At 42.6% G+C, this 121,896-nt stretch overlaps 1 protein-coding gene across 2 annotated transcripts; it reads left to right on the plus strand.

The window, feature by feature from the left end:
* Positions 1 to 48,970: 48,970 nt before the first annotated feature.
* On the plus strand, positions 48,971 to 121,085 carry anapc4 (anaphase promoting complex subunit 4). Of its 2 annotated transcripts, XM_078400479.1 has the most exons (29): positions 48,972 to 49,331; positions 53,583 to 53,697; positions 59,878 to 59,983; positions 60,064 to 60,196; positions 62,362 to 62,436; positions 63,630 to 63,656; positions 63,747 to 63,791; positions 74,833 to 74,917; positions 76,053 to 76,163; positions 76,481 to 76,564; positions 82,544 to 82,630; positions 86,022 to 86,086; positions 87,106 to 87,148; positions 87,325 to 87,401; positions 87,756 to 87,856; positions 90,182 to 90,233; positions 95,119 to 95,174; positions 100,585 to 100,631; positions 102,278 to 102,334; positions 104,350 to 104,406; positions 104,764 to 104,857; positions 107,824 to 107,921; positions 108,016 to 108,077; positions 108,248 to 108,283; positions 108,394 to 108,495; positions 111,344 to 111,418; positions 111,599 to 111,769; positions 113,160 to 113,283; positions 118,847 to 121,085. In XM_078400479.1, the coding sequence occupies exons 2-29, from the start codon at positions 53,590 to 53,592 to the stop codon at positions 119,081 to 119,083; spliced, it is 2,415 nt and encodes an 804-aa protein (XP_078256605.1). In that variant the 5' UTR covers positions 48,972 to 49,331; positions 53,583 to 53,589; the 3' UTR covers positions 119,084 to 121,085. The 2 variants fall into 2 exon arrangements, with proteins under 2 accessions (XP_078256612.1, XP_078256605.1); XM_078400486.1 differs by lacking the exon at positions 63,630 to 63,656 and having other exon boundaries at positions 48,971 to 49,331.
* Positions 121,086 to 121,896: the final 811 nt, after the last annotated feature.

Raw genomic sequence — 121,896 nt, forward strand, 5'->3', positions numbered from 1 at the left:
GTGGAGAGGCAGGAAGTAAGGAGTCTGCGGAAAGGCTTGGACAGGTTTTTGAGAGTGGATAAAGAAGTTGTAAATGGCCCACAGTGCACCAAAGTGTATGGCCTTGCACTTTGATAGAAGGAATAAAAGCATACAATACAATATATATTTATATCATTATTGTCATTGTACAGGGGTACAACGAGATTGGGAATGCGACTTCCATACGATGCAATAAATTAATTAGCTAATCAGCATGAATTTAGACAACCCAGTGAAACAAAATTAGAGACAGTTTTAAAACAGAATAAAGTGCAAATAGGTCAGTGCCGGTTTGCTGTGCGATGTGACCATCCGACTCAGCTATGGCCCTGTGGATGAAGCTGTTCCTGAGTCTGGTGGTGCGGGCGTAGAAGGCCATGTAGCATCTGCCAGATGGTAGAAGTTCGAACAGGGGTGTGAGGAGTCTTTGTGAATGCTGGTGGCTTTCCTGAGGCATCGTGTGTTGTAGATGCCCTCCAAGGCTGGTAGCTGTGTTCCGATAATCTTCTGAGCTCTATAGACTACCCGCTGAAGAGCTCTCCTCTCTGCCTCCACGCAGCTGAGATACCACACAGGGATGCCGTGCATTAGGATGCTCTCTCTGATGCAGCGGTAGAAGGTTGTCAGCAGCTGTTGGGGCAGACCAGACTTTTTCAGTGTTTTCAGGTAGAACAGTCGTTGCTGCGCCTTCTTGACCAGCGCAGCGGTGTTAGTGGACCATGTGAGGTCCTCCAGAATGTGAGTGTCCAGAAACTTGAAGCTGGACACTCTCTCCACACTGTCCCCGTTGATAAAGATCGGAGCGTGTTCCCCATTATGTGACCTACGGAAGTTGATGATCAGCTCCTTGGTCTTGGTGGTGTTTAGGGACAGGTGGTTATCTGAGCACCAGGTTCTGCACCTCCACTCTGTAGTGTGTTTCATCACTGTTGGTGATTAGCCCGATCACCGTTGTGTTGTCTGCAAACTTGACAATGGTGTTGGCGTCAAATGCAGGAAAGCATGGACTGCTTTCTGAATGGGGAGAGGATTCAGAAATCGGAGGTGCAAAAGAATTTGGGATTGCTGATGCAGGATTCCCAAAAGGTTAATTTGCAGGTTGAGTCGGCAGAAAGGAAGGCAAATGCAATGCTAGCATTCATTTTGAGTGGACTAGAATATAAAAGCAAGGATGTAATGCTGGGGCTACATAGGCGCTGGTGAAGCAACATTTGGAATATTGTGAGAGGTTTTGGGCCCCAAATCTGAGGAAGGATGTGCTGGCATTTGAGTGGGTCCTGAGGAGGTTTACGAAAATGATTCCGGGTATGATTGGTTTAACATATGAGGAACGCTTGATGGCTCTGGGCCTGTACTCATTGGAGTTTAGAAAGATGAAGGGGGGCTCTCATTGAAACCTACCTGATAATGAAAGGCCTTATTAGAATGGACATGGAAAGGATGTTTCCAGTAATAGGAGAGAATAGAACCAGAGGACATAAACTCAGAATAAAAGGATGTATCTTTAGAATGGAGATGAAGAGGAACTTCTTTAGCCGGAGGGTGGTGAATCTGTAGAAATCATTACCACAGACAGCTGTGGAAGCCAAGAAATTGGGCATTTTTAACGTGGAGATTGATAATTTCTTGATTAGTAACGGCATTAAAGGTTACAGGGAGAAGGCAGGAAAATGGAGTTGAGAGGGAAAAATAGATCAGCAATGACTAAATGGCAGAGTAGACTCGATGGGCCAAATGGCCCGATTCTGCTCTTATGTCTGGACAGAGCATCATAATTAATGCAGAGACACTGGAGACTGCACATGCTGGAACCTTGAGCCAAAAACCAGCATCTGAAGAAGGCTCTCAACCTCAAACATTGTCTCTCCATTTCTCTCCATAGATGCCGCCTGACATGCCGAGTTCCTCCAGCACTTTGTTTTTTTTTGTTGCAACAGATTTAATGTTTCAGGTTAATTGCCTTTCATCAGTCCTGCATAATATTTCAGCATTTTCTGTTTTATTTTGGAAGGTTTTGCACTGGAATTAGGGGTGTTCATTAATCTCTGTGATAAAAGCATTTATTTTGTTGAAGAGTTGAGTTTTTTAACTGCAAAATAATCAAAAGAAAACTCTCAGAATTGTGACAGCAGGTACGAAGACAGTGAACTAAAGTTTGCAGTTCAGAGCTTCTTGATTACCTCTGATAGTATCTGTATTGTATTAACGTGACTAAAGCTTCTTGTACAAATTTATCCATTTCACAACTAACCTTTGTTCTGGCAAACAATGCACTTCTTTCCAAAATTACAGACGGAGTGACATATTAACATATGGGCCAAAAGAACACAACAGTCAAAAAGGTAAAGTAGGAATGTCAATAATTAAGTAAAATTAGTGACAACAGTATCACTTAAATACATAATTAAAGTATAAATGAATTCAATTTTATTTTCTGAAGTTAAACCTGATTAATTTTCTAATCACTTATTAGTGAAAAACAGATCAAAAGGAATACATTTCTTATTTAACAAGGTTTGGAGGATTATTTCAATTTGATATGAATTTTCTTCGTGGGTTCATGAATCTACGGTATATTTTTGAAACAAACTAGTTAATATTCTGTGTGGAGGGAGAAACGCTCCCAGTAAAGGTTTACTAAGAACTCTGGCAAAATGCCTAAAGATTAAAAATGGGTGCGGCATTTCTGCTGATGTGAAGGGCAATAATTGATCCAGCCTACTGTGCAGAACCTTGAAGTCTCTGGAAAAAACTACTTCAGAAGCATTTACAGCTACTATTAATTGAGCTCAAGTCTGAATATTAATTTATGTAATAATTGCAAGTAGAAATGGTTCAACCTTATCTTTACTTAGAAACATAGAAAATAGGTGCAGGAGAAGGCCATTCGGTCCTTCGAGCCAGCACCGCCATTCATTGTGATCATAGCTGATCATCCCCAATCAATAACCCGTGCCTGCCTTCTCCCCATATCCCTTGATTCCACTAGCCCCTAGAGCTCTATCTAACTCTCTCTTAAATCCATCCAGTGATTTGGCCTCCACTGCTCTCTGTGGCAGAGAACTCTTTTGACATTCTATCTGCTCTCCTGAAAAATGCTTGCTATGGAGCATCTTTATTCCAGAAAGCTTGTTACTTTTACCATCAGTTATCATATTAAATCTTCCTTTAATGCATGCGAAACAATATTTGTTTACTAACTTTTTGCAGCATCTTCACTGAGGTTAAGGTGTGTGGTTGGAGTGGTGGGAAAATTAACGCAGACTGTTTCCATTGAAGAAAGGAAGCCAGAGACCATCTTTGCTTTCCAAGATTATCGTGGAATAACAGACAGTTCTGACAGCATAGTATACAGTATATCCCAATAAATAACTCACTCAATTTTCCACGATCGGTGTTCAATTCTGAATTCCTCATTTTTAATGCATTTTTAATGGAAGAACATCATCTGACACACGAGCGGAAAAAAAGAGAATAGGGACGTGGACCAAACACAGAGAGAATGACCAATAATGAAAAAGCCTCAATGGAGACACCACCACCAGCTGTATGAAGAAATTGCCCATCAGGTTTGATTAAATCTTTCATCTTAAACCCAAGCCCGCTAGTTCTTGATTACCCTACTCTGGGAAAAAGACTTGATGCATTCACCCTATCTATTCCAATCATGATTTTATACTCCTTTAGGTTGACACAACCCTAATAGAGTTGCTGCCTTACAGCGCTAGAGACCCAGGTATGATCCTGACCACAGGTGCTGTACGTATGAAGTTTGTATGTTCTCCTTGTGACTGCGTGGATTTCCTCCCACATTTCCAACAACGTGCAGGTATGTACGTTAATTGGCTTCTGTAAATTCCCCTTGGTGTGCAGAATGTGAAACTGGGATAACATAGAACTGGTGTATAAGTGATTGTTGGTAGGTTCGGACTTGTTGGGCCAAAAGTCCTGTTTCCATGCTGTATCTCTAAGTTAAACAAAACTAAAAGATCATTCCTCAGCCTTCTGCACTCCAAGGAATAAAGGCCTAGTCTGCCAAATCTCTCCCTATAGCTCAGGCCCTCGAGTCCATGCACCATTCTTGTAAATCTTCGCTGCACTCCTTCCATCTAAAGAAAGCTGATCCTGATCTGCTGAGTGCTTCCATCATTCTTCATTTTCATTTTGGATTTTCAGCATTTGCTGGTTTTTGTTCTCAAAGTCCTTGACGTTGACTGATGTTGAGGCAACTTACAGGGAGAAATCAATTCTCTCCTATTAGAATTTTTCCCAAAAGAAAGAAATGTATCTCCACTGTGCTGTATCTCACAGTGGTACTGCTTCCATCATAAATCCAAGAACCTTTCTCAATCACAAATGTCCCCACAGGTACTCTTAAATCCAGTAAATTTGCAGGCAGGCAACACTGAATGCTTGATACTAATTTCTTGGACTTCATGATGTTTCATTTGCTAGAACATACTAATGATACACTTGTGCATAAATATTCAATTAACATTTTGAAGAAAAATGTTTAAAGAGTGAAATGTTATTGTCCATAATAGAGGATTACACTATTTAGTACACTATTACACTGGTACACTATTTAGGATGTGCAACACGTAAAAACAACAGCAAGTAGATTTTGTTAATATTTTACTTGTGAACCTAATTATGTCAGAAGGTTTATAACAAAAATAGATGTTTAACCATAAATAGTGTCAGTGATGTTGTTAATTAGAGAAAATTATTATCCTTTCTAAATAAGTTTGTTAAGTTATTAACTCTGAGTTAATGTTAAGATTACTATGTAAGTCACACCACCACGAGTTATAATATGTGTGGCATTGTAAGCCATAATGGACTTTGTGAATGTACTTTATTCATGTAGAATCATAGAATTATTACAGCACAGAAGGAGGCTCATCAAATCCATGCAGCCCCTCTAAAGAGAATCCCATTTTCGAACTCTTTCCCATAGCTCTTCACCGCCTGCTAGGTTGTGAATTAGATAGATAGATAGAGCTCTTCGGGCTAGCGGAATCAAGGGGTATGGGGAGAAGGCAGGAACGGGGTGCTGATTGTTGATGATCAGCCATGATCACTTTGAATGGCGGTGCTGGCTCGAAGGGCCGAAGGGCCTTCTCCTGCACCTATTGTCTATGTATCTATGTATGTAATTTCAGATCTTAACCAATCACTGAGTTAATATTAATCACTGAGTTAATATTAATCCTGACAGTGATAATCATACACACACAAGTACACAAAGTATGACAATGTGGAGGAAAAGAGGCTTTCAATTTACTATGGTTAATAGATGCAAAGGGAAATTAATCCATCTTTTAAATGACAAAAAAATGCATTAATTGAAAGGTCTTTAATTTGGATTCAGCAGTACCACATGCTGCATCACTTAACCTAGTCTACCCATGGGTCTTAAACCCACTGATTTGCCACGGTGTCTTTTCTCTGCAAATCCCTCTTTTCAGTTCACAGAGGCCTTTAATGAACAAGGTTCCAAGTGAGTTTTTGCAGGAAAACACTGAAAATTCATCATTGATGTTGCAAACTCACAAGTCTGAAGAGAAGTTGCGGAAGGAGACCAGGAACACCATGAAAACCATTACCAGATAAAAGTTCTAAATGTTGTACATGTCTAAATTCTAAATCTCATTGTTGCTTTTTGTTTATAAAAAAAGGTGATCAGAATGGTGCATTCTCTACTCTGTGGCAGGACACGGGTACACTGAAACATAGTATTTTGTATAATAGTGGTAGGGGTTTGTTTAGATGTAGTGGTTTATTTCACTCGGCAGAGAGTGGGGAATCCTTGGAATTCTCTACTACAGTGGGCCAGCACTTCCTGGGCAAGATTTATAACCATTACTCGCTACATAAATATATATGGAACATATATATTGCAGCACCTTCATGAAGGCTTGACAGGTGTAAAGAGGCAGAGCCTGCAGAAAGTGCAAGTGGGGAGAATGTCTTGCTTGACATGTTTGGGCACACTTCCAGAGGACAGCACATCTGGCAGACACTGGTAGCCACATTACAGCACAGGCATGATACAGTAATGGAGGAGGGAATAAGAAAATTGTTGCAGTTAACTTGCTCAAAAGCACCTTGTACTATTAAGTGTCCTACGCATTAAAATCTGCTTATCAGCCAGTTGCTTAGAAGCAGATTATTCCAAATCAATATCTCGCACAGCTTTGCTGATCTGTTCACCTGCATATGAAATATGTCTTATCTCAATAGTTAGGAAGCGAATTTCATTGAAAGCCACGTCACTGTTTAGGTGATAAGCTACTGAAATACAACTGAACTGTTTAGCACTCAGTCACTTCTGGGCATGCAGAGGCCCGCAGGCTTGGTTTGCGTTGCTGTAACCTGTGGCATTTAAAAATGTTTTTCATAGCTGGAAACAATAACATAATCATAATATAAAAAGACTTCCAGATCACAAACCCACTCTCGCTGCAGAGGTTAACCTGGATATTTCTTGAATTTCAGTAGTTAGAAAGTGTAGGAAGTGAAGAAAATTATTGTCAACCATAAAACTCAGGCCCAGGATTGTTACATCTTATGTCTTTCTCACTCACCGTCCCATAGATTTTTCAGAGACTACGATCAATTAATCTTTCAGCATTGCATCAATGACACAATGCCTTCCAGATCTAAAATGGCATCTGTTGTGTAAGTCTAACTTGGCTGAAGAGCAGAAAAGGAGTGAAGTTGAAGATATATTGACACTGAATTTGAAGTTTTAAGTCAGGAGCTCGAGTGCTTACTTAGAATCAAACTTATGATCATAATGCATTAATGTTTATATGGAGTCTGCATCCAGATGATGGGAAAAAGACAACACAGGTCTCAGCGGCCCAGAAGTTGAGGTTGCTCAGAGATTCTACATTCAGATGTGGATTTTTATGCAGCAACCTTCGGGTGAAGGTAATGCATATGATTAGTGAAATACAAAAAGCATTGATCTTGTACAGACTTTTGTCAGAGACTTGGAGCCCCAAATGTCATTTGATGGTCAACTCCTTCAATGCAATTATGAACCAGAGCATAAATCCATGGCTGATGTTAAAAGTCTCAGTTGACTTTGTATCATCACCAGTAGATACTCAGACTTTTGTATTCAAACTACTGTTCTCTTGGAAAGTCTGCTTGTTACCTTGGAAGCTGAGACTATTGCCAACATGACAATGAATTAATGCATTAAAGAGGTTTGCGGGATAGCTAATTACTCTTTTTCAGATGAATTGAATGGAGTAAGCCTGAAATCACATGGGAAAACAGGCAGAGCAAAATAGAGCATTTTGAAAGGATTTGGCTGGGGTGATAATGGACAGTTGCTTGCCTTAGTTGGAGTCAAGTCAAGTCAATTTTATTTGTATAGCACATTTAAAAACAACCCACGTTGACCAAAGTGCTGTACATCTGATTAGGTACTAAGGAAAAAAATGAAACATACAGTAGCACGCAAACAGTTCACAGCGCCTCCTCAATGAGCCTCAAACGCTAGGGAGTAGAAATAGGTTTTGAGCCTGGACTTAAAGGAGTCGATGGAGGGGGCAGTTCTGATGGGGAGAGGGATGCTGTTCCACAGTCTAGGAGCTGCAACCGCAAAAGCGCGGTCACCCCTGAGCTTAAGCCTAGACCGCGGGCCAGGACTATGCAGCAGATCAAGGATCAGGCATTTTGGACCAAGGTAAACTAAAATTTCTTCACTCCAAGGATGTGAATCCTTGAAATGATCTGCTCTGGGGTTTCAGACAGCTTTCTGAGCATACTCAAGTTTTAAACCAATAGATTCTTGCATACAAAGGCTGTGAAAGGACATGGGGATCGCTAAGGTAGAATAATTATCACAATCTTTCTGAATGTGAGGCAGACCTCTCTGCCCTCTTATTTCTTACATTCTTAACATTGGTTTGCATGTGTTTGCATGTGCTTGCAATATGGGATGACTTCAGTTGTAACTTTGAGGTATTCAGAGGTTCAGTTAATGAATGGAGAATTAATTCCCAAAGCATTATTTTTTATAAAACTAACAAATCATTGTTGACAAATAGAAAGAAAAATTGGGTGTGTGCATCGTACATAAGAAATCAAAGCAAGTCTAAACCAAAGGACCCATGAACCTGACAGTGAAAGGCCAATTCACTTATGCATCTTAATCAAAGTTAAATGCTACACTTGTTTTCATAAAGGGGAGTTAAAACCCCACTTCCCAACCCTCAAGGAGGGAATGGCATGTCTCAGTCCACACCCATCACCCTTTTCCTCTCATGAAGCACTGAACAAGTTTATAAAAGTTCACATTGAGTTTACTTAAAGAACATTTAAAACAAAGAATTCCAACTACCTTCTGCATCGGAGGTTTCTCTTTGCAACTGTAATTATACATCTCTGGAATTTGCTTATTATTCAATATTGTATCACTTTCATTGGTTTCATATCCTTCCTTTAATCCAGGGGAGATGATTGGAAAAGCGTTCGAATCTCTTGTGCGTAAACTCAAAAGTTTTATATTCTAGATATCAAACCAAGCAGTCCATTTGTACTTCTAAGGAAGCTTCTACTTGCATTATAATCTTTAAGTACTGTCCATGCTTTTATACTCATTTGTGAATGGTTCAAAATGAAACCGGTGAGGACTGGCTAATAAAAATCGAATTATTTTAATCTGAATAATGTGATGAAAGGACTCTCATGCCGGACAGCTAACCTTTGTAAAGTATTCCCTTCAATAAAGACAGAAAATTTATCAAGCCTTCTAAGGAATTTATTACTTTTAATATTTAAATCTAATAATCGTAAATCAATATCGAAATGTTATCAAATGTCAGGATAAAACTCGGAAGCTTACAATATTGAACTAGATGACTTGGAGTAATAAATTAATATAATTTAAAAAGGTTCAATTCTTTTGAGTTCAGACAACTTCTTCCTATTAAACAAGATATGTGACATTTAATCCCAGTTCCAATATATATTAGCTATCCAAGACTTTTGTATGACTTTCTTCAAACATGAACATTATTTAAATAGTCAATTACTTGTAACTTGTAAATAGTCAGTTACCATTGAAATAGTCATCGGTTGCCATTGAAAAATATTCTTTCCTTCCTGGACGTTTAACAAAAAATATATCTGTTATTGTCCATTATAACCGAGCAAGGGAATCCCTCCAACCACCTAGCGGTCTCTCCGTGAAGCAACAAGTTATTTTCACATACAAAGTTCTTTTAAATAGCTAAAAATGTATTTTTGTTACTGTAAACTAAAAATACTAAAGGCTGTTTGCTTAATAGAGGATCATTGCACAAGTGTCGATCACAGCAATTTCTTGTCAATTTCATTCACCTACTGCAGTGTAACTGGCAGCCTGTGTTCTTAAAGAGACAGTAGCATCTTATTACTGTGGGGCCACTCCATCTGCTTTTATCTGAAATCCATCATAAAGAGGTCTACAATGACAAGAGTAGACTCTATGTACTACGCACCTTATATCTGTTGCAACTAGACAATAGACAATAGACAATAGGTGCAGGAGTAGGCCATTCAGCCCTTCGAGCCAGCACCGCCATTCAATGCGATCATGGCTGATCACTCTCAATCAGTACCCCGTTCCTGCCTTCTCCCCATACCCCCTCACTCCGCTATCCTTAAGAGCTCTATCCAGCTCTCTCTTGAAAGCATCCAACGAACTGGCCTCCACTGCCTTCTGAGGCAGAGAATTCCACACCTTCACCACTCTCTGACTGAAAAAGTTCTTTCTCATCTCCGTTCTAAATGGACAATTGTTAACTTTTGCTCATTGATTACTTCAGCAGGTGTATTGACTTTACCTTCTGCTTTAAATTAAAATGTTGCAATTTCATAACCTACATCATTTTGCCCCAAATATAAACAAAGCCACCTTACTCTCTCTCCATCACATGGACCTTCATGCTCAGAGACATTTATGCTATACTGCCTAAGGCACCAACAAATTTTGGGTAACAAATAAAAGCGGGCCTGAAGGCTTTATTCAACAGAAAATAGTGTCTTAACTTCAAAACTTTCCACATAGGTAGTTCAAGTTTTCAAGAAAGCCATCTTGGAGAAATGCATTTTCCATTTATAATCGTGAGAAAGTTCAACACTCGGTATGCTTCTGAACTCTAGGCTGTATCCTGGTAGCTGCTATCGATTTGTATTGTTTTACAATATTACAGGTATAAAGGTGGTTTAGACTTATTAACCTATTGCATCAGCAGTATATGGTTATATATCGTGTTTATGGTTGCATAAATCATTTTAGCATCTTTGACCTTTTGAAATCTTAATGTTATCAATTATTATTGATTGGTGATTTATAATAAATTAATTATTACTACATATTCACGTAACGACAGAGGGATGTAATGTGGTGCTCTTAATTGAAGATGTATTGGCTTAAGATGTCCTTGGAATGTGGGGAATCTCACATTATACTTTAAAATAGATATATTTGTAAAGCATTGGGACACTGCTACATAATGCTGGTCTTATTATTTTGTTAAGGTAACCTCTCTTCACTGCACCACCGCTTAAAGCCACAAAATCCTCTGTAAAATTTCCTGCAAGTTGATCTCTGCTTTTCCGATGGTAACCATAAACACGATAACACAGCTAGCCATGAACTTTGTCCATGTATGTCATTTCAGTTTGGAGAATCTGTGATCAGCAAGGAATCAGGAAAAGAAGGGCAAGTGAAAACTAAGCAGAAAAACAGAAAATAATTAAAGATTGAGTTTAAAATTTGGGCAGTACTTTATGAAATTGTACACAAAACAGGACTACAAAGCTAAAGTGGAACTTTTAAAGCCTTTATCGGCTGCAAATCACAACTTATGATTTTGTCCAGATGACCAGTTATCATCAGGAGCTTTACAGATAACTTAGCTCTATAAGTTTTATTAACTTTCCACATGGCTTGCAACATTATTATTGCGAATTACTTCAAAACGCAAAGGTCAAACACTGATTAATAGACTATAGAACTGTACATCACACGGTAGCGCAGCGCCGGAGACTCAGGTTCGATCCTGACTACGGGTGCTGCACTGTAAGGAGTTTGTACGTTCTCCCCGTGACCTGCGTGGGTTTTCTCCGAGTTCTTCGGTTTCCTCCCACACTCCAAAGACGTACAGGTATGTAGGTTAATTGGCTGGGTAAAATGTAGAAATTGTCCCTAGTGGGTGTAGGATAGTGTTGATGTGCGGGGATCGCTGGGCGGCACAGACTTGGTGGGCCGAAAAGGCCTGTTTCCACGCTGTATATATATGATATGATATGATAAGCAGGCCCTTCGGACCATATCTGTGTTGACCATGATGCCAGTTTAAACCACACATCTATCTGCATGCGATCTGTGTCCCTTCATACACTCCTGTTCAGATGTCTGTCTAAATGCTTCTTAAATGTTGCTATCGTATATGCTCCTACCACTTCCCCCGGCAGCATGTTCTAGACACTTACAACTCTGTGTAAATCTCCTTTAAACTTTAATCCTCTCACTTTAAACCTATGCCCTCCAGAATTTGACATTTCCACCCTGAGAAAAAGACTCTGACTAACCACCCTATCTATGTCTCAGTTATTCTTTTTATACCTTTACCAGGTGTCCCTATAGCTTCTGAAGGTTTGGCAGATCCCAGTACCAGGAACCCACCTGGAAGGATCTGATGGCTCGGTGTACTGTAGTATGGTGTGGGAGCCATTGGAAAAGTCAGATGCAAGGAGCAAGGGCCAGTAGGAGGATGAACCGGGGTCATGTTTAATTTAGTTTAGTTCAGAGACACAGTGTGTTACCAGGCCCTTTGGCCCACCGAGTCTGTGCTGACCAGCGATCCACGTACTCTAGCACCATCCTGCGCACTAGGGACAATTTACAATTCTTACTGAAGCCAGTTAAGCTACAAATCTGTACATCTTTCGGATGTGGTGGAAAACCCACATGGTCACGGGGGGAACATACAAACACCGTACAGCCAGCACCTGTGGTAAGGATTGAACCCAGGTCCCTGATGCTGTAAGGCAGCAACTCTCCCGTTGCGTTACCATCCTGCCCCTTCAAGGTGGGCTGCAGGAGGTGCCCCCAGGAGACGAAGATGGCTGGACGAGGAGAGGGATGTTGGTTCGCGGGGCGATCCGTTCGATGATGGAGGAAGGACTGATTAGGGATAGTCAGCATGGTATGTATGTGGGAGATCGAGTCTCATGAATCTGATTGAGTTATTTGAAGATGTACCAAAAAGGTTGATGAGGGCAGAGTCGCAGACGTTGTCCCGAATGGATTTTAGTAAGGCATTTGACAAGAATCCGCATGGTAGGCTGCTCTGGGTGGTTGGATTGCGTGGGATCCAGGGAGAGCTAACTCATTGGATAGTAAATTGGCTTCACGGAAGAAAGCAGAGGGTGATGGTGGAAGGTTGTTTTTAAGACTGGAGGCCTGTAACTAGTGGGGTGCCTCAAAGATCAGTGTTTGGCCCATTACTCTTTGTGGTTTATAGCAACGATTTGTGTGAGAACATATTAGGGAGATTAGTTAGTTTGCAGAGGACACAAAGTGGGTGGTATTGTAGAAAGATTTAGATAAGGGAAAGTTTGAGGCCACCGTATCGTAAAGTAGCTTACCAATTTCAAACGCATCATTGGGAGTTTCCAATGTCAGTTTGACATTCTCTTACTCACCAAATACATTTTGTGGCCTCATTTATCATCATCATATCATCATATATCTACAGCCGGAAACAGGCCTTTTCGGCCCTCCAAGTCCGTGCCGCCCAGCGATCCCCGTACATTAACACTATCCTACACCCACTAGGGACAATTTTTACATTTACCCAGCCAATTAACCTACATACCTGTACGTCTTTAGCCATCTTGATTTCTATGTTTGATTGAACTGTCATTAACTAAATTAAATTGTTAAATAAATGGCTGTAAACTACAATACCTTGTGTATGCAACTATTTATTTATAGTCATAGAGTCATACTGCACCAAAACTGGCCCTTTGGCCCAGCTTGCCCATGCCGACCAAGATGCCTCATCTCTCAGCCTTTCCTATCTATGTATCTGTCCAAAAGGTATCTGGAAACACTTATTTCATTGTATAACTCAAACTTGTTCAGTTGCAGATCAGAGTATTACAATATTACCTGCTTCAAATCATCTAATCTGGTGTTTCCATTTTTGAGTTGCAATGTACAATAATTCAATTGTTAAATAATTGGTTGCAAACCACCTTATGTAAAGAACGGTTCTGAATAACTTGGACATATTTATTTCATTGTAAGTCAATTCTGTTTATTTAAGGATCACTATATCTGAACGACAACCATGGGTGTCAAGCATCTGGCCGTGTCTACAGCTATGCATGGAACTGTCTCTTTGCACTCGCCATAACCTTCATGAGGTCATACCAGGACTTCTTGTATGACTTTGGATTGCCAGTCCTAAACTCAGCAGATCTAGCCCTCAGAGGATTACAAATCTCCTGGTTCTTCCAGGGCTTCTGCTGTTTCAGTCTTCAAATGTTCAAATGTTTTGTTGTGTCAGACTAAACTCTCGTCGAAGAGAGGAGAACTTCTTCAAAGTAGACATACCTTGAGGAGAATTCGCAGTGGAGCGGCAAGATGTGTATTTTGTTGATACATTCTCGTCCATGCATTTCGTCCATGACAGTGGCATATTCATTCATGTCTGATGACGAATTCTTCAACATGGCCTTGTTCACGAATTGGAAGCAGTCCCATAACAGCTTCTTATCCTCCCTTGACCAGCACTTCATAGTCTTCTTCACTGGTGCCACACTCTTCAGTCACTGCCTATATGTAGTGAGAAGAAGAAGCACAACCCGGTGTTCAATTTTTCCAATGTCCGGGCGGGGGATGGAGCAGTAAACACTGACGAGGTAGAATAGCTGTGATCAAGTGTGTTGGGTACTCTGGTTCTGAAAGTAATGTGTTGATGGTAATTTGGCAGATTCTTCTTCAAGTTAGGCTGGTTGAATTCTCCAATGATGACGAGGGAGGCAGCAGGATATGCCTTTTGTGCTTGTTGATCGTGCCACTCAATTCTTCAAGCAGTAGCTTGACATCTGCCTGAGGAGGCATGTAGACTGCAGTCAGGATAATGGCAGAGAACTCCCATGGTAGGTACAATAGTTGGCACAACCACCAGATGTTCCAGGTTAGGGAAGCAGCTATGAAACAAGACCACCATGCTTGAGCATCCCAACCAGTTTATCATGAAGCAGACACTGCCACCTCTTCGAGTTCCTAACATTGCCATCCGGTCTATGTGGTGAATGGAAAAACCCTTGGGCTGGAGCGCTATGTCCAGAGAATTTAAGGCAAGCTATGCCTCTGTGAAACAGAGCACACAGCAGTCTCTCATGTCCCTCTGATACAGCAGTCTTGTCCTTGGATCTTTTATCTTGTTTTCTAGTAATCGTACATTGGGCAGAATGATGCTGGGGGGGGGGGGGGGGGGGGGGGGGGAGAAGAGGTGGAAGGGGTTACATGCTCCTACACTTCAGTCTAATGATGCGCAGCCAAATGGGGTTAGTTTCATTTGGCCTCATTGTCAGCATAGAGATGGTAGGCCTGGGCCTGTTCCTGTGCGGCACTGTTCTATATTATTTATGGTCAATGTTCTGTGCTTAATATTGAATGGATTCATAGGACTGTTTAATGCTATGAGAAGGGTTAAAAGCTGTTGAGAAAAATTATTTTCATTCAGTCAGTCAGTCAAGTTCAACAGCAGCTTCAAATCCCTAGACATTAACATCATAGATGATCTGCCCTGGGCCCAGCACATGGACATTATCATGAAGAAGGCGCACACATCACCTCTACTTTCTTAAAAGTTTAAAGAGATTCAGCATATCTCGGAATCCTCTAACAAACTTATGTACTGTAGAAAGTATCCTGACCGGTTGCATCATGGCATGGAATTGCAATTCCAAAGCACAGGGACACAAGAGACTGCAGGAAGTAGTAGATTTAGCCTGGCCCATCATGGACACAGCCCTCCCCAACATCGAAAGTAATCTACATGAGACGCTGTCTCAAGATGGAGCCATCTATCATCAAAAATCCCCACCATACAGACCATGCCCTCTTCTTGCTGCCATCAGGAATAATTCAGGCAGGAGGTGCAGAAGCCTGATATCCCACACCATCAGATTCAGGGCCAACTACTTTCCTATAACCATCAGGTTCTTCAACCAACTTTCATAATCCCAATCCTACCTCAGGAGCACTATGACATCACCATGGACTTGTTTTCTAACTGCATTTTGCATTAATGGCTTGTTTTATTACATAGTCCTTTTATTTCACTGTCTTTTATGGATGATTTATGTCTGATATAAATGTTTGTGTGTTGTCTGAGTCTATGGGTCTATCTTGCTGCAAGTAAGATTTTGATTGTATTTGTTCTTCATTGTACTTGTGCACATGGCAGTGAATTCACCTTAACTTGACTTGACGGGATTTTATCCCTGTCCCTCCATCTCCTGTCTGTTCATGTGCCTGTCCAAATGCTACTTAAATGCTACTATTATATCTGCTTCCACCATCTCCCCAGGCAATACATTCCAGGCACCTACTACTGTGTAAAAAAGAAATTGCCCACATATCATTAAACTTTCCTCTCAACGTATGCCCTCTAGTCTTTGACATTTTCCACCCTCGGAAAATGATTCTGATGATCTACCCTATCTACGCTTTTTATGCTAATGGGTCACTTTTCAGCTTCTGATGCTTCAGAGAATCTCTTGTGCGCCCCAACCAAAGCCATTATATACTTCCTGTAATGGAGTGATCAGACTGCACACAATACTCCAAATGTGGTCTAATTAAAGTTTTATACAGTTGCAACATGACTTCCCTCCTTTTATACTCAACGGCCCGAACAATGATGACAAACATGCCTTACAACTTCTTTACAATCCTATCCACTTATGTTGCCACCTACAAGGAGTTATGGACTTGCATAAACTTCAATATGACTGGTAATGTCAAACAGGACAGATAGGTGGCCAAACAGGCCACTTACACAATTGTCCATGGGGTCATTTCAGTGCCATCCCTCACTTCGGAAAGTAGCTCAGATTGTGGGAGGAAACCCACACAGTCACAGGGAGACCATGTAAATTCCACGCAGACGGCACTGGATTGAACCCAGGTCACTGGATCTGTGAGGCAGCAGCTGAACTAGCTGCACCATTGTGCTATCCCACACCTCTGTTATGGGGTAATGTTTCCTTCTGTTAACACCCCTCGTAAATTTTGCATAACTCAAAATCTCCTGTTCTCCAAGGAAAACAAACTCAGCATTTCCAGACTTCCCTCATGGCTGAAATGCTCCATCCCATGCAGCATTGCCTTTGCAACCTCTTCAGTCCAATCGTCCTTCATATAGTATGAATCAGAATTGCACACCATTTGTGACCTAACTAATGTTTGTATAGCTGTACAATAACCTCCTTTATATTCTATTCCCTGGCAAATGAAGTATTCGCTATGCCTTCTTCTCCATTTATCTGTCTGCGTTGCCACCTTCAGGGATCCTTGGACTTGTACACCAAGATCCCATTGTTTCTCAATGTTCTGCTATTCATTGCCTTATTCGCCTCCCCAAAATGCATCACCTTGCACATACCTGGATTAAATTTCATCCGCCATTGATCTACCCTTCTAGCCTACTAAATAATATCATTAGGTAGCCTATCTGTCTCACTATCAACAATATCAACAATTTTCAAGCCTTCTGCATACTGATTATTCATATGTGCTATATTAATTTCCAAATAGTTCATGTATGCAATAAACAGTAAATGTCTCAGCAACAATCCCTGTAGTGCACCAGTAGTCACAATCATCCGATCACAAAAACGACTCTCCGTCCTCACTCTGCTTCCTATCACCAAGTTACCCTTGACTTACAACTTACCCTATCTACCCTTGACCTGCACCTTTCTACAGGTGTTATCTGAACCTGCTCAGTATTTGTAGTATTTCTGTCTAAACATATGTCTGAAGCAATGTCGGAATGGTTTTCACAATTACATTTTCTGAAATGTTCTGCTGATAAGCATCCAAGACAATTTAAAAAATACATTGCCTGTACTCGTTTGAACTTATCTTCTGGTTTAATGTTTCAACCTATGTGCTTTGTGGAATATTGTGATGTGTACAGTTCAAAGAACAAGCAGCCATAACAACTGTATACCTCATCAAAGGTATTTATTCACAAAATGCTGGAGTAACTCAGCAGGTCAGGCAGCATCTCAGGAGAGAAGGAATGGGCGACGTTTCGGGTCGAGACCCTTCTTCAGACTGATGTCAGGGGGGCGGAACAAAGGAAGGATATAGGTGGAGACAGGAAGACAGTGGAAGATCTGGGAAGGGGGAGGGGAAGAGAGGGACAGAGGAACTATCCAAAGTTGGAGAAGTCAATGTTCATACCACTGGGCTGCAAGCTGCCCAGGCGAAATATGAGGTGCTGTTCCTCCAATTTCCGGTGGGACTCACTATGGCACTGGAGGAGACCCATGACAGAAAGGTCAGACTGGGAATGGGAGGGGGAGCTGAAGTGCTCAGCCACCGGGAGATCAGATTGGTTAATGCAGACTGTATACCTCATCAGGTGCGTTTTGGTTATTTCTGTCCCATTTTAGACTAGCATAAAAATAAAATGTCCAAAGATTACATTTGATTTCAAATTGAAGGCTGGGTTCTTCCATCTGAAACAGACATTGCACATTCACAAGTTACAGAAACAATGTAAATATCGAAACATAAAATATATTGAATTCTCTAACTAATAGCCAGAGAAGGCGCTATGTCTACTCCGTCCAGAATGGCCATGCAGAAAGTGAGAAAATACAAATAAATAATATGGTAAAAAAAAGTGAAATATATTGTAGGTAGTTATGTTAGAGGATTATGAAGCCTATGTTTCATACTAAAGATTCAGAACCTGAGATTAAATCCATCTGTCCTCACTGGGGATTTTAACTTCAGTTAATAATTGAAACTGGAATTAAAAGAATTCTTGCAATGTTGATTGTGTAACTCCTGGATTGTCATAAAAATCCATTGGTTCGCTAATCTACATAACTAGCGTTTACTTAACTAGTCTCCTTAATTAATTGTAATGCAAATAATTATCTCTTACGTGTCTCCTGAAGGAAGATGTATCAGCCACTGCCCAAACAGTTTAGCAGGCCTCTCAATAATATCAAACTAGTATGGCAACGTTTAAAAAGCACAGAAAGCACTGTTTTGGTGCAGGCAATGGATGGTATATCAGAGTTAGACACAAAATGCTGGAGTAACTCAGCGGGTCAGGCAGCATCTCGGGAGAGGAGTGGGTGACGTTTTGAGTCAAGACCCTTCTTCAGACTGATGTCGGGGGGGGGGGGGGGGGGGGGGGGGGGGAGGCGGGACAAAGATAGGACTGACACCGTCATTATACCAGATGAGATAACTTCAAAATTGCTCACAAATGAGAACTGAAAGAGCTTTGACCCCATCAGCAGCAGCTGAAAATATTTTTCCTAGATCAGAAGAGGATACCTTTGTCAACCAATCATGCCACATCAAGATGAACATCATGCTCTAGCACGCTCCTCCCTTCAGAGTGCAATTAAGCTAGGAGACCGACCTAAGTTCAGTGAGGTGTTAATAAGACCAAAGCAGGTGTTGTCCTTGTCGTGTTGTTCCAGACTTCATTGAATCAGGGTTGCCTTCAAATGTTTTACTTAATTCACCAGATGTGCCTAAAAATCAGTTGCTTATCTGGTGACGCTACATATCGGAATTACTTGCACGCTTAACCACAGAAGTAGCACAGTGTGAACAGGACTAACTAATCCCATAACCAAGAGATCAGATCAAAGCTGTCCAGTCCTGATATCCAGACATGAATGCTGGTGCAGAATGAAACAGCTGGTGGGAGAGAAGGAGGTGTCCTTTAACAACATGCCCAGCTTCAAAGTTGAAACTGGTGATATCCTGGTTGCCAGACTTTCTGTCCTGAACCTCGTCCACTGTCAGAGTGAGACCACGCACAAATTGGAGAAACAACAACTCATATTTCGCTTGGGCAACTTACAACCCAGCGGCATGAATATTGATTTCTTTAATTTCAAGTTACCCTTGCATTCACATTCTCTCCTACCCCTCCCCCTCCCTTATCCTAGTCATCCTACTAGTTTCACTGTTCGTATCCCTTCGTTATTACCTCCTCCATAGCCAACAATGGACCATCGTGGGCTCCTTGGCACATCTTGATGTGGCATGATTGGTTGACAAAGATCAGAAGGACAAAAAGGGGCCAGGAGATAGCTCTGGCGGGTAGCATAAAAGACAATCCTAAAAGATTTTATAAATACATAAGGGGGAAAAGGGTAACTAGAGAGAGAGTGGGACCTCGCAGGAATAAAAGCGGTCACCTCTGTATAGTACTGTACTCGGTAAGGAGTTTGTACGTTCTCCCCGTGACCTGCGTGGGTTTTCTCCGAGATCTTCGGTTTCCTCCCACACTCCAAAGACGTACAGGTATGTAGGTTAATTGACTGGGTAAATGTAAAAAAATTGTCCCTAGTGTGTATAGGATAGTGTTAGTGTGCGGGGATCACTGGGCGGTGCGGACTTGGTGGGCCGAAAAGGCCTGTTTCCGCGCTGTATCTGAAATATGAATATGAAAAAATATGAAGAAAAAAAATATAGAGCCACAGGAGATGGGCAAGGTCCTCAATAAGTATGTATTTACCGAGGAGAAAGACAGTAGGACGGAGGAAATTGGAGCAGTCACTGGAAGTGTCATGAGAGCAGTCAGAGTTACTATTGAGGAAGTACTGAAGGTGCTGCCATGTTTGAAAGTAGACAAATCTTCGGGGCCTGATCAGATATATCCGAGGACATTGTGGGAAACTAGAGAGGAAATTGCAGGAGCCCTGGTTGAAATTTATGAGTCGTCCTTAAATACAGGAGAGGTGCCAAAGGATTAGACAATAGACAATAGGTGCAGGAGGAGGCCATTCGGCCCTTGGAGCCAGCACCGCCATTCAATGTGATCATGGCAGATCATTCTCAATCAGTACCCCGTTCCTGCCTTCTCCCCATACCCCCTGACTCCGCTATCATTAAGAGCTCTATCTAGCTCTCTCTTGAATGCATTCAGAGAATTGGCCTCCACTGCCTTCTGAGGCAGAGAATTGGAGGGTGGCAAATGTTGTGCCTCTTTTCAAGAAGGGCTGCAGGGAAAATGCTGAGAACTTTAGGCCGGTGAGCTTAACATCTGTAGTTGGTAAGTTACTGGAGAGTATTTTGAGGGATAGGATATACAGGCATTTGGATGGGCAAGGGTTGATTAGGGACAGTCAACATGGTTTTGTACATGGGAGATCGTGTCTCACAAATCTGCTTAGAAAATAGACAATAGGTGCAGGAGTAGGCCATTCGGCCCTTCGAGCCAGCACCACCATTCAATGTGGTCATGGCTGATCATTCTCAATCAGTATCCCGTTCCTGCCTTCTCCCCATACCCCCTGACTCCGCTATCCTTAAGAGTTCTATCTAACTCTCTCTTGAAAGTATCCAGAGAATTGGCCTCCACTGCCTTCTGAGGCAGAGAATTCCACAGATTTACAACTCACTGACTGAAAAGGTTTTTCCTCATCTCCGTTCTAAATGGCCTACCCCTTATTCTTAAACTGTGGCCCCTGGTTCTGGACTCCCCCAACATTGGGAACATGTTTCCTGCCTCTAACGTGTCCAACCCCTTAATAATCTTATACGTTTCCATAAGATCCCCTCTCATCCTTCTAAATTCCAGTGTATACAAACCTAGTCGCTCCAGTCTTTCAACATATGACAGTCCCGCCATTCCGGGAATTAACCTCGTGAACCTACGCTGCACTCCTTTAATAGCAAGAATGTCCTTCCTCAAGTTTGGAGACCAAAACTGCACACAGTACTCCAGGTGCGGTCTCACTAGGGCCCTGTACAACTGCAGAAGGACCTCTTTGCTCCTATACTCAACTCCTCTTGTTATGAAGGCCAACATTCCATTGGCTTTCTTCACTGCCTGCTGTACCTGCATGCTTCCTTTCAGTGACTGATGCACTGGGACACCCAGATCTCGTTGTACGTCCCCTTTTCCTAACTTGACACCATTCAGATAATAATCTGCCTTCCTATTCTAACCACCAAAGTGGATAACCTCACACTTATCCACATTAAACTGCATCTGCCATGCATCCGCCCACTCACACAACCTGTCCAAGTCACCCTGCAACCTCATAGTATCTTCCTCACAGTTCACACTGCCACCCAGCTTTGTGTCATCTGCAAATTTGCTAATGTTAATTTTCATCCCTTCATCCAAGTCATTAATGTATATTGTAAATAGCTGCGGTCCCAGCACTGGGCCTTGCGGTACCCCACTAGTCACTGCCTGCCATTCTGAAAGGGACCCATTTATACCCACTCTTTGCTTTCTGTCTGCCAACCAATTTTCTATCCATGTCAGTACCCTACCCCCTACCATGTGCTCTAATTTTGCCCACTATTCTCTTATGTGGGGCCTTGTCAAAGGATTTCTGAAAGTCAAGGTACACTACATCCACCGGCTCTCCCCTGTCCATTTTCCTAGTTACATCCTCAGAAAATTCCAGAAGATTAGTCAAGCATGATTTCCCCTTCGTAAATCCATGCTGACTCGGAACGATCCTGTTACTGCTATCCAAATGCTCCACAATTTTGTCTTTTATAATTGACACCAGCATCTTCCCCACCACTGATGTCAGACTAACTGGTCTATAATTTCCTGTTTTCTCTCTCTCTCCTTTCTTAAAAAGTGGGATAACATTAGCTACCCTCCAATCCACAGGAACTGTTCCTGAATCTATAGAACATTGGAAAATGATCACCAATGCGCCCATGATTTCTAGAGCCACCTCCTTAAGTACCCTGGGATGCAGACCATCAGGTCATGGGGATTTATCAGCCTTCAGTCCCATCAGTCTACCCAACACCATTTCCTGCCTAATGTGAATTTCCTTCAGTTCCTCCGTCACCCGAGGATCGCTGGTCACTAAAACATCTGGAAGATTGTTTGTATCTTCCTTAGTGAAGACAGATCCAAAGTACCGGGATCGATTGATTTTTTTGAAAATATGAGCAAAAAGATTGATGAGGGCAGAGCTGTAGATGTTGTGTATATGGACTTTAGTAAGGCGTTCGACAAGGTTCCGCAAGGTAGGCTGCTCTGGAAGGTTAGATCTCATGGGATCCAAGGAGAGATAGCTGAATGGATAGAAAATTGGCTCCATGGAAGGAAGCAGAGGGTGATGGTGGAAGGTTGCTTCTCAGAATGGAGGCCTGTGACGTGGTGTGCCACAGGATTCAATCCTGGGCCTGGTACTGTTTGTTATCTACATCAATAATTTGAATGAGAACACACAGGGCAAGATTGGCAAGTTTGCTGATGATACAAAAGTTAGTGGTTTTGCAGATAGTGAAGATGGTTGTGAACAATTGCAGCAGGATCTGGATTGATTGGCCAGGTGGGCGGAGGAATGGTTGAAGGAATTTAATACAGAGAAGTGTGAGGTATTGCATTTTGGGACGTCGAACAAGGGCAGGACCAACACAGTAAATGATAGGCCTCTGGGTAGTGTTGTAGAGCAGAGGGATCAAGGGTACATGTGCATGGTTTCTTGAAGGTCGAGTCGCAGGTAGATAAGGTGATCTAAAAGGCTTTTGGCACTTTGGCCTTCATCAGTCTTAGTATTGAGTATAGAAGTTGGGAGGTCGTGTTGCCGTTGTATAAGACGTTGGTGAGACCGTATTTAGAATATTGTGTTCAGTTCTGGGCATCATGTTATAGGAAAGATATCGTCAAGCTTGAAAGGGTTCAGAAAAAAATTCCGAGGATGTTGCCAGGACTAGAGGTTGTGAGCTGTTAAGTAGGCTGGGTCTCTATTCCATGAAGTGTAGGAGGATGAGGGGAGATCTTATAAAGGTATACAAAATCATGAAAGGAATAGATTGGGTAGATGCACAGAGTCTTTTACCCAGAGTAGGGGAATCAAGGACCAGAGGACAGAGGTTCAAGGGGGAAGGGGGAAAGATTTTATAGGAATCCGAGGAGTAACTTTTTCACACAGAGAGTGGTGGGTGTATGGAATAAAAACTGCCAGAAGAGGTAGTTGAGGCTGGGACTATCCCATCGTTTAAGAAACAGTTGGATAGGTACATGGATAGGACAGGTTTGGAGGGTTATGGACCAAGCGTAGGCAACTCACTAATCCTGTGCCAAATGCATTTGTGAATACTTTACCAGTTTTTAAAAGTCAAGACTTTGCGATCCCTTGGATGGTGATGGTCATGTGCTGTGTAATAACAATATCACTGAATCCTGTTGTAATCCTTGTATTTTAGATTTTTTCTTCCAGAAGCAGTGCAGTTGCTTTGAAATAGAGCAAATCAATCCAGGTCCATAAAGGTCAAAACATCTTTGCACATCTTGGCTTCAAAATATTGCACTGGATATTCAGGAGCATCTATTTTTAAGTATGTGAGTAGTGAAAAACTTGGATCAAAGTTTCACCGTTGGGGTTAGATGCAGTCCAGTTACTATAGCTGATTATAATGGAGCCAGGGAGCTGCGACAGATAACCGATCAATAAGAAAACAAGGTAGTTCCAATGGTAGTGGTACAGGCTTTCTGTGTCAAAGAGCTAGTGCTAATTTACACTGCAATTATGTCAATACAGACTGTGATTATGGACAAATTTTAGGTGTGCAGGTTAGATTTATAACATATTTCCATGCAAAACAAATAACAAAAGCAATAATAATCCATAGAGCAATCTTATGTGTTTTTATAACGCAAATGAATCATGTTTTCTGGTTGTCATGCTAACATTACCGACACATCAGCAAATAAAATATCTGCAGGGTTAACTAATTTATCACAATCAATGACATAAACCCAGTTGCTATTTACCTCTTTTGAACTGGGACAGATTTGTATGTCTTCACAAGTTCAGAGTTCTTACATTATAAAGCATAATGGCAGATTTTTCACACAATTCATAAAGTGACTGTATTGTAGACATAGTACCATGAGAATACCAGGTTTGTAAATATTGCTTCCCCCAAAATAAAAGCTTAGCTTAATCAAAACCTGCACCAATTCATAGTCAGTTAAATATTTTCAATATGTTCAATATATAATAAATAATTATTTAATAATTATTCCAGCCATTATTTTCAATGTATGTTTTAATGCTTCTATTGTCACCATGAATAAATAAAACATAAATAGATCCATAACTGTTCCAGTCAGTAGATTTTGGGGCATATTAGTCACTAGACCAAGTGGACCCGTTGGGCCCAAACCTCTCCTGCATTGGTGCAGCACCCTCTCCTCCCCCATTCCCCCCTCCCCTCCCACTCCCCTCTCCCTTCCCCCCTCCCTCCCTCCCTCCCTCCATCCCTCCCTCCCGCCCTTTTCCCTTTCCCCTCTCCCCTCTCCCTCCCCTTCCCCCCTCCACCCCCCCTCCCTCCCCTTTCCTCTGCCCCTCCCCTCCCCCACATTATCGCCTTTATCCTCCTCCCACATCACTCCCCCCTCCCTCCCTCCCCACTCCCTCCCCATCTCCCTCCCTAGGATAGATTTAAACCTTAAAATGTGAATAACTTTAAAAATATAACACCAATTTCAATAAAACGACCATTTTTACCATTAAAGTGACGACGGTGAGTAAGGTGGGCCTAAAATTGTCGCGCTATCGTGTACCGTTTTGGCTGAAGTTCAGTCACAAACAAGATAACAAATGAGAGTTTTAGTTTCTAGATATTAAATATAGATGATCAATTGTATCAGCCTATTGTAATAAATACAGAAAATACTGAAAGTTAGCATTAGTTGGAATCTCAATGAAAAAAGTTGATGATGATTTGTATTTTCATAGTAATTTCCTTAATCTGTATACTAAAACTCTCATTTGTTTGTTTGTTTGTTTGTTCCTGAACTCAAGCCAAAACGGTACACAATAGGTCCACCTGACCCACCGTCGTCCCTTTGGTGCTAATGGAAGAAGTTTCATTGAAATCGGTGTTATATTTTTTAAGTTATTCACATTTTTAAGTTTAAATCTATTCCTTGGGAAGGGGGGGGGGTTGAGGGAGGGGGGAGGGAGGGGGAAAGAGAGAGGATAAGGGGGATTGAGGGGCATGGAGTGGATGGGGAGGGGAAGGGGAGGGGGAGAGGGGGGAGGGGGAAGGAGAGGGTGCTGCACCAATGCAGGAGAGGTTTGGGCCCAATGGGTCCACTTGGTCCAGTACTTATTAAAATGACACTAAGAACCAATTCTTGTAAAAGTCTAAATTAAATGCCAACCTCAGATCAGATGTATTTTTACAAGCTAGACCATTTTATTTTATTGTCAGCAAACTGGACTTATTTTTCTGGTTGGAGGAAGTAACTTTGTTCAGTGTACTGATACTTTCTTAATCTAACTCAAGATTATAAAGTAAAATCATACAGTGTGTAAAACAACTATTATACTGAATGCATAATGAAGACTTTACAGGCAAGTGACCTGTGGATGTTCTATCAGGGATTATTTTCAAGGCTGAGACTGATTTTGGTCTTCCAAGGGATCAAGTAAGAAAAGCAAGCATGCAAGTACAACAGGCAGTGAAGAAAGCTAATGGCATTTTGGCCTTCATTGCGAGAGGATTTGAGTTTCAGAGCAAGGAGGTCCTTCTGCAGTTGTACAGGACTCTGGTGAGACCGTACCTGGAGTATTGTGTGCAGTTTGGTCTCCTAATTTGAGGAAGGACATTATTGCTATTGAGGGAGTGTAGCGTGGGTTCACCAGGTTAATTCCCGGGATGGCGGGACTGACGTATAATGAAAGAATATGTTGACTGGGCTTGTATTCACTGGAATTTAGAAGGATCAGAGGGGTATCTTATAGGAACATATAAAATTCTTAAAGAATTGGACAGGCTAAATGCAGGGAAAAAAGTGCCCGATGTTGGAGGAGTACAGAACAGGGGTCACAGTTTAAGAATAAGGGGTAGGCCATTTAGGACTGAGATGAGGAACTTTTTCACCCAGAGAGTTGTGAATCTGTGGAATTCTCTGCCGCAGAAGGCAGTGGAGGCCAATTCACTGAATGCTTTCAAGAGAGAGTTAGATTTAGCTCTTAGGGCTAAAGGAATCAAGGGATATGGGGAAAAAGCAGGAACGGGGTACAGATTTTGGATGGTCAGCCATTATCATATTGAATGGTGGTGCTGGCCTGAAGGGCCGAAAGGCCTACTCTTGCACCTATTTTCTATGTTTCTAATGCAGCCATACATTGTCTTCTTGAAAGGCAGAGCAGACTAGTTGGGTTGTCCATAAGACATAGGAGCAAAATTAGGCCATTTGGCCCATCGAGTCTACTTCACCATTCAGTCATGCCTGATATATTTTTCCCTCTCAACCCCATTCTTCTGCCTTTTCCCCGTAACCTTCAACACCCTGACTTATCAAGAACCTATCAATGTCCACCTTAAAAATACCCAATGTCTTAGCCTCCACAGCTGGTTCTGTAAATGAATTCCACAGATTCACCAACCCTTAGCTAAAGAAATTCCTTCTCATCTCCATTTTGAAAATAGGCTCTTTTATTGTGAGCCCTCTGAATCTAGACTTTCTCATTACTGAAAGCATTCTTTCACATCTACTCTATCGAGGCCTTTCATTATCCAGTAGGTTTCAATGAGATCCCCCTCATCCTTCTAAACTCCAGTGGGTACAGAGGCAGAGACTTCAAGTGCTTCTCATACATTAACAAAATCATACCCGGGATCATTCTCGTAAACCTCTTCCGGACCCTTTACAAAGCCAGCACCTCCTTCTTAAGATATGGGACTCAAAACTGCTCATTGTTGCTTCTATTTTTTATGTGCTGACATAAAGCAGTGTAGTTGTGCATTAAACTAATGTGGCAGGGGGGTGGGAGCATGAGCAGAGAGACAGAGGGGTGTAAAATGAGGGTAGAAGCAGTAGGTAGCAAGGTGAAAAGTAAAAGTGGCAGGCAGGCAAATCCAGGGCAAAAATCAAAAAGGGCCACTTTTCAACATAATTTCAATAACCCTAACCCTAACCCTAACCCTAATTGTATAAGGGGTAAGAGTGTTGTAAAAACAAGCCTAAAGGCTTTGTGTCTCAATGCAAGGAGTATACGTAATAAGGTGGATGAATTAAATGTGGAGATAGTTATTAATGATTATGATACAGTTGGGATTACGGAGACATGGCTCCAGGGTGACCAAGGCTGGGAGCTCAACATCCAGGGATATTCTATATTCAGGCGGGATAGACAAAGGAAAAGGAGGTGGGGTAGCGTTGCTGGTTAGAGAGGAGATTAAAGCAGTGGAAAGGAAGAACATTAGCTTGGAGGATGTGGAATCGATATGGGTAGAGCTGCGAAACACTAAGGGGCAGAAAACGCTAGTGGGAGTTGTGTACAGGCCACCTAACAGCAGTAGTGAGGTTGGGGATGGCATCAAACAGGAAATTAGAAATGCGTGCACTAAAGGTGCAGCAGTTATAATGGGTGACTTCAATCTACATATAGATTGGGTGAACCAAATTGGCAGGGGCGCTGAGGAAGAGGATTTCTTGGAATGTTTGCGAGATGGTTTTCTAAACCAACATGTCGAGGAACCAACGAGAGAGCAGGCCATTCTAGACTGGGTATTGAGTAATGAGGAAGGGTTAGTTAGCAGTCTTGTTGTGCGAGGCCCCTTGGGCAAAAGTGACCATAATATGGTGGAGTTCTTCATTAGGATGGAGAGTGACAAAGTCAATTCAGAAACAAGTGTTCTGAACTTAAGGAAAGGTAACTTTGAGGGTATGAGACGTGAATTGTACAAGATAGACTGGCAATTTATACTTAATGGGTTGACGGTGGACATGCAATGGAAGGCATTTAAAGATTGCATGGATGAACTACAACAATTGTTCATCCCAGTTTGGCAAAAGAACAAACCAGGAAAGGTAGTGCATCCGTGGCTAACAAGGGAAATCAAGGATAGTATTAAAACAAAAGATGAAGCATATAAATTAGCCAGAAAAAGTATCATACCAGAGGACTGGGAGAAATTCAGAGTCCAGCAGAGGACAAAGGGCTTAATTAGGAAAGGGAAAATAGATTATGAGAGGAAACTGGCAGGGAACATAAAAACTGACTGCAAAAGCTTTTATAGATATGTGAAGAGAAAAAGACTAGTTAAGACAAATGTAGGTCCCTTGCAGTCGGAAACAGGTGAATTGATCATAGTGAACAAGGAGATGGCAGACCAATTGAATAACTACTTTGGTTCTGTCTTCACTAGGGAAGACATAAACAATCTGCCGGAAATAGCAGGGGACCGGGGATCTAACGAGATGGAGGAACTGAGGGTAATCCAGGTTTGTCGGGAAGTGGTGTTAGGTAAATTAAATGGATTAAAGGCCAATAAATCCCCAGGGCCAGATAGGCTGCATCCCAGAGTGCTTAAGGAAGTAGCCTCAGAAATAGTGGATGCATTAGTGATAATTTTTCAAAACTCTTTAGATTCTGGAGTAGTTCCTGAGGATTGGAGGGTAGCTAATGTAACCCCACTTTTTAAAAAGGGAGGGAGAGAGAAAACGGGGAATTATAGACCAGTTAGCCTAACATCGGTAGTGGGGAAAATGCTAGAGTCAGTTATTAAAGATGTAATAGCATCACATGTGGAAAGTGGTGAAATCATTGGACAAAGTCAGCATGGATTTATGAAAGGCAAATCATGCCTGACGAATCTTATAGAATTTTTGGAGGATGTAACTAGTAGAGTGGATAAGGGAGAACCAGTCGATGTGTTATATCTGGACTTTCAGAAGGCCTTCGACAAGGTCCCACATAGGAGATTGGGGTACAAACTTAAAGCACACGGTATTGGGGGTTCAGTGTTGAGGTGGATAGAGAATTGGTTGGCGGACAGGAAGCAAAGAGTAGGAATAAACGGGTCCTTTTCGGAATGGCAGGCAGTGACTAGTGGGGTACCGCAAGGCTCAGTGCTGGGACCCCAGTTATTTACAATATATATTAATGATTTGGACGAGGGAATTGAATGCAATATCTCTAAGTTTGCGGATGACACGAAGCTGGGTGGCAGTGTTAGCTGCGAGGAGGATGCTAGGAGGCTGCAGAGTGACTTGGATAGATTAGGAGAGTGGGCAAATGCATGGCAGATGCAATATAATGTGGATAAATGTGAGGTTATCCACTTTGGCGGCAAGAACAGGAAAGCAGAGTATTACCTGAATGGTGGCCAATTAGGAAAAGGGGAGATGCAACGTGACCTGGGTGTCATGGTGCACCAGTCATTGAAAGCAAGCGTGCAGGTGCAGTAGGCAGTGAAGAAAGCGAATGGTATGTTAGCATTCATAGCAAGAGGATTTGAGTATAGGAGCAGGGAGGTTCTGCTGCAGTTGTACAGGGCCTTGGTGAGACCGCACCTGGAGTATTGTGTACAGTTTTGGTCTCCTAATCTGAGGAAAGACATTCTAGCCTTAGAGGGAGTACAGAGAAGGTTCACCAGATTGATCTCTGGGATGGCAGGACTTTCATATGAAGAAAGACTGGATAGACTAGGCTTATACTCACTGGAATTTAGAAGACCGAGGGGGGAATCTTATTGAAACATATAAAATTCTTAAGGGGTTGGAGAGGCTAGATGCGGGAAGATTGTTCCCGATGTTGGGGAAGTCCAGAACCAGGGGTCACAGCTTAAGGATAATGGGGAAGTCTTTTAGGACCGAGATGAGAAAACATTTCTTCACACAGAGAGTGGTGAGTCTGTGGAATTCTCTGCCACAGAAGGTAGTTGAGGCCAGTTCATTGGCTATATTTAAGAGGGAGTTAGATGTGGCCCTTGTGACTAAAGGGATCAGGGGGTATGGAGAGAAGGCAGGTACAGGTTACTGAGCTGGATGATCAGCCATGATCATATTGAATGGCGGTGCAGGCTCGAAGGGCCGAATGGCCTACTCCTGCACCTATTTTCTATGTTTCTATCTCCAATAATGAATGAATGAATAAGTTTATGTACTTTATTAGCTTTTAATAAATATCTGACCAGAGAATATTGGCAAATATTCAACAAATTGAGCTTTTTCTATGAAAGAGGTACAGGTCCGCCAGTGATTTTCTAGCAACCAGTGGTCCGGCAACTCCTTTAATCCAGCCAAAATTACGAGAGTGCACTTGAAATCCTTCCCTGAAGTCCCCCTGAAAATCTGGCACTCAGGCTGGGTGAGGTGGCTGATCTCAACCTCTTTGGGATTTCTATGATGATCGGTGGGTTCCCCCTTTTTGTCCCCTGCGGTCGGGGCTCTGGAACTCCGGCCCGACTGGAGCCAGCAGATCGCTTCCCATAGCTAACTTCCGCGACGAATAGGCGGGTCAAATTTGCCCCCTGCAGCCGGATCTCTGGAACTCCGGCTCAGCCGGAGCTGGCAGATCTGTGCCCATAGATGATTTCCGAGGCCGACTTAGCAGGCCGGTACCATTGGACTCCTCTCGGAAGCTGTGACCTCTGTAGGTTCAGCAAAATTGATAATCCAGAAAGGCTCTGGAACCAAGTGTGCCAGAAAATTGGTGGTGCACCGGTATGAATTTCCCTTCCTATCTCATGTTGCTTGTGGCAAATTCTCCCCTCACAACTAACAAAAACTAGCCAGAGAGCTTTGTATTGTGTATAGCTTGGCTCCTCATTGGATGACCCTATTGATGATTACAAAGGATTTTTTTTTTAATCTAAAAGATAAATAAAACTGCATCACAATAATGGGTCACAGTCTTTTGATGTTGAGAAAGTACATGCATCATTCAATTTTAATTGGTAGAACCTATATTTAGTGCAATCCTGCATGTCTCTGATTTATATGAACTTTAACAGTTGTCAAACTCGGCAAAAAGGGTAACAGATTATAAACTAGGTTGCAACTACAGTACTGAATATCAGTTACACAATTGTTACAGATAATTATGTATATTTATGTAATATGTTTTATGGGGAAAAAGGGTGCAAGTTAATTAAAATGTGTTGAAACTCAAGCCAGCTAAATAGACTACTAGAGTTCTTTAATTATAAGTGAGCTTAGGACAAGAGTTTGCAATGTTATGCCTTGTCTACAGTTGCTGATAAATACAGTTTGATGAGTTCTTGGGGTGCCTCATTCATTCAATAAATAGCTCAACCTTCCACATACAGAATATGATTGCTTACTGAAACCTACTTTTGTGGTTGGATCTTTGATGAAATCTTTGTTGGACATTGTCCTGCAGACCAGAATTTGTGCTGAAAAGTCTGAAGTGCAGATTGTCCAACAAAAATTCAAGGCATAGTCAGAAACATTTTCTTGTTTTCAACCTGCATCTGCAATAAAACCTGCCTGATTTTACATTCTAGTCATGTGTAAGATTAAAATAAAGTGGACCTCCCATAGTTAGTCACCTTGCAGTTTCCAGGATACTATAAAACAGGGTTATAAACACAGAGGTTATGAACACAACGATGTACTATATTGTTTTTTTATTTATTGAAGATTTTTGTTTTCTTGAGAACTGTGTTTACTAACCTGTTATGCTGCTGCTGCAAGTAGTAATTTTATTGTTCTGTTTTGCGATACATGACAATAATACATTGTTGACTCTAATACAATTTTTGGCTCCAGTTGGATGTGATTTGAGGATATAAAAAGGAAAAGCACTGATGGTCTTTCCATGCTTGAGCAACTGGGGAGAGAAAAAAGACCAAGACATAATTGAATAATTTTATACACAAGAAAAAGAACACCTGCGGAACATATTGTTTCGAATAGCAGCTGATGCAGGGGAATGAACCATAAACCATATGATTCTATCATCTCACCAACAAAAGCTAGCCATAAGTATGTGCTGTTCTGAATTTTAAGTAATGATATTGTATTTTTGGATTTAGTACTTCTTGGATGGCTTCAAAGTGCTATGCTTAGTAAAGTAACATTTTTCATTAATACAATGTGTAAAGCATCTCAAACCATTTTACAGAAGTATTATCATACAAAGATTTAACATTGTTTTACAAAGATATAAGGGCAGATGACTAAAAGTCTGGTCAAAGTTGTAAGTTTTAAACAATTTAAAGGAGGAATAAGTTAGTATGGTGAAGGGATTTGAGTGGAAATTCTGGGGCTTAGGGTCTTAGTAGCTCAAACCATACCATTGATTTGGTGATGTTCAAGAAGTGTGGGGGATTGGAGGATACTAAAAGATAGGGAGGGGCAAGACCACAGAGGAATTCAAAAACAAAATTCAAAGTTTTAGAATCTGGATGTTGCTTAATTAGAAGCTAATATAGGTCAGGTAACACGAGATGATGGGTGAATGGAACTTAATGTATGTTATAACACAACCAGCAAGTTTTGGATTACCTTATTTTAGAGTCATAGAGCAATACAGTATGGAAATAGGCCCTCCAGCCGAAATCAACCATGCTAACCAGGTTGCTTAACTGATCTAGTCCCACATCTGCACCATATCCTTACCAACCTTTCCTATCCATTTACTTGTCCAAGTGTGATTTCAATGTAGTAATTCTACCCACCTCTAACACTTCCTCTGGCAGCTGGATCCATAGAAACATAGAAAAATAGGTGCAGGAATAGGCCATTCGGCCCTTCAAGCCAGCTCTGACATTCAATATGATCATGGCTGATCATCTAAAATCAGTCTCCCGTTCCTGCTTTTTCCCCCCATATCCCTTGATTCCTTTAGCTCTAAGAGCTAAATCTAACTCTCTCTTGAAAACATCCAGTGAAATGGCCTCCACTGCCTTCTGTGGCAGAGAATTCCACAGAATCATAACTCTCTGGGTGAATTATTTTTGCCCTCATCTCAGTCCTAAATGGCCCTTATTCTTAAACTGTGATCCCTGGTTCTATACTCCCCCAACACCGGGAACATTTTACTTGCATCTAGCCTGTCCAATTATTTAAGAATTTTATGTTTCCAAAAGATCCCCTCTCATCCTTCGAAAAACCCTGTCGATCCATTCTTTCATTATATGTCAGTCCCGCTATCCTGGGAATTAACCTTGTGAAACTACGCTGAGCTACGTCAATAGCAATGATGACCTTCCTCAAAGGTAGGCACAAAATGCTGGAGTAACTCAGCAGGACTGGCAGCATCTCCATGTCCTTCCTCAAATTAGGAGACCAAAATTGCACACCATTGCAGGCTCACCAGGGCCCTGTACAACTGCAGTAGGACCTCCTTGCTCCTAAACTCAAATCCTCTTGCAATGAAGGCCAACATGCCATTACCTTTCTTCACTGCCTGCTGTACCTACATGCTTACTTTCAGTGACTGATGTACAAGCACACCCAGGTCTCGTTGCACCACCACTTTTCCTAATCTGACACCATTCAGATAATCTGCCTTCCTGTTCTTTCCACCAAAGTGGGTAACCTCACATTTATCCACATTATACCGCATCTGCCATGCATCTGCCCATTGAACCAACCTATCGAAGACACCCTGCAGCCTCATAGCATACTCCTCACAGCTCACACTGCCAACCAGCTTTGTGTCATCCGCAAACTTGGAGATGTTATATTTAATTCCCTCATTTAAATCGTTATATTGTAAATAACTGGGGTCCCAGCACCAAAATCCATAGGATTTCAAATAGAACAAGGAAGACCAGCTAGGAGCAACATGAAATAATCAACCTTGGGGGGAAATAGGCATAGATTTTTAGCGGAGAACTTAGTGCACTTCTATAACTGTCAGACTAAATGCCAGTGATGATTAAAAATCAAAATTATTTGTCAGATGAGCTATTCTGTTATCACTGGTAGAGAAATTACAACATAAATTTGGTGGGTCTGAGATCAATTCAAGTGGGTTTGGTCCAATGGCAGGTACATATTAACTAATTTCTAGAAAACAACTATAAACAGGGTGCAGCAGTCCAAATTATATCATTTGCATTACTGATGATCTTGCTCAAAGTCTGAATAAACATTACTCAAGCATTTTGTGTCTACCTTCGATTTAAACCAGCATCTGCAGTTCTTCCCTATACTTTATAGATTACTGTTTGTAATATATGGGTTTGTAAGGGGTTTCTGCGCCGAGCTTTCGCCCGACCTAAGGTCCCCGTGCCTTGCTCTGATCCCTTGACCAGGCCGCGCACACTGGTTCCCCCTGTGTGGTTCGACCCACTCACCCCTTACGGTTCTAGACACTGGACTTAGATGCAGGAGCGTTGATAGTGCAGAAAAATTCAACCAGACCAGATTTGAAGACCAGGGTTTAAATGGAAAAGGCTTTTATTTAGCGCTTGGGACTATTGTCCATGAATACTTATACAGTTCTATAAGACATGTCTATAAAACACATACCGAATCACATGAATACTTATAACTATGAATCATAAAACACACAGTTCTACAAGACATATACACGACTGTAAGATGGGGAACGTACGACACATCGCAAAATTGACCAACACACATTCCTAACACACCCACGTTTATTCAAACCACCCTCCCCTCTACACTAAACTATGTCCAGGATATGCAGATTTGGGGTACATGCTCACCATGGGGCTATCACTGGGGTTACTGGCTGTTCGTGCTGCAGTATTTCTTCTCGAGTTGTGTGCCTGTTCCTCTCTCTTGCATCCGTTCTTCTTGCCTGTCTTTTCTTCCTCCTGCATCCGTTTGACTTGCTTCCTTGCATCCGTTTTCTTGCCTGCTTGCGTTCCTTGCAGGTTTTCTTCTTGAGTTTAAAACCCAAAAGTCATGGCCAGTTATACTATTCTGACCCGTCCTATCTCCCGCCAGATCTTGGAATCTCTTTGTTCAAAAAGATATGTATGAGTTCTTTCTCTGATCTGCGCTTATGTCAGGGGATACCGGGGATGGCCAGACGGTGTTAATTGGTATTTCGTTGCGAGGTGATGGGTTTAACTGGTTTCCCATCACCTACCAGGTAGTTTTCTATGGGCTATTGTGCCCCCTTAACGAGATGAACTGTTTAGGTCGGCTTGGGGCATTGTGAGTATGCTGATGTCAGCGCCCCAGTGTCTGGACTTTGACCTGGTTTCGCAGGTTTCTGCATGGCCAATACCCATCCATTGTTCTGGCCGTGGCTTTGCAGACTGGGTTGTAAGGTTTTTACTTTTTTTTTGTGGCTGGTCACGAGGTCCTGCGGCCATTTTAGGACCCACAGATTGTGACATCCTTTGTTAATCTGACCGCAGCCTTTCTCCGCTATCAGCCCCAGTCTCCCGTTTAAAATGTCCAAACTGCAGCTCTTTGGTTTTGGTGTTGCTTTCCGAATGAGGGAAAACTTCTCAAATCTTACAGTCCCTCCTGTTGATTTGCATAACCCCAGCTTATCGAATCAATTAAATAATGTGGTTGAGCAATGTTTTCCCGATTCTCCACATCCAGACCCCTGAGGTTTTAACTAAACTAGTGTTTCATTGCGAACGTACAGTCCCCATCTTTTAGGCTGACCTTTACCGCCCGTGTCCCGGGCAAAACTATATTACAAGTATGTACATTTTCATGTCAGACATATACACCTACACCTCGTCCCAGGCCGATGCCTCCGCCATCCTCCTACTGGTGTCAGCTTTAATGTAGGACATGAAAACAACACAACAGCAAAACGATACATTTTGTACATTCCTTCACAATCACTTGATACAAATTCGAAGAGGACAATACAACAACACAGTTTACTCGGTGCGGAGGGGCCCATCCTATCTAGCAGGTTGCGGCTGGGTCCTGCTCGCCCACCCGCACGTAACGGTCTCTCCATTCCCCTTGATATACTCGGTTATTGAGGTGCTGCCCTCTTTTACATTTTACACATAATAAATATAATACTATCCCTGCTTGTGCCACAACTAATGCGTGTGACGCTATCCTAACCCAAGACGGGACCTCGATATTGGTGAACAGGTCCCACCATGGTGGAATCACAATGTCTAATATTTCGGACCCTATCTCTACTGTCTTTTGCTCCAGGGTGTAAAAGTGCCTTTGTGATACGGCGACTGCCTTTAACAGGGTTGTGAGATGTTCGGGGAGAGGGGGAATGGCGTACCCGAAATGCGCTACAAATCGCTGCAGGTCGGTGAAGTTTTCCTGTACAGTTAGGTGAACCGTGGAGGGTTCAGGAATGGGGACAATTCGCTGCTGTGCCACTTGAACCTCTGCCCTGGGTTTAAAACAGAAGCTGCTGTCTCTTACCGGACACGAACCGTGCTGTCGGTGTCGATAGTACTGCGCTGCAGTGGTAACACAATAGGTACCACCCCCTATGTATGCCACCTGTGGGGGCACATGGCTCTGTGCCATTGCCTCCATGGTACAATTCATAGGCTTCGCGCCAGCAGTCCTGAACCCGCATTGCTGTTCCGAAAGGGCATTCAAGTGCTGAGGACACAATATGATCTGTGCTCCCCGGCTCCGACACCCCGAGAGGTCAGTACCCGTCATCGACTGCTCCCGGCGGATGACATACGGTGGGACCGCTGCGTAGCGAATATGGGCTCCCCCCTGAATGACTCCAATGTTCTCCACCCTGTACACCGGTGCGGGCCTTGTCGTCTTGCCCAACACTGGCATCCGCACCACTATTCCCATGACTGTGTGGTTTTAGAGCACTCACCCTCCTGTGCTACTGCCAGCGGAACTGTGGGAGGTGTTATGCGTGGTCGTGTGATGAGTTCAGTGGCGTTTACCGGGATCGGGGAAAGGGGGACCTTACAAGCCCGCGAGCTAACATCCCACCTCATCCCCTTACCGTCATCCTGCCACTGTCTCTGGAAAAATATGCTGTTGCCCGTGGGGCAACGATACCTCGGACCTCACATACACATATAAATCCCCTCATCCGGTTCCCACCATTTGTCCCAACACACTCAACTGTTCTTTAGTCCCAGAAATAGTCCTGTGAGTGTCGTTGTCAAGTCTCTCCCACTCAACAGTGGAGTTGGCCATTGACCTGCTCGTTTTCCTCAGCCACTACCGTCTGCTCGCGGGGACCTTCCCCGTGCATACCAGGCAGATCCTTTTGCCAACGGTGGCGCTGATCTTTTGGGCGATGATCTTGACTCTCGGGCACAATAACGAAGTGTCCCGATAAGCAAAACCTGGGGCGCTGGAATACTCTGAAGAGTTCGATCCCAGCCACCCCGGCCACCGGCCTTCATGGAAGTGAACTGCGGTCTCCTCCGCTTCTCTCCTTCCAGTCCCATCGGTCGCGATGGGAGCCGTGTCCCCGGAGCAGCCGTAAATGATGATGTCCTTGGTGCGGCCCCGATAGGCCCACCCACATCCGATCGCCGTGGCAACGATCCACCATACGAGTGCCTCATTCCACTCCAGAAAACAGATCAAGAAAAATGGTATAGCCAGCCTCTTGGGGAGCGCTTGGCTTTGTTAACGCCTCTGCGGGCGGGTCTCTTGACCCCCAGCCTGCACCCCACACCCACACATCCTGGACGCATCAACTTTATTTACAACTAACTATCCCCACAAAACTTATCTAAAATACTTATCCTTATCTAAATTGCTTATCCTTATCTAAAATACCTATCCTTATCTATTTACCTAAAATATAATACAGCGCCGCCTTCCCAGGGCGGCTCAGCTAATCCCTGTCAGGGCTGCAGCGGGTCGTCTCCTGCGGCTGCACCGCGCTGTCTCCCACCTTTGATCCTCCGCAGCCTGTTGCTGCCTGTCGGGGGCTAGGCCCCCTCTGAAACGTAAGCTCCCTCCTTCTTACTTGGCTCCCGTACCTCGGGGCGTGATTGACCTCTGGCCAAAACTTTCTACGTTGGGGTTTCCTGCTGGACCTTCACGGTCTTCACGGCGTAGACCATGGGGCTGGCTTTATCTACAATGCTGTAGGGCCCCGTGTAGAGTGGTTCGAAACTACCTACCCTAGCGTAGTTCCGAACCATTACCAGTTCTCCTACCTCCCACTCCTGCAGCTTGCGCGGCTCCAGCAACAGTTTGTTGCCCAGGTGCTGCCTTCCCATGTTCCCAGCCGCCTGCCCGTGGACCTGCTTCAGATGCTCGAAGAGGTTCTGGACAAACCTGTCCCTCTTAACCTCTTCGAGCTGACCCTCCGTGAGCACCGGGGCCAGAACATGGGTGGGAGTGCGCATAACCCTGCCAGTCATCAGCTCGTACGGGGAATATCCCGTGCTTTTATACTGGCTGGCCCTGATCCCCATGAGGACTAGGGGCAGGACCTCCGCCCATTTTTGGGGCGAGTCCGTAGCCTCCTTCCTCAACCTTTCTTTCAGGGTCCTGTTCATGCGCTCCACAATCCCTGATGACTGGGGATTGTGGGCTACGTGCCACTTCCCCTCAATGCCCAGGAGCATGAGGGTGTTCTGCATTACCTGTCCGGTGAAATGACTCCCTTGGTCAGACTCCACAAAACGAGGGAGCCCCCACCGTGAGAACACCTCCCGGACCAGGATCTTAGCAGTACCCAGTGCCGTAGCTGCCTTGCAGGGGAAAGCCTCCACCCACTTTGTGAACACGTCAATGAGGACGAGGCAGTACTTATAGCCTCCTTGGGTGGTGGGCAAGGGCCCGATGTAGTCGATCTGGATCGACTGCCATGGTCCCTCCACCCTCCTGACGTGTCCCATGGGCGCTTTCCTTTTCTGAGGGTCTGGGTTATTGGCAGCACAGACGAGGCAGCTGGCACAGAACTCACGGACCTCGTCCCTAAGCCCCGGCCACCATCCCGCCTGCTCTACCCGCTGCCACGTAACCTCCGGTCCGGGGTGCCCTGCCCCTGGACCCTCATGTGCCAGCTGTAGGAACTCCCTCCTGTGCTGCTGTGGCACAACCCATTGTTCGGCATGGAAGAGCATGCCTTCTTTTACGGAGAGGGTCGCCTTACCGTAGAGACCCTCTACCTGCTCGCCCTCACTAACTGCGCTGAGGACGGCTTTTAAAACAGGATCCTGAGCTTGGATGGTCCTCAGGTCCAGAGGCAATGTGACCTTTGGGGTCCCGACGTTACCCTCCTTACCCTGGATCGCTGCTATCTGCCTGTGCCCATAGGGGTCCCAAAAAATGCCACTGCGGGCGCCCTCCTTAGCCAGGGCGTCCGCCTGCTTGTTGCCCTCCCACCGGGGTTCTGTGGCGGAATGAGCCTTCACCTTATGAATAAAAACCTCCCCTTTCTCCCCTACTGCGGCCAAAATCTGCTCTAGCAGGGGTTTAACGGTTAAAGGCCTCCCGTCTGAGGAAGTGTATCCGCGACGGGACCAGATGGCCAGGTACTCGGTACACGAATTGCAGGTGAACATACTGTCCGAGCAGATCGTGTACGGGGTTGGGAACCTCTCTGGGTGGGTGACAACGTACGCCACTGCGGACAGCTCGGCCTGCTGCGCGCTCATGAGACTGGGGAGCTTAATTGCCAAGGCAATGCCTGCCTTGGGGTCATAAATTCCACATCCCGTGAGTCATTCGCCAGCTGACACCGTACTGGAGCCGTCCACATAGATCTCCCGGCCTGTGGGATGGATCCCAGCCCGTAGACCTATGTCGACGTCCCAGACCCCCTCCACGGAACACCGATGGGCCGTTCCGGGATATATTAAATTTGCCGTGAGCTTTGGCTCGCACAGACCTTCAATCTTTAGATTCATCTGTGAAAGGAGGAGGGTCCAGCGCGCGATGCGGGCGCTGCTGACAGTCCCATCCTTGATCCTTCCATCCAGAAGCATCTGGGTGGGTGTGTGATGGGTGAGGAGAGTGATTGGAGAGGTACCTGTGAAGATTAAAGCCCTCTTCACAGCCCAATGCGTGGCTAAAAGGTGCCTCTCGCAATTGGAGAAACTCCTCTCCACATCGGTGAGCACTCTGGAGGAGTACATCACTGGTCGCAGCCTACCGTGCCGTTCCTGCAGCAGCACGGCACTCAGGCTGTCCCCACTGGCTGCCACCTCCAGAGAAAACCCTTTCTCCCCATCTATGGCTCCTAAGGCTGGTGCGGTTTGCAGATCCCCTTTCAACTTCTCGAACGCGGCCTGGCAACCCTCATCCCAAGCCCACTCCACTCCCTTGTGTAGGAGTCGGAGTAGCGGGGCTGCGGTGGCCGCGTAGTCCTCGATGAAGTCTCTGCAATACCCGGTCAGTCCCAGGAAAGACCTCACACCCGTTACTGTATAGGGAATCGGCAACTCCTGCACCGACTCCCTCCTAGCCTGATCTATAGCCCTTTCCCCGGCGCGGATGGTCAGACCCAAGAATTTTACCTCTGGCAGACCGATCCGTGCCTTTTTCGGATTTATTTTAAAACCCTTCCTAGCCAGCAGCTCTAGCAGCTCGGTCAGCAGTGGACCGTGCTCCTCCTTTGTGTCTGTGAACAAAAGGAGGTCGTCCACATACTGCACGACCTGGTGGCGCTGGCTAAACTCCCTCAGGCTATCCGCCATACACTGGTGAAAAATGCTGGGGCTGTTGTGGAAACCGTATGGTAAGCAGTTCCAGGTATACTGTTGCCCTTTAAAAGTAAAGGCAAACTTGTACTGGCCCTCCCGCCGCAACGGAATGGACCAAAACCCATTTGAAATATCCAGCACCGTGAACGTGGTCGCGGATGCTGGGATACTTCCTATGAGGTCGGCAACTGCTGCCACCGTGGGTGCGCAGGCGGGGATATTACTGTTGAGGACCCGGTAGTCCACCGTGGCCCTCCATGAGTTATCCGGTTTCCTAACCGGCCACAATGGAGAGTTCACGTGTGTGGCTATTGGCCTCAGCACGCCCTGCTGCACCAGTGAAGATATGGCTATCTCCAAATCGGGTTCCGCCTCCTTGGGGAAATTGTACTGCCTCTGGGGTCTGATCATGGGGTCCCCGTCTATGCTGACCTCGAACCCCACTACCCTACCACAATCGTGTTTGTGGGTCGCAATCGTGTTTGTGGGTCGCAAACGCGTTCAGGTTGCTCCCCACACACTCTTGTAGTTCGGCCAGGACCTCCGCCACCATGCACTCGAGATCGTAACCCTCGGGCGGCTTCATGGTGCACTGAGTCCCTTTCCCCTCCTTTCCCCTAATCACCATTATCTCACCCTTACCGACCTTGTCCACCCAAAGGCAGTGGTTCCGTAAGTCCATGAGGATCCCATGGCTTACTAAAATATCGGATCCAATGATCCCCTTTCCACCCCCTTCTGTCCACTTCATCAGGATACACTCCCATGTGGTATGGAGTGCCCCCAAATGAACGGACAGCGGGATGGAACGCGCGCCAGCCTGTTCCTTCCCTGTGAACCCCGCCAGTGCAAAAGGGACCCCTGTGGACAGGGGAGAGTCAAAGGGTTCCTCTGTGTGGACCACGGTGCATGAAGCCCCCGTGTCCAACAGATAATTGCCCCTTTGCCTCTCCACTACCATCTCCACAAGCGGCCTCTTCCACGCATCGTAGCGGAGAGGACACAGATAGGCGGGCTGTGCGGGCTGATGTCATTGGGGAATGTCCAGTGTCCCCCCCCCGCACCCGGGGAGCCGGTAGCAACTGCCACCTTCCCCTGTGCGGTCATGAGGGACCGCATTACCTCGATCATCGTTTCGATGATCTCGGGCTTAACTGGGACATCGGCGCGCTGGGTGGTGCCAACCCTATCTTCCTTGATGTGGGCCCTGCAATCCTTCCGCCAGTGCCCCACCTTACCGCACCTAAAACACTTGGACTGTGCAGTAGGGTTACCCTCCTGTCGCCACCCCTTTTGGGCCGGTGCAGTAGCCTCCGCCACGTGCACCTTCCCTTTTACTAGTCGGGTGGTCGTACTCCGGGTGTTTCTATACCCTACCGTGAGACGGTCTAAAACTGCCTCCTCCGTGCTATTTGTGGGATCAAACCAGGCTTTCGCCTGCTCCCTGACGGCTGCCAGGCTGTTTGACACCAAGCATCGGAGCCACTGGGCTCTCCCATTCCCGACCAGGACATCCCGCGCGGGGACGTGCGGGCAACTGCTCTGGTATACTGTCCACAGTCGCGCCGCAAAAACCCTTGGGGGTTCTCCCTCCATCTGGAGGGTCTTCCCTAATCGGGCAAATGGATCCTCATCGCCCATCCCCAAGACTTCCAGGACCTCGTCCCGCAGGAGATCGTAGGTCCTGGTCCCTCTTTTACTCTCATCTGAGAGGCATTGGAGAATCGAGCTGTCCAGGGAGAACAGCAACAATTTTGCCCGTTCTCCCTCGTCGCAACCATTGATTGCGGCGGTTTGTTCTATCTCCCTGAAATGCAGCGAAGGGTCCCCTGATCCGGACAATTTTGCTACATGCCCGATCATGGCTCTTAACTGCTGGGAGCTGTGGGGCACCACGATCTCGCTCTGAATGGGTCCGGCGTCCCCATTCAGCGCGGCGGGTCCCCGTCTGGTTTCCAAGACCGGGCACATGGGCGCCGGTGCCGAGTCCTCGACCGGGAGCTCCTCTCTCTCTCTCGCCCCTACATTACCCCTTTTCCAGGATGCCTCGTAGCAAGGGGGATCGCGGAGTTTGGGGGCTGAAGCCACCATGGTCTTTCTGGGGACCTGAACCGGGACCTTCGCACCCGCTAGTGACTGGCCCGCGGGGGGGTTCATCAAACAGACCAGCCCGCTTGCTTTATTTAAAGCACCCCGCAGACCCTCTATCTCCTGCAGGCAGGCCCCGTGGTCAGCCCCTTCCGACCTGTCCTCTAAAACCATTTTGTAGGCTGCCCTAACCCCTTTGAGGTTCTCTTCGTGGGTCTCCAGCTGGTGGCTCAGGGAAGCGCACTGCTCCCGGAGCCTGCCCTCACTGAGCATAGCCTCAGTGATCTGACACTCCATCAGCTCTACCCTGGCTTCGTGGCGGTTGGTCACGACCCGGCGCTCCTTGTTTAAAGAGTCCAGAGCCTCGATCAACTGGTTCCCACCCGCAGCCTTCTCCCCTACCTCCTCCTGAAGGTCCCTGATCTGGGCTGCCTGTGCCACAACCACGCGGTCCAAAAGCTGGACCTGCTTTTTATAGCAGGTCAGCCAGACCGCCTTCTCTACAGATTTCTTGTGGGCTTTACTGGCCGTCCACCGGATCGCTGCATCCAGTGGGCGCTTGTCATCTAATAAAACACACATCCATTGTTTGGTGATATTCACCTTGCTAAAAACATAGTCCGCAATGCGCTCGTCCATTACATCCCTAGTTTTAAAATCCTTTTCTGGTACACTATCGTCCTGCTGCCAGTGTCCCTTCGTGGTCGCCATTATCTGTAAGTGGTTTCTGCGCCGAGCTTTCGCCCGACCTAAGGTCCCCGTGCCTTGCTCTGATCCCTTGACCAGGCCGCGCACACTGGTTCCCCCTGAGTGGTTCGACCCACTCACCCCTTACGGTTCTAGACACTGGACTTAGATGCAGGAGCGTTGATAGTGCAGAAAAATTCAACCAGACCAGATTTGAAGACCAGGGTTTAAATGGAAAAGGCTTTTATTTAGCGCTTGGGACTATTGTCCATGAATACTTATACAGTTCTATAAGACATGTCTATAAAACACATACCGAATCACATGAATACTTATAACTATGAATCATAAAACACACACAGTTCTACAAGACATATACACGACTGTAAGATGGGGAACGTACGACACATCGCAAAATTGACCAACACACATTCCTTTTCACACCCACGTTTATTCAAACCACCCTCCCCTCTACACTAAACTATGTCCAGGATATGCAGATTTGGGGTACATGCTCACCATGGGGCTATCACTGGGGTTACTGGCTGTTCGTGCTGCAGTATTTCTTCTCGAGTTGCGTGCCTGTTCCTCTCTCTTGCATCCGTTCTTCTTGCCTGTCTTTTCTTCCTCCTGCATCCGTTTGACTTGCTTCCTTGCATCCGTTTTCTTGCCTGCTTGCGTTCCTTGCAGGTTTTCTTCTTGAGTTTAAAACCCAAAGGTCGTGGCCAGTTATACTATTCTGACCCGTCCTATCTCCCGTCAGATCTTGGAATCTATTTGTTCAAAAAGATATGTATGAGTTCTTTCTCTGATCTGCGCTTATGTCCGGGGATGGCCAGATGGTGTTAATTGGTATTTCGTTGCGAGGTGATGGGTTTAACTGGTTTCCCATCACCTACCAGGTAGTTTTCTATGGGCTATTGTGCCCCCTTAACTAGATGAACTGTTTAGGTCGGCTTGGGGCATTGTGAGTATGCTGATGTCAGCGCCCCAGTGTCTGGACTTCGACCTGGTTTCGCAGGTTTCTGCATGGCCAATACCCATCCATTGTTCTGGCCGAGGCTTTGCAGAAACCTAGAGACTGGGTTGTAAGGTTTTTACTTTTTTTTTGTGGCTGGTCACGAGGTCCTGCGGCCATTTTAGGACCCACAGATTGTGACATCCCTTGGTAATCTGACCGCAGCCTTTCTCCGCTATCAGCCCCAGTCTCCCGTTTAAAATGTCCAAACTGCAGCTCTTTGGTTTTGGTGTTGCTTTCCGAATGAGGGAAAACTTCTCAAATCTTACAGGTTAAAACTGGATTTTCAGATAAAATGTAGTTGTTTGCTAACAGCCGGCATGCCAAGCAAGCAAGCTTGCTTGGACAAACAATTAGGTTTAAGAAAATAATTGGGCTCACTTGGAAGAACCTGATTAGCTGCAACTCGCCTACTACCGCAACTGGACCATGGCAGCATCTTCTCCATGGTCTTCCGTTCATCCTTGGAACACCTGGATAACAAAAATACCTATGTCAGACTCCTATTTATTGAAAGGAGGAATGGGTGACGTTTTGGGTCAAGACCCTTCTTTAGACTGAGCGTCAGAGGAGAGGGAATTACAGAGATAAGTGTAAGAGATCGAAAGAGATGAAGGTGCAGGAAAATGTAGAATAGACCATTATTAGCTCGAAGAGTTGGAGAGCAGGAGGAATCACCGAGGGGGAGCGGCAAGAGAGGATGTCGCAGAACTCTCGTCGGAGAGAGGAGGAAAACTTCTTCAAAGTAGGCATACCTTGAGGAGATATAGTAGTGGAGCAGACAAAACATCTAGGAAGGAACTGCAGATGCTTGTTTACACCGAAGATAGACATAAAATGCTGGAGTAACTCAGCGGGATGAGCAGCATCTCTGAATAGAAGGAATGGGTGATGTTCCTGATCGAGACCCTTCTTCAAACTGAGGGTCAAGGGAGAGGGAGTTACAGAAATAAGGTCATAAGTGATAGGAGAAGAATTAGGTCATTCGGCCCATCATGTCTACTCTGCCATTCAATCATGGCTGATCTATCTTCCTCCTAACCCTGTTTTATTTTTTCACCAGACACGGATGAACAATTTTTGGAGTTCATCCATGCTGTCTTTAAATCTTCTCCACCGTCAACCCTTTAGGTATAATTTGCCAGTCTATCCCAGCCAATTCCTGTCTCATACCTTCAAAGTCTCCTTTCTTTAAGTTCAGGACCCTAGTCTCTGCATTAACCGTGTCACTTTCCATCCTAATGCAGAATTCCACCATATTATGGTCATTGTTGCCCAAGGGGCTCTGCACAACAAGATTGCTAACTAATCCTTCCTCATTACACAATACGTAGTCTAGGATGACCTGCCCTCTAGTCGGTTCTTCTACATATTGGTTTAAAAAACCATCCATTCCAGGAAAATCCTCCTCCTCAGCGCTGCTACCAATTTGGTTGGCACAATCCATATGTAGATTAAAGTCACCCATGATAACTGCTGTCCCTTTGCTACATGCATCCCTAATTTCCTGCTTGATGCTATCCCCAACCTCCCTACTGCTGTTTGGTGGTCTGTATACAACTCCAACAAGCATTTTCTGCCCTTGGCTATATCGCAGTTCTACCCATACCAATTCTATAGCATCCTTCTTCTTCTTGCGTTTCAAGCAGCAGAAATTCTGTAACGCCCTCCAGGCGCTGTAGCCAGTGCAATGTGCTGTTATCGAGGGCCATGAGGTCTACCCCTCCACCAGGGGGACGGAAGACAGTGCAGTCGAAAATGACGTGCTGCGCTGTTTGCTGGTCTGCTCCACACACGCAGGCTGCTGATGAACGCAACCCCCTACGATGCATGTTGGCGTTGAACCGGCCGACCCCTGTGCGGAGCCGGTTCAGGGAGACCCACTCTTTGCGGGGCATGTCCGAGCCGGATGGGGCTGTGGTGTTCGGTGCGACAGTGAATTGAGGAGGTCGCGATGTCTGTTCACAGCTGGTTCTCCATGCTCCTAGTATGTTGAAACCGGAGCCACAGAGGGTCGCTGCATGACGGGAGAAAGGGTGACGAGATGACAGGCGTTGAGGTCCCAGTTGCTATCTGCATATTCATTTCATCCACCTTATTTCGAATGCTCCTCCCTATAAGGCACAAATCTTTCAGGTTAGTTTTACTTATCTCCCTTCTACCTTTTGCTTCCGTCCTCCTTTTATGGCCCTCTGTCTCCTTGCATTGGTTCCGATCCTCCTTCCCTGTTAGTTTAAACGTGACCTTTCCTGTACTCTCTTTCCTGTTAACTGCACGCATACGCTTTCGCGATGTTGACTCCACCCCCCCCACTGTTTAATTTAAACCCACCCGTGTAGCACTAACAAACCTGCCTGCCAGAATGTCAGTTCCCTTCCAATTAAGGTGCAAGTTGGACAGGTCACCCCTGCCCCAGAAGAGATTCCAGTGATCTCGAAATCTAGATCCCTGCCCCATGCACCAACTCCTCAGCCACACATTCAGATCCCCTATCTCCCTGTTCCTACCCTCACTAGCACAGGGTACTGGAAGCAATCCAGAGATAACCACCCTAGAAGTCTTGCTTTTTAGCCTCCTACCTAATTCTCTATACTCACGTTGCAGAACCTCCTTCCTGTTCTTACCCGCGTCATTTGTGCCTGCATGCACTACTTCTGGCTGTTCACCTTCCCTCACGAGGATGTTCTTAAGTCAGTCTGAGGCATCTTGGATCCTGGCACCAGGAAGGCAACACACCTTGATCAAATATTGGTCAAATTATGATCAAATGTTGTTATTTTCTGTGACAAATCAGAAGATTGTGCAGTGGTATTGTTCTCCAACATATATACGATCAAACTTTATTTATCCCAGGAGGGAAATTGATAAAACACAAAATACATGGAACATGAAATTAAAGTGACGAGTGGAAAGGATTGGGGATGTGCAAAGATTGGGGGGGGGACCGGGACAAACTGAGTCAGTCCACCCCACAACAGAAGCCAGAGGAGTTATACAGTTTGATAGCCACAGGGAAGGATCTCCTGCGGCGTTCTGTCCTGCATCTTGGTGGAACCAGTATGTTGCTGAAGGCACTCCTCAGGTTGACCAGTGTGTCATGGAGTGGGTAGGCTGTATTGTCCAAGATGCTCCGCTGTTTGAGGAGCATCCTCCCCTCTAAGACCACATCCCACGAGTCCAACTCCATCTCCATGACGGAGCCAGCCTGATTACTTTGTTAATCCAATTGGTGTCCGCGGACTTCACCCTGTTGCCCCAGCACACGACAGCAAAGAAGATGGCACTGGCTACCACAGCATCTTACTGCAGACATTGAAGGAGCGGAGTCTTCTCAAAAAGCTTGTATACACTGGAATTTAGAAGGATGAGGGGGGATCTTATTGAAACATATAAGATAATTAGGGGATTGGACACATTTGAGGCAGGAAACATGTTCCCAATGTTGGGGGAGTCCAGAACAAGGGGCCACAGTTTAAGAATAAGGGGTAGGCCATTTAGAACTGAGATGAGGAAAAACTTTTTCAGTCAGAGAGTGGTGAAGGTGTGGAATTCTCTGCCTCAGAAGGCAGTGGAGGCCAGTTCGTTGGATGCTTTCAAGAGAGAGCTGGATAGAGCTCTTAAGGATAGCGGAGTGAGGGGGTGTGGGGAGAAGACAGGAACGGGGTACTGATTGAGAGTGATCAGCCATGATCGCATTGAATGGCGGTGCTGGCTCAAAGGGCTGAATGGCCTACTCCTGCACCTATTGTCTATAAAAGTACAGCCGGCTGTCCCTTCTTGTACAGGGCCTCAGCATTCCTGGACCAGTTCAGTTTACTGTCCAGGTACACTCCAAAGTATTTGTACTCCTTGGTAAACTGCACATCCATACCATTGATGGAGACAGGGGCAGGGGTGTTCCTCTCCTCCTAAAGTCCACCACTAACTCCTTAGTCTTGTTGGTGAAGGGCTGCAGGTGATTCAGCCCACACCACTCAACAAAGTTGTTAACTGCAGCTCTATATTCAGTTTCCCTCTTCCTCACTGATGCAGCCCACAATTGCAGTAATCTGAAAACTTCTGCAGGTGGCAGGAATCCGAGTTTTATCTGAAGTCCGAGATGTAGATGAACAGGAACGGAGAGAGGACTGACCATATGGAGGAAATGTTTTTATATAATGACCAATTTCTTTCCTTTGTCAGTGAATTTGAGCTGTGAAATGCATTGAGGACATTTTCTTTTCAAAGGTGGAGTTAAAACTGGGTCAAAACAGAGTTTTAGCTCAACAAAAACGACTGGAGGAGCTCATCAGATCGTTCAGCATTTATGTGTGTGAGAGGATTGATAATATTTTGGATTGAGACCCAGCATCAGGAAGGCGAGTATGATGGGAGCCTGATGGACCTAAAACGTTAACAAATCCCCCAAAATGCTGCTCCACCCAATGTGTTTCTCCATTTACAGATTGCAGCATCTGCGGTCTCTGGTGTCTCCAAGTGTTTTAAGGCAGCGTTTGTAAGGCCCTTCGATGTCCCAGCTCAAGACAGTGCCGACATGAGCTGAACAGTTCATTCACTCCAGCACAGTCTGAGCTCTGAGTTAAAGCGGAATTGCAGCAAGTGAGGGGAAACCAAGAGGACGGACCACGGCGGACACAAACACCTCAGCGACGAGGAACAAACACCTCAGCGACGAGGAGCAAACACCATGGGACGTGGACATGAACCCGGCTTCTCCCTCCGCAGCCGCCAAGTGAGCGGCCATCCCTCGCCCTAAGTGCGCAGGCGCGGAAACCGCCGCGCCGCCCAGGGTCTGACGTCACCGCCCGGGTGCAGGGTATCGCGAGGCCGTCGTCACCCGTGCGCCCGCGAGCGAGCAGGCGCCGGTTGGTTTTTAAAAGTGCGCGGCGGCGAAAGGTAAGGAGAGTCTGTGTCCATAGTGCACATCCTTCCGGTAATGGAGGTCATCAGACCTGCAGATGCACCCCTTACTGCAGATGCACGCCTTACTGCAATTGCACACCTTACTGCAGATGCACGCCTTACTGCAGATGCACGCCTTACTGCAGATGTACCCCTTACTGCAGATGTACCCCTTACTGCAGATGCACCCCTTACTGCAGATGTACGCCTTACTGCAGATATACGCCTTACTGCAGATGCACACCTTACTGCAGATGCACACCTTACTACAGATGCACGCCTAACCAAAGCTCTCTGAAGTTGCACCATGACTTCCTGACTCTTATACTCAATGTGTAGAAAGTAACTGCAGATGCTGGTTTAAACCGAAGATAGACACATAAAAGGCTGGAGTAACTCAGCGAGACAGGCAGCATCTCGGGAGAGAAGGAATGGGTGACGTTTCAACCCGAAATGTCGCCCATTCCTTCTCTCTTGTACTCAGTGCCCGGCCAATGAAAACAAGCACCCAGGATGGCACGGCTGGTGGAGCTGCTGCCTCACAGCACCAGACATGGGTTCCATCCTGTACTCCGGTGCAGTCTGTGCAGAGTTTGCACGTTCTCCCTCTGACCACGCGAGTTTCCTCCGGGTGCTCCGGTTCCCTCCCACATACCAAAGACGGGTGGGTTTGTCGGTTAATTGACCTCTAAATTGCCCTTAACATGTCGGAAGTTGGTGAGAAAGTGGGATAACCTGGAACTAGTGTGAATGGGTGATCGATGGTTGATGTGCACTTGGGCCGAAGGGCCTGTTTCCATGCTGTATCTGTAAACTAAACATATGACTTCTTTACCATTCTATCTACACGTGTTGCTACTTTCAGGGAGTTATGGACTTGGTCTGCAAGATCCCTCTGTCTATCAATGCTGTTGATGGTCTTGCCTTTAATTGTATATTTTCTTCTTGCATTCAGCCTTCCAAAGTGCAATGCCTCTCATCTGCTTGGATTAAACTCAGTTTTCTCAACCTTTTCTGTAGCTGATTTATATTCCGTTGTATACTTTGACAGCCTTCCTCACAGTCCGCAACCCCAGCAATCTTGGTGTCATCTACAAGCTTAGACAATAGACAATAGGTGCAGGAGGAGGCCATTCGGCCTTTTGAGCAAGCACCACCATTCAATGTGATCATGGCTGATCATTCTCAATCAGTACCCCCTTCCTGCCTTCTCCCCATACCCCCTGACTCCGCTATCCATAAAAGCTCTATCTAGCTCTCTCTAGAGAATTGGCCTCCACTGCCTTCTGAGGCAGAGAATTCCACAGATTCACAACTCTCTGAATGAAAAAGTTTTTCCTCATCTCAGTTCTAAATGGCCTACCCCTTATTCTTAAACTGTGGCCCCTTGTTCTGGACTTCCCCAACATTGGGAACACGTTTCCTTCCTCTAACGTGTCCAACCCCTTAATAATCTTATACGTCTCGATAAGATCCCCTCTCATCCTTCTAAATTCCAGTGTATACAAGCCTAGTCACCCCAGTCTTTCAACATATGACAGTCCCTCCATTCCGGGAATTAACCTAGTAAACCTACGCTGCACGCCCTCAATAGCATGAATATCCTTCCTCAAAGTTGGAGACCAAAAGTGCACACAGTACTCCAGGTGCGGTCTCACTAGGGCCCTGTACAACTGCAGAAGGACCTCTTTGCTCCTATACTCAACTCCTCTACGAGGGAAGACCAAGTATATGAGATATGATATGTATCAGAAATATGACACTAAGATAGGTGGTAATGTGGTGAAGATGGTTATCAAGAACTATAGAGGGATCATGATCAGCTGGGCAAGTGGGCCAAAGATTGACTAATGGAGTTTACTTCATATGAGTGTGAGGTGTTGCATTTGGGAAGTCAAATCAGGGCAGGACTTTCAGAGTGAATGGTAGAGTCCTGGGGAGAGTTGTAGAGCTGAGGGATCTAGGAGTACATGTACATAGTTCTGAAAGTGAAGTCACGGGTAGATAGGGTACAGAGATGGAATTTGGTATGTTGGCCTTTATCAATCAGGAACTGTATACAGAAGTTGAGATCAGTCTGAAGAAGGGTCTCGACCCGAAACGTCACACATTCCATCTCTCCAGAGATGCTGCCTGACCTGCTGAGTTACTCCAGCATTTTGTGATACCTTAAATTGTACCAGCATCTGCAGTCATTTTCCTACACAGAAGTTGAGATGATGTATTGCTGTTGTACTGAACGTTAATGTAGCCACATAGAGTACTATGTTCAGTTTAGGTTACTTTGCAATAGGAAAGATAGCAATAAGCTGGAAAGAGTGCAAAGATGATTTACAGGAAATTGCAAAGACTCAACGTCTGTGCTATAGGAAAAATTGGCAGGCTGGGAATTTATTGCTTGGAAGGCAGGAAATTTATGGAGGTATATAAAATAATGAGTGTCAATGGTTATGGGGAGAAGGCAGGAAAATGGGGTGTGGGCTGAAGGACCTGTTCCTGTGCTGTACTGTTTTATGAGGATAAGAAAATTGCCCTGCTCTAACTGCAGATCTTGAAGACAGTGGGTGTTGGAATCTGGAGCAAAATTTAAACTGTTGACGGAACTCAGTTGGTCAAGGAGACATAGGGATAGTAAACTTGACAAGGGAAATGCTGTGAATATTAATGGCCTTTACATATTGCCTTTATCAACCTCATCATGGCCTTTGATTATGTAAGCGGGGATGATTTATTCAAGGTCTTGAAGAAAACTTGGCTACCTGGCAGAGCTGCACAGCGGGATCTATTCCTTTCATGAAAGGGTAGCATAATCAAAGATTTATCCCACCCCATCATTCCTCATTCTACCTCCTCCCATCAGGCACGAGACACAGAAGCTTAAAAACGTGCACTGCCAGACTCAGGCTCATTGTTAGGCTTCTGAATGGTCCTTCTATAAGTTATGGTACTGTCCAATTCACCTCTACCCCATTGCCGACATTGGACTTTGTCTATGTAACTGATGCATCACAATGCTGAAAACTATATCCTGCACTCCGTCTTCCCCTTTGTTCTATCTGTTGTACTTGAGTTTGCCTTGATTATCTTTATGTAAGTATATCTGATCTGTTGTGATAGCATTTGAATTGGGGGGGGGGGGGGGGGTGAGTCTTCCCCATGACAGAAGGGGGTGCAGATCCACAGTTTGATCGTCACAGGGAAAAAGGATCTCCTGTGGCATTCTAATAAACCTAAACGTAAAGTAAGTTATGACATGGTAATATTAGCCCCCTTCATTATCTACAGTGGAGCTGGAAAGAGTTGCACTCTGGCATATTTTTCCTCACTACAGCTACCATACGTCAACATTTCATCCAAAGGTTATAGATTATTGTATGAAGGTAGACACAAAATGCTGGAGTAACTCAGTGGAACAGGCAGCATCTCTGGAGAGAAGGAATGGGTGACATTTCAGGTCGAGACCCTTCTTTAGACTGATGTCAGGGGAGTTGACGGGATAGAGATAGAATGTAGTTGGAGAGAGTAAGACTGGTAGGAGAACTGGGAAGGGCGAGGGGATGGAGAGGGAGAGAAAGCAAGGGCTATTTGAAGTTAGAGAAGTCAATGTTCATACCGCTAGGGTGTAAATATTATTTCCTACACATTTTGTCTGCTAGTTCTTTCCTACACACTTTGCCCGCTAGTTCTTTCATACCCATTTTGTCCACTAGTTCTTTCCTACACATTTTGTCCACTAGTTCTTTCCGACACATTTTGTCCATTAGTTCTTTCCTACACAGATTATTGTATAACTTTGATTTCGTGCTTTGAGGCACATAGCAAGGAATATCAGTGGACACTTTAAATTTCATTTAGTGATCATCTGTGTTAATTGATGTGTTTACTGTAAGTTGTACGCTAGTATTAACATGAAGTTATTCTCGTAATGGATGGCATGTGGACAAACGTGGAAGATGTCATTATGAAACAATTACATGATCACAATTTTAATATGTAGGAAAAAAACTGCAGATGCTGGTTTAAATCGAAGGTAGACACAAAATGCTGGAGTAACTCAGCGGGTCAGGCAGCATCTCGGGAGAGAAGGAATGGGTGACATTTCGGGTCAAGACTCTTCTTCAGACTGATCTACCTATCACAATTTTAATGTGTTATTGAATATTCTTCATGTTTTTGACATTTACAGTTTTGGGCTGTGTCTAATCTCATGTTTGGGTGTTGACTCTTTTTTTTTGTTCTTGACAGGAACATTATGCCAGCATTTCGACAGGTTGGAGAAAAGCAACTTCCCAATGAGATACTTTACATGGTATGGTCCCCTAAACGGGATCTCATTGCACTTGCGAACAAAACCGGAGAAGTAAGTGATCTTTGTGTTATTATTTTACCAAAATAATAATACATGAATATGGTATGAATGTAATTATGTTTGAATCAATTGTCAATGTGTAAATTAATCCATCACAAAACTAAATTGTAAATTAAGAGAAGTGATCATTGTAGGTCCCTTGCAGTCGGAAACAGGTGAATTGATCATAGGGAACAAGGAGATGGCAGACCAATTGAACAAATACTTTGGTTCTGTCTTCACTAAGGAAGACATAAACCGTCTGCCGGAAATAGCGGGGATGCATTAGTGATAATTTTTCAAAACTCTTTAGATTCTGGAGTAGTTCCTGAGGACTGGAGGGTAGCTAATGTAACCCCACTTTTTAAAAAGGGAGGGAGAGAGAAAACGGGGAATTATAGACCAGTTAGCCTAACATCGGTAGTGGGGAAAATGCTGGAGTCAGTTATTAAAGATGTGATAGCATCACATTTGGAAAGTGGTGAAATCATCGGACAAAGTCAGCATGGATTTACCAAAGGCAAATCATGTCTGACGAATCTTATAGAATTTTTCGAGGATGTAACTAGTAGAGTGGATAAGGGAGAACCAGTCGATGTGTTATATCTGGACTTTCAGAAGGCCTTCGACAAGGTCCCACATAGGAGATTGGTGTACAAACTTAAAGCACACGGTATTGAGGGTTCAGTGTTGAGGTGGATAGAAAATTGGTTGGCGGACAGGAAGCAAAGAGTAGGAATAAACGGGTCCTTTTCGGAATGGCAGGCAGTGACTAGTGGGGTACCGCAAGGCTCAGTGCTGGGACCCCAGTTATTTACAGTGTATATTAATGATTTGGACGAGGGAATTGAATGCAACATCTCTAAGTTTGCGGATGACACGAAGCTGGGTAGCAGTGTTAGCTGCGAGGAGGATGCTAGGAGGCTGCAGAGTGACTTGGATAGATTAGGCGAGTGGGCAAATGCATGGCAGATGCAATATAATGTGGATAAATGTGAGGTTATCCATTTTGGCGGCAAGAACAGGAAAGCAGAGTATTACCTGAATGGTGACCGATTGGGAGAAGGGGAGATGCAACGTGACCTGGGTGTCATGGTGCACCAGTCATTGAAAGCAAGCATGCAGGTGCAGCAGGCAGTGAAGAAAGCGAATGGTATGTTGGCATTCATAGCAAGAGGATTTGAGTTTAGGAGCAGGGAGGTTCTGCTGCAGTTGTACAGGGCCTTGGTGAGACCGCACCTGGAGTATTGTGTGCAGTTTTGGTCTCCTAACCTGAGGAAAGACGTTCTTGCCTTAGAGGGAGTACAGAGAAGGTTCACCAGATTGATCCCTGGGATGGCGGGACTTTCATTTGAGGAAAGACTGGATAGACTGGGCTTGTACTCGCTGGAATTTAGAAGTCTGAGGGGGGATCTTATAGAAACATGTAAAATTCTTAAGGGGTTGGAGAGGCTAGATGCGGGAAGATTGTTCCCGATGTTGGGGGAGTCCAGAACCAGGGGTCACAGCTTAAGGATAAGGGGGAAGTCTTTTAGGACCGAGATGAGAAAACATTTCTTCACACAGAGAGTGGTGAGTCTGTGGAATTCTCTGCCACAGAAGGTAGTTGAGGCCAGTTCATTGGCTATGTTTAAGAGGGAGTTAGATGTGGCCCTTTTTGCTAGATCAGGGGGTATGGAGAGAAGGCAGGTACAGGCTACTGAGCTGGATGATCAGCCATGATCATATTGAATGGCGGTGCAGGCTCGAAGGGCCGAATGGCCTACTCCTGCACCTATTTTCTATGTTTCTATGTTGATGATGTTTACCATTTTTTAAACCATGGTAAATTGACAATTATAATTCACGATTGTGCTTTCTTAGGTAAGTTGCATGATTTGTTATTTTTTAACAATAGGATTGTTCAACTGCACATAATGTTTTACTTTACCATTTGGGTGGAACTGCACTAAAATTGCAATCAATTTTTTTATTGATGCCAAGTGAACACATACTCAGTTAAGCAATTTCTCACTTTGAATCGCCAAATCAATGACTGATTGTTTCATCTTGCACAAAATATCATTAAGAAAAGACACCAACAACAGTTATGAAGTTACATAATGAGAAACCACATATTTGCTTCAGTCTTTTTTATGCATCAGTGGTGCTGTTTTAGTTGAAAATTAGTTGGCTTTTCCAGAAATTAATAGTGTCAGAATATAAAGGCATTTGATCACTGTTTATTCCACTATTAACACTGAATATTATAAAGCAGCAAAAACAGATGAGCATGATATTCTTTTTCTGTGGCAGAAAAGTTTTTCTTTCAAATCAACTTCTGTTGAAAAATATTCAGGTATTAAGCATCTTATAAGCTGATGGCGGATGGACTTTCAGGATTCTGAGACAGATAATTGCTATATTTTTAATTGATGTCATTTTAGTGATTATTAAGTGCAGAGAGCATGGGCTTTATAATGGTGTAATTAACAAATAGTTTCTTCTTCTAGTTCTCCAGACAGTAATACTTAAGTAAAAATAGAAGACAAATATTGCAATAAATTATCCAGGGATAGTGTTGTATACTGGAAATGTTTTCTTTGCAGCACAGTTGGTAATTTTTTTTTGAGATTCATTTATTACCTTGAACAGTAGAAGGGTTCCGTGAATGGTAAAGTTGCATTTTAATAAAGTTAATTAAAAAGAAAACTTTGAGTTTGAAGGAAAGATCTGAGAAGAAAAATACACTTGGTCTTCTCAAATCAAACATAGCAGTATACCAGTGGTCCTGATGAGAATTAGAACGTTTAAAAAAAAAGTCAAATGCTTGCCTGGATGAGTATAACTCGAGCAACTCTTAAGAAGCTTGACCCCAAGATAAAGCCACATGCCTGACTGGTACTGCATCCTCCTTCCTAAACAGCAGTGCATTTTAGTGGTTGCGTGTGTCATCTACAAAATGTGCTGCAGTTTCTTGCAATCAGAATCTCCTAAACCTGTAAGTACTATCAAAGGCAACGATACAAAGATTGGGAACAATACCACCTGCACTTTCATCTCCAGGTCATCAAAATTATGCTCTCTTCAAAATAAACTGTGTGGGAGGGAACTGCAGATGCTGGTTTACACCGAAGATAGACACAAAATGCTGGAGTAACTCAGCGGGACAGACAGCATCTTGAATGGGTGATGTTTCAGGTCAAGACCCTTCTTCGGACTTCTTCAAAATAAATTCCTGGTCTTTCTTGTTCCTCTTGTCTGTATCATGAAACTCTGTAGGAAATTTGTTACCCAGAATGACTGCGGCTGTTTAGGAATTCAGTTTGTCACCATCATCTTCTCAAGGGCAACTTCGAATTGGCATTGAATGCCGACCTTACCAACCAGGATCTTATCCTGGAAGTGATAAATTATAAAATAGAAAAGATTCAAAGATTCAACAATGCATTTAGTTAGCAAACCGCTTTCATCACAACTGGATGGATTGCAATAATAGCCAGTACTCCACTTGAATTGTGATGTTGAATGTCATTAATTGGATACAGAGTAGTATAGCTAAACTGCAATTCTTAGCAAAACTTGAGAATTTTTTTTTCCTGCACTTGTGATTATAGTATCTGAATTGTTTGTCTTATATTTGTTCTAAGTATGACAGAATTATAAAAAACATCAAACAAAACTTGGTCCCAGTCTGTGGGAAGCAAAGTGGAATAATGAATCAATAAAACTGTTGTATCTTTTTCTTGTATGTTTTGTATTGGTTTTCCACAAAGGTATTCATGAAACCAATATATCATCATCGGAATTTTAACAATGATTTACTTTCTTTTTCACCTGAAACACAATGTGAAAGTGCTAATAGTCATGTTGCATCATATTCCTTTTTTTGTTGTAAGAATTTTTTGGGCTGTTCAATTTTTTAATTTAGTGGAACTAAACTTGTACAAATAAACACTTTTTGCAATAGTTAAGAAAGTGAACATCATCAATATAAATGATAAAATTTCAGGAGTCACAAATGAAAATACTAGAAATACTTAACAAGTCACATTGTGTTTGCGGTGAGAAAATAAGAGTTAACTTTTCAGATTGCTGGATCTTTCATTTCTTCTAATGACTTTAAAAAGGAAGGCTGAGTAGCAATTTTAGAAACCCATATACAATTCTGGGTATTTTAAGGCAAGGAGTAATGATAACTTCATTAAAATGGAGACACAAGGGATGTAGATGGTAAAACCTTGAGTAAAATACAAAGTGCTGGAGGAACTCAGCAGGACATGCAGAATCTGGGGAGGGAATGGACGTGATATTTTGGGTTGGGACCATTCTTCAGACTGGCAGTGTGAGTGGGGAGAAAGAGAGGTGGGAGTGGGCCACAGTCTAACTGGTGTTAGGAGGCTACAGATGAGGGAGGTTTAAACTGCAGATGGGTGCAGTTGGTGCAAAAGATTAAAGGAGAAAAAGAGACAAATAGGTATCAGATAAGGAGAGTAAACGGGGAAAAATGTTTAGCTAGAGGGAGAAATGTGGGTTGAAGGGACTGTGAGGAAGGGGGGGGAAGAAAAGGGAAATGAGGGGCTGAGGGATTGGGGATGGGTGTATGGAGGGAAAAGGGTTGGGGTGTCGGGGTAGTTTGGAGATTTTAGGAAAATGGGGGTGCACTGCGGTGGGGGTGGGCAGCACAGGAGAGAAGGAATGGCTAGGGGTGGTTTTACTGGAATTTGGGGAATTCAACATTCATTCTGACCCTCCAGTTTGTCTGTAGCTTCACTGGCAATGGTGGAGGCCAAATACAGAAAAGTCAGTATGGGAAGGGGAGTTAAAATCGTTAGCAACTAGGAGATCCAGCAGGCCTTGGTGGACAATGCACAAATGTTCAGCGAGTAGATCAGCGAGTCTACTATTGGTCTTGACGATGTAAAGTAGGCCACATCAGATGTACTAAATGTAGACATTTGAAGAATGATGTTTTGGATGGGGAGTCTGGTGGGATGAAAGGTGAGGACCAGAGAAACTCTATTCTTGTTCCGTCTTGGGGGGAGGCAAAGTAAGAGCAGGACTGCTTGACTCAGAGGAGACATGGGCAAGAGCATCAGTCACAACAGCAGTGAGGAAACCATGTTTGCTGAAGAATGAGGAGATCTCAATGTCCTATCGTGGAAAGCCTCATCACGGGAGCAGATGAGGCAAGAGTTAAAGAAATTAAGAGTAAGGGGATGCTTTGTTCCAGGAGGATGGGTGGGAGGAAATTAGTTCTACTTCCATTTCTGGTCTGAACAAATGAGAGAATGTTAAGGTTTTTGAAGGGTTGAAAATGGTTGCTGAGAAGATCTATTACAATGGTCTCAGAGTGCGGGATTTTAATTCTGGGGATAAACCAGAGAATTCAAGATTGTTCTTGAACTTCAAACAAAGAAGTTTGAAAAATGATTTACTAGAAAGATTAGAGATTTTGTAGGCTTTAGAAATGGCATCATTGTAAAATAAATGTTTCTATTAGAGGAAGGGTGAAGAACTGGGGATATAGATTTAATACTGAGAGACAAAACATTTGGCACACAAGCCCCATTCTGCCAGTGTTTGCAGTGTTTCTGTCCTGGCTCTTTCTGCAAGATTCTACTGTTTATTGGTTAAGTGTTGCAATGTTGTTTGGATCATTCCATTAAAATGCTTCCTTACAACCAATCAAGGCTTGAGTATTATAAAACAATGGTGCACAGCATATTAGTGCCGTGAGATCCTGCAAGATCATTTTCCCATTCTCTTGATTATTGATTGGGACTTTCAAATACAAAAGTTAAATCTGATTAATTAGAGATTGATTCAAATATATTGAAAAGTCTATTGAAGACATTGGGGTCTTTGACAAAATAAGAATTGCGTTAGACAATGAGGAGAGAGGGTGCAGCTGTGACCACCAGAGGTGGTGAGATGGGAAGAAACTGCAAGGGAGCACCAGACACAGCAGATGGTAAACAACAAGATTGAGCCAAATGTGTTCCTCAGTTATCGCCTGAATATTCTTTAACTAAAAATACTTAGTTCCTTGTCATTGCAAGCCAATACCAAGTTACCATCTTATACAAAATGAACTTGGTTTTCCTTGTATTGGTGTGATTATAATATGTGGTATTATTAAAGCAGAGGAATATTGCTGAAAATCAGCTGCTATGTTATCTATGAACAATAGAAACCATGGACTTTTTGCAGGTTTTGCTTCATCGATTAGCCCACTTTCAACGTGTATGGAGCTTGGCACCTAATGAAAACACAGGAAAAGAAGTAACATCATTAGCTTGGAGACCAGATGGAAAAGGTAAATAGCAAAATACTTCAACTTTCAATGCATTTGGATTGTAAGTTATGCATGTCTGCGATAAATCTTTTCTTTTCTAGTTTTAGCCTTCAGTCTTGCAGATACTCAACGAGTTGTTCTCTGTGACGTAGAAAAAGCTGAGATCTTACATTATTTCACCTGGGAAAATGCGGTTACCTGCATGTACTGGGCTGAGGTGACAGATCAAAAAAGGTAATTGTGAATTTAAGATCAATCTACATTGCTGTTGTAAACATTGTTTCCATCAATGCTGTCATGAAACCTTTTGCATGTGACTTGATTAATCTCCCTTTTCCACCTAGTGGTACTTGATCTGTACATTTATAAGTTATGTCACTTCCAGTGCTTCACTTCCTAAGTATTTAAATTTGATTAATGTTTCTGCCTCCAGAAGCTAATTATGTATTGGACTTCACAAAGGTGTTGAGCCTTTGATTTTGTGTTTTTGTACAATTAAATCCAATTTCATTGGTTTTGTGCAAGAAACATGGGTCCCAAATTGTTAGAATTGGCATCTTGTGATCTTTGCTATTAGATGAGAATTTTACTTGTGGCTTTAAAATCTACTATCATTTGGATGATAAGTTGGTTAGGATGTGTCTTTAATCAAAGAAAATTAAAGAATGAGACATAAACACATAAATGACAGAGAAAGGGGATATAGTGAAAAAATATTTGAAGAAGAACATTTCCTTGCCTCTTTTTCTTATCACATCCACATTTTGAAATTTAAAAAATCTATAAAAATCTCTTGGAAACATTCAACAGATTAGTTTAAATTATTTCCTTTTGAGGTAGAGAGTTCCATTGCTATTTTGTTAACAGTTAACAGTTAACATATAGCCAAAATTGAGTCTTAATTAATAGGCCATGTTCTCTATGTAAGAATCAAGGAAGGGCTGTTTAGTCTGTTGATATTCACCCTTTCATTGCTCTGACTTTCCTAGATTGAGATCACCATAACTTTAAGCAATCCTTAAGTTCTACCTTGTAGAAGAAAGGAAGTGAGTAGAACTGTTTCAGGAACAATTTTCTGTGATGATATGTAATATACTAGACCTATTTTTTAAATGAATTAACATACATAAAACATTGGGGAAACATCTCCACAATGATGACATGCTTGATCATTTCTGCATTATCAAAGTATGTGGTGATAGTTCATGTATTCTTTATTTTTTTCAATATGGCAATATCCCAATTTTTAATTCGAAACAAAATTGACTTGGTCCCTTGGATAGCTATGCAATGTGGGGTCCCATAAAACCGAAAGTTATTCGAGATATATAGAGAGTAAAAGAGAGGCAAGAGTGGACAATGGACCGCTGGAAAAGAACGCTGGATAAGTAGTATTGGGGAATAAAAAATGGTGGATGAACTGAATACATTCTTTGCGTCAGTTTTCACAGTGGAAGACACCAACCGGATAATGAAAGGCCTAGATAGAGTGGATGAGGAGAGGATGATTCTACTAGTGGAAGAGTCTTGGACCTGAGCTCATAGCCTCAGAATAAAAGGACTGTAGAGGTCCACGCATTGTGTAAACACTCCGTTTAATAATAAACCGACACAGCTCCGTCGTTCACGCGCACATCAAGTTAATATTTAACTACTACCGTGCCGTTACTCGTGAGCACTCCCGAGTTAATCTCTAACCGCAATTCCTTTGTTCTCGCACACACACAAACTGCCCGCCCCCTGGCCGCGTGATTGGTCGGCCCAGATCACGCCCGGTCCACATGAGAGTTTGAGCCCGACAAATGATGGTACGAGACCAAAATGGTTCAGCCCGCCACATGACCCCCCCTCCCCCCCAGAACCGGAGTATTGGAGACGGTCAGGCTGACGAGTGAGGTGGCCTGATCTCGTGTACGTGTCTCCTGTGTCCGGGGTCGCAGCTGGCTGAGTGGAGGGCAGGTGTGGTCGTGACGGTGAACGCTCTCTGCGGCGAGGTCATGACCGAGACCGAAATGGCTCAGCCTGCCACAGGACATATCTTTAGAATGGAGCTGAGAAGGAATTTCTGTAGCCGGAGGGTGGTGAATCTATGAAATTCATTGCCAGACAGTTGTGGAGGCCAGGTCAATGGGTATTTTTAAAGCAGAGATTGGCAGGTTTTTGATTAGTAAGGGTGTCAGGGGTTATGGGGCGAAGGCAGAAGATTGGGGTTGAGAGGAAAAATTGATCGGCCATGATCGAAGGGCAAAACAGACTTGATGGACCAAATGATCTAATTTTGCTTCTATGTCTTAGGTCATAGAACACAAAATCTCCCAAGACAAAAAGATGAATTTGCTGAAGATACAAATTTTTGAGGTTATAAGTTAAAATGTATCTATTTTAACCATTCTTTCCAGTGCCACTTCCTCAATTAGTTTAACAGATGAAGAAGGAAGCCTTTTCCTGCCCAAGTTACCTGCACTACCAAAGAGGTAAAATTAATGACACGTATCTAAACTAAAATTGAGCTAAGGAAATGTCATCACCTTGCTAGTGTGTGAACAATTTGGCAAACTTGTTTGCCAGGAATGGCGTACTGTTTCATTATTATTTTTAAAAAGACACAAAATGCTAAAGAACTCAGCCGGTCAGGTAGCATCTCTGGAGAACATGGATAGGTGACATTTCAGGCCAGGAACTTTCTTCAGACGCATTATTTAGTCGGGTAAAACTGCTGTATTTAAAAAAAAAAAAAAAATTCTTGTGAAAGCAATACAAAGAAATATACAATTGTTCATGTTTCTCACATTAAGAAAACATATAATGTTTTTTGAGTGCCAAAATGTTTCACTCAATTGTTCCAATCCCGATTTTCAAATATTCAATAATGTGAAGAGTTTTTATTGATTTAAATCTCATCACCAAGATGTTGGTGATTTTCTGTGTACAAAAAAAAGTTAAATTCACCACTTGCCTATAATTAAAATCAGTTCTAAAAAAGAAATAAATGCAGGCAAATCATATAGGACCAGATTGTGATTAATCTGACCACTACCACACTCGTTTTACAGCTACATTCACCTGCAGAGGTACCCATGGGATCTTTTGTACTCGATGCTTCACCTTTGCAACCCTGAAGTATCTGTTTTCATATATTTCCACATTTGGGGCTATCTGTAAATTTTGAAATAGAACATGGGTCCAAACATTTTGCCCCGTAACATTTATTGTATGTGCTTTCTCTGTCAAGAGTTTCAATTTCTCTTGTAAGCTAGGGACTTCACCAAATGCCTTTTGAAAGATCAGGTACACTGCATTGAAAGCAATACCTTTAGCCACTGTTATTTAGTTGAATTGTTGATTCAATTTTATCAAATAAGGTTTGTCATTGTGAAGGGTTGCTAAATGATAATAATGGATAGGAAAGTGCTATCCAAATTTCAAAAGTTCTGAAACTTTTTTTAATAAAGTTGACTTCTGATATTAAAATGGGGGACTTGGTTTGGGAAATTATTCGTAGCCTAATCAACTTTTGGATACAATTTAAAATTAACCTTTAATTATTACTATACATTTTATTGTTACATAAAGGATTGTTGTAATTGTAAAATTATTTTAAGAACTGGCAATACTGCATTTAATGTACTTTATTTCTTAATTCATATTCACTTTTTATGTTAATCAGTTACAGTACCCCAGCAAAGATTTTCAGGTAGGTCTGATGTTGTGTGAAATCTATAATTTTGAAAGTTAGCTAAACTTGTTTTTTGGATACTAAGAAACATTTTCTCTTTTTGTTTAGTGAAGAAAAATCCGATGAAGTAACAAAGCTTTTGGGTGACAAAAGGTATTTTTTCCTATTCCATATTTTGGAGGTTTTTGATTTATGTGTGCAGGTTGACAAGTAAAAACATGATCAAACTTAAAAGTATTTTATTGTTAAGCACAATACAACAAAGTGGCATTGTCATAAATTATGTATTCATAAGCTGTGCATTTTGTGCATTTTATTTGTTAGAACCATTTCCTACCTGCAGTGTATGCTGTGTGAACTGCCCCTCCCACTTTCTCCTCTTTCAAATAATGGAGACTAATAGATATGCCAAGAATCTGAGGCTCTAGGCTTTCCTTTGTTCCTTTGCTTAATGATGTTGTTGTAACATAGCAGCATTTAATGAAAATGAAACTTCTCGTGTAAGAGAATGCAGGAAATATTGTTAAGTATTGCAGCTCCAAACGACAGATTCACAGAGAAATAAGTGGTGTTTATAAGAGTTGCATGCTATTGCTACTTTAATTGCATTCATTGTTGATAATGTCCTATGAAGGATGGAACTGCAGATGCTGGTATAATCCAAAGATAGACACAAAAACCTGGAGTAACCCAACAGGTCAGACAGCATCTCTGGAGAAGAGGAATAGGTGATGTTTTGGGTCGAAACCCTTCTTCAGACTGAGAGTCAGGGGAAAGGGAAACAAGGGATATAGACAATGATATAGAGATTTTGAACAAATGAATGAAAGATATGTCAAAAAGTGACGATGATAACAGGAATAGGCCATTGTTAGCTATGGCCTAGGTGCAAACGGGTTACAGACAATGAGACGCAACAAGGCGGCTTTGAAGCTAGTACAACGTCTTGGATTGGGGAGGGACAGAGAGAGAGGGAATGCAAGGGTTACTTGAAGTTAGAGAAATCAACACTCACACTGCTGGGTTGCAAGCTGCCCAAGCGAAATATGAGGTGCTGTTCTTTCAACTTGCGTTTCGCCTCACTCTGACAATGGAGGAGGCCCAGGACATAAAGGTCAGTATGGGAAGGGGAATTAAAGTGTTTGGCAACCGGGAGATCAGGTAGGCCCAGGCAGACTGAGCAAAGGTGTTCAGTGAAACTATCGCCTAGTCTATGTTTGGACTTGTCGATGTATAAGAGTCCACACCTTGAACAACAGTAGATGAGGTTGGAGTTGACAGAGTCGAGGGAGGAGGTATAAGGACAGGTGTTGCTTCTCCTGCAGTTGCAGGGGAAGGTACCTGGGGAGGGGTTAGAAACATGGAAACATAGAAAATAGGTGCAGGAGTAGGCCATTCGGCCCTTCGAGCCTGCACCGCCATTCAATATGATCATGGCTGATCATTCAGCTCAGTAGCCTGTACCTGCCTTCTCTCCATACCCCCTGATCCCTTTAGCAAAAAGGGCCACATCTAACTCCCTCTTAAATATAGCCAATGAACTGGTTTGGGTGGGAAGGGATGAGTTAACCAGGGAATTGCGGAGGAAATGGTCTCTGCGGAAGGTGGAAAAGGGTGGAGATGGGAAGATGTGACCAGTGGTGGGATCCTGTTGGAGGTGACGAAAATGTCGGAGAACTATGTGTTGTATGCGTCGGCTGATGAAGTGAAAGGTAAGAACTAGGGGGACTCTGTCCCTGTTACGACTAGAGGAAGGGTGAGCAAGAGTGGAGCTGCGGGGTACCGAGGAGATGTGTGAGGGCCTCATCTATGATGGAAGAGGAAACCCCTCTTCCCTAAAGTATGAGGACATCTCGGATTCCTGGAATGGAATACCTCATCTTGGGCACCAATGCCGCATAGACGGAGGAATTGGGACATGGCGATAGAGTCTTTGCAGGATGCAGGGTGGGAAGAAGTTGTGGGAGTCAGTAGGTTTATAATAGATGGTAGTCGATAGTCTATCTCCTGTGATGGAGATGGTGAAATCAAGAAAGGGGAGGGAAGTGTCGGAGATGGTCCAAGTGAATTTAACTGCAGGATTGAAATTGGTGGTAGTTAATTAAGTCCATGAGTTCTGCATGGGTGCAGGAGGTAGCATCGATGCAGTCATCAACGTAACGGAAATAGATTCGAGTATTGGGTCAGTGTGCGCCTGGAACAAGGATTGTTCAACATACCCTACAAAGAGGCAGGCATAGCTGGGGCCCATGCGAATGTCCTTGCCAATTGGATCTTTCCTCTTGTCTTGATTTCCCACAAGAGAATTTCAGGAACTCCCGGAAACCAAAATTAATTTTCAGAACTCGCACAATATTAACAGAGATTCCTGACCGCAAGCTAATTTCTCTTATGAACGAATGAATAATAATAATAATATAATAATAATATTCATTTATTGTCATTGCAACGAGTACAACGAAATTAAAAAATAGCCAATCCTGACGGTGCGTACAAACATATATGCAATAAATGCAAAAACAAATAAATACATAAATACAATTATATTAAGTACAAGATTTTTTAACGGTGTTGCCTAGTGCAAAGGTAGTGTTCAGTTCTCGTATGGCCCTGGGGTAAAAACTGTTCTTAAGTCTGTTTGTTCGGGATTTGATCGACCTGAAACGTCGACCAGAGGGCAGATGAACAAACAGACGGTGGCCGGGGTGGGATGGATCTTTTATTATTTTGCCTGCTCTACTGAGGCAGCGTAGGCTGAACAGGTGCTCCAGGGAGGGCAGTGAGCAGCCGATGATCTTCTGGGCCGTCGTGATGACCCTCTGAAGGGCCTTCCTGTCCTTTTCTGAGCAGCTGGCATACCATGTGGTTATACAGTATGCCAGCACACTCTCGATGGAGCAGCGATAGAAGGACAACATGAGCTTCTCCTGCAGGTTGGTTTTCCTGAGGATCCTCAGGAAGTGGAGTCTCTGCTGTGCCTTCTTTACTGTGGTGATGGTGTTGGTAGACCAGGTAAGATCCTCTGCGATGTGCGTACCCAGGAACCTAAAAGCGGGTACCCTTTCCACACAGACCCCATTGATGTAGAGTGGGTCGTATTCTACACTGGTTTTTCTAAAGTCAATTATAAGTTCCTTTGTTTTGGAGGAGTTCAGGACCAGGTTGTTCACTGAACACCATGCTGCCAGCCTTTGGATTTCATCCCTATAGGCTGTCTCATCTCCTCCTGAGATGAGTCCAACCACAGTCGTGTCATCCGCGAACTTGATGATGGTGTTGGTGGGATGGGTGGGGGCGCAGTCGTGAGTGTAGAGGGAGTAAAGGATGGGGCTCAACACACAGCCCTGTGGTGAGCCGGTGCTCAGTGTAATGGTGGAGGAGAGGTGAGGGCCTATTTTGACGGTCTGGGGGCGGTTGGTCAGGAAGTCCTTGATCCATTGGCAGATGGTTTGGGAAAATCCAAGGTCGGAAAGTTTGGTGACCAGTCTGCTCGGGATGACCGTGTTAAAGGCAGAGCTGAAGTCGAGGAAGAGCATCCTCACATAGCTCCCCTGGTGTTCAAGGTGGGTCAGTGCAGTGTGAAGAGCAGTGTCGATGGCATCCCCTGTAGACCTATTTGCTCTGTAGGCAAACTGGTGTGGGTCGAAGGTGGGTGGGAGGCTGGCTTTGATGTGCTGCAGGACCAGTCTCTCGAAGCACTTTGTGATGACCGGTGTGAGTGCTACCAGACGGTAGTCGTTAAGACCGCTGATGACAGACTTTTTCGGCAGTGGGAGTTTATTGGCCAAGTATGTGCATATACAAGGAATGTGCCTTGGTGCTCCGCTCACAAATGACAACACAGACATACAGTGAACAATTAAGAATAAAGCATAAACACATCAAAATAGTAAGGATACAACATTATGGTCTAAACATGTGGGTGAAAATAAACCAGAGCAAAGAAACTACAGACTTTGGTTATTGAGTAGAACTACCACTCGTGGAAAAAAGGTATTTTTAGTCTGGCTGTGACTGCTTTGACAGTCCGGAGTCGCCTTCCAGAGGGAAGTGCTTCAAAGAGTTTGTGGCCAGGGTGAGAGGGGTCAGAGATGGCCCTTGAAGTGTACAGTTCGTCAATGGGGGGAAGGTTGCAGCCAACAACCTCAGCTGTGCGAACGATCCGCTGCAGCCTCCGGATGTCGTGCTTGGTGGCTGAGCCAAACCAGACCATGATGGAGAAGGTGAGGACGGACTCAATGATAGCAGTATAGAATTGGAAGGGGCCAGTCTTTGCAAATTTGAGTCAGTCTGTGAGTAGGTGTGAATTGCTGTTTGGGGAGGAGTGGGTGGGGAAGGGTCCTGTCTTTGCAAATTTGAGTACGTCTGTGAGTACGTGTGAAGTGATAATGGAGGGGGAGAGGGGACCCCAGGATTGTTTTTCTGTTTCTCGAACCTGCAGTAAAATGCATTCAGGTCGTTGGTCAGTTGACGATTGTCCAAGGAGTGTGGGGTTTTCCTCTTGTACCTGGTGATTTCTTGCAAGCCCTTCCAAACTGAAGAGGAGTCATTAGCTGAGAACTTGCTTCTCAGAGTACATTTCCTTGGCAGCTCTGATTCCTCTTCTCAGCTTGTAGTTGGCCTGCTTGTAGAGGTCTGTATCGCCGCTTCTGTAGACCTCATCTTTTGACTGGCGGAGCTGTCTGAGTTCTGCTGTGAACTAGGGCGTTGTTGTTGAACCAGATCCGGGTCTTCGTGGCAATGCAAATGTCCTCGCAAAAGCTGACATAGGATGTCACAGTGTCTGTGTACTCATCGAGGCTTGTGGTTGCTTCCCTGAACACATTCCAATCAGTGCAGTCAAAGCAGGACTGTAGGTTTTCAATGCCCTCGCTCGTCCACCTTTTCGTTGTTCTGACCACAGGTTTAGCAGATTTTAGTTTCTGCCTGTAGGTCGGAATAAGGTGAACTAAACAATGATCGGTGAGACCTAGAGCTGCCCGAGGAACAAAGCGATACGCGTTCTTGATTGAAGTGTAGCAGTGATCAAGTGTCCTCTCCCCTCTGGTGGGGCAGGTAACATGGTCTGTACTTTGGGAGGTCACGACTGAGGTGGGCCTTGTTAAAGTTCCCCAAAACAATGACCATGGAGTCCGGAAGTCACTCTCTACCCTCAATATCAGCGAGTTCCATTTGCGCCTCACGTACACAGGCTTGGAGGGGGGGGGGGGAAGGGTGTAAACTCCAGTGAGAATAAAAGAGGTAAATTCATTCGGAGAATAAAAGGGTTTGCAGTTGATAAAGAAAGATTCTAGATTGGGGGAACAGAAGTTAGACCGTACTGTGATGTCGCTGCACCAGTCCTGATTAGTGTAGAATCATATTCCACCTCCTCTTGATTTTCCCGCTGCCTCTGCGTCGCGGTCCGCTCTGTGCAGTTGAAAGCCAGCAAGTTGCAGCGTGTTGTCCGGGATCGACTCACTCAGCCAGGTCTCAGTGAAGCACCGGGCAGCGGCTCGAGGGAAGTCCTTGTTAGTGTGGCACAGGAGTTGCAGTTCGTCCACTTTGTTATTGAGAACAGAGATTTGCAAGGAATATACCCGGGAGCGGTGTGCGTAATCCTCGTCGCCGGAGTCGGGTGAGTGCTGCAGAGCGCTTCCCACGGGTCCTCCGTTTCAAGACCTTTTAAAATTATTTTAACATTGTTCACAAATCCATGTGCCCTTCTCTAGTAAAATTCAGACTATTTCTTGGAATGTATAATGAACATCTTTGAGCTATTTATAACTTAGCAGAATTAATCTCCATAGACACACTTTCATTGAGCACTGTGTGTCTTTTTTTGACTGAGTGAGGGAGCTGGAATAGCATCAGTGGAGATGCTGTCAGTGTTTCCTCATAGTTGAACCGATGCTTACACCTAACAGTTCCTCCTCTCTTGCGTTACCTGCCCCTGTTGTTAACATGCCCTGACTTTCTTAGTTGGTCCCAAGGGCTACCAAGCTTGTTTAGTTCCTACAATACCTGACTCTCCCTTGGCATTCCCGAGCTGGGGGTTTGCATCATTTGAGAGTGCCTCCAAGATGGATTCTTAGAGCAGCTTGTAGTGGAGCCTACCAGGAAAATATGGCAATTCTGGATTTATTATGTAATGAACTGGATTTGATAAGAGAACTCAAGGTAGAGGAACTATTAGGAGGTAACGACCCAATATGATAAGTTTTAATCTGCAATTTGAGAGGGAGAAGGTGAATGTGGATGTGTCGGTATTGCAGTTGAGCAAAGGGGACTACATAGGCATGAGGGAGGAGCTGGCCAAAGTTGACTGGAACGGGACCATAACAAGGATGACGGTGGAACAGCAATGGCAGGAATTTCTGGGAATACGAAAGATGCTGGATCTTTTCATTCCAAAGAGGAAGAAAGATAATAGGGGGAGATAGAGGTGACCGTAGCTGACCAGGGCAGTCGGGAAAGATAGTATAAAACTAAAAGAGAAGGCGTATAACATGGCAAAGATTAGTGGGAAGCCAGAGAATTGGGAAGCTTTTAAAGAACAACTGAAGGCAACTAATATAAAAGAAGATAGCAAGAGTTTCTTCAGTTATATAAAGAGTAGGAAAGAGGCGAGAGTGGACGTTGGACCACTGGAAAATAATGCAGGAGAAGTGATAATGGGGAATAAAGAAATGGCAGAGGAGTTGAATAACTTTTTTGCATTAGTCTTCACAGTGGAAGACACCCGCAATGTGCCTGAAGTTCATGAGTCAGGGTATGGAAGTTAGTGAAGTGGCTATTACCAGAGAGAAGACGTTTGGGAAGCTGAAAGGGCTGAATATGGATAAGTCACCTGGACCGGATGGACTGCACCCGATGGTTTTGAAAGAGATGACTTTAGAAATAGTGGAGGCATTGATAGTGATATTTCAAGAATCATTAGTGACAGGAGTGGTCCCAGACGATTGGAAAATTGCCAATATTATCCCGTTGCACAAGACATGAGCAAAGCAGAATAGTGGGAACTATAGGCCGGTTAGTCTGACTTCAGTGGTTGGCAGGACTTTAGAGTCCATTATAAAGGATGAGGTTATGGAGTACTTAGAAGTTCACGATGAAATAGGCCATTCAGCATGGCTTTGTGAAGGGGAGGTCTTGCTTGACAAATGTGCTGGAATTCTTTGAAGAAGTAAATAGCAGGACAGACAAAGGAGAGTCAGTAGATATTGTTTACTTAGATTTTCAGAAAGCCTTTAAAGTGCCACAGGTGAGGCTGCGAAGGAAGATGAGAGCCCACGGTATCAAAAGGCAGATACTATCATGGCTAGCAGGTTGGCTGGATGGCAGAAAGAGTGGCAATAAAGAGGACTTTTTCTGGTTGGCTGCCAGTGACTAGCAGAGTCCGCAGGGGTCGGTGCTGAGGTCGCTACTCATCACATTGTATATTAATGATGTTGATGAGGGGATTGAAGGCTTTGTGGCCAAGTTTGCGGATGATATGAAAATAGGTGGAAGGGCAAGTAGTGTAGAGAAAGCAGCAACTCTGCAGAAGGACTTGGATAGGTTGGGAGAGTGGGCAGATAAGTGGCAGATGGAATTATTGTGCAACAAAGTGTGGAGTCATGCATTTTGGTAATAGAAATAAAGGCGTAGACTATTTTCTAAATGGGAAGAGAATCCAGAAATCGGAGGTGCAAAGGGACTTGGGAGTGCTGGTGCAGGTTTCTCAAAAAGTTAATTTGCAAGTCGAATCGGTAGTAAAGAAAGCAAACTTAATGCGAGCATTTATTCAAGAGGGCTTGTATACAAAAACAGGGAGATAATGCTGAGGCTCTATAAGGCGCTGGTAAGGTTAAGGTAAGTAAACATGCAGGTACAGCAGGCAGTGAAGAAAGCTAATGGCATGTTGGCCTTCATTGCGAGAAGATTTGAGTATAAGAGCAAGGAGGTCCTACTGCAGTTGTACAGGGCTCTGGTGAGACCACACCTGAAGTATTGTGAGCAATTTTGGTCTCCTAATTTGAGGAAGGACATTATTGCTATTGAGGGAGTGCAGCGTAGGTTCACTAGGTTAATTCCCGGGATGGCGAGACTGACACATGATGAAAGAATGTGTCGACTGGGCTTGTATACACTGGAATTTAGAAGGATGAGAGGAGATCTTATAGAACCATACAAAATTCTTAAAGGATTGGGCAGGCTAGATGCAGGAAAAATGTTCCCGATGTTGGAGGAGTCCAGAACCAGGGGTCCCAGTTTAAAAATAAGGACATTTAGGTCTGAGATGAGGATAAACTTCTTCACCGAGAGAGTTGTGAATCTGCGAAATTCTCTTCCATTGAAGGCAGTGGAGGCCAATTCACCAGATGTTTTCAAGAGAGAGTTAGATTTAGCTCTTAGGGCTAAGGGAATCAAGGGATACGTGGAAAAAGCTTGAACGGGGTGCTGATTTTAGATGATCAGCCATGATCATATTGAATCGCGGTGCTGGCTCAAAGGGCCGAATGGCCTACTCCTGCTATTTTTTTATGTTTCCAAGGCGCATTTGGAATATTGTGAGCAATTTTGGGCACCATATCTGAGGAAGGATGTGCTGTTACGAGAGAGAGTCCAGAGGAGGTTTACAAGAATGATCTATGATGATCGTTTGTCGGCACTGGGCATGTACTCGCTGGAATTTAGAAGAATGAAGAGGGACCTCATTGAAACAGACAGAAAAGTGAAAGGCTCGAATAGAGTAGATTTGGAGGGGATATTTCCACTAGTGGGAGATTCTAGGACTATAACTCATAGCCTCAGAATTAAAAGATGTTCTTTTAGGAAGGAGATGAAGAGAAATGTCTTTTGTCAGAAGGTGGTGAATCTGTGGAATACTTTGCCACAGAAGGCTGTGGAGGCCAAGTCAGTGGATATTTTTAAGGCAGAGATATATAGATTCTTGATTCGTACAGGTGTCAGTGGTTATGGGGAGAAGGCAGGAGAATGGGGTTAGGAGGGAGAGATAGATCAGTCATGATTGAGTGGCAGAGTAGACTTGATGGGCCGAATGGCCTAATTCTACTCCTATCACATGACCTTATGAGATGGACGACAACTTGTGGCTTTCACATAGAACCAAGCACATGCCTATGTGATGGGTAGGGTGAGGTTCCAGAGCAGTGCAACACATCCCTTCCACCCCCTCCCCAGGCACCATCCCCTGCAACTGCAGGAGATGCAACACCTGTCCCTCGAATCTGTCCAGGGACCACGACAGGTTAGGCAGAGGTTCACTTGCACCTCCTCCAACCTCATCTACTGTATCCATTGTTCAAGATGTGGACTCTTCTACATCGGCAAGACTAAACATAGACTGGGCGATAGTTTCGTTGGACACCTTCGCTCAGTCTGCCTGGACCCATCTGATCTCCCGGTTGCTAAACACTAATTCCCCTTCCCATTCCCACATTGACCTTTCTGTCCTTGGCATCCTCTATTGTTATAGTGAGGCTAAATGCAACTTGGTGGAACAGCATCTCATATTTCCCTTGGGCAATTTACAACAAAGTGGTATGACTATTGATTTCTCTAACTTCAAGTAACTCCTGCATTCCCTTTCTTTCCATCCCTCCCCTACGCAATTCGCACCAGCTTCTCATTCTCACCTAGCAAACTAACATGGCCTGTTTCCTTTATCATCGTTACTTTTTTGCATATCTTTCATTAATTTGTTCTATATCTTTTTACATCACCGTCTATATCTCTTGTTTCCTTTTCCCCAGACTCTCAGTCTGAAGAAGATTCAACCCGAAACGTCACCTATTTCTTTTCTCCAGAGATGCCGCCTGACCCGCTGAGTTACTCCAGCTTTTTTTGTCTATCTTCTCAGAACCTAGGTCCCTTTCCACTGAGACTAGTTCATGCACCAGCGATGATTTTAGTCTGGAGGGGTACAAGGGCCAAGTTGCTGCCTTTGAGCATGCAGTGATCCTTGTGACATGAGCTATTGACTTAAAATGCATGGGATTAACAGTGACATGGTCGTATGGATTCAGAACCGGCTTGTGATGGAAGGACAATGTTCAGGCTGGAGTCTTGTGACCAGTGGAGTTTCTTGGGGATCTCTGCTGTGATCTCTGCTGTTTGTGATATTTATAAATGACGTACGTAAACGTAGACGGGTGGTTAGTAAATTTGCAAGTGACACCAAGGTTGTAGTGGTTGCAGATTGTGAGGAAGGTTGTCAAAGTTTACAGCGAGATATGGATCAGCTGCAGAATGGGTGGAGAAATGGCAGATGGCGTTTAATCTGAGCACGTGTGAGGCGTTACACTTTGAGAGATAGAATGTAAGGGAAAAATATACAATTAATGGCATGACCTTTAATGTACAGAAGGATCTTTGATATACAGAGGGATCTTTGGATCCAAGTCCTTAACCCCCTGAAAGGGCAACACAAATAGAGTGATAAAGAAGGCATATGGCATGCTTGCTTTCACAGGTTGCGGCATTGAGTACACTGTAAGTGTCATGATGCAGCTTTATAGGACTTTGGTTAGGCCACATTTGTAGTATTGCATGCAGTTCTGGCCACCCCATTACAGGAATGATGTGAAAGTTTTGGAAAGGCTGCAGAGTAGGTTTACGAGAATGATGCCTGGATTAGGGGGTATTAGCTGCATGAAGAGGATGGACAGACTTGATTTGTTTCTATGGAATGCTGGAGGTTGCAGAGTGACCTGATAGTAGCAGGTAAAATTATGAAAAGCGCATAGATAGGGTTGACAGTCTGAACCTTTATCACAGGATGGAAAAATCAAATATTTGAGGGCATAGCTTTAAGGTGAGGGGGGCAAAGCTTAAAGGAGATGTGCAGGACAAATCTTTTTTACACAGAGCATGGAATTTGTGCCTAGAAAGTGCTGCCTGCGGTGGTGGTTGAGGCAGATATGATAGTGGCATCCAAGAAATCTTTGGATAAGCATATGATATCCAGAAATAGAGATATATTGATTATATGCAGGCAGATAAGATTTGGTCTTGGCATCATGTTCGACACAGACATTGTGGGCCGAAGGGCCTGGTCTTGTGCTGTACTGTTCTATATTTTACATTTGTATATTGAAAACAGTTTGATTATTTCATAAATTAGAAAAAAAACTTGGTTATGAAATCAGATGAATTGCATGCCTTGAGTAAATCTGGGTGAACTTTAAAATCTTTGTTCTTTTCTCATCAGGCTAAATACCCTTGTTCTCGGCGGAGATTGTGGATTCATTGAATTATATGCATATGGAATGTACAAGATTGCAACAGTAACACAAGTATGACAGGTTTTGCATCATTTTAAGAAATTTGTGGTGCTACTTCGTTGTTCCTAAATAATGTCCATGTGGCATCTTAGTGGCTTTTATAAAGTAATAATAGTAAGGTAACCAATGTTCTGGAAGTTTCTCCATCTATCAGTTACTTTTTTTAAGGTGCCCTTTAAAATTGCCCTCAGCAAGCTTCTCGCCATTTATCTTCATTTCTTCTCGGGTGTCCTGTCATCACATTTTGCTTTTAGTATTCAGATATTGTAGAATATTTAGCTACTTGATGGCGAAAGGTATCTCTCCAAAATATAAATTAATACACCTCAAACAACTATTGCCTATGTTAACTTTTATGTAGTTGTGTGCTTGTTGCTTTTTTTTAGTATAGCTGCTTGATAATTTGGGTTTCACTGTACTTTAATTGGTACACATGACAATAAACTGACCTTTGAACCTTTGATTGTCAGTACGGTGAGACATATGCAGCATTACCAATGCTTTTTTTTTTGTAGACAAGGAAGTGCAAGTTCACATCTCCTTGCTGTTGGTGTCTATGGTGGATCACTGCCCTACAAGTTGCTTAAGCTGTTTAGGGGCCTGACAGCCTAATCCAATTAATACATTTTATTTTTTAGACTTCAATAATCTTTTTGTAACACTAAAAATTAAAAAAATGTGAAAAATCTGTTTTTGTAACTTCTTAGAGGTGCCTGTACATTGCACCAATGTGTACCATCACAAAAACGGCACTGAGATCAACAATTCTTTTCTGAAATGTCACAAAGCTGTAAGTAATGAATTTACTTCAGCACAGTCTTGCAAAAATATTTGACAATACAACGTCAACATGCAGTGATACCAAAGTGATCAAGTGGATCAAAAGCACAAATAAATCAATGCTGAAACATTATCCAACATTAAGAACACACTCAGAGGAAAGTATTGAAGTAACTCATTCAGCCGTGTTTGAGACCACAAGCAGTTTCATGGGAAAGGGAAGATTTTGGGTGATCATGCAGGTTATAGAATTTCAATTTGTTAAAGATGGCTTGGATATCATCCTTGGTTTTTGAAAACAATTTTTTAAATCAAAATATGAACCGTGAAGTGTTATATTTAAACATGATTTGATTTCCTTCTGCAGATTGCAGGCCGATGCCTGGGTCTTTGCTTATCCAGTGATTTAAAAGCATTGTCCGTAATTACAGAGGTTCAATTATCCAAGGAACCAGAACCAATTATCAGTTATTTTCAGGTAGGATTTCTTGACCTTTAATCAAAAATGTATTTTTTTAATCTAATCTACTTGGTGTATAATTAATATTACAAATAAGTTCTTGTGGTTTGGTAATTGAGGTAAAAATTCCTCTGACTTGCAGTAGAAAACCATTATACCTACAGTTGTTATGTATATTAAATTAATTAATCTGTTAGAGTTTGTGACCAATTAGAATTAGTTATATAAGCTACAGTTATGAGCATTGTGAGGAATTTAACAAATTAAATGAAAGTAGTAATATTGAAACAAAATGTTGACTTTATAATATAAGGTCTTATCATTTGTTTATACAGTTAGATACCACCTTGCTCTCAGATTGTTTGCCTGAAGTGACTCGAATGGCCAGGAAGTTCACTCATATTTCAACACTCCTCCAGGTACAGTCCAAAGTTACAAATTGGATCTATATCATCAATACAGAAGATTAATTATTCATTTTATTTCATTTGTCTTAGTGTCTCCAATTTTTGCCTTAACTTAGAGTTATTTTTTAATTGCTAACAATCTATCACTTGCACATGGCATTGGTTTCTCGTCAGTTCATTGGATTCATCAATCAGATATCTAGGACCCAAAAAAAGCTTTCTTTGCTTTCCCTAACCGAGAATAACAAAAAATCAAAGAACAAAACAAGTAAATTTTACACTTCTGTTCCATAAGCCTGTTCCTTATTACATGCCAGGTCTTCCTTAAGAAGGAAATTACCAATATAATCCATAACTGTACTGTTGAAAGAATGTTCTGAGATTACTTTGTTTATTGTGTCCAGTGCATGTTTTGATTCGTGATTCAAATTAGAAAATGCTGATCCTAGATATGGTTCTATTTTGAGAAATGTTGATATTCATTCAAAATAAGTAGTTTACCTAATCCCTAGTATCAGCATACTTAAATCACTTTGAGTATGGTGAAGTGTATATCTGGAAGCTCTGATGATAGTTGGTGTCACTGATTTTATTGTCTTCCATCCCTTGATAAAAGCTAATCAAAAGATTGAAAATACTAAGCTTGTTTGTATTCACTGGAGTTTAGAAGGATGAGAGGGGATCTTTCAGAAACATATAATAATAATAATAATAATAATAAGCATTTATTTTATATAGCGCTTTACCAGGTGCTCAAAAGCGCTTTACAAAAACAGTCATAACATAAAAACAAACAGACAAACTATCCTGACGGAGAAGCGGCGAACAAACAGCGCCAGCATCCTCTCACGTCAGGGTCCGGCAGTAGACAACAAAAAGCACAGGACACACAGATACAATTTTAACACAAACAGCCATCACAGTGATTGCTCCAGGCACACCCTCACTGTGATGGAAGGCAAAGAAAAGTCATTATCTCCTCCTCATTCTTCTCCCGTGGCGCCACGAGGCGATCGAGGCTCCCAACTTTTGAAGCCCCCACCGGGCGATGGAAAGTCCGAGGGCCGAGCCGAGCCGAGCAGGCCGATGAAGGTCCTGAGCCCCCACCGGGCGATGGAAAGTGCCGCGGCCAGGCCACGCAGGGCGATGAGGGGCCTGCGAGCGGGTCGATCGTACCTTGCGCTTCGGGGCGGTCGAAGCTGCTACGGCTGGAGCTCCCGAAAGCCGGTCGCCAGCCAGGGACCTGCGAGCTCCCGATGTTGCGGTCTGCAGGGCCCACGGCCGAAGCCTCCGAGATGGTAAGTCCAGGCCCTGCGACCGGAGTCTTCAAGGTCGATCCCAGCTGGAGGCCGCCGACTCCACGGTGTTAGGCCGTAGCGCGAACGGAGATACGACACGGTAAAGGTCGCATCTCCGTTGAGGAGGAGATTAGAAAAAAAATGTTTCCCCCACCCCCCCACCACCCCCCACATAAACAGAGTTAAAAATAGAACAAAACGTTCATTAAACGATGACAATAGACAAAAAACAAAAAAAAGACAGAGACTGCCGGTGAGCCGCAGCTGCAGAACACAGCCACGCCCCCTTGAGCATCTTCTTCCACACATATAAAATTATAAAAGGACTGGACAAGCTAGATGCAGGAAAAAAAATCCCAATGTTGGGGGAGTCCAGAACTAGGGGCCACAGTCTTAGAATAAAGGGGAGGCCATTTAAAACTGAGGTGAGAAGGAACTTTTTCACCCACAGAGTTGTGAATTTGTGGAATTCTCTGCCAAAGAGGGCAGTGGAAGCCAAATCACTGGATGGATTTAAGAGAGAGTTGATAGAGCTCTAGAGGCTAGTGGAATCAAGGGATATGGGGAGAAGACAGGCACGGGTTATTGATTGTGGACAATCAGCCATGATCACAATGAATGGCCTCCTCCTGCACCTAATTTCTATGTTTCATCCATTGTTTGCAAATGACTTGTTTCTCAACAATTTTCTTCGTTTATCATAGAAGCCTACCAGAAATGTGTGGAAGAAGATGCTGCATTATTTTCTATTGAACACCTAACTTATCCTGTTTTATATAGCCAGCAATGAGATCCTGCTTAAGAAATTAACTCTTGCTGCCTTGTGCATAGTCAACATTGGTCACTGAGAACTTGGAAACTTGGTGTTGCATTTCAAAAATTAAAAGACTTGACTTTTATGTATCTGCCAGGATACATTTTCAGTGTCCATGTTGATCCTTTTATTCAGGAAGTCTGGATGATTTTGGAAAAGTAGTTTGTAGCCTCAGTTTTCTGATTGGAGCCCGTGAAGTAGTGGAGTATGCTGGGCAAGAAAAATAATCTGTTAGCTAACCCCACAATGCTATGAAAAGGTTAAGATATAGAAATATGAATACTGTTATAAGTAAATGATGAACATGGAAAGAGAAAGGGTAAAAGGAAAACCATATTATGTAAAGTTCTATTTTAGAAATACGAGGTTTATTATATAACAACTCCTGGAAAATATCTAATGGACTAATAGATAAATCCATTATTTGCGCTGTATTAAACCTTCCAAGCCAGAAAGCTCCAACTTCACTTCCAAATTTAAAAAACTCACTGCTGTTGATTGCATTGCACCTATTCCCAAGAGGTGAAGAAAACAGCGAGCCAAGATTACTACAAAAAATCAGAATGTTGCAGATATTGGAAATTTGAAATCAATCAAAATGTTCTGAAAATATTCAGCACACCACATCTGTAAAGATGGAAGATGGAATATTTTGGGTTCATGAGCTTTCATCAAATTATGCCAGAATTACTGCTTTATTCATTAAATTCTTTTTATTTTAGTTTATTATTATTGTCAGTATACTCTCTGAAAACTATAATGGAATTTTGATCTCCACTGACAGTTTTCTATTGTTAAATTGTTTTGTTTACCTGCAATATTAAAATCTGGCTACTTGGTAAATCTCAGCCTTTCCAAGTATAGATTGACCCTGTCGCTCCGGGCCTTTTCCAATAACTTCCCTACCATTGACATCGGATTCACAGGCTTATCTCTACAGCTCTTTTTGCATAACAATATCCAACAATATCCAACCTGTGGTCAGGGAAGATTTCAAAGTCTTTATCAAGGCTCCAGCTGACTCCTCCATTATCTTCATGGCCCCCGGGATACTTCCCATCTGGCCCTGGGGATTTATCCACCAGCAAATCTTCCTACAAGAATGGTGGACCTGCTCTATTTCAGGTGCAACCTAGCCAGCTTGTACTGGTCCCACCTTCCCCAAGTAACAGGCACTGACAAATTCACAAAGCTACCTTATATCTAAGTAGATTCAGCACTGAAATATTTAAATATGGTATTTATCACAGAATTAAAAATCCCGATTAATATTGCCAATATAAGGAGCCTGCTGGCAGCGTATGGTGGAGGGAATTGTGTGTGTTAACCTGTATCCATATGAGAGAACCCAAAGTGTTTCAAAGGTTCACAGCACCCACAGCGTCTTATATTCTGCGATTCAATGGTTACATGCTCATATTACATTTTTGAAATAATCAGTTATCAACATTTCTTTATAATCATTCATCCTTTTTTTGCAACCTTCAACTTTCTGATTTCCTCTTAATTAATTAAAAAAACATCCTCCTATTTATTTAACAAATGGGTGCAATAAAGAACCCTTCTTATCTCATGATTAGCCCTTAGCCTGCTTTACAACATTCTATGTTTATCTTTACTCCAACGAACCATGCCTTGTAGTCTAAACACTTCCTAAATTGCCTCTCCTAACATAACCTTCTAGTTACCTACTCTTTTCCCATCATACTTTCCAGTATGTATGCTCATGGGTTATACATATTACAAACCTCCAGTTTTTCCTATAATTTCTAGTGTTTTCTACATCAGACCTCCTTCATGGCTCCTAATCCACGGGTTCAGTTTTAGCATTCAGTCCCCAGGTCCACACTATTTCCCACTGTCTATTTTTTCAAAATGTCCTGCACTTCTCTGTCATGCTTCCAAAGAGTCTTTGTGCTCTTGGACCATTCATGCACCACCCTCTCACCCTCATCATCAGTGTTTTCCTATCAGCATGGAGCTGTGGTATTGATGGAAGTTTGCTTGTAATAAATTGTCTCATCCGAATCATGTGTAGTGTAACAAATTTTACTGTTATCAAATTCCTTGTCTCCGATGTTGATCTGTCTGTTGACAAAATGCTGGAGTAACTCAGCAGGTCAGGCAGCATCTCAGGAGAGAAGGAATGGGCGACATTTTGGGTCTCGACCCTTCTTCAGACTGATCAGTCTGAAGAAGGGTCTCGACCCGAAATGTCACCCATTCCTTCTCTCCTGAGATGCTGCCTGATTTGCTGTTACTCCAGCATTTTGTGAATAAATTCCTTCGATTTGTACCAGCATCTGCAGTTATATTCTTACACTACTTGATCTGTCTGTTGAGTCCCTGGATTATGAAATGACCAGGTAGGATAGAATTCTGGCTGTTCTTAACAATTTCTGATAAATTGTTCCTATCAGAACAATTTTTCTGTTCTGTTCTGGTGTAGGCTGCCCAAGCGAAATATGAGGTGCTGTTCCTCCAATTTGTGCTGGGCCTCACTCTGGAGGAACAGCACCTCATATTTCACTTGGACAGCTTACACCCCAGTGGTATGAATATGGCCTGCTCTAACTTCAAGTAACTCTTGCTCACCCTTGTTCTCCATCCCTCCCCTTGGCTAGTTCTCCGACCAGTCTGATTGTCCCCGATTAAATTTCTAGTTAATAATAATCTATTCTACATTTTCCTTAAACAACATCCCCTTTAATGTCTCGTTTTCACACCTTAGCCTTTCTTATCTCCGTGTCTCCCTCTCCCCTGACTTTCAGTCTGAAGAATGATCTCGACCCGAAATATCACCCATTCCTTCTATCCAGAGATACTGCCGGACATACGATAATGTTTGACGCTGAGTTACTCCAGCCTATTGTGTCCCTCTTAGTGTGATGGGTTCTGAGACTTTCACTGCCCATGATACACAGTTGAGTGCTTGAGCACATCAATGCAGCCCAGCTACCACTTGACTATGTTTAGTGGAATAGTATGCAACTGGCCTCATTCTGTCTCCATGGTTTTGTGTTACTACTGTTGCATAGTACCCTCTCTCGTTATTATGATACAAATGGAAGGATTTAATCACATCTGGAAGTCCCAGAACTGGGGAGGAGATAAGGGCTTGCTGGATTTTTGCAAATGCCCGAGTTTGTTCTTCCCCCTTCCCCATCCCATTTACTTTCTCTCTTGACTGTTTGCCTCCCCTAGTGAGTTGCCCCAACCCCCTTTCTGAACGATAATGCTTGACGTAATTGATTAGCACAGTATTGCATGGATCCTTATTTGCATATTACCAGTCACATGCTGAACTTCAAGCATATTACACATTTGCATTCTAGGTGTTCACTTGCATTTTACAAGACGAACACTGATAACATAACAACAAGCTTTCCTGAAAGAACTAAAAAACTGCAAATCAGTAATTCAAAAGTTTGGAGTAATATCTTTAAACCTTTTAGAAATACATTATTGTTAAAAAAAAACAATGTTTAAGACTACTCAATTGTTTCAATCTATCTCCCAAAGTACCAGTATAAATATACATAAATCCCAATTTCCCTAAGTGACAATTTTGTTTCTGAAATGTTGGCAGAACATATTCGGAATATAGATGCTCACATTTCTAACATTTTAATCTGGATGCCATTGTGTAAATGTTAGTCAATAAAATCAAAACAAGCAATATAATTTTGCTTTTGTGTCATGCTATTTATTTTTAAAAATTGCAAACATAATTGAAATTTTAATGAAGGGGAAAAGTTGAATCTTTGACTGACTGAAAAGCAGATCACAATCTGAATCGATTGATAATCTGTTTTTGTTAACTTTGGTTACTTCACTATTTTTCTTTATTATTCATTGCCCTTTTCTTTAAATCACTAGTACCAAAAACTATCATTGGCCTGTATGTGTGAAGCCTGGGAAGATATATTAATGCAAATGGACTTAAGGCTGACAAAGTTTGTACAGGTCAGTGCTGACACGAATAATTCTATTTCAGCAAATTATGTATTGTAATAATCTAAAAACTGCACCAGAACAAAGCATGGTATTGTTTGTAATGCAATACAAGTTCAATATATGTGAAACCAGAAAGGAAGTTACCATTAAATATTTACAGGAAGATACACCTGCACCAGAGGGGAATTGTAAAGAAACCAGTATAAAGATAGAAGGAATGGGTGACATTTTGGGTCGAGACCCTTCTTCAGACTGAAAGTCAAGAGAGAGGGAGACACAGATAAGGAAGTTGTAAGGTGTGAAAATGAGACATCAAAGGGAATGAGGCGCAAGGAAAATGTAGAATCGATCATTGTTAGCTAGGAGAAGATGACAACAAAACAAACAGAGATAAATTGGAATTGGCGACAGTCAGACTGGACGGAGAACTGGGAAGGGAGAGGGATGGAGAGAGAGAGAAAGCAAGGGTTACTTGAAGTTTGTGAAGTCAATATTCATACCACTGGGGTGTAAGCAGCCCAAGCGAAATATGAGATGCTGTTCATCCAATTTATGCTGGGCCTCACTCTCGACTGTGGAGGAGGCCCAGGATAGAAAGGTGAGTGTGGAAATGGGAGAGGGAGTTAAAGTGTTTAGACAACAGACAATAGGTGCAGGAGTAGGCCATTCGGCCCTTCGAGCCAGCACCGCCATTCAATGTGATCATGGCTGACCATTCACAATCAGTACCCCGTTCCTGCCCTCCCCCCATATCCCCAGACTCCACTATCATTAAGAGCTCTATCTAACTCTCTTGAAAGCATCCAGAGAATTGGCCTCCAATGCCTTCTGAGGCAAAGAATTCCACAGATTTGAGTGAAAAAGTGTTTTCTCATCTCCATTTTAAATGGCCTACCCTTATTCTTTAGTAACCGGGAGATCAGGTAGGTTTACACAAAATGCTGGATGAACTCAGCGGGATAGGCAGCATCTCTGGAGAGAAGGAATGGGTGACGTTTCGGGTCGATACCCTTCTTTACACTGATGTCAGGGGAGTGGGCCAGACAGAGATAGAATGTATTTGGAGACAGTAAGATTGATGGGAGAACTGGGAAGGGGAGGGGATGGAGAGAGGGATAGCAAGGGCTATTTGAAGTTAGCGAAGTCAATGTTCATACCGCTGGGGTGTAAGCTACCCAAGCGAAATATGAAGTGTTGTTCCTCCAATTTGCGCTGGGCCTCATTCTGACAATTGAGGAGGCCCAGGACAGAAAGGTCAGATTGGGAATGGAAGGGGAAATTAAAGTGCTGAGCAATCGGCAGATAGGTTAAGGCGGACTTGTTCAGTGAGGTGTTCAGCGAAACGATCGCCGAGCCTGCGCTTGGTCTCGCCGATGTACAGGAGTTGACACCTGGAACAGTGGATACAGTAGATGAGGTTGGAGGAGGTGCAAGTGAACCTCTGCCTCACCTGGAAAGACTGTCGGTCCTTAGATGGAGTCGAGTGGGGAGGTAAAGGGGCAGGTATTGCATCTCCTGCGGTTGCAGGAGAAAGTACCTGGGGAAGGGGCGGTTTGGGTGGGAAGGGATAGAAACATAGAAAATAGGTGCAGGAGTAGGCCATTCGGCCCTTCGAGCCTGCACCGCCATTCAATATGATCATGGCTGATCATCCAGCTCAGTAACCTGTACCTGCCTTCTCTCCATACCCCCTGATCTCTTTAGCAAAAAGGGCCACATCTAACTCCCTCTTAAATATAGCCAATGAACTGGCCTCAACTACCTTCTGTGGCAGAGAATTCCACAGACTCACCATTCTCTGTGTGAAGAAATGTTTTCTCATCTCGGTCCTAAAAGACTTCCCCCTTATCCTTAAGCTGTGACCCCTGGTTCTGGACTCCCCCAACATCGGGAACAATCTTCCCGCATCTAGCCTCTCCAACCCCTTAAGAATTTTATATGTTTCTATAAGATCCCCCCTCAGTCTTCTAAATTCCAGCGAGTACAAGCCTAGTCTATCCAGTCTTTCTTCATATGAAAGTCCCGCCATCCCAGGGATCAATCTAGTTGACCAGAAAGTTGAGTTGACCAGAAAGTTGTGGAGGGAACAGTCTGGAAAGCAGAAAGGGGTGGAGATGGGAAGATGTGGTTAGTGCTGGAATCTTGTTGGTGGCGGCGAAAATGTTGGAGGATTATGTGTTGTATGCGACGGCTGATGAGGTGAAAGGCGAGGACTAGGGGGACTCTGCCCCTGTTGTGACTGGGGGGAGGGGGAGCAAGAGCGGAGCTGCGGGATATCGTTCTCATTCAAACCGATTAAAGTTATGTCAATAAAATGATGGATTAAAAAAAAGGTCAGAACTTTACCAGTGCAGCCTATTAGGGAAAGGGCCTTCATACTCAAAGCAACTGAGGAGGTTTGAAAGGGAGATGCAATATTGCAAACTCTTCACCTGAATATAAGTGCAGATGTGTAGATATTAGATATCAAATAAGCACTTGTTTTGCTTAGAGCACATTTTCTCACTAATCTCATTCATTATGTCTTATTTTGCTTCGGAACATATTTACACCAAAACCAACTCCTATCTTGGGATTTAGAGAAAATCTGGCAGTATTTACAGCTAGCCACTGTGTAAATAGCAATTTAATCTGAGATTATTAAACAAAATAAAATTACTTATTTTATTTGAATATGATTCTGGGTAATTTCATTATAAAGATAATGTCTTTGTGCATAAAATGGTGGAAGCTAACAAAAGATCAACTACACAATGGTAGGAAAGGTAGTTCCCTGGAGACTTAATGTAAATCTCCAAAATATTTTACAAGCACTTTCCCACCTTGTGTTGGTTAGTTAATCATTTGCAACAATCTTTATGCTGAAACTGCCTTGCTTTAGTTGAAACAATTTTTAAATCAGATGAAGAAATATTCCTCCAAAACAGTTGTTCCAGTGATAACTTGCTGAATTAAGCTAACACTGCTATGATCATAAAGCACACATTCAGGCTGAAATAGCTGTCAAAGAATTAGACATTATGTTTCTTTAAGTCTTATTCAAAAATTAGTAAAAATTATACATTACACCAAAAATTACATTGTTTAAAGGTTATTGAAAAGTTTCCTTTAACATTTAAAAACACCTAATAAATTAAGCATGTTTAAACTAACCCAATGAATTCAACAAGTCTGAACTACCCAGCCATTGCTATCACTTTCATAGGTGTTCTTTTCTTGCTGGCTAAGTTTTCCACATTCTACTCTAAGAGTTGTCTCCTCTTCGCAGAAAACTGTAGCGTACCACTTGGAATTTAATGTTGTTATTTCCATCGTAGTGCAGTAGCCTCTCTAGTAATGAGAGTCCCGGTTATGAGGTGATACGTTGCATAATCTCAATTGCAAATGTTTTTCTGTCTAGGAAAAAAACACTAAAACCTCAGTGCAGGAAGAATTCATGCAGCTGCTGATGTGGGGTAAAGCGAGGTAAGTTTGTAAAGCCACTCGATCATTATAACCAGAAATCTGTTTAAAATGACACAAATATTCACAATAATTTTCTTGGTGCACACATTAATATTCAGGTTAGTTAATGATAAACTGTCATTTCGATGCCTCTTGAATATCTGTAAAACTTGGCATGTGACAGGGGATTATGTTTTCACTTAATTTTACAATGTCTCCATTTTGTCATGTCTATTCCCATTATCGTTGGTTGGCAGGGCTGCTGCCAAACATTAAATTATTTTATTCTTTTCTTTATAACCATTTTTATTTGTGGCTTTTGTAATTTTTTTTACTTTAATTCTCTCCTGATCACCTTCCTTTCATCTACAACACTGCCACCAACTGGAAGGTGTTTTGAAATGTGTATTCTCACTTTGATTCTTTTTCTTTTGCTTGTAGTCCAATTTGTTCATTATGTTTTGTCGGCCTTACTTCTGCAGATTCTGACTTTGTTTAATTTATTTTCAGGAAACCTGTTTTAAGTCTAAAAATCAATCTTATTTATCTACCAATGGATGATGTTTATTCCCCTCTGATGGCAAAATTATTTTTAGGAGCAGCATGCCAAAGTGTTAAATAGTCTGTCTAATGTAGGCTAATTTTATCTAATTTTGGATACGTTTCATTGATTTTGTTCAGATGACAGCAACATATTGCTGACTTCTAAATAAAAACTAAAATCATTAAGAATCTCTTAATTAATTAATTCATTAATTAATTTAGGTGAGACCATTATTTGGAATTAAAAGCTATTTTTCTGCTTTTCCATCTCAATCTTCCATTCATTAACTTCCTTTGTTTATATCAGTTCAGTTACTTTTATATGATTGCTTTCATTGTCCTGTTTATTTTTCTGATTCAGTAAATGTAATGGTCTTTGATTTACATTTCCATTCTTCTATTACTGTTCTTTTTTGTGTTTTTTTCCCTCTTGATATAGTAATCGACATTTCTATATTATCTTGCTGCAACTAATACTTTTTTTTTCTTGTTTTAAGTCCAGAGTTGCAATCTTTGCTTATGAACCAGCTAACAGTTAAGGTGAGTTTGTTAAAAGATAAGAATGAAATAAAAATTCTAGCAACTAGTGATCTTGAATAAGCTAATCAAGTGACTATGGTAAAGATTGCAATTCTTCACCTTGATACTATTTTTTGTGATAGATGCAATTGATTGTTACTACTTTGCATGTGTACATTTTGCTTTGTTTAAAACAGGGTTTAAAGAAGCTTGGCCAATCCATTGAATCGTCTTACTCTAGTATTCAGAAACTAGTTATTAGTCACTTACAAAGGTAGAGTATTATTCTTTTAAATTGAGAAAATGAGAGTTTATGTTTAATTTCAAGTCTTATTATTATATTATATTTCCAAACTTTTATACTGGACCATAGTTGTAACATATCTCAATCAAGATAATTTGAATCAATTTGTTGCATTAAAAAAATATTTTTTCAATATTTTATTATATTGCTGCAAACTAAACAAGTATGCTCCTTCAAAATGGTGTATATTGCAATATTTTCAACCAAACACCTGCATCTTTACTTTATATGGCTTACTTTTAGAATACAAAGTCAAGTTACGATGTGATTTGTTTTTCTGTTAATATTGAGCTGATTTTCTTTCTATCTTACCATCCTATACAGCGGATCAGAGGCTCTTCTGTACCATTTAAATGAGCTAAAGGGGATGGCTATGTGGAAGCAGAAATACCAACCTTTAGGATTAGATGTACCAGCAATAGAAGGTACATTCTAAATATTTTTGGTTCATAATTGCATAAAATTAATTACTATTAAGCAAGTAGGATATCTTTATCAAGAGTACCATAGAAAGCATCCTATTAGATGGTATCATAATTTAGTTTGGCAACTACTCTGCACAAGTCCAATAGAAATTGCAGAGATTTGTGGATACTGCCCAGTCTATCACACAAACCAGCCTCTTCCCTCCCCAACCACCCACTCTCTCCATCCTCAACTTCATGTATACCTAACGCTGCTCAGGAAAGTAGCCAACATCATCAAGGACTACTTACGCACTGATCATTCCCTCTTCGCCATTTTCCCATTGTGCAAGCTTGAAAGCATGAGATTCTGCACTAGAACTACACACTAGTTCTATACATCCCCTCCAAACTGGGCCAATTTACAGAGGCCAATTAACCTACATATGTCTTTGGGATGTGGGAGAAGGAGTGCTTCTATACTCAACTCCTCTTGTCATGAAGGCCAACATGCCATTAGCTTTCTTCACTTACTTTCAGTGACTGATGAACAAGCATACCCAGATCTCTTTGTACTTCCCCTTTTCCTAACTTGACAACATTCAGATAATAATCAGCCTTCCTGTTATAACCACCAAAGTGGATAACCTCACATTTATCCATATTAAACTGCATCTGCCATGCATCCGCCCACTCACACAACCTGTCCAAGTCACCCTGCATCCCCATAGCATCCTCCTCACAGTTCACACTGCCACCCAGTTTTGTGTCATCTGCAAATTTGCTAATGTTACTTTTAATCTCTTCATCTAAGTCATTAATGTATATTGTAAATAGCTACGGTCCCAGCACCGAGCCTTGCGGTACCCCACTACTGTTGAACAGACATCTAATAAGCTATGGGTTTAGTTCCAATATCCTTATTGCTTCCATGCACATTTTTCTATCTGCACTTTCTCTGTTGCTATAACACTATATTCTGCACTGTTTATTATTTTTAGTGCTACTTGTTATTCTTGTGCATGGTTTCAATGTACTTGTGTATGCTATGATTTGACTGGATAGCAAGCAAAACAATGTTTTTCATATATTTTTAAAGGTCTTTTTAATAGCTGTAAGTTCATAAGTTTATGCAAGCTAAAAACATTAAGACTCTGTTACATTGTATCATTGCACATGTCAATAGAAGTGATTTTTGTCAATTTCAAAGGCCTCCCGCAGTGAAATTGGCAGACGGTGTTCTTAAGAGACAACGGCATCTGATTATTGTGGGAGGGTACATGGAAACATTTTTGACTATATATACCTACTTCGTCTCCTTCTGCCGCTCCCAAGATAACTTTGGTACTTCTTCATTCCTGGCTTGCAATTAGATGTTATTTCCCAACATGAAACACTTTTAGGTGGAGATACGAGGAACTGCCAATGCAGGTTTACAATAAAAAGACACAAAGTGCTGGAATAACAGGTGGTCAGGCAGCATCGCTGGAGAACATGGATAGATGACCATTCGGGTCAGGACCCTTTTTTTAGACTGATTGTGTTGGGGAGTGGTGGGAGGGATTAAAAGCTGAAAGAGAGGTGGGGCAGGACTAGTCTAGCCAGTGATAGGTGGATCCAGGTGAGGGGAGGTTTTGATAGTTAGATGGTTGGACAAAGGCCAGAGATGGAGAGATGAAAAGTATGAGATAAGAATAGGTGCAAATTGTGAAGCGAGAGGATGGAATATAGGTGGAAGGAGATGGGGAAGGGGAGAAATGTGTGCAAATTCAGATGGGGCACAGGGAAGAAAGTATGGGAAGGGGGGGTGATGAAACTGGAGAATTTAAATTGGAGAATTTCATACCTTTAGGTTGCAAGCTACTGAAGCAGAATGTGAGGTACCGTTCCTCTAGTTTGTGTGTGGCAATGGAGGGGTCCCAGGACAGAAATGTCAGTATGGGAATGGGAAGGGGAGTTAAAATGGTTAGCAACCAGGATATCCACGAGGCCTTGGGTGACCAAGTACAAGTGTTCGGCATGACAGTGGCCTAGTCTATACTTGGTCTCGTAAATGTAATGGAGGCCAATCAAGACTCTTTTATGCTCATAGACATTATTCAGTACAATTTTTGATTATCTTGAGCGTCACGATTATGCTGAAAGATCCAGCAGTAATGAAAGACCAAATATAATCACCTAGTAATTAATAGTAAGGCAACAAAATTTACAATTAAGGAATCTACAATTCATAAGTTTTTGTTTAGTTATTTTTGTTGTGGTATATTAGAATGATACCATATCAAAATTCTATTTCGATATTCTATTAGTCAATATTTTAAAAAAATTACTTGTTCTCTTTCAAAGATGCCATAAATGCTGTGGGAACATTCATACTGAAAGCAAATGAGTTATTACAGTAAGTACACTTTTTAAAAAAAAGCTAGTTGGTAACAAGAATTAAATTTTTCGGTATATGCCAAAGCTAATTCTATGACTAAAAATGAAATGTAATTCAGCAGACAGTTTTATCCAAAAGAACTTTGATATGGGGACAAATTTCATATGGAATTGATGTCGGTCCATCCTCTGATATTCGGTAGGTCCTTGACTTATATGACTGCGCGCTCACTAATGGAGGATGGAGGTGTGCTGGAGATCAGGTGCTGGTACACTGCTCAGATGCCCTGACAGTGATTGTTCTGGATTGTAAAAAGCTAAAGGGCTGATTGCTCTTTGTATCTGGCCTCCCACTTTGACACTCGCCATGACTGGCATACAAGTAGCTGCTCACAATGCATGGGATTACTGATCTTCAATAAAAGTTGAAGTTATGAAGAGGAGGAATGCTGGAATCTTGAGCAAAACACACATTATTGGAGGATCTCAGCGGCTCAAGCATTAACCGTGGGGGAATGGACAGGCGACATTTTGTTTTGGGACCCTTCTTCAAAATGACGTTGGGCCCCTAGAGTCTAAAGAAGGGTCTTGAACCGAAATGTCACTTGTCTATTTTCTCCCCCAAAGCTGCCTGACTGCTGCGTTCCTCCCACACTTAAAGTTGAGGTTATATTTTTGTTTCTCCTTATTTCATTTTAAACTATTTTATAAATATTTAATGTCTTTTTCACAAAATTTACTTATTTTAAATTTTTTATTACTTTGTAAAAATAGGAAAATCCTTTTAAATAGTTTTCAGATTGTTCTGGATAATCGATACATTTAAAAGTCATGGAACTGTTTGATCTGCTGAAGATTGCCAGTCCAGTTCTGGGGCGGGTGTGGGACCCACCTGGACATGGTTGCCATTCATGGCGGAATATGCCTTGTGGATGCGGATGCCTCCTGTACTTTGGTGCCAATGGTTGCTGCTGAAAATAAGTGAGCAAAATGTGGGTGTTGGGTCATATTAAATAAGATTAGCCTATTACTTTATCAATAATGTTATAATAATGATGATATGAAAAAGGCTTGTCTTTGCAATGATAACTGCCTATATTTGAAACTTTTATAGACAATAGAGGCCATTCGGCCCTTCGAGCCAGCACCGCCATTCACCGTGATCGTCGCTGATCATGCACAATCAGTACCCCGTTCCTGCTTTCTCCCCATATTCCCAGACTCCGCTATCATTAAGAGCTCTATATAACTCTCTCTTGAAAACATCCAGAGAATTGGCCTCCACTGCCTTCTGAGGCTGAGAATTCCGCAGCTTCACAACTCACCCTGCAACCTCGGAGTGAAAAAGTTCTTCCTCATCTCTGTTCTAAATGGCCTACCCCTTATTCTTAAACTGTGACCCCTGATTCAGGACTCCCCCAACATCGGGGATAAATGTTTCCTGCCTCTAGCGTGTCCAAACCCTTAATGATCTTATATGTTTCAATAACATCCCCTCTCATCCTTCTAAATTCCAGTATACAAGCCCAGTCGCTCCAGTCTTTCAACGTACGACAGTCCCGCCATTCCGGGAATTAACCTCGTGAACCTACGCTGCACTCCTTTAATAGCAAGAATGTCCTTCCTCAAGTTTGGAGACCAAAACTGCACACAATACTCCAGGTGTGGTCTCACTAGGGCCCTGTACAACTGCAGAAGGACCTCTTTGCTCCTATACTCAACTCCCCTTGTTATGAAGGCCAACATTCTATTGGCTTTCTTCACTTGCTTGCTGTACCTGCATGCTTCCTTTCAGTGACTGATGCACTAGGACACACAGATCTCATGGTACTTCCCCTTTTCCTAACGTGACACCATTCAGATAATAATCTGCTTTCCTGTTCTTACCACCTCACATTTATCCACATTAAACTGCATCTGCCATGCATCCGCCCACTCGCACAACCTGTCCAACTCACCCTGCAACCTCAGAGAATCTTCCTCGCAGTTCACACTGCCACCCAGCTTTGTGTCATCTGTAAATTTGCGAATGTAACTTTTAATTCCTTCATCCAAGTCATTAATGTATATTGTAAATAGCTGCAGTCCCAGCACCGAGCCTTGCGGTACCCCACTAGTCACTGCCTGCCATTCTGAAAGGGACCAATTTATCCCCAATCTTTGCTTTCTGTCTGCCAACCAATTTTCTATCCATGTCAGTACCCTACCTCCAATACCATGTGCTCTAATTTTGCCCACTAATTTCGTATGTGGGACCTTGTCGAAGGCTTTCTGAAAGTCAAGGTACACTACATCTACTGGCTCTCCCCGTCCATTTTCCGAGTTACATCCTCAAAAAATTCCAGAAGATTAGTCAAGCATGATTTCCCCTTCGTAAATCCATGCTGACTCGGATTGATCCTGTTACAGCTATCCAAATGCTCCGCAATTTCGTCTTTTAGAATTGACTCCAGCATCTTCCCCACCACCGATGTCAGACTAACTAGTCTATAATTTCCTGTTTTCTCTCTCCCTCCTTTCTTAAAAAGTGGGATAACATTAGCTACCCTCCAATCCATAGAAACTGATCCTGAATCTATAGAACATTGGAAAATGATCACCAATGCGTCCACGATTTCTAGAGCCACCTCCTTAAGTACCCTGGGATGCAGACCATCAGGCCCTGGGGATTTATCAGCCTTCAGTCCCATCAGTCCACCCAACACCATTTCTTGCCTAATGTGAATTTCCTTCAGTTCTTCCGTCACCCTAGGATCTCTGGCTACCAGAACTTCTGGGAGATTGTTTGTGTCTTCCTTAGTGAAGACAGATCCAAAGTACCGGTTCAACTCGTCTGCCATTTCTTTGTTCCCCATAATAAATTCACCTGCTTCTGATGCAACTCCTTCACCAGTCAGATGGAGGAAACTTAAAGAGAGATACAGAGTCTGAACCAGGACATATCAATTGAAACAGTTAAAACTCTAAGTCATGTGTAAATAGCAATGAGTGGAAGAAAGAATTAAAACAAACAGCAATAAAAAAAGAAGAGCTTCGTAATTGAGAGAAATGAAGAAAGGTAAAATTGGAGGAGATTTCTGGCAGCAATGAACCTTTACTGGTTCAGCTCAATGCTTCCACACCTGCTTTGAACAAGCAAACAATCTTTCACCAAGGCACTTGCTATCATTCCATGTTGGCTCTGTTCCAGTCATCTCGGTGGCAGAAGTCAGATCTGGTGACTTTTGGAGTCTTATGCTGGACTGGATGGAGTCCCTGGACAGGTTTTGAAATCAACTGGTCAAAGTTTTTGCTGACAGTTTCAACCACTGACTTCAACACTGTGACACCGATTAAGCACAATTCAAGTGATGTTTTCCTGTGCACAAGTACAGGGAGGCACAGATACATTGACAATCTTGTTTGTAGCTGCACCACATGAACATACACTGAGACTGAAAACTATTACGTGCAGGTTCAGGAACAACTTCTTACACACACACACACCTCTCTCTCTCTCTCTTGTAAGGCCATTGCGGTGTTGTTGACCACCTGAACCTCCAGAGAGGGGTGAAAACAGAACTGTCCTGAATCTATCAGGATCAATGTCTTTACCCTGTTGGCCTTCTGCGCTGCTCTCTTCTAACCATAGAATGCATTAAGATCATCATCAACGGCTGCACTATCGATTGTGCCTGACTTTCCTTTGTAGCCCATTATAGTGTTCAGGCCTCACCACAGTCGATGGGTGTTTGAATGATTCTGCTGGGTCTCATGTTTGTTCTGGTATTGTCTCCTGGCAATCCTGCAAAGATCGTGGCAAGATTTTGTGTACCACTCAGGATTGTTTCACATGTATGCATTGGTCTTGGCCTTCACCTGGGATTGGACCTCGCCAATCATCTGTGGTTTCCAGTTGGGGAACACTCTGATTGTCTTCTTTGGCATGCATTCCTCTACACACTATTGCAGACCTCCCAACCCTTCCAAATTTGGCGGGAAGCTTCTGATTTCTTATTTCATTTCCGCCATTCCGATTTCGCCTCGCATTTTTCCGCAAAACACCTCGCCGGGCCTCGCAGCGTAGATGTTGGGAGGGGATGGGGTGGGTGAAAGGTGGGTGTTGGGGTGGGGGGGAGGGGACAGGGAAGGGGGAGGGGAGGGGTATAGTGGGGGTTGGCGGGGAGGAGAGTAGGGAGGAGTGGGGGGCAGGGGTGGGGAGGATGGTAGAGGGGGGGGACATGAACCGTTGTGATTTGCTGTTGAAGACCACTGGAGCAAGTATGTCTTCAATTAAATTAGGTATGTGCATTTTTAAATGAAACTCTTTCTTCATAACTTAGTCATACATTTTATGACCATTGTTCTTTTATTCAATACCAAGAGAATTGGGATGTGTAAGGAAAAAGCAAAATAGAAAAAACAAAACAAAACTATTTTTTCTCTGTGTTGTAAAAAGTATTTCTGTTCAATAACCTTTCTATAAATAGCAGAATATACTCATGATAGGCCTGACATTGTACATGTAGTCCAAGAACTACAGACTGTTGTAAATAATGGTCGTTTTTCACACGTGAATGTAGCGCAATGCATACGCGTATTTGGTGTGCATATGTATTTTTTTGCTGAAAAGTTGCATTATGCGCCATATTATGAATTTTGATGTAAAATTCTGAATTTTGGACATCAAAATTATGAATTTGTAAAATCAAATGTTGGGAGGTCTGCTATTGTTCTGCAATTACATGTGCACACACCTATCTACCCTCCTAAATAATAGTATTTTATTCAGTAGATGTATTTGAAAATCTGACTTCTTTACTGGGCTGGGTTGTGGTATATCAAGGAATATATTGATTTTATCTTGAATTCAGTTATTAAGAAGAATTTTGATTTTCATTCTAAGATGCTGTGTTCTATTTCAGGGTTATAGACAGTAGTATGAAAAGCTTCAAGGCATTTTTCCGATGGCTATATGCAGGTGAAGAAACTCTCATTTAATGTAACACATTCTTGGTTCTATCTTTGTGTAATTTTGAATGTTCATATTTGAAGGTAGGTTTAGGTCCAATTAACAAGATAGAATGAAATGTGATTGTTATGATATTTGTATTATGAAGTTATTTAAGAGGATCTGAAACAGATAAAGATGTTGTGAATCTGTGGAATTCTCTGCCACAGAAGGCAGTGGAGACCAATTCACTGGATGTTTTCAAAAGACAGTTAGATTTAGCTTTTAGGGCTAAAGGAATCAAGGGATGTGGGGAAAAAGCAGGAATGGAGTACTGATTTTAGATGATCAGCTATGATCATATTGAATGGTGGTGCTGGCTCGAAGGGCCAAATGGCTTAGTCCTGCACCTATTTTTCTATGTTCTATGTTTCTATGTGTTTCATGTTAAAAATAAAGGTAGAAATTGTTGGTTTGTTCTAAACATTGAAAAAAAAATTATGTCCGTTTAAATATCCACACAGTGCAATACTGTTGATATTTAAAACATGAAATAAAGTGCTGTAAATATTCAGGACAGGTTAAGTTAATGGAGATAGAACCAGTTTGTGTGTTTCAGATAATGACCTTTCTTCTTCTTAATTGTTAACTGTATGTTGTCATTTGTGAGCGGAGCACTACGGCACATTCCTTGTATATGCATACTTGGCCAATAAACTCATTCATTCATTCATTCATTCATGTGGCAGGGGGATGGGAGCATGAGCAGAGAGACAGGGGGTGTAAAATGAGGGTAGAAGCAATAGGTAGTAAGGTGAAAAGTAAAAGTGGCAGGCAGACAAATCCAGGGCAAAAATCAAAAAGGGCCACTTTTCAACATAATTGTATAAGGGGTAAGAGTGTTGTAAAAACAAGCCTGAAGGCTTTGTGTCTCAATGCAAGGAGCATTCGTAATAAGGTGGATGAGTTGAATGTGCAGATAGTTATTAATGAATATGATATAGTTGGGATTACAGAGACATGGCTCCAGGGTGACCAAGGCTGGGAGCTGAACATCCAGGGATATTCAATATTCAGGAGGGATAGACAGAAAGGAAAAGGAGGTGGGGTAGCGTTGCTGGTTAGAGAGGAGATTAACGCAATAGAAAGGAAGGACATTACCTTGGAGGATGTGGAATCGATATGGGTAGAGCTACGAAGCACTAAGGGGCAGAAAACGCTAGTGGGAGTTGTGTACAGGCCACCTAACAGTAGTAGTAAAGTTGGGGATGGCATCAAACAGGAAATTAGAAATGCGTGCAACAAAGGTAAAACAGTTATAATGGGTGACTTCAATCTACATATAGATTGGGTGAATCAAATTGGCAGAGGTGCTGAGGATGAGGATTTCTTGGAATGTATACGGGATAGTTTTCTAAACCAACATGTAGAGGGACCAACGAGAGAGCAGGCTATTCTAGACTGGGTATTGAGTAATGAGGAAGGGTTAGTTAGCAGTCTTGATGTGCGTGGCCCCTTGGGCAAGAGTGACCATAATATGGTTGAGTTCTTCATTAGGATGGAGAGTGACATAGTTAATTCAGAAACAACGGTTCTGAACTTAAAGAAAGGAAACTTTGAGGGCATGAGACGTGAATTGGCCAAGATAGACTGGCAATTGATTCTTAAAGGGTTGACGGTGGATATGCAATGGAAGGCATTTAAAGACCGCATGGATGAACTACAACAATTGTTCATCCCAGTTTGGCAAATGAATAAATCAGGGAAGGTAGTTCATCCGTGGCTAACAAGGGAGATTAGGGATAGTATCAAAACAAAAGATGAAGCGTACAAATTAGCAAGAAAAAGCAGCCTACCAGAGGATTGGGAGAAATTCAGAGTCCAGCAGAGGAGGACAAAGAGCTTAATTAGGAAAGGGAAAATAGATTATGAAAGAAAACTGTCAGGGAACATAAAAACTGACTGCAAAAGCTTTTATAGATATGTGAAGAGAAAAAGATTAGTTAAAACAAATGTAGGTCCCTTGCAGTCAGAAACAGGTGAATTTGTCATGGGGAACAAGGACATGGCAGACCAATTGAATAACTACTTTGGTTCTGTCTTCACTAAGGAAGACATAAATAATCTGCCGGAAATAGCAGGGGACCGGGGGTCAAATGAGATGGAGGAACTGAGTGAAATCCAGGTTAGTCGGTGTTAGGTAAATTGAATGGATAAATCCGATAAATCCCCAGGGCCAGATAGGCTGCATCCCAGAGTGCTTAAGGAGGTAGCCCCAGAAATAGTGGATGCATTAGTGATAATTTTTCAAAACTCTTTAGATTCTGGAGTAGTTCCTGAGGATTGGAGGGTAGCTAATGTAACCCCACTTTTCAAAAAGGGAGGGAGAGAGAAAACGGGGAATTACAGACCAGTTAGTCTAACATCGGTAGTGGGGAAAATGCTAGAGTCAGTTATTAAAGATGGGATAGCAGCACATTTGGAAAGTGGTGAAATCATTGGACAAAGTCAGCATGGATTTATGAAAGGTAAATCATGTCTGACGAATCTTATAGAATTTTTCGAGGATGTATCTAGTAGAGTGGATAAGGGAGAACCAGTGGATGTGTTATATCTGGACTTCCAGAAGGCTTTCGACAAGGTCCCACATAAGAGATTAGTATGCAAACTTAAAGCACACGGTATTGTGGGTTCAGTATTGATGTGGTTAGAGAACTGGCTGGCAGACAGGAAGCAAAGAGTAGGAATAAACGGGTCCTTTTCAGAATGGCAGGCAGTGACTAGTGGGGTACCGCAAGGCTCAATGCTGGGACCCCAGCTATTTACAATATATATTAATGATTTGGACGAGGGAATTGAATGCAACATCTCCAAGTTTGCGGATGACACGAAGCTGGGGGGCAGTATTAGCTGTGAGGTGGATGCTAGGAGGCTGCAACGTGACTTGGATAGGTTAGGTGAGTGGGCAAATGCATGGCAGATGCAGTATAATGTGGATAAATGTGAGGTTATCCACTTTGGTGGCAAGAACAGGAAAGCAGACTATTATCTGAATGGTGGCCGATTAGGAGAAGGGGAGATGCAACGAGACCTGGGTGTCGTGGTACACCAGTCATTGAAAGTAGGCATGCGGGTGCAGCAGGCAGTGAAGAAAGCGAATGGTATGTTGGCATTCATAGCGAGGGGATTTGAGTATAGGAGCAGGGAGGTTCTGCTGTAGTTGCACAGGGCATTGGTGAGACCACACCTGGAGTATTGCGTACAGTTTTGGTCTCCTAATCTGAGTAAAGACATTCTTGCCATAGAGGGAGTATAGAGAAGGTTCACCAGATTGATTCCTGGGATGGCAGGACTTTCATATGAAGAAAGACTGGATAGACTCGGCTTGTACTCGCTGGAATTTAGAAGATTGAGGGGGGATCTTATAGAAACTTACAAAATTCTTAAGGGGTTGGACAGGCTAGATGCAGGAAGATTGTTCCCGATGTTGGGGAAGTCCAGAACAAGGGGGTCACAGTTTAAGGATAAGGGACCGGTTTTAGGACCGAGATGAGAAAGTTTTTTTTCACACAGAGAGTGGTGAATCTGTGGAATTCTCTGCCACAGAAGGTAGTTGAGGCCAGTTCATTGGCTATATTTAAGAGGGAGTTAGATGTGGCCTTTGTGGCTAAAGGGATCAGGGGGGTATGGAGAGAAGGCAGGTACGGGATACTGAGTTGGATGATCAGCCATGATCATATTGAATGGCGGTGCAGGCTCGAAGGGCCGAATGGCCTACTGCTGCACCTATTTTCTATGTTTCTATGTTTCTATCCATTCATTCATTCATTCATTCATTCATTCATTCATTCAGTACTTTCTAATGAAAGTTCATTGACTTAAACATTAGGTCTTTATCTTTCTTCTCAGTTGTTGTCTGTTCTGCTGAGTTCTCCCAGCAGTTTAAATATCCTATTCGCTATCATTAATCTCCTGAAAAAAGTTTATTTGAATCATATTAACCAAACAAAGGCCTATTATTTGCATATCATTAGAAACTTATCAAGATAGAAGCATGTAGAATATTGGGCAAATATTTACAATGGTTAGGGAATCGGTTAGGTGAGAGAAGAAGCAATATCCAAAATGCATGTTAATTGGCAGGATACGAGTAATCACATCCACCATGGATCTGTAATAAGGTGAAGATAGACACAAAATGCTGGAATAACTTAACGGGACAGATAGCTTCTATCCAGAGATGCTGCCTGTCCCGCTGAGTTACTCCAGCATTTTGTGCCTATCTTCGGTTTAAACCAGCATCTGCAGTTCCTTCCTACACATCTGTAATAAGGTCTCCATCTTGCGGGATATTTAGGTGGATGTTTTTAAAACCAAATGTCCAAGTTTGGTATTGACAGTTGTGACTTAGCAAATTTGTGGTGGAATTCATTGTAGAAGTGTTCCTCGTAATAAACTAGGTCCAAGAAAAGGGGATACAGGAATTCGTTCTAAATAGTAGGAAACTTGTCAGTGTCTAATCATATTTTCACTAAGGTTTAAGGGATTTATTCACAGAATGCGGGAGTAACTCAGCAGGTCAGGCAGCATCTCGGGAGAGAAGGAATGGGTGACGTTTTGGGTCGAGACCCTTCTTCAGACTGATGTCAGGGGGGGCGGGACAAAGGAAGGATATAGGTGGAGACAGGAAGATAGAGGGAGAACTGGGAAGGAACTATCTAAAGTTGGAGAGGTCAATGTTCATACTGCTGGGCTGTTCACAGAATGCTGGAGTAACTCAACAGGTCAGGCAGCATTTCACAGAATGAAATTCCAAATTCTGCTGCATTCCAAAAGTGAACGGGAACAGTAAACCAGCTGTTAATTGATATCAAAAGGGGGGGAAAAAATCAACTAACAATAGACAAATTAAGATTTTTTTTTTTTGATTTGTGTTGTATATTATGTGATTTCAAAAACATGAAACTATGAAATAAAAACAGAAAGTGCTGCAAACCCTGTTCGGATAAAGGGTCTATGAGCTAACATCTTGTGTAGGAAAATAACTGCAGATGCTGGCCCAAATCGAAGGTATCACAAAATACTGGAGTAACTCAGCAGGTCAGGCAGCATCTCTGGAGAGAAGGAATGGGTGACGTTTCGGGTCGAGACCCTTCTTCAGACTGAAGTCTGAAGAAGGGTCTCGACCTGAAACGTCACCCATTCCTTCTCTCCAGAGATGCTGCCTGACCTGCTGAGTTACTCCCGCATTTTATGAATCCTGAGCTAACATCTTAGTTGTTTCGCTTTCCTCAGATCTTGTCTGACCTGCTGAGTGTTTCTAGCATTTTCTGTTTTTTATTGTCCTTCATAATAATCTGAGATGAGTACTTTTTTTTCAATAAAAAGGGACATTGTGTGGCTACTCATGCCAATGGCAATTCCTTATTTTGTTTTTCAGCAATGTTGAGAATGTCTGATGACCATGTTTTGCCAGAGCTAAACAAGGTAATTGCAGTAGTTCATTTAGAGCTTCAAAATTGTATTGGTCCTTTCATTATCAACAAAAACTAAGACAACCTACATTATGTAGTACAGTTAATATAAAATAAACTTCCTTGTTGTTTTAGATTTTTGTGGGGGGGAAAAAACACTTAAACTGAACATACTGAGTGGTCAAAAGCATAGACATGGATGTTTGTGGAGAGGCAAGGGCTTTTATGGAGGAAACATCAAAACACAGAGGCAGTAAAGGCAAAGTTACTAAGTTTGAAGGAGAGGCAGGAATAATGTACAATAAGCTTGAGATGGGAGAACAGAAAGTTCAAGAAGCTAGAAGATTTGCAGAGATACAGAAAACCCTGACTGATGATTATGGGATTTGAAAAATACTCATATTGCTGTATTGAGGTTCAGAGATACCAAACGCCTAACAATATAACATGCAATACTGGTAGACAGATTAATGTTTGATGTTCCTCAAGGAATTTACTTTATAAAATGGGGTGTCTGGAAAATAAAGTAAAATATAATCCTTAAAGCTTCCACTTTAAGACTGGGTTCATTAATTCCCAGTTAACAAAGGCACCGCATTTTCATTTATTTATCCATGTAATGAAGTGTTATAAGTAGTTATAATATTTTAAAATATTCTTTTAAATTATATCCAATATTGAAGCTTTTTCTATGTTAATTCTACTACATAATGCAAGTTGTCTTAATTTTACATTTTTATATTGGTTAGAAATAAAGATTCATTGTTGTGCAGTTAGTCATTTGGACACACGAGGGCAGTGAAAAGCAAAGGGTTGAATTTCCCAAACTGTTCCTTTAATTTAAAACTGGTTTTGGCTACAACGAGCACCTTTCTCTGACTTGTTGTTGTCCTTGTTAAATTTACGCTGGAGTTTGGCAGTGATTCAGTCCTCAGAACAGTATTAGCTATATATTTTAAGGACAGCTTCATTTAAAACATCCCACTTCGTCCCGCCCACTAAAAAAACAATCCAGTTGTTAAAGCATGTGGACAGTATGTTTCTTCATTGGTTATGATTCGATTCTGTCTGCATTGCCAGATTTTGGTCAGGTTTTGACTGCAAAGGCTCATTTTTATTAAATCAGATACAGTCTTGACATCTTCAAAATAAAAGGCTTTCATAAGTCATTTTCAAGATAAAAAATGAAAATGAATATGCAGGAAACGGAGGGATATGGGTCGGATGAGATTAGTTTATCTTGGCATCATGTTCGGCACGGACATTGTAGGCCAAAGGGCCGTTTGTTGTGCTGTACTGTTCTATGTTCTCCATTAAGTAGAAGTGAAATCCAACCTTCCTACTTCCAAATTGCCATTAGCTAAGTGTTTCAAGGAATAGAGAATAATGGTAGGAAAGTCAGCTTAGAGTGTAAGATCATCCTTGATCCAATTGAATGACAGGGTGGATGCAAGGGACTACGTGACAAATTCTGAATGCATCTACAATGCAGACTTATAAGTACAGTTGCGTGAATCAAACTAATTGCTTTAGAACTATTACAATATCCTTTTAAAATGCAAATCGTTGAAACCACATAATTGGACAAGGTCAAAATTGCAAATCGAAAGGAAAAATAGTGTATTATCAAACTGCTGATAATTTTATTTCAAAATACAGATGACACACAGAGATGTATCTTTTGTTGCTGATTTCCTGTCTGAACACTTCAAAGAGGTATGCTTTCAGTATTATTACTACATTCAGTTTTCATATATACCTAACAATTAATGTCCACTGGAGGGAAGGGAATGCATCAATAGTAGCAAGAACTGATTAATGTTGTGCCTTTAACATTTCATGAGCATAATTTAAAAAAAGCTACTGGTCCAAATATTCATTGGACAGATAAACAAAACCTTGAAAAACAGAACTGGTTTTAAGAAGAGTGTTAAAGAGAATAAAGATACCAAGACTGACAGATTTTAGGAAAGACCTGGGATTTTGGTGGGAAAGCATGTGAAAACACAGCTACAACGTTGATGTGGTTAATAATAGTGGATGCATACGAGATTAGAAGTATGAAAGCACCAGGATCTTGGAAGATTATGTTGAAGAATGTTACAGAGAAATTGGAGGGACATGGCTAGAGAAAGATTTGAAAATGATCAGAATTTTGAAATTGAAGCAGTATTGGACTGGGTGCTGAGCACAGAGAAGATGTGTGAATGGGATGCTGAGAGTTAGGATCAGATTAGAGTTTTGCTTGAGTACAAATCTATGGAAGATGAATGGTAGGAAGAGTTTTTTGGAATTATGAACAGTGAAGGTAACAAAAACAAGTAGGGTTTTACTATCTTGGACTAAAACTGGCTAGTGTCAGACTATGTTTATGGATGGGGAAGGAGTCAGTCTTGGAGTTTATATGAATATTTGATCTGAACTATGTTCATGTAAACGTATGTGATCATGCTCCTGCTGTACAACTCTATTTTATCATTTCAATGTGTGATGCCTAGGTTGAGAATAGTCTGGTTTAACCTGATAGTTACCAGGAAGAGGTCGTTTGGGCCGAGTCCAACCCCTAAGGCTTCAGTCACTCCAATATTGACATAAGCAAAGTATATGCCAGCTGTCTTGCTGAGCCTTTCGATGTTTTATGTTTTCATTTCCTGATGTTTAATTGAAAGTAAAGCCTGTTTGCATTGGCCTGGATCCAAGCCAGTTCTCCGACAAGATATATTTGGGTGGTGAAATAATACTTCATGCCCATTTCAAGAAATGGTCATCTTAATTTTCATTATATAAAAAATCAACTATTTCAGACAAGAAATAAAACTTTGGATTATCATATTCCTTTTAGGTGGATGGAGTGATTTATTTAAAGTATTATTACCTTGATTCAATTCCACAGCCCATTTTTGTCCTTTCTAGGAGGATACTATTTGTGAATATTGAACAAGCAGAGAGTTATGGAGAACCTATTGAATGTTTTTCAAAATTCAACTGAATTTCGTATTGCTTGTAGAGCTGTGCTGTCTAGATGTGCTCTGTTTAAATTGTACATTTTGTGGATAAAATAGTCATGCAGCAGGAAACAGACCTTTCGACATACCGAGCCTGCCAACCATCAAGCATCAATTTTAACTAATCCTGCACTGATCCCATTCTGTTCTCCCAACATTTCTACCAAATCCCCTCCCCGCCCAGCTTTTAACACTCACATATACATTAGGGCCAATTAACAAACTAACCTCCATTTCTTTGGAATGTCGGAGGAAACTGGAGGTCAGGAATGAAGTGGGATTGCTGGAACTGGGAGGCAGCAGCTCTATTAATTGTACCACTGTGTCCTGTAGCCAAAAATATTAAAGTACAATTAAAGTACAAGAATGAGGCTTTATATACACGGAAGTGGAGTCATATCAAATTAACGAAACAACCAACAACCTGAATCTTTTGAAATTATTTTCCTTCTATAAGTAATAGCAAATCCTAATTCTGAATAAGAGATTAAAAAGTTCAGGAATGAAAAAATTCACTGCTTTCAGGTATCTTTAACATGTACAGTTCTGATTATCTAGGTAAATGTTGCTAATAAATATGAGTGAATAGGTGTGTATAATTGTACACTCATGAAATTTAATTTTGTATAAAAGTAGGAAATATACTATAACATAATATTTTCTTCTTACTCCCTTAAGAAGTTGTCATCTAATTTTCAATCATGGTTTCTTTCTCAATTCTTGAAGGCACCAGAACTTTATGATCAAAAGGGTCAATATTTTAATGTGGAGAGAGTTGGTCAGGTATGCCATTTTCTATTTTTTAGTTTAATGTTTTGAAGCATTGAGGAAATTTTAAAGGGACATTACGTATATCAAGAATCTTGATTTCCATTTTCAACTTGAAAACAACATGTTAGTTTTCTTAAATATTGATTTATGTCTTAAAATAAGGACTGGTATTTCCCACATTTATTGTAGTTGACTGTTGAAGAAGTTCAATGTCAAGTATTATTTGAATTGAAATCCATGCTGTAGAATAGATTTTTGGTTAACATTCAAAGAATAAATATGATTTGCATGTTTACACATCACTCTTCTCCAGAGTTCAGAATTGAATTGAAATTGTTCAGAAATGCATAAATGAAATTTGTTTTGCAGTATTTAAAAGATGAGGATGATGACTTAGTAACTCCTCCAGAGACTGAAGGAAACCCATGGTATTCCTTCGTGCAGAACAGTGTTCATCTGAAAGGTACAACTTATGTTTAGCAGTTCTGCATCAAAGTTAGTGGTAGAATAGGTGCTGTGCTTGCAGGGTTTTGATAAAATCTGTACTGGACAATGATGTAGTTGATACTTTTCTTTATCGGTTAACTGGGTAACCTGAAATAGGTTACAAAATGGCTTGTCCCTATTTTAAACAATACTGCCAGTGATAAGAGTGAGATGCTTTGCCATGATAGAACAAACAAAGTTTTGCTGCATACCATCCTGTGCTCTGCCTGACACAAGATTGTTTGATTTTGTTATGCTTGGCTGAATGGTTCGCACAGCCAAAGCGGTACCCATAGCGCCACAATCTTTGGCCCACGTTACTCACCATTATCCTGGGCATATTATGTAACAACTCTCATTCAAATTGAAGCTATATTTTTAAAGCTAGAGATTTTAAAGTAAAAAAAAATCCTTTCTAACCCATTTCTTGAAGGTCTTCAGCGTGTGACGTCACAAGGGACCTGTGCGCCCGTGATGAGCTCGCGCTCCCTCCCCCCCCCACCGCCAGTATTCAGCGTGTGACGTCCGCCGCCCGTCCCGGCATGCCTTGCGCCAGACATTCCTCAGATCGGGCCGCGCTGACTGCCGGGAGGTGTAGTCGCCTCTCCCGCCCGACTGACGGCAGTGCCGTGCTCAGTGCCTTCCTCTCCCTTTTCCTCTCCCCTTTCCTCTCCCCCCTCGCACGGAGGAGCTTTAAGCGGCATTGCCGGGTTCGAGTGAGTGGACGGGAGGGTGGGGGTAGGAGGGGAGTGGGGGTGGGGGGAAGGAGAGAGAGGGGGAGGAGGGGGCGGGGTGGGGGGAGGAGAGAGTGGGGGTGGGAGGGGGAGGGGGTGGGGGGATAGTGGAGGGTGGGTGGGAGTGGGGGGAGGAGGGGTGGGGGAAGGGGGGCAGGAGAGGGTGGGGGTGATGGAGTTGGGTGTCGGGGTAAGAGATTGGGGGTGGGGGAGAAGGGGACAGTGCGGGGCAGGGGAGAGTGGGGGTGGGGAAGAGGGGAGAATGGGGAGGTGGTGGGGAGGAGAGAGTGGGGGTAGGGGAGTGGGGGTGGGTGGGGGAGGAGAGAGTGGGGGTGGGGGGGAAGGGGAGGTGGGGGAGGAGAGAGTGGGGGCGGGAAGGGGAGATGGGGGAGGAGAGAGTGGGGGTGGGGGGGAAAGGGGGGTGGGGAGGAGAGAGTGGGGGTGGGGGGGAAAGGGGAGGTGGGGGAGGAGAGAGTGGGGGCGGGAAGGGGAGGTGGGGGAGGAGAGAGTGGGGGTGGGGGGGAAAGGGGAGGTGGGGGAGGAGAGAGTGGGGGGGAAGGGGAGGTGGGGGAGGAGAGAGTGGGGGTGGGTGGGTGGGGAGGAGGGCAGGATGGGGGTGGGGAGAAGGGAAGAGTGGTTGGGGGAAGAGGGAAGAATGGGGGTGGGGGGGAGAGAGCGGTGGGGTTGGGGAGGAGCGAAGATTGGGGGTGGGGGGAGAGGGGTGTGCAGGCAGGGAGGGTGGGGGTGGGGAGGAGGGCAGGGTGGGGGTAGGGAGAAGGGAAGAATGGGGGTGGGAAGAGTCGGGGTGGGGAGGAGGGAAGATTGGGGTGGGGGGAGAGGGGTGCGGGCAAGGAGAGTGGGGTGCGGGCAGGGAGAGTGGGAGTAGGGGAGGGGAGGGAGGTGGGGGCGAGTGGGGGGGAGGGGGAATAGGGGTGGGGAGGGGGATATGGGCGTGGAGGCAGGGTTGGGGGGAGTGGGGGTAGCGGAAGGACAAGTGGGGGAGGATCAAGTGGGGGCAGGGGAGGGGCATGGGTAGGGGGGGATGGAGTGGGTCAGTGGGGGGAGGAGGGGGGATAAGCGGGATTGAGTGGGCGGGTTGAGGGTGCTTCAATACAGGAGAGGCTTTGGGTCCAGGGCTCACTCAATCACACCCTCTCCCCTTCCCTGTCCCCCCCCCCCCCCTACGAGGAATGGGCCCAACGGGCCCACTTGGTGTAGTATATTACTAAAACTCTCCGTCCTTGTGTATGTGTGCACCATAATTTTGTGGTTCGCGCAGCCAAAATGGTACACCATAGCGCCACAATCTTTGGCCCTCGTTACTCACCATTATCCTGGGCATATTAGGTAACAACTCTCATTCAAATTGAAGCTACATGGGGAAGGAGAGAGTGGGGGAGGAAGGGGAGGGGTGGGGGGAGGAGAGAGTGGGAGTAGGGGGAGGAGGGGTGGGGGGAAGGGGAGCAGTGGGGGTGGGGGATGGGAGGGTGAGGGGGTTGGAGTAAGGGAGAGTGAGGGTGGGGGGGAAGGGGGACAGTGTGGGACAGGGGAGAGTGGGGGTGGGGAAGAGGGGATAGTGGAGGTGGGGGGGAAAGGAGGGAGGGGGTGCGGGAGGCGGGGTGGGGGGATGAGAGTGGGGGTGGGGAGGAGGGAAGATTGGGGGTGGGGGGAGAGTGGGGTGCGGGCAGGGAGAGTGGGGGTAGGGAGAGGGGAAGGAGCTGGGGGTGCGGGGAGGGGGTAATAGGGGTGGGGAGGGGGTTATGGGGGTGGAGGCAGTGCTGGGGGAGTGGGGGTAGGGGAGGGGCAAGTGGGGGAGGGGTAAGTGTGGGTGTGGGCAGGGGAGGGACACGTGGGGTGGGTAGGGGGATGGAGTGGATCAGTGGGGGGAGGATAAGGGGGATTGAGTGGGAGGGGTTGAGGGTGCTACACCAATACAGGAGAGGCTTTGGGTCCAGGGCTCCTCAGTCTCCCCTTCCCTGTCCCCCCTCTACGAGGAATGGGCCCAATGGGTCCACTTGGTCTAGTTACTAATAAAATTCATGAATTGTGCAGTGCTCTCTGCATCCAATAATCAACTAAATGTCAGTGCAACACGGGAGGCACAACAATTAGATCTCTCAATGTTTGCAACTTTCTGCCAAATTGCATCCATGTATTAACTCATGAGTGATTATGCCAGCAAAATGATTATTTAAACATTTTATTTCAGATAGCCCTTTACTTTTTCCGTATTATCCAAAGAAATCGTTACATTATGTTAAAAGGCTAGTGGAAGGACAAATTGATAGTTGTCTACAAAAACCAGCTGTAAGTAATTACCATAAAGTCCATTCTATCACAATGAAATTACGCCAAATATGGTATCAGGTCTTTTCTTTACGTCATTTTGTATCTTTTGCAGGAAGTCATTGGAAATTCTGTTCGCCAGGTTCTCTACATGCCACTATATAAGCTAAATCCAAGGTAAAACAATGACTATAATAAAATAATATAACTACTAAATATCAATATAATTATTTAAATTGAAGCATTGTCACTACTATGCTTAGTCAGAATACCATTTTGCTTGAATATTTTCCATTTTTTATTGAATTAATAAAATAGTATTTTCATGTGTTTCTGTTTACTTTCAGTGACAGCGTTGCCCCCAGGTTTTCATTACCATCATTGTAAGTTCATTGTTCAATTGTTATTGAGATGTTTTTTTCTGTGGCTTTAGATTTTGTTCAATCTTCTGGAAGCTAAACTGAAATCTGCCATGCACTTTTTTATTTCACAGTTGGAATGATAAGTCTTCAAATTTGCAATATGTCGTATTCACAATGCACGGCACAGAATCTCCCAGAATCTACATTTTGCGAAGACCCACAGACCTTTCAAGGTAAAAAAAACTGCTTATTAATGAATATATATCTTCACTAATTAATGCCAAACTGCCTACTGCATTTCTACCCTGTACTCGTTTTCTCTGTGCAGTTGTATGACTTGCTTCTGAATCGCACTCATCTGTATACTAAAGCTTTTGTTTGTTTGTTTGTTCCTGAACTACAGCCAAAGTGGTATACGATAGCACAACGATTTTAGGCCCACCTTACTCACTGTTGTCACTTTGGTGCTAATGGAAGATGTTTCATTGAAATCGGTGTTATATTTTTAAAGTTATTCACATTTTAAAGTTTAAATCTATCTCCTGGGGAGGGGGGGAGGATAAGGGGGGGGGGTTGAGCAGGATGGAGGGGGAGAGGAGGGGAGAAGGGGAGGGAGGGGGAGGAGGAAGGGGGAGAGGAGGGAGGGGGAGTGGTGGGGGGGAGGAGGGAGAGGGGGGGAAGAGGGTAGGGGGGAGTGTGGGAGGAAAGGGTGCTGCACCAATGCAGGAGAGGTTTGGGCCCAAATGGTCTAGTAATTCAATAAATGTCCACCACTCTTGGAGGTGTTTCTAAAGCAGACTTGAGTCTTGCCATTCATTGCCAATTTCTAATTGCTCTCAAGAAATTAGTTTCCAACACAAATTCAGGGTACTGATTTTGGATGATCAGCCATGATCATATTGAATGGCGGTGCTGGCTCAAAGGTCTGAATGGCTTACTCCTGCACCTATTTTCTATGTTTCTAAATTGTTGGGGGGAAAAGACACAAAGTGCTGAAGTAACTTAGACAGTTAGGCAGCATCTCAGGAGAACAAGGATAGGTGACATTTCAAAATGGGACCCTTCTTCAGTCGGATTGTGGTAGAGGGAGAGGGGAGGACGGCTTGTGAAAGGAGCAGGACAAAGCCTAGCAAGTAATAGGTTGATAAAGGTAAAAGGGGGGTGGGATTGATAGGTAGATGGTTGGAGATGAAAAGATAAAAGGAGTTGTGAATTGTGAAGCAAGAGGAAGGAATGTAGGTGGAAGGGGAGGGGAGAAACAGGTGTGAGTCCAGGAGGGGTGAGTAAAGGAGTAAAGGAGAGTGGAGGGGGTGGAAAGAAAGTGGTTTGTTTAGTTACCTAAAATGGGAGAATTCAATGTTTAGACCATTTGGTTGTAAGCTACCCAAGCGGAATGAGGCACTATCCCTCCAGTTTACTTGTGGCATATGTGGACTGAGAGATAGTGTTCAGCCAAGTATAGATTGGCAACCGTTTCGCCGAACATTTGCATTCGAGCTGCCAAGGCCTACTGAATCACTTAATTGCTAATCACTTTAACCCTTCTTCTTTACCCATACTGACCTTTATCTCCTGGGTCTCCTTCATTGCCACAATGAGGCCACATGCAAACCTCCACCTATATTCCTTCCTCTGTTTGCACATCTCTTCTATCCTTATCTCACACTTCTTATCTTTTTACCCCTGGCCTTTGTCCAACCATCTGTCACCCCTCCCTCCTCTCACCTCCAATCACATGCCACAATCACATGCTGAGTGACCTTGTCAAATACCTTACTAAAATTCATATTGACACCATCTACTACTCCTTGTCACCTCTCAAAAACCTCATTCAAGTGTGTAATACATGATCAGTCCTGGACAACATTATGCTCACTAGCCCATTCTCATTCAAATGCAAGTAAATCCTATCCCAAAAAATCCTCAAAATTTAACTCCGTATAGGCTCACTGGTCTATAATTTCTCATATTGCTGGTCTCCCTTCCCAAATAATGGAACAACATTGCCCATGCTCTAGTCCTCTGGGACTTCACCTCTGGCTGGAGAGGATGCAAAGATCTTCATCAAGACCCCAACAATCCCTTGACTTGCCTTTCTCAATAACCTGGGATAGAACCATTCAGGACTCGGGGAAGTATCCACTTTTTGATCTCAAACTACCCTAGCATATTAGTATTCCGAAACACTGATCTAACTATCCTCCATGTATTCCTCCTCAGTGAATATCAATGCAAAGTACTTGTTTAGTACCTTGCCTAGATCCTATGAATCCAAATATAAATTCCCTTTCATTATCCTTAAATTACTTTAACCTCTCCCTAGTTAACCTCTTGCCATGAATGTGTACATAAATTGCCTTGTTTTTTTGTAGTTAATCTGACTTGCCATGACATTTCACAGCCTCCGCTGGCCTTCCAAATTATTTGCTTGAGTTCTTTCAAGCAAACAAATGAGAGTTTTAGTGTATAGATAGATGCCACTACTTTGGGTTGGCCGGTCTTGCTGGCAGGACACAAATTGGGGAACGATAGAAAATCTAAGTATTTTTCTTAGATTGTGGCTTCAGAAGGCTGGTCTATGAGGCAGCTTCTAATTTAAATGTAATTTCTCTGTTCCTAAGAAAAACTTTCAAGGTTGACTGTGCCAAGAGTATCATGGCTGTGTCTTAAACAGTTGCCCATATGATTCTATTCATTAAATTTGTTGTCCTGAAATCACCCAAAATTGATTGTTCATTAAATTTGAAAACTTCCTCCTATTGTAAAAGAAAATGTTTACCTGAAAGATATGCACGTGTTATACATGCACTAGGAATAATAATTGCTCCAGCAGATTCACTTCAGAGCACAATATTTCAATTAGAAAATGTCTTTTGAAGATGTACATATTCTTGCACAGATTAATCCAATGTATTACCACAATCATTAACATGATCTGACTGGCTTGGATATTGGCCACGGTTTAAGGGAAAGGTGTAATTATTGGAATTTGAACATTATAATAAATTATTTTAAATATTGATTAGAATACATAATATCATCAAGGTGACAACTTTAAATCTTCCTGTTTTTTTCTCACAGATCTATTTCTAACAGCCTGGTTGCTGCGGAGTTTGGAGATTTTTTGTGCAACAGCAAAACTGAGAGCAAGGAAAGGTGATATTCCAGCTTTGTTTCAGTTTGGTCATTTTTGTAATATAACCTCAAACCTTTGAGTAAACTGTAAATTTAGTTCTTCACAATCTTAATTTCTACTTTATATCACTTGAACTATCCTGAGGAATGATATAGTTGGAATGAAGAGGTCAAAAACTTTATTTGTTTGCTTTCTTTTAGTCAGTTCAGCTTTTTGGATGTTGGTTTTTATGATGATGAATTGCTGACAGTTCTATTGAAAGGACACATAGACAACGAAGAAAAATGTCGGATTTTGGCACAATTACCACTGTCATCCGTTTATAACATTGAGGAAACTGAAGAAGAGTTGAGCTTTGATTCCTGGAAAAGGTAATGCGCAATGTTGAATGTCAAGCTTGATATTATTAAATTCTTAAATGGTTCTAATATATTTAAACGTATTGTCTCTGAGATAGTGTCCAATAGTCCTGGGATCCAATTTTTTTGATGATCTGAGTGATACAAAGTGATTCCAAAAGATACAAAGTGCTGTAGTGACTCAGCAGGTCAGGCAGCATGTCTGGAGAACATGGATAGGTGGCGTTTCAGATCGAGACACTTTTTCAGTCTGAATTACTCCAGCACTTTGTGTCCTTTTACGATGGTTCTGTTTTCTTGGTTAATGATGATAAAAGGATCTGAAGTCAGAAGGACTCCTAGGGCTTGTGATTCTGCATGCTACTGTCCAATCCTGGATTACTCAATTGTGTGTTCATCGTGAAACCATGCATGTTTTATATTACAATATTAATTATCCTAAAAAACCAAATGCGGTGTTATTGAAGAAGAATAATACTATAAAGTAAGAAGCCCCCTCATTCCAACTGAATTGTTGACTAGTTAATCTTTAAGCAAATCACATCTATGATAGATGAAATACAGTGAATCAAATCGCAAGACAGCCATGGAATGAAGAGAATCAATAACGTACTAAAGTAATGTCAGTCCACAGGAGGGAAGTGGTTGAATGCTTAGGAAGCAGTAAGTGTAAGTAAGAGGAGAACAAGGTACAATGCTAGTTCATGATATATTATATATGACAGTGGTAGCAGAAAGAGAAACTATTAAATCACATTCAATAAAGCTTAATGTTTTAATTTTTTTAAATTGTGATAATAGTTTGTATACAGTTGAAGTTCATACCAAATTCACTGGTAATTGTTAATTCACATCAAAGAAGTATGTCATGATGAACAGGAACATGTTCTTAGAGGAACAGGAAATTATTACCAGCTACCACTTTTGAGTGATCGTATGTGTGCTGCAAGATAGACACAAAATGCTGCAGTAACTCAGCGTGACAAGCAGCATCTCTGGAGAGAAGGCATGGATGCCGTTTCAGGTCGAGACTCTTCTCAAGTCTGAAGAAGGGTCTCCACCCGAAACTTCCCCTATTCCTTCTCTCCAGAGATGTTGCTTGTCCTGCTGAGTTACTCCAGCATTTTATGTCTATCTTCGGTTTAAGCCAGCATCTGCAGTTCCTTCCTACACATATGTGTGTTGCAAAGTTGATATCAGATTTTGTCTGTATTAACGTCCTGAGAGCCTCATGATTGTTCTCTTCACTAATTTTTTCCAATCTTTTTCTATCCCCATCTCTGCACACTATGAAATAAGCCATGTTAATTCTATTAATTGTTTTAAAATCAAATCTACTGGTATTTGAGATGTGTCCAGTTTTAGTACAAAGTTTAATATGGAATTTTGGTTTAATTTGCAGGCTAGATGAACAGATCGACCATATTCCTGTTCAGACGGTAACTGTTGAAAATCAATCACGGACTTTAGAGAATATGAAAGCACAGTATATTGCTGTCAATGGTATTCGTAAAGTTTCCTGTGTGGTAAGTAATTCCTAAATAACGTGTGGTATTGGCCTGAAATGTTAACTCGGATTCTCTCTCAACAGATATACTGTATGCCCAGGTAGCTGAATATTTTCAACATTTCTGTAGTTGTCCTTTTTAACAGGAAATTCAGTTGCACTCTAAAAAATCTGGGACGCAACCTTTCTCTGCAAATTTCTTCAAAAGTAAAACATTGAAAAGTATATAGAAAATGAAAATGTCTTAATGGATGGACAACATGGTTTAAAAAAATATATTTCTCATTCATTTCTTTGAAAAGGTAGTAGGAATAAGATAGTTATTGCAGATAAGAGAATTATTGCGTGTAACTTATCCACATAAAACATCTGCAATAATTTGCCATATTATAAACTAACAAGTAAGGGGCTAGCAGAAAAGTAGCAAGTTGGCTGGAACAGCAAAGTTTTGAAGAAAGTCAAATTGAGAGTTAAGAGTGCTTAATTGTCGACGTACTGACAATGAAACAATTAAACTAGTATTTGCTGAAGGTTAACAGGCCCGTGAATGCAATAACACACAGATGATATGTAATAATCAAAAATACCATAAATTAATAACCGTAATACTAGGTAACCATATAAATGCAAAAAAAAAGAAGTACATGGTGCAACAAAAGAACAGGAATAAAAACTGAAGATGCTGAGAATAAAGAACAATTGCTGTTTTAGGTCAAAGATCCTTTTTCAGAGATAAGTAATGTTACAAAAACAACATGATTTTACAGTGCCATAATGTTTGTGACAAAGACCCATCATTTATTTATTTGCCTCTGTACTTATAATATAAAGAAATCGCGTGGTTAAAGTGCACATTGTCAAATTTTAATAAAGGGGATTTTTATACATTTTGGTTCACCATGTAGAAATTATTGCAGTGTTTATACATAGTCCCCCCGTTTCAGGGCACCATAATGTTTAAGACGCAGCAATGTCATGTAAATGAAAGTAGTTATGTTTAGTATTTTGTTGCATATCCTTTGCATGCAATGACTGCTTGAAGTCTGTGATTCATGGACATCACCAATTACTGGGTGTCTTCTCTGGTGATGCTCTGCCAGGGCTGTATTGCAGCCATCTTTAGCTTATGCTTGTTTTGGGGGCTGGTCCCCATCAGTTTTCTCTTCAGCATATAAAAGGCATGCTCAATTGGGTTCAGATCGGGTGATTGACGGCCATTCAAGAATTGACCATTTTTTAGCTTTGACAAACTCCTTTGTTGGTTTAGCAGTATGTTTGGGATCTTTTACACTGTAAAAGTGCCTTTTACACTATAGTATCCACCTGTGTTGCTACTTTCTGGTAGCTATTGACATGCATCTCAAAGTGTCTGCATGTTAACACTCCTATGTTCAGTGCTGTTTATTCTGTATGTCCTACCAGAACATATCCCAGTCCTGGAATGACATAGCATGACAAGAAGCCATTCAGCCCACCCTACTTGTAAGGACTTTTTGAAAGAACAATGAAATCAGCTCCACTCTTCTCTTTCATCCATTCTGATGTAAAAACTATCACAGCGGTACAATGACATGAGAATATCCAAACATGGGGAGGAACAAGCATCTAATGTCACTGGCTTGGTGTTTGACTATATCACAGTGAAGTGTTTTTAACATGCCAAAGCTGCTCTAGATACATGTGGCACACGTGCATGTTATCAGCCACATTGTCTTCAGAAAAGAAAGGTGAAGAAAAAGGAAAAAGTGTTGGTAGCATGGATCAGGGCATCCAAAAAGCTGAGGCATTTTTGTTTCCCTTACAGATCATGAATCTGTACAGATCTGTGCAGATCTGCACAGATCATGAATCTGTACAGATCTGTGCAGATCTGCCCCTCTTATCTCATAAGGTCATGTGATAGGAGCAAGATAAGGCCATTTGGCCCATCAATTCCACTCTGCCATTCAATTATTGCTGGTCTATCTCCCTCCTAGCCCCATTCTCCTGCCTTCTCCCCATAACCTCTGAAACCTGTACTAATCAATTTACTTTAAAGAAACAATCTGGTCTAAATAAGAACTCTCCCAAAGCAAATCATTTACCATCTGGACGTCAATGCAACATGAAGTAAGATTGAACCATTAAAACAGTTTCTTGTTGTAATAAATCTAGCATCATCCCAACATTCAGCAACAATTATAAATTAGGCTGCCAGCAATACTTCATGTAATTATTGTTTCCATTGTCCAATTTCTAACATGTTCTCTGTGCATATGTACCCGGATAATCATTTGTTCTACGATCGTACCTAGCGAGAACAATTCTCGGCCACCATCCATGTTTGAGAATTCTTATCTGGACACAGCAAAGGTCCTCCCGAATCTCCCTGGTCAACGGAAACAATGTGAGACTTTGTGGTGGTTTAGCATCTGTGGCACTCAATGGGTTATTATACATCTTCACAAGCAACTCAACTACAAAAAATCCTGTTTTCATAATACCCATCCCCCCCCCCCCCCCCCACCTCCACCAGTTCCAAAGAAGAATTCACAGATTTTTAGACTTCAAGGTTCATGGCCTGAACTGAACCATCCTCTCATAACTAGAGAGCTGTCCTGAATTACCATCTACCTCATTGGAGACCCTTGGAAATCTTTGATCGGACGTTACTGGCTTTATCTTGCACTAAATGCTATTCACGTAATTGTAATCATGTATTGTCTTTCCGCTGACTGGTTAGCACGCAACAAAAGCTGGTCACTGTACCTTGATACCAGGGGTATCTGACAATGTTTAGAGATTCCACACAGTGTGGAATTTCTGTAAATTTCCCACAGACAGCACTCAAAATCGGGCTCAAAATCACCTTGGTACACGTGACAATAAACTAAACTCAAACTCATGGGGAAGTAAAGGACAACAATTTGGATTAAATGTAAAATATACAGTGCCCTCCATAGTGTTTGGGCCAGCTGTGTGGCAACAGCCCTAACCTGCTGCACCACTGCGTTTCCCTCACATAACCCCAAAGTGTAAATAAAATCCTAGTCTTCCCTAATTTTACTAGATGAGAACAGGGACTGCATTCTGGTAATGCTGACAAATAGTTCTACCTGATTGTATTTCAGTAATTTACAGACATTTATGCATTGTCACTGCCACAGAAAAAGATAAAGAATGAGACTACTCAGTCTCATCCTATTTTTTTTCCCTCTGCCTCTTATAGGGTCATGGCCATTTACAATACTTTACTTGGCAGAAGTCACAGGCTGGCCATAACAGCTGTTTTACAGTAAATTCTAACATGTCCGTTAGCTCTTGCAATGCCTAAGTAATCCAGACAGAAACCCCATATCCTTTAGTGTGGGAGTTGTGAGACCAAAGCATGTTTTCTGTATTATGTATTCGGTTGATAAGCAATGTTATAACTTCTTGTGCCAACTTTCAAGGCAGGAATGTGTTTCTCCACACTGCAGCAGAGTGTAAACTGTTTGGATAGGTTGATCTTCAAAGAATAATGCCTGTAAGTTAAAGGATAATGCAAGGGATCCCAGCATAAAAGACACTGTAGCCTGGTTAGCATTACTCTACTGAGTGTTAAACCATTATAGCGATCATAATCCTGGACTCCACTCAATTACTTCACTGAGAACCCTGTGCAAAACCCTTCTCAACACACACTGGAAAGGGTACACAGAAGATTTACGAAGATGTTGCCAGGACTAGAGTCTCTGAGCTACAGGAAGACGTTGAGTAAACTTGGACTCTATTCTTGGAACTCAGGAGGATGAGCGGTGATCCTATAAAGGTGTATAAAATTAGGAGAGGAATAGATCGGGTAGATGCACGGTCTCTTGCCCAGAGTATGTGAATCGAGGACTAGAGGACATAGGTTTAATGAAGGGGAAAAGATTTAACAGGAATCTGAGGGGTAACTTTTTTACACAAAGAGTGGTGGGTGTATGGAACAAGCTGCCAGAGGAGGTAGTTAAAGCAGGGACTATCCCGACATTTAAGAAACAGTTAGACAGGTACATGGATAGGTCAGGTTTGGAAGGATATGGACCAAACGTGGGCAGGTGGGACTAGTGTATCTGGGACATGTTGGCCGGTGTAGGCAAGTTGGGCTGAAGGGCCTGTTTTCACGCTGTATGACTATGACACACCGCCTGTTGTCCCAGAAACATGGATCGAAGCCCATCCCTCAACTGGTACTCTCACAGCACCTCTTCCATGTTGAAAGGCTTCCCTAATCCTACAATCTCATTCATCACCACCTTTTGGATGTGATGGAAGCTGCTGCCTTCCCCCTCTCTTTATTTGGATCCACAGATCACAGCCTAGAGATACACTGCAAACAAGCTCAAACCATTAGCACAACAGAAAAGTGCCAGTTCCTGACACAACAGCGCTATCAGTAATGCAATCTATATTATAACCAGATAATGATGCATTCTAGCGCTGATTCTAATGACAATCTACTTCATGGGAATCATAAGATTCAACTGTATTTAAATTGGAGGAAATAAATGTAAAAACTTTTATTATATTGGATCTTATTTATTTTTGAGCAGATCAAGCTGTAATGAATCCTGAGATCTCTCCACTTAAGATGCCGTTAATGCCAGAGCTGAGATGACATGAAATCCATTTTTTTTTTTCTCCATGTTCATGATCCATTGTCTCCAGTGATGCTGCCTGACCCACTGAATTACTCCAGCATTTTGTGTCTATCTTTGAAATCCACAAAGTAGGCTTCAGATCAAGTTTATGTCAGGATTAAATCATGAGGATTTTCACTGAAAAAATATATAAATTGTCAGAGGCTTTACATTAGGCCAAGCTTTGTCAACATTGGATGTTGTTTGTTTCTTTAAAAAAAAACAAAGGTCCACCTGAAAAAAACATTTATCTGTAATATCAATATTTTTGCATTGCATGTTAACTCTCAATTCCTTAACTTTCATTTAACTTCATTGTGGCAGGATATCTGACAATGGATGTTGTTAGGTGAGATTAAACCCCCTGCCTCCCCAAGCTCAAGCCTACTGCCAAGGTAAAAATATCAGATGTAGGTTTTTGGCCAAAAAATTACTGCAAATGTAAGGAAAAATTGACAAGGAATTGTCACCTGCTGATCCCAAAAGAGAATCTACTATCATCCACTATAATTATTCCTCTGTTGCATGGCATGATATGATTGGGTAGCACACAAAAAAAGCTTTTCATCTTGGTACATATGACAATATTAATAAAAGTTAATTCCTCGTCCTGTAGTAACTTACAATATTGTCATTAAAAGGTTTCCAGTTACTAACCCAATTACATACACTGTGGATCATCTCATTGAGTGGATATTTTTATGTTTACTCTGCATCTCCATCCACCCTGAACTTGTATTATTTACACACAAATAATCTCTCCAATATTCTAATAACAAATTATTCCCTGATAATTCTCAACTGAGAAGGTTTTGTTTTCAAGCCTTTGATGCATATTATCACAGTACCCATTTTCTTTATTGTGTGAAGAAACATTTTCGAAGAAAAAAAATGAAAATAATTTGCATTAACTGACCCATATTTAACATCATTCCTCAGCTCAGTTCAAACTTACGACATGTGCGTGTTTTTGAAATGGATGTTGAAGATGATGGAGAGGTGGATGAAGAGGAAGAACTAGAGTCTCAGGATGTCAGTGGTACAAAGGAAGAGATGGAAGAGACGGCAAATGCTCATGGTAATTCTGAGAACAATGAAACTGCAGTGGTAAAGAACCCTGTGTTGCCCGAAGAAGATGCTTCCAGCCTGGAATCCGTACCTGGAACCTGGAGTTAGTTTATTTAATGAAAATTGCTGCCACAATTCAAGCAACAATGAGAAACACTGCCTGCAGCAACACTGTTCAACTCGTATATTACTTTTACTTGTTGAGGTCACACATGCACTGTGTCAAACCACCGGTGTAAATTGCAGTTTGTACATATTTGGCTATTGCATTTATCATAAAATCCTAGGACTGATGTAATAGTGGAATTAACACAACCAGATCTTGCATTTATTACATTTGTTACAGTGAAAATAAAAGTGTGATGCAAAAGTTTGTCATGATTGCATGGGAAGTGATTGCAAAGTAAAATTGCCCCAAATTAGCCACAGTTATTTAGTGGATGACAGTGGGAAATGGAAATGTTGCCAAAGCAGCAGCAAGCACTGTTCAGGTTTGGGGTGAAACAATGCTGTGGGATTTTTTTTACATGCGATTGTTCTTGGTATGGCAAGATGAAACCTGTTCACCGATTTTGAAGTGAGCGATGGTGGTGAAGGGGGGGAGGAGAATGTGAGATTTCTTGTGTCAATCTGTCCTATCTTTCATATTAATAAGCATAGTGAAATTCTAAAAATGGCACAGGCTGTTCTGATTAATACTTTTACTTAGAAGTCATACACAGAAAATTAACTGTAATGCTCAAATATGACCATTACATCTTAATGTTTTCCTGCAGTATTTTGTGATAATGTTGAAAATATCAAAATGAACATCGCTGAATAAATGATCTGTATATTTAGAATTTTGCAAAATACAGTAAATAGTTTGAAATAAGAGGAGACATTGAGGTGTAAGAAAATAACTACAGATGCTGGTACAAATCAAAGGTATTTATTCACAAAATGCTGGAGTAACTCAGCAGGTCAGGTAGCATCTCAGGAGAGAAGGAATGGGAGACATTGAGGTGGTGCAGTTCAATATTCCTTGCAATATGAATGCTTTCAGAACTTTTTTGCATCTGCAATTACATGAGTGAAAATTAGTAAGCTCCTTCCTGCAATTTGAATTTATATATCTACTAGACCAAGTGGACCCATTGGGCCCAAACCTCTCCTACATTGATACAGCACCCTCTCCTCCCCCCCTCCCCCTCCATCCTCCCGTCCCCTTCCCTCCTCCCCTCCCCCTCCCCGCCTCCTCACCATCTCCCTCCAACTCCCCTCTACCCCCTTCCCCTCCACCCCTCTCCCTTCCCCCATCCTCCCTAGGAGATAGATTTAAACTTTAAAATGTGAATAACTTTAAAAATATAACACCGATTTCAATGAAACTTCTTCCATTAGCACCAAAGGGACGGCGGTGAATCTTTACTTTGCACTCCTTTTGCTTTGTAAAGTCAGAGTAGACATGACATTTTTGTATACATAGCATTGGAATTCATAAATTGGAATAACTAAGTTTATAATGAAAATGTCTTTATAATAAAGACAGTCAGAACCTTTTTCCCCAGGGTGGAAACATGAAAGACTAGAGGGTATAGTTTTGAGGTGAGCAGGGCAAAGTTTAAAGGACATGTGCAGGGAAAGTTTATTTTTTACACATATGGTAGTGGGTGCCAGGAATGTGTTGCTTGGGGTTGTGGCGTTTCTATGGCTTTTAGATAAACATATGCAAATGCAGGCAATGGAGGGATATAGATAGTGTGCAGGCAGATGAGATTAGTTTATCTCTGCATCATGTTCGCCACAGATAATGTCATAGGAATGTGCTTAGGTTTGAACTTTTTACAACTATGATATAGGCAGAAAAGGCACCAAAGGTATGGTTTCTAAAGTTGTTGATAACTGAAAGTGTGGAACTAGCCTGTGAAGAGGACATAAGGAGGCTACAAAGGGATATTGGTAGATTAATTATGTGAAAAGATCTAATATGGAATAGTTGTGCCATAAAGTAACAGCAAAAATGTTTGACTTATACTTGCATGGGCATTGTAATATTTACAGACTCCCCTACCCTAATTAATACCATGTAATGTTCCTGGAAAAGTGAAATAAAGTGAGAAAACTCATCTGGCCAAATGAAGAGAGGTCTGGAGATTCATTTGGTGCTGAATCTTCTGCCATTACCAGAATTGGCCCAACTCTTTAAATGGGTTTAGGGAGTCAGCATCAGCATCAATCCCCATCTTTTCCTGAGGTTCAGCTTTCTGTGGGGTAAAGAAGAAGAACTCCACCACAAGCAGTTGCCAGAATGAAGACTAAGCAATCTACAAAAATGAAGACTTGGCCACTACCCAGAAATATTACAAACATCATGAATCAGAGTGATGGTTAACCGCTCAATTATAAGAACAGATGGCAGCCAAGTTGCGCAGTTGTTATCAGAAGATTTTGAAATGAAAGAAAATGACTATTGCTGGTATTACCTCCTAAACGCATCCCACATTTCTTGGACTGCCAGAAGGTCAACAGCTGAGCTTCAAACAGTATAGCTTTGTTCTTAAGGTGCCGATTTTAGTGAAAGAGATTTACTTATCAAGTTATACAGCCTCAGCTGCATCTACTGCTAAAAACTTTTGTTTAATTTGTACCGGTAGAGAGTTCATACACTCATCTGTCGGTTTTGTAGGTCAGAATTAAGATGCCTGTTACATTTAACGGCTCTTAACATTTCATTGCGATAAGAAATATAGTGAAGTAAAAGGTTAAAGTTGCGTCAAAGCTAGGATTATATATATTTTTTAAATCGTAAATCGTGTTTTTACAAAATTGACCTACAGTTCTAACCAGAAATCTGAAAAGGCAAACTGACAGAAACATGGGTTCTGCTCTTATTTTTTATACAGTTGCCTGTTTTTACAATGTTGCTTCACTGGATGTCT

The sequence above is a fragment of the Rhinoraja longicauda genome, chromosome 1 (assembly GCF_053455715.1).
Source record: "Rhinoraja longicauda isolate Sanriku21f chromosome 1, sRhiLon1.1, whole genome shotgun sequence".
NCBI classification, from domain to species: Eukaryota; Metazoa; Chordata; class Chondrichthyes; order Rajiformes; family Arhynchobatidae; genus Rhinoraja; species Rhinoraja longicauda.

What these genes read in the sequence shown, in the direction of transcription:
- anapc4 (XM_078400479.1), top strand. Translation starts at nt 53,590, where the DNA reads ATGCCAGCATTTCGACAGGTTGGAGAAAAGCAACTTCCCAATGAGATA. An exon ending in AAAGCAAATGAGTTATTACA is followed by an intron (nt 90,234 to 95,118) that starts GTAAGTACACTT and finishes GTTCTATTTCAG; the next exon opens with GGTTATAGACAGTAGTATGA. An exon ending in AGCTTTGATTCCTGGAAAAG is followed by an intron (nt 111,770 to 113,159) that starts GTAATGCGCAAT and finishes TTTAATTTGCAG; the next exon opens with GCTAGATGAACAGATCGACC.